The sequence below is a fragment of the Lygodium microphyllum genome, chromosome 4, assembly GCF_053477565.2.
Source record: "Lygodium microphyllum isolate KBCC chromosome 4, Lygodium_microphyllum_v1.1.10, whole genome shotgun sequence".
In the NCBI taxonomy this organism is placed as follows: domain Eukaryota; kingdom Viridiplantae; phylum Streptophyta; class Polypodiopsida; order Schizaeales; family Lygodiaceae; genus Lygodium; species Lygodium microphyllum.
Window position 1 is genome coordinate 78,667,462 of NC_141138.1, and position 144,179 is coordinate 78,811,640.

The 144,179-nt window shown below is 39.3% G+C and overlaps 2 protein-coding genes across 2 annotated transcripts; one reads left to right on the forward strand and one right to left on the reverse strand.

Annotated features, from left to right (window-relative positions):
- Positions 1-27,631: 27,631 nt before the first annotated feature.
- Positions 27,632-29,376, reverse strand: LOC148037212 (uncharacterized). The gene is made up of 2 exons (XM_087677261.1): positions 29,006-29,376; positions 27,632-28,923 (listed from the first exon to the last, which is right to left on the reverse strand). Exons 1-2 carry the CDS (start codon positions 29,240-29,242, stop codon positions 28,252-28,254), a joined length of 909 nt encoding a protein of 302 aa, XP_087533387.1. The 5' UTR covers positions 29,243-29,376; the 3' UTR covers positions 27,632-28,251.
- Positions 29,377-49,988: 20,612 nt separating this feature from the next.
- LOC148037213 (Nuclear transport factor 2 (NTF2) family protein) lies at positions 49,989-105,516 on the forward strand. Its single transcript, XM_087676146.1, has 3 exons — positions 49,989-50,448; positions 78,682-78,737; positions 104,515-105,516. The coding sequence occupies exons 1-3, from the start codon at positions 50,349-50,351 to the stop codon at positions 105,088-105,090; spliced, it is 732 nt and encodes a 243-aa protein (XP_087532272.1). The 5' UTR covers positions 49,989-50,348; the 3' UTR covers positions 105,091-105,516.
- The last annotated feature ends 38,663 nt before the right edge of the window (positions 105,517-144,179 follow it).

The following is a 144,179-nucleotide window of genomic DNA, read 5'->3' on the forward strand; positions in this document are numbered from 1 at the left end:
CAATCTAGAGACCCATGAAACTGCACCCTTTATGAATGTGAACAAAATTCTTGTCATATGCTTTATAGAGTCCACATTCCCTATAAATTTTACTTTTGCATATCCAAGAAGACTTGCATCCTATCTTCCAAAGCAAATGTGCATAGCTCTAGTGGTATCTCATGATACACTTCAATGCTTCCCAATGTCTCTTGCCAAGGTTTGCTACAAATGTGCATAGCTCTAGTGGTATCTCATGATACACTTCAACCAATGTCTCTTGCCAAGGTTTGCTATAAATGTGCTAACCACTTCCATTACTTAGGCAATATCTAGACGTGTAGCTACATAGCATACATCAAGCTACCAACTACATATGCACTTGTTCTCTTGGAGATTTTAGCCTTTTATGCATCTAATTAGGGTTTTCCTCTTGGTTCAATTTCAAATATGGAAGAAATAAATACTTTTGTTATTTTCTCTCTCCATATTTAAACATTGTACATTGCTAATGTACTCTCTTCGAGATAAATAGATAAATTATTTATGTTTGTCCCTTATAATCCTCATGCCAAGAATATGACTTACGTTTCACAAATCCTTCATATCAAGAGTTTCATGAAACCTTTTCTTTAATACATCCATATAATAGAGACTCCCTAGCAATAAGCATGTTATCCGCATAAAGGCTCATGATCATAAGGCTATCATCCATAGCCTTCCATGTATAGAGACAATAATCCATCTCACTCCATGTGTATCCTTGAGATCTCATGAAGGCATCAAACCTATAGCACCACTCCCTTGGAGAGGCTCTTGTTGAGATTACATACCATCTATTCTTTTTGCACAACAAGCTCCTTTGACTATTTCATGAAGGAAAGATATCTTAGCATCTATATGGGTAATCCATGCCCTCCTTATTAGCAACCAATGCAAGCACTACATTAAGAGTATTCATCTTGACTATGGGTGATAAGATCTCATTAGTGTTAATATCCTTCTCTTTCTTAAAACCTTTGGCTACCAATATTGCCTTATATTTGGGCAATGCATCATATGGTGACATTTTTAGCTTAAATTTTTTTCATGGTAATGTATGGTTCCCCTTAGGCAATGGGAGACAACTCCCAGGTGGCACTATTAACCAAGGAATCCATCTTTGATTAATACTCTTATTCCACTTATGACTATCATCCTTGGACATACCATCCTCATAACATGAAGGTTCTCTACAATCTATCACCATGACATAATCTAGAGATGGAATATCTAGAGACTCTCATAGATTGTCTCAACGCCTCAAATCTAAGCATCCTGCTATCCCATTATCCCTCTTGGAGGTGAGGGGGTAAATGTTAATCAACTATAGCAACAATGATAAAAATCCAAAGCAACAAAGAAGAATTCAAAAGAGACCAAAGAAGGATCAATGCCTAATAGAAGCAACAAAGGAGAATTCGAGAGAGACCAAAGTAGAATCATTGTTGCTTGAGAGGCCCTATCACAAAACAAATCCATGAAGTCTCAATGGCATCCACATTGTATTTAATTTTTCCAAGAGCTAAGCTCACTCCCATGCAAATTATATTAGTTTCTTAGTTAAAAAGGAGGTATTTCAATGTTTGGATGGATGATGAGGATTACAATAGCCATGTGCACAAGGGCCAATCTAAGAAGTAAAAGGATAATTGGGTACCCGACCAAAAGAGGGTAGCCTTAGGGGCAGGGGAAACCCTAACCCTAGCTTGGCAGAGGCTATATAAACAGCCTATGGGTCACTATCATGAGTGGGAGAGTGTACCCAAGTTGTACTTGTAAGCAACTTAGTAAACAAGATATTGTTCTTATACTTTGAGCTCTCTTCTCCCTCTTGTGCACACATTCCAATGCTGCAACTTTCCTTCTCGACATGGTATCAGAGCCTCCTCTAATCCCTTCAACTTGCTCAAACCTCAGCTCCACTAAGTGCACAAAAAGAACTCCATCTTTCATCCATCTTCTTCACCTCCATAGCTTGTTTTTTGAACCCCTTAACCTTGGTGGGCTTGCTGCATGCAAAGAAGGACATTTCAGCCCTTGCCATCTTCTACAAAACTTCTCTCCACCTCAGGGTGTAGCTACGTGGCACTTCAAAACGCGACATTGGACACCAACGAGCACGGCATTGCGTTCTGTGTCAGAATAGCACAGTTATGGATAGGCGAGCACTTTGTACAATAGGGTGGACTGTGGGAGGCACAATGATGGTGGCCACCATAGGGCTTTTATAGCCTGCATAGCAGCCTTCCATGATGGATCTGCAAGTGCTTCTTCTAAGTCAGTTGGCTCCTTTACTTCTCTCATAATCTCAACCATCAAGGCCATATTGACTATGTGACCAGAAGCCCTCCTTTGCTCCTCTATTCTCTGAGACCTCCTTGGCCCAATCAGCATCATCCATGTTCTCGAGTTTAATATCCTTGTTTTTGAGTGGCTTAATCTACAATTTTTGCACCAAAGCTTGCCATTTTTGAAACTTCTAGTAGGATAGTTAGTGCTATCCAACTTGATAATATTTAACAACATCGTATCTTTGAGATGACCAACCATAATGAGTCAAATAGAGGTAGACTATGCAAAAAACAACTTGCTATAATAATTAGTAGTAAACAAGCCAAAACCACTACCATAACAAGCTAAAAATAAGAGAAATTGCTAAAATGACTAGGTGTCCACCAAATAGTACCAAAATTACATCAAAATAACATGATTAAGCTTAGTAAATACATCACAATCTACATAAAACAGCTTACTGTAATAAATCATAGTAGTGAGAAAAAAGAGTTAACAATGAGCTAACAGTGATTCAAAGTCAAGTATGACTACCAGGTTAGATCCTGCATCAACAAGGGGGCATGTAACAAACATTGTAGCGGCCCAAAAACATGAGCCAAACACCCAAATGTGTTAGAGCAATTGATGTCAGTAGGAGGATACAACCCCTAGCAATTGATGCCAAGCTACATGTATATTGAACAATTGACAAGACCTGACAAAGGTTGGTGTATGCTCAAAGAGAAGACATATCAAATTAGTCCAAAAGCATCCAACCAACGGAGACAACTATCTGTCTAGAGCATAGGCAGGTTAGAGATCCCATTCTCATATACTCAAGAAGCTCAACTACATAACCCGCAAGCTCTTTGCAATATCTAGAGATAGCATGAAGCTCCCACTGGTAGAAAGATCGATGTCAATCAAGCAACCAAGCTCAAAGATAGTATGTGAATACATAAGATATCATGTAGCACTGTATATCAACGGAGCATCCAGAGCAAGGGATAGGTCAAGCATCACCTATAGTATCTAGTATATCATGTAATAGTCAATGTCAAATCTTTGACAATCCAAATAAGCATCAAAGAGCTCCAAAGTATGCAGATGAAAGACCAATTGAAGCTCCAAGTGGCAATCAAACAAAGACAATGTAAGGAGCATGGATTTCTGACATATGCTTCAAAGCATGTACTAAATGATTAAGCATAGACCATATGTATAATAATTTTCACAAAGCATGCCACTGTATGTGGAGAAGCAGAGTTGCAGCATTGGAATGTGTGTACAAGAGGGAGAAGAGAGCTCAAAGTACAAGAACAATATCTTATTTACTAAGTTGCTTACAAGTACAACTTGGATACACTCTCCCACTCATGATAGTGACCCATAGGCTATTTATATAGCCTTTACCAAGCTAGGGTTAGGGTTTCCCCTGTCCCTAAGGCTATTCACACCCATCTGTCCTCATACACCCTTGCTTACAGTGGGTTCCTATGCTTATCTTCTAACACCCCCCCTCAATGCTAGGGTGGCATTGGATTACAAAGCATGTAAGATGTCCTCCCCCCCCCCGCTTAAACAACTGGGATGCCTTTATAAATTAGGCTACAAGAGTGTTTTTAGGTAGATGGTTTAAAGGCTCAAAAAATTCGATCTTCAGATGGATTGGAGGCATAATTGGCCACTAGTTCTTTGGGTACATTAGGAGTGTTGGGGCATTTACTGGTGATATGCCCTGTCTTCTTACATTTGTTACATTTCATTTTCTTGGGATACTTCTTCCAACAATTGTTTACAAGATATCATTTTTTCTTACAGAAAGAACATCTAGTGAGAATTGTATGTACCAATACTTGATCACAGGAAGTGCTGCCTTCTTTGTGGTTCCTCTTTTCTTCATCCGAACAGGATTGGATGGTACTTGTCAATGTAGGATCTGGAATGTTGGTAAGAGTGGCTACAAGGGTAGTAAACACATTTTTTACAGCTTTTAGGAGAATAGCAATAGCATCTTCTTCATGTATTGGAGCTTGTACTGAGGCAAGCTATGCCATAAGTCCCTTCATGTGAGAGATGAATTTTCCCAAGTCTTCTCCTGATCTATATTCCAAGCTAAAGAATTAAAATTTAAGGAAGATTTTAGTATTTTTACTAGTGGTTCCATAGAGCTTTTCAAGCTCATCCCATTTTTCTTTAGCAGTATTTAGTTGATCAACATGATGAATCAATGACTCGTCTAAGTGTAACATGATGATTGCCTGGGGACGTTGATCATCCTCTATATTAATTAGATTTGCAGAGTTTACAGCTCTAGTGCCTTGAATGAGAGGCCAATATGCTCTCTCCATCATCTTGTATTTGATAAGTACCTGCCATGGGCGGAAATCTTTGCCATCAAAATTTCGAATTTGAGGACAAACATCAGCATATGTTGTGGCCATTGGGAAGGTCTTACCACTTGCTAGAACAAGGGCAGTGTCTAGTCCCTTACAAGCTTGCCACTAAATGCGGAAGCAAATCAAACACTTGATATCAAAGTTGTAATGAGGAGAAAGGCTAAAAATCATACATGTATAATATTTCAAAATATGACTTTGGTGGTCCTTTCTTATGAGCAATCTTCTTCTGAGGTTTAATGGTCTTTTTAGGCTTCAATGATCTAAACCTAGACTGGACTTCGGGCTCCTCCTTGTGGTATGACTCACCCTTGTGTTGGACAAGGACGGTCTATGATTTCAATGCTTGTTGTTGCTGATGAGAGTACAATGACACTCATCCCTCTAATTTGATTGACCAATGTACTTAAGGAAAAATCACTTCAAGATATGCAATACAATTCTAATGTATGATGGTGTATGTGTTTATAATTGTACACATAGCCTTACAACTTGAAGCAAGGTACTTAGTTGTTTTAATTTCTCGATGAAAACATTCAGATTGTGTAAGTATTAGCATTAATGATGATTAAGGAATGTGCCTTAGTGCTTACAAGCACTCATCTATAGCTCATGTTGCTAGAGATGGTAAATGTCGATCTTGATAAGCTTGATGACAACTTTTCAAGTGCATTAACCTCTGAGATTAGGTTCTCAAATTAGTAACTGATTCAGAAGAGTTAACTTAGTGATTAAAATCACTGTTAATGACCAGATATTGAGAAATCTGAAAGTTGAAGAAGCTTGAAGCTTCCTGGCTATGGCTGCTAGGAAACTGTCGATTAGGGTTTGGCTTCTAGCAGCCAATAGAGGTCAAATTTCCCAGAGCCCTCTTAGGGGGAGATGGCCCACTATAAAAGTCTACTATCATTTTATCACTCTCTCAAGAGGTCCACAATAATGTTATTGAAGATGAAGATAAGAGTGCATGGAATCTATGGGAGAAGATTTAGAAACTTTATGCAAAGCAGAGCCCTACTTCGCAGATATATTTGCTTAAACTGTTGATGGATCTCCACATGAAGAAGGGAACCCCATTGTTTTCTCACTTTATCTTGTTTCATTCTAAAATGAAGGATTTGCTTCAACAAGGTATTGTGTTTTAGGGTGATTTGCATCCTTTGTTTCTGCTTGGCACTTTATCTAAGTCTTGGGATGTATTTCACACTGCGATCTATAGCAACAAACTTGATGGGCTGAATTGAAAGATGTAGAGAGTGGTCTTTTGATTGAGGAAATTAATAGCAAAAACAACGATGCTTTCTACAATTCACATGCTTTATCCATTAGAGCTGGCAGAAGTGGCAAGAAAGATAATGATTATCTTGGGAAGGACTCTCAAAAGTCCCAGTCTAAGTCATGTGGACGCAGTAAGTCCCATGGTTGATGTAAGTCTGATCTTACATGCCATTATTATGGGAAAACAAGACACATACGGCCGCAATGCCATAAGATGCACGATGACAAGCACAAAGAAAAGGGGAAAGAGAAAGCATAAGAGAAATCAAACGATCACAGTATTATACTTTCAAAGTCCAGCATAAAGATAGAGGAGATAAATGTCATGCCGCATGAGGAGTCCGATGGTGACTACATCTTACCAACCTCTTCATGTGATGCCTCTCAACTGAGGCTCAGTCTATGCATGCACAATATTGGCTCTTGGATTCGAGATCATCTTTTCATGTGACCCCCTACCGTGAGTGGTTTCATACCTATCACAGTGTATCTGGTTCTGTGTGCCTGGGTGATGATCAGTCTCTTACTATTATTGTCCTTGGTGATGTCACTCTACAATTTTCCTATGGTAGCACTTTTGTTATGCATAATGTACATCATGTACCCGCACTAACCTAAAAGCCTTATGTCTACGAGACAACTTGATGATGCAAGTTATCATATATGCTTTGGTGATTGTGCATGGAAGATAACTCGTGGCAAGCTTCTTCTTCCAATAGGTGCCAAGTCTGACAGCCTCTACCCCTTGGTTGTATATGGTACTATTGACCATGTTTGTCAGTGGGTTCTATGCCACATGTATTTCTCTTGCATACTCGTCTTGGGCATATGTCGCTTAAAGGAATGAAAATGCTTGGTACTTTGCAGTATCTTTCGCCTTTTGACTATTCGCATATTTTGAGTCATGTGATCACTATTTGTATGGCAGCTAGACTAGGAATTTGCATGAAAAGTATAGTATTCCACGCATGGGTGAGCCTTTGGCTCTTGTGCTTTCAAACATATGTGGAACCATGCCCTATCAATCCTTAGAGGGTGTGAAGTACTTTGTCACATTTATTGTTGATTAGTCACGTAAGATTTGGTCTTATCCCATAAAGCAAAAATCTAATGTCTTGGAAATCTTTCCACATTGGCTTGCTCTAGCAAAGAACCAGTTTGGGTATAGGCTGAAATGCCTACAAATAGATAATGGGAGTGAGTATGTATCACGTGCTTTTGAGAAATTTTGTGATGAGCAAGGTATTAAGCATCAGTGGACCACCCCTTACACCCCTCCCCAAAATTGTATGGATGAGCGCATGAACAGGACTATCCAGGAGAGGGTCCATAGCATGCTTAGCCAAGCTATTTTACCGCATCATTTTTGGGCTAAGGCAATTACTACTGCAATACATATCATTAATAGGTCACCTTCTTGCACTAGCATTGACTTCCACATTGTAGAGGAGGTGTGGACAGGAAAGCCTCTGTCATATGCTCATTTGCGTGTCTTCAGATGTGAGACCTTCTACCATGTGCCCAAGGACGCCCAATGACAAATGCAATAAGCTAGATCCTAAAAGTGTGAATACATTATCCTTGGCTATGGAGATGTAGATGAGATGGGATATCGTCTTTGGGATCCGCAAGCATGGAAAGTGATCCACAGCCATGATGTTGTGTTCCATGAGGACAAAATGCATATGCAGCCTGAGAAAGTTATTGAGATATGTAGGGTTATTTTTTAGGAGGAGCCACCTGCTCCCGCACAACCAACTAGATAGCTTGCACCAGCACCAGCAGCCGATGCCCATGGCCAAGATGTTAGACAGGATATTAGAAAGGGTGTTGGATAGGCAGTAGCACCTGCATTGAGGCATTCTACTAGAGATAGATGACCTCGTAACCATTATGAGCCCTCCATAAATTATGTCTTGGTTACAAATGCCAAAGAGCCTCTCACCTATGATGAGGCTATGCATAGGGGTGACAATCACTCCTGGGAGAGGGCTATGTAGTTTGAAAATGACTCGTTACATAAGAATCATACATGGGAACTGGTTTCCTTGCCTAGTGGCAAGAGGGGTCTGCCTTGCAATGAAAAGCACCCCTAGACACCCCAAACCGGCATACAAGGCCAGATTGGTAGCAAAGGGTTTTAAGCAAGAGCATGGTGTTGACTTTGATGAGGTCTTCTCTCTTATGGTTAAGATGACTACCATATACTTAGTCTTGGCTTTGGCTACACAACTTGACTTGGGGACTTGTATCAGTCGGATGTCAAGATGGCTTTCTTACATGGGGACTTACATGCTAAGATATACATGGAGTAGCCTAAGGACTTTGCAGAGCCTGGCAGGGAACACCTAATGTACAGATTGAGAAAGAGTCTTTATGGCTTGAAGCAAGCACCTAGGAAATGGTACCACAAATTTGATGCATTCATGCAATGATAGGGCTACAAACGTAGTGTTATGGATCCGTGGTTGTACACAAAGGAAGCCCATGATGGTTCATTATTACTGATCTTAGTACTCTATGTGGATGACATGCTTTAGCACGGAAAGCTCATGATGAGCTAGATGCTCTTAAGGCTTAGCTCAAGAAGAGCTTTGAGATCAAAGATCTAGGATAGGCCTCTCATATACTTGGTATGCATATTATGTGTGACAAGTCTCAGGGACTACTCTATATGTCACACAAGGAGTATGTCCATAAAGTCCTTGAGCACTTCCATATGCAGGATGTGAAGCCTATTGACTTTTCATTGCCTTCTCATGTGAAGATGTCATAGGTCGATTGTCCACAGACAGATGAGTAGAGGGTCAAGATGGACAAGATTCCCTATGCATCTATAATGTGGGCACTCTTATGTATGCCATGATAGCTATCCATCCAAATATTGCATTTGGAGTTGGTGTTGTGGCACGTTATATGGCTACACCTAGCAAGAGGCATTGGGATGCCGTGAAGGGTATCATGAGGTACCTGAAGGGCAATGCTGCTATGTGCATATATTATGGTAGCCAGGATATAAGAGTCGTGGGATACACTGACTTTGACTACGTAGGACATGCAGATAGTAGAAAGTCCACTTCTGGCTATGTGTTCACTTTTGGTGGAGGTGCTATTTCATGGATGTCTAGGGTGTGAAAATGCACAGCCCTTTCTATTATAAAGGCCAAGTATGTTGTAGCCACTGAGGCTTGCAAGGAGGCCATTTGGTTGGATCATTTGGTTGTTGACCTTGGTATTGCAAATGCTATCCCTACATTGCATTCAAATTCTATGAGTGCTATCCAGTTAGCCAAGAATCCAGTCTTTCACGCAAAGAAAAAACACCTTGAGATGAGATATCACTTTATTCATGAGGTCATTGAGGACAAGTCTGTTGACCTTGTCAAGATCTCAACTAACCAAAATCCTATAGACTTGCTCACAAAAAGCCTCTCTACAGAGCGCTTTGCCTTCCTTAGGAGGTTGATGGGCGTTGGATGAGACGACATCTTTCCTCATCTTGTCGTATCTATGTATATGTTGTACTATCTTTTTTCATTTTTCTTTTCACTCCTCACTTAAATGGGAGATTGTCGAGGGTAAAGGCGCCTCATTCTAGTCATCTATATATTACTACATTGATATGACTCAGGCTTGCACATTGTAGCAATGGGCACCTATCATTGTCACTTCATTCTTTATTCTTTCAGTGACATTTGAATAAAGGGAAGGCCGGCCACACATTGTGATAGTTGGAGTTTCCACATTTGGAGTCTCTCTCTCTCTTGCTCTTGCTCTTGCTCCTGCTCCTTCCACCATAGCTCTTGCTCCCACTTGTGCTTCCACTTCAGGGCTCACCTCCCTTCACTCCAAACTTGTCCCACTGTTGAGATGATTTTGGCTTGACACAAGGGTTACTTTCCAACATTTCAAAACATTGTTACAACCATCATAGAGTTTGGTATTTTGAAGTCCACACCTACTAACAAGGGCATTATTTGATAGTTATTTTCATTGCAATTGGGTTATGTAATATTTTTGTTAAATAATTGACTTATACCATAATTAACATTAGTCAAAAGTGTAGTATGAAATATCACTACAAGTTTATGGAGGTAAGGGTGGTGCACAATTCTAGGCTTGCCATATTCATAAAGACTTCTTCTTTTATTTAACTTGAACATTTGAACATTTCTATTTTACATTCACACATCTTATTTAGGTTTTGGGTGCATCTAAAGATAGCTTCAGCCCACTTTTATTACAGCATGAAATGAATGTAAAAACTGAGAAATTTCAGTCCCAAATTAAACGCCCATAACATTTGTCAATTCCAAAAGACTCATGGATGTTAAGTGTAAATTCTAGGTTGGTGCTAAGTTACTCTAATATGACAACCTAAAATTCAAAAGATAATACATTTAATGTTAAAGCTTGAAAAAGTCATAAGACAAGACATAGTATTCAATTGCAATGAAAGATCTATTGCACTTTGTAGAATCCACTTGCCTACATAGATAGGGCTTACTACTTGCATGTCCTTTCTTATGCATTTGTGCTATAACATAAAAAGAAAATTAGTACTTCCTTGATTTTCTTTCATTCAATAACAAATAATCACCTCCATTAACACTTGGCCTCCAAACCATTTGTAATTTCCCACTTTATTTTTGTAATGCATTTAATGCCTTCTAAAGCTAAGTAGGTGTGTGAAAAGAAAAATCCAAAAGGATCCCAAAGTATCCAACCCTTCACCTTAGTAGGCTAATATTTGTATTCTATCATATGTTGGCATTTGGCCTTTGTGTGACTATTAAACAACAAACCACCCAAAAAAATTCTAGTGCATGGATAATATTATGAACAAAAAATGTACATTGCCTTAAAGGTACTTTTCAGCCCTTTCCTAACACTTCCTTAGTTTCCTAAGAAAAATGCCAAGGATTCTATATTTTGACTTTATCTCCCTCAAAACTATGAGTATCTCCTCCCTAAATTTCAGTCACAATCCTTAGGTGTAAGTGCCAACTTTGTTCTAACAAAAATGTAATCACTTCCATGCTTCCAAATCCAAGAAATAACATCTGCCCTTATCATATTCAAGGCTTAATTGTTTCCTTATCAAGTTTCCCCCTATCCAAAGAAATCAGCATATTGAGGACATGTCTCTACCTCAATGCCATGAAGAAAGCATTAGGAAGACTTTTCACCTTAATCATGGTGCATGGCTAATCATCTCAAAGTGCATATTCACAATGTTGGTCAAAGTTTCTTTATTGGATCACACTCCAATACTATGTACGATAATGCTCTATGTAGAAGATGATGAAGAAAGGGGCTCACTACCCTCTATGTTCAATATCTCCTCCCTTAAGGAGAGGAAAACCTTGTGGCTATTTAAGGACATTTGCAAAATTATCAATATCTTGAGTAGGAATGCAAGGGCCTATAGACAATGGGCGTAGATGCATTAATTCCATAATTGAGGCTACTAAACAACATGTTAGGGCTAAGGCTAGACAATAGAGTTGGTTGTGGCATCACTATAAAAGATATAGAGATAAGTTTTTTTGCTCTTAGGGATAGTCCTTGTGATATGGTTCTACAAGAACTCAAAGGATTTGAGGTTACATTCAAAATATAAAAATAAAAAATAAAATTGATGCTACAAGAGTCTAGCTAAATGTAAGTAATAGCTCATGGGAGATGCCCCAACTAGCTTCTTCTTTAGCATAATGAAATAAAAGAAGAGGAGACAATTTATTTCTATGATTGAGGATGGGCTCTTAGGAAGAGCCTCAACATCATCAAAGCATTTACTAGCCATCTTTCTTCCATAGTGGGTGCTTAAGAAGGGCCTTGAAATCATCAAAGCATTTACTAGCCATCTCTCGTCCATAGTGGGTATGGCACTCTATGAGCTCAATACATGACCATTGGATGCACCCTTATTATTTCAAGGGCTTAACGCACGATGCATGTGACTATCTCCCACCTCTCTACTCACATACACAAGCACAATGAACTAACCTACCTAAAGATAGATCAATTCAAGGCAAATGTATCGAACATACTTATAAATACTTACCATGTTGAGTCACAATAAATGCATTGGCAATAAATATCGCTCCATGATTCACATGCATGGCCCTTTTCTCACAATCTTACTTCCATTGTTGTCCATGTAAGAGAGAAGTTGTTGATAATGAGCTTGAGGAGATGAAGAGAAGTTCATGATACCACATCAATTACTCCCTCACACTCTCAACTTCACACATGTGTACTCACACACTTAACTCACCAAGGATATGGGAATGAACAAGAAGAGGAAAGAATGCAAAGAGCTTCATGTTGCCATGTCTTCACACCACCTCTCCTTAACTCTCATATATAGACAATAGAGAAATAAGAAGATAAAAAGCAAAAGTTTGCACACACTTGAATAGCTTGTTCTATTCTTTTTCATCCTTTGTATGTAAGGTTAGGTTTAGGGTTTCCACCTTACCCTTGGGCATCCAACCCACTTTTGTGCTATATGATAAGGCTTCCCTTGTTTTCATGCACCTAAGCCTTATTCTTAATGTGAAAATTAAATTGTGCACATTCTAACCTTATGGAGCCATTCAAAATTCTATTCAATTTTCACAAAAGGGACCCTCACTCTCAATTATCAACATACAAATATCCAAGTTAGATAGTATAATTTCAAAAATTTATGAAGGCATTTTACACTTTGCGGTTAAAAGTGGGCATAGTTCTAGAGAGTCCATTTGACTAAAAAAGAAGAATTGAAGCCTTTCTAAGGGTAGAGAAACCAAGGATCAGCACAAGGAGGAAGTGCTACTACTTAGAAGACCCTTCACTAAGGAGGAGATGCAATTTGTTGTTAATGAGATGAAGAAGTGAAAGTCACTAGGGCTAAATGGAATCCCAATCAAGGTATGTTTCTTAAAGAGCTTACTCAAGGCTTATCTAAGTTTATGCTACCTAAATCACCAAATAGAATGAGATCATTATAATGAAGGCCATTAATAATGTTGAATGTATCCTTTCAAAGTTATGGCCAAAGCAAGCTTTAAAGTTCTTATTGGAAAGATTGTCCACCTACAACAACATGGATTTCTACGAGGTAAAAGATTCGTGTTGGCATACTCAAACATCATCTTTTTTATGGATCATGCTCTTAAGTCATTTTGTACTATAATAAATATGGATTCGATAAAGCATATGGCAAAGAATCAATTGGTGCAATTCATTATTAAAGCCACAAAGACCATGGGATATGAAGATAGATTTCCACAAACAACCAAGGCTATTTTATCCAACTCCTTGGCAATCTTTTATATTAATACTATTTAATCAACCCTTTTTGAGTTACATAGCTTTGCAAGGTAGGGCCCTATTACCCCATAATTATTTTCTCTAATCATAGACTCATTGCTAAGGAAATTCAATAGGAAAGTTACAAACAGTTGACTAAGAGGTCTATGAATAGATGAAGATCAGTCATTTGTCACATACCTTTCATAAATGACAACTCTAATGTACTAGAGGCTAAAAAATGATCAATTAGGTCATTATTTGAGGTATATTATTAGCTCCCTATTGTCATTTTGGGATGAGTGATAAGTATCAATAAGATTGGCTTATCCCTTTAACGTATGGAAAGTAGGACCCTTGGGTCATCTAGTTAGGATTCAAAGACATCATGCTCGCATAGGTATCCAAATGCCTCAATTGTCCATAAGGAGTTGGGTCACCATGAAGCAACAAGTTGAATGGATGGAAAGCAAAGTGAGGAATAAGATAAAGATTTGCAAAGGATAGCTACTCGATTTTGTTGGGTGAATTGTAGTATTGAGAGTAGTTCTAACATCTATATTTGCATTCTTTACAATGGTTCTAAATTTCAATGCATCAATTTGAGCACCTCCTTGTAAGAGAGATGAAGGGATTGTTGATATGCCCATGCTAGTGTAGATTGAATAGAAAAGATATATATTTTATTCAGGGAAAATTCACAAATAAGGGTATTTACAAGCACCCCTTGGATGCAAGTTATATAGAGAGTATACATAAGTGAACCACCTTAAGGAGCATAATTACTTCCCTTCGTGTTTTTTAAGTATTTAAAGTGTTGCCATCCCCATGGGTTCTACTAATCAAAACCTAGCTATTATGGATGAGGATTAAAAAAGTATACTCATAGGTCTAAATTTCTTAGACATTCTTTGTTTAGGGCACTAGATCACATTTCTAGAATCATTACTAATGTAGAGGTTGGTTGTAGCATGCCAAGGCATGTTAAACAATGCCAAATGGATATCTATGTATTTCTCACTACTGTAGGTCATATGGTGTTTCAAATATACTTTTGACCCTATGTATAGGCCACTAGATGAAAAGCTAAACTTAGATCTTCCCATTTCTCACTTTCTTATACTAGAATGTTGCCCTTCCCCTGTGACTTGTCAACTTCAAGGAGAATCATGGTTCTGATCCCTAAATGGATTGTGTTGTCATCACATAGGGCATCATTTCATTTTGACCAAAGTACTATGTTTTCAACAATAATTTGGGCCATACACAAAAAAGCATCACCAACTCCTCATCACCAATCATGACACATGCAACCATTAGATTTTCATCACCTCTTGCCCATACTACCTCTAATCTATGGGTATTCTTGAATGTTAGGATAAATGCTAATATGGCCAACCACCCGTCTTACTCAACAACCCTAACTATACGTACGTACTCATTCTTTATGTATAGTGATAAAGCAATAAGGTGTTGCTTACAATAGAGTTATTAGAGGGACCACAAATATATATATATATATATATATATATATATATATATATATATATACACACACACACACACACACACACATACATACATACATACATACATACATGTGTGTGTATATGTGTGTGTGTGTCCATGTGCATGTGTGTGTGCATGTGCGTGTGCGTGCGTGCGTGCGTGCGTGCGTGCGTGCGTGCGTGTGTGTGTGTGTGTGTGTGTGTGCGTGTGTGTGTGTGTGTGTGCACGCACATGCGTGCGTGTGTGCGTGCAATCTCTATTCTTCTTATATCTCCACCACCTAGTATCAAAATGGTTGGGAGTCTCCGGCCAACACCACTCAATAGAGATCTTCATGATCTCTATATTGGATGAGATTTGGCGTGCATGAAGAGATCAAGAAATTCTTATGAATGGCTCATAAGGGATTAGTCTAGTCTCTTTTTCAAGCTTGGACCATTTTACGCTCCATTTTTTTAACCTTTAAGTGTTGCACATGTTGTTTCACATTTTTCTACAATTTTACACATGTTGTTCAAAACATGTAAAACAACTCAAGGCTTACAATATCCACTATATAGACACATATAGGTCACTAGTAGGCATTTGTAACCAATGACAAATTATTCAAAATAAGCAATTTCAAATTGTAGCTTACTTCACATAGGTTGCAAATATTTCACATCATTAGAGTTTACTATTGCATGCTATCATATATACATTACTACTTGCTTGACAAAGGTTGTAAAATTTACAATTTTCACAATTTTGGAGTTTTCTATAAGCTACTATTGTATGCAACAATTGTAAATAGAGTAAAGACTTGTCTATACTATCATACTATCCATGCATATTTACTTTTGTGAATGAGCAAGAACAATGTTCTTTAATGTACTATAGTTTGTTTCAAGAATATCATTCTACTAATGTACTTCTGAATAACTAGATATTGTTATGGTGTTATATTTGTGAAAAATCATTAACTCAATAATAAAAAAATTCTCTTTACACTATGATTTACATAACGTTTCAATAATGATATATACATTATTGCGAGGTAGTGATTCATTTTATATCTTTTATTAGTTTTGGTTATACTAAGTAGTTATTACAAAAATTATGCCCATTTCATGGTGAAGTTTGTTGTTTTTCTATTTGCTATTACTTGACAATTAGTTGTTGTTTTATAAAAATGCCTTCATCATCTACAATGGACAAGGAAAGGTATAATATCAGGAAGTCTGATGATACTAACTTCAGTTTGTGGAAGGAGCAAATCCAAGATGTCCTTACACTACAGATGAAGTAGTTAAGGCCCATAAGAGGCATAAAGGCAAAACTAATAGTCATGTTTGAAGTAGTTCTCATACAAAAGAAATAGTTCTTATATAAAAGAACTAATTAAGGCTCATAAGAGGCATAGAGAAAAAACTAAGACATGTTTGAAAACAATTGGTTGGAGCTTGATACATTGGCCAAATCCATTATTAGGCTACACTTAGCATAATATATGTATTTTATAATTACGAATGAGACCACTACATATGACTTAAGGAAAAATCTGTGTGACACTTATGAGAACGAATTTGCCTTTAATAATATATATCCCATAAAAAAGTTGTTTGAGTTGCTCATAAAGGAGGGCACTGATATCACCTCCCACTGTAATAAATTCAACATCATATTCAATCAAATGTAGGTTTAAAATTTGGAGTTTGAAGATGAGATTGAAGCAATCTTTTTGGTGTGCTCCTTACTTGCATTGTGGGATACCTTTGGCATAATTATTAGTAGTTTAGCTCTTTAGATGGTGAACTAAAGTTTAATGATGTTGTGGATAGTTTATTGGCTAAATAAATACATTGAAAATCTGTAATCTAGGGTAAAATAGTCAAGCATTAGCAACTTGAGGAAAAAGAGAAAAAAATCATATAAATGCAAGAACCAAGACTATGGGTGATCATGCAACAAATCCAATCCCAAGTAAGATATTGAATGCTTCCATTGTGGTGAAATAGGTCATATGGAAGCTGAGCCAAAAGATAAGAAGAAGTAGAATTAAGGATGCTGACAAGAAAGAAAGTAAAGGAAACATGGAAGATTGAAGAAATAAATGGAGTGATTGCACATAATGACGATAATAACGATGGTGAAGTGCTATTTACTTTCACTCTTTCTACATATATGCAAGTTGCAGCATGTCAACAATGTTGAGATGGCAAGCTCTACATGTGCGGACATTGATAATGGACCGCCTGGCTAGATGTGTCCACACATCTACACTTAGCATGTCAGTGGTCATTATGATACTCACATGGCTAGTGACTTGTCACTTATTATATCTAGTTTGTTATACTTGCCTATAGCTAGCATAGATATATCTCCTGTCAACTAGTGTAGTCTATTATGTACTGTTTGACTTAGTAGACCACTTTCCTTTATGTTGTATCTTATCTATACTTTGTATACATTGTATTGTGTGTGAAAGAAGAAGAAGAAACTAACAAGAAAATGTTTTTGGCCTCTGTCTCTCTTCTTGAGTTCTTGAGTGAGCTTCCTTTTGTGTATACAGTGTGTGCCTGGCGTAGAAGCTCAAGCAAGTCCCTTGACCACGCGATTCTTGACATGGTATCAGAGCGGCGCCACTAATGAGAGAGACTAGTTTGGAAGGCTGAAGTGAAGGAGAAGAATCAAGGTTCGAGCAAGCAAAGCAACAAGTAAGAAGCTCTCCCATTCTTCCACTCTTTTTCTTGGATAGTACCTTTGGAGTCATTGGAAGCATGGTAGAGTGATAATCTCAAATTGATGTGAGATTTGGTGTGCGAGCAAAGCATTGTATACTCTATAGGTAAGCCCTTTAGGGATTATCTGCAATTTTTTTTGGGCATCTGAGGCCATTTCATGCCCTGTTTTGGAGCCAAAAGGTTGCGGAAAATAGTTTCAGGGTATACTACAATTTCAACTGTGTCGACTGAAAGTGGATGCACAAGTTGCAGATTTCGAATCTGCACTTTTTGAGGTGTTTGCCAAGAAGCAAACATAAAATTTATCTGCAAACAAGTTGCAGATTACATGTATTGTTGAGCAATTAGTGAAAAAGGTTGCTTGATGTATTGTTGTTCACTTATTGAAAGGTTGCAAAAGACTTGCTTGCTGTTTTATATCATTTTTGTGATAATGGCAAAGAACAGTGGAAATCCCATCATTGAGAAGCTCGACAAGAATAACTACCCTTCATGGAAGTTCTGTGTGACGAACTTTCTCATTGGAAAGGGCCTTTATGAGTTTGTTTCAAGTGAAGAAAAGGATCCAGAGCAAAGTATCTCTCCGACTACAGATGAATTAAAGGCATGGAAAGAACGGAATGCATAAGACAGAAAGGTAATGTATTTGCTATCTGCAGTCATTGATAATACTATGCTGGGACATATCAAGAATGCAGAAACTTCACATACAACATGGACAATTTTTTAGAACATATTTTCAGTAAATACAAAGGCACGAAAGATTCAACTCAAGCAAGAGTTGAATACCTTGAAGAAAGGGAAAATGTATGTCAATGGGTATGTTTTGAAGGTGAGGAGCTTTGTAAATACTTTAGCAGTAATTGATACAATGCATGATGACAATGATTTAGTTTCATCTACTTTGGGTGGTCTTAATAATGAGAAGGCTTGGAAATCATTTATCACGTCTGTATAAGTATGGAAGCCATTTCCAGATTTTGATGAGTTGGTCTCTCTCATGATTATCGAAGATATTAATATGCAGGGTGACTCATCTAAAAGAAATAGTGAATAGGTCCAAGCATTTTACTCAAGTTTGAAAAGGGGACGTGGTAGATCCTCTTCGAGAGGCTGTGGTATGGGGACGTGCTGGTGATAATCAACAAAATAGGTTAAATTAGTAATTTGGTGAAATGCAAGTTTCAAGAGGCCGATAAAACTTTAGAGGCAAGGGAAGCTCTAGAGGAAGAGGTGGACGGCAAAACAGAGGTTCTGAAAATTCTGATATTATTTGGCCATTATTGTGGCAAAACAGGTCATATTGCAACCCATTGTTATGCTAAGAATGATAATATTTACAGTGGTAAATTATAGCAAGGAAACTATGCATCGTTTCCACAATAGAATGAAGACAAAAATGAGTATTTGTTTGTTATACAGCATATGATGAATGCAGTTACAGGAAAGAGGACACATGATTATGTATGGTATGTTGATTCAGGTGCATCTAATCATATGACCAATCATATTGAATGGTTTGGAAAGATGCAAGACTTATAAAATCTAGGTTATGTGTAGACGGGTGATGATTCATGCCACCCAATTTTACACATTGGAAAGGTTCATTTGTCCTTCCATGACGGCCAGACAAAGAGTCTCTGACAGATGTATTACATGTGTCATCAATCACAAAAAATTTAGTCTGTTGGTCAAATGGTGGAGCAAGGATTACTGGTTTGATTCAATGCAAAATATTATTTTATAGAAGACTTTAATGATAAGTGCAAGTTGGTCGCAAAAGGAAGAAGAGTTGGCCACATGTTCATTTAGATGCTAGAATTTCTACAATGAATGTTGCTATGTGTGCTAAAGGAAAAGGAGTGGTTGAAAACATTGAAATATGGCATAAACTTATTGGACATGCAAATGTGCAAAGACTAAAATTAATACAATCCAAAGGATTAGTTACAGGGTTGCCTTCTTTTAGAGTTGCAGAATTTTATAAAGTGTGTGAAGCATGTCAGTTTGGTAAGCAAGCAAGACAACCCTTTTCACATATGACAGAGAAGTGAGCAAAAATATACTTGGTATTGTGCATACAAATGTTTGGAGGCCTACACAGAATGTATCTCTTGGTGGTAGTAAATATACATTTATTGATGACTGTTCAAGGAAGCTATGGGTATATTTCATAAAGGAAAAGAGTGATGTATTTGAGTACTTCAAATCTTTCAAGGCAGCTGTTGAAATAGAAATAGGCTTGAAAGTTAAGTGCTTGGGATCACATGGGAGGGGGTACCTCTCTAATGAGTTTAGTAGCTTCTTGAGGTCTCATGGAATAAAGACGCAATTTACTAACAAGTATACCCCACAACAAAATGGGGTTGCAGAAAGAAAAATTAGACATATTGCAAAAGTTGCATGAGCATTGATGGCTAAAAAGAATATTCTAATATATTTTTTGTTTGAAGTTGTTCATATTGTTGTATATATTATGAACAAAACTCCCACAGGTGCAGTTCAAGGGTGACCCCCTAAGAATGATTTATAAGCAAGAAGCCCGATGTATCACACTTGAAAGTATTTGGCTGTATTGCATATGTTCATGTGCTAGATGAGCTGCAAAAGAAGCTTGATCCAAAGGCAAAAAAATGTATTTTCATTGGTTACTCTTTAGAGCAAAAAGATAACCCTGACAAATGAATTTAGAGTGAGTATAGATGTTATTTTTTATGAGATGAGCAGTTGGTATACACCTACTGGTGATGTATTAGATGATGATAATGATTGTGATAGCTATGTGCAGAAAGAAAAGTAAGAATCATGAAGTCTTAGTAGACTAGAAACATCATCTGATACTACACCTACAATGAGCCCTTTGTCTAGGAAACTAAGAAGTAGCCCCACACCTTCTGGTGGATCTACAAGTGTTGCAAGCAAAGACCAAGGAAAGAAGAAAGTGTTGGATGGTAATGATGCATCTACTAGTCATTTGGGATTTGATGGAGGTTCTAATAGTTCAGAGTATTTGGATGGTGAGCTTGATATTCCTTTAGTCATGACACCAGGTATACAGAGAGCACATAGTAATGTAAAGACTCTACTAAGTGATCCATTGGTACACAAGTCTAGCAGGGTCAAATACCCTATTAAAAGATTTGGTTTTGAAGGTTATCTAGCTCACAATTATGCTTATATGGTGAAGGTAATTGAGGATGTTGAGCCCACTTGTTTTGAGAATGGTATTGGTTATGCTCATTTGGATGTAGCAATACAATGGATGAGGAGATGGCTGCATTAGAAGCCAATAAGACTTGGGATTTGGTACCCTTGCCTAAAAGCAAGAAAGCTATTGCCTATAAGTGGGTTTACAAAGTCAAGCATAATGCAAATGGTTTGGTTAGTAAGTATAAGGCTATGCTCAAACATATCGCATACATTATGAAGAGACATTCAGTCTAGTTGCTAGGATGGCAACTATTAAATGTGTGATTGCCTTAGCAGCAGCCAAAGGTTGGATTTTGCAGCAAATGGATGTTATAAATGCCTTCTTGCATGGTGAATTGCAAGAAGAGGTGTATATGGAGCAACCAGCAAGTTATGAGGATTTAGATCATCCCACATATGTGTGCAAGTTAAAGAATGAACTCTATGGGCTGAAGCAAACACCTAGAGTATGGTCTGTCATCATGGTCATCTATGTGGATGACTTGATTATTACAAGTGACAATGACAATGGGATTATTGAACTTAAGGACTTCTTGAAGAAGTTTGAGATGAAGGATTTGGGTGAGCTGAGATACTTTCTTGGTATTGAAGTGATCAGATGTAATGATGGTATATGGTTATCCCAAAGGCAGTATGACTTGGATATGTTATCCAAGTATGGTATGACAGCATGTAAGCCTCTTTTAGTACCATTGGAGTAAAATGTGAAGTTGAGTGTTGACATTAGGGATGAGATAGAAAGCCCTATTATGTTTAGGAGGATAGTAGGGAGTCTGATTTACATGACTATCACAAGGCCACGAGCTATGTTGCTGGCCTTATCGGTTAGATTATACAGATGCCTAGAAAGCCTCATTTGGATGCAGTTAGACATATATTGAGGTATGTGAAGCCCACTTTACATTATGTACTTTTTTATGAGGCGAGTAAGGATGTATAGGTGTTTGAAGACACAGATGCAAATTGGACTGATAGCATGTCAAACAGAAGATCTACCAATAGATTCATGTTTTCCCTTGGTAGTGCAATAGTTACATGGAGCAGCAAAAAGCAACCAACAGTTGGTACAGAGGCCGAGTATAGAGGTGCTGCTATGGCAGCATGTGAGGTGGTATGGCTGCAAAAGTTATTAAGTGATTTGGGTGTGCATGGACATGGTCTAATTGTCATTCATTGTGACAACATGAGCAGCATACAACTAGCTAGGAATCCAGTGTTCCATACTAGAACAAAACACATTGAGGTGCACTACCACTTTGTGAGAGAGAAGATACTTGCTGGAGAGATTGACTTAGCATATGTCTGCACACAGGATCAGATAGCTGATATTTTCACAAAGGCATTGGGTGCAGAGAAGCTTCAAAAGTTCCAAAGCTTACTTGGTATTGCAGAGATAGAGTTGAGCTTGAGGGGGGGTGTTGAGATGGCAACCTCAACATGTGCGGACATTGATGATGGACCGCCTGGCTAGATGAGTCTGCACCTCTACACTTAGCACGTCGATGGTCATTATGATACATGGCCACTGACTTATCACTTATTATATTGATTTTGTTACACCTACCTACAGTTGGCATAGATATAGCACTAGTTGACTAGTATAGCCTTTTATGCACTATTTGACTTAGTAGGCCACTTTCCTTTATGTTGTAGCTTATCTATGCTTTGTGTACATTGTATTGTGTGTGAAAGAAGAAGAAAAAGTTAGCAAGAAAACGTTTTTGGCCTCCATCTCTCTTCTGGAGTTCTTGAGTGAGCTTCCTCTTGTATATACAGTGTGTGCTTGGAGCAATAGCTCAAGCAAGTTCCCCCACCACGTCATTCTTGACAAATAATATATGTGAATTACATCATGTCAACAATTGGCTCAAGATTTGGACACTTGATTCTAAAACATATTTTTATATGACTCCTCATAATGAGTGGTTATGTTCATATGACAATAGCAAATGTGGATCAACCCATCTTGGTAATGACTTTGTATGTGACATAGTTGGTACAAGTGATATACAATTTTCTTTTCAAAATGGGTATACATTTACTCTTCAAAATGTATACCATATGCTAAGGCTTACTAAGAGCTTTGATATCTATTGGTCGACGAGACAACTTCAGATACTCTACTACTTTTGGGAGTCGATCATTTAAAGTCCACAATGGATCATTTGTTGTTTCTAAAGAAGCCAAATGTGACACTTTATATCCCCTTCATATATCTTCTATCAAAAATCATATAACTGCAATAATCAAGTAGACAAATGTATCTTTATGGCATTGTTGATTGGGACATATATGCAAAAAAGAAATGGAAATGCTCTCTCATTTGGGTTACTTACCTTCTCCTAGACTTTTTTTATTTTTCTATTTGTGAACATTATATATATATATGGAAAACATTGTAATATCCCGCCCATCCCCGCATAGAACCTCCCCCTCCTCCTAATTTTTAAAAATAAAACGAAGTTTTTTTAATATATACCTTCCCCCCTATCGACGCCGACAGGTGGCGAGGGGAGAAGGGAAAGGATGATGGCGCCATGGTGGATGATGTAGGGGGGAAGGGAAAGGACGAAGGGGAGTCGTTGATGCTGACAAGGGAGAGATGTAGTCAACGTGGAGAAGGAAGGAGATGATGCCAATGAAGGAGAGGCCATGTAGCTCCCTCAGTCAGTGCGCAAGGTCCCCACCACCATGCTCGACCACAAGTGGTGGATGGGGGGGAAGACATCACACCACTACTCCACGTCCCCCCAAAAATAACTCCCTGAAGGATTGAATTCTTCAAATGTATATATTAAGAAAAGTTAATTGTAATTGGATGCCATACGACAAACTTATAAACAGCATGTAAGGCTTCAAGCATTGTTGTCTTCCCCTCCTCACAATAATAGGTGTGCTTCCACCACACCGTTGGTATGACATAGCTTGTACATTTGATAGAAAGCATAATAAATGATTTAGCCTAAGGAAATGAAACCTTAGTTAAAAGAAGGGAGTGTTAAGAAACTCCTACGTAGAATCGCTCTTTGACCAAGGGGGAGAGCAAATATGCAATGGAAAGGTTATCGCAACTATTCCTGGAGTGGTTGGAAAAGGATACCTTTGTTTTTTATGATTGATCAAATAACGTCCTAAATGCTTTTTCATTAAACTGATTGTTGGATATGATTTGGATAATTATTCCAAGTGCTTGTGGTTGATGGTAAAATGAATGGCAAGGGTCAGTAATGACGAGTAGCCATGGGGAAATAAATGAATGTTTCCCTAGAAAATGATATTAGGTTGGTCACCTTGATCGTGTTTGATTCCTAAGTGGATTAATTAAGTAAGGATATTTTGCACAGGTGGATCATCTCCGAGATCACACCGCGGAGTACCCCGAGAGGGCACTGCTCAATTCACGGGTCGAAGGTCGAGTGGTGGAAAGGCCAACCACAGAGTTGTGTCTCATTCCTAGGTTGCTTAGGATTAGTGGAGCTCTGGACACCCCTTGCCTAGACCGGAACGGAGTTATGGACTGCCCTGAGCCCAACGTCCGAGGCATTGGAAGATCCTATTCTAGATAAAGGATGAAAATTATGGTGCCATGTGATTTGGACCGGGTACTTCTGTTGGATAGAAGGGATACATAATTCTCCTGTATGGGCAGGAGACAAAGATTAACTTGAAGATAAGTCAAGGAACTTGTTTATCGAAAGGACTGCTTGTTTTGTTTTCATGTCAGTGCTGTAAATTACGCAAACGAATCATGTTCCCTAAAAGGCCTAATTAAGGAAGCTCGTTGTAAATGTCATACATAAATGTGATAGGACTTAATTAGAAAACTAAAGCTATCAAGGGAAGCATGTGGACAGAACCCCGACGGTTTGTCCTACGGCAGGGTGGTCCTAGAGAACTGGGAGACTTCTCACAAGGTTTTACCGTCGTTTGACCTTTAGATATGGTTAGGTTAGAACCCAATTCATGTCGTTTTTAGGGGACTGGAATGGGACTATGCTCTATAGGTAGAGAGGTTGAGCAGCGCATCCCTCTCATTTCCCATTCTCTTTGAACCAAGTGCGGCATGGAACTGCTTCGGCTTGAGCATCTCTGCGTAAAGTAGAATGTCCAAGACCTAACGTTAGAATGCTGTCAAGAGACCTTAACTACCAGGAACCCAAATTTCAAGTCGATCCTAGTGGGTTCGGCCGCGAACATTCCGTTGCGAGGCGGACTCGGGAAACCCTAAGTAACAAACCCTGTAACATTCCATGGGAGTGCCAGGCAGCGACGCTTAGATTCGTTTCTCGATGGACCGCTAAAACCTGCTTGGACAGCCGATACGCAGGCACGTTACAAACATGCATGTTCATTACATAAGAAAAACTTAAACAAAAGGAGACGTAAGGAGCTTGACTAAGTGCACAATGATATAAGTGGGCTTATGCCTACAAATTCTATAGGGAGGTCATCCTATTTTATCATGATCATTGATGATGTAACTAGAAAAAAAAATGTCACATATCAAATATACAAAATTATTAGGTTTAAGTCTTCCCCAAAAACCAACATTATGCAAATTCCTTACTCCGATTATCTTGTAAAAAGTCTCCTGGAGACATTTTTTAGTGCAATGAATTGGAATTCGTGAGGGATAATAACCTCGTATGGGTCTAGGATATGGATTACACCTTCTTAAACATTGCCTTAGAAGCATTGTCAAACACCCTACAATAAGAGAACTAAGGGAGGTAATTTTGTAAACACTACCCTTCCACCAAATGGGCTACTCTCTAAAAGCAAATAAAAGACCTACACAAGTAGTTAACCAACTAGACAAGTCTACTACCCTACTCACATTCAATATACAATTTGGCCAATGGATGCCCAAATTGAATTGGAGTAAATGAAATGCATTATACCTAGTTAGGGCAGCATGAAAGGACTAAAAAGCCCTTGGTCTTAACAACTATCCTACAAACATGTGGAAATTTCAACCCCATGATGAGTTGAATCCACATTCTACTTCTTAACACTCTAGAATGTCATCTTTGACATCATAATACTAAATTAAAATCTACATAGGCAACGAGCTTGCTAAGGGGTAGTGCTATACTACATCACATAAAGAAGTTTATGCTAGTATAAACATGAAAGAGATCACATTGGTGCAAAGTGTCTGTAATAACATGCCTAGAGTGTGAATTCACGAGCAAGCCTACTCAAAAAAAAGTAACCATGACTAATTGTTTTAGACATAAAAACCTTCCCTTGAGGGATTGTTTAGCCAACAATATAAGCCTAAGGTGATGGGTTTGAACCTCTCAAGTATGTGGAGTCTAAAGATTATCACAATTCCTTTAACAAAAGTAAAATTGAAGTAAAAAGTTATTAAAGTTAACACGTTGCTTTAAACGTAGCAACTTACCTACCAAACAAAAGGATTATGAATCCAAAAGGAGCTCCAAATGAATGCAGATTGAGGCCATGATGTAAGCACCAACTCAACCAATACCCTTTTATGCAAAGAATGAACCCTACATACGATCTAATCTTTTGGTCGCACTCATGAAGCAATTCATACGAGAACTTCACATGACAAAAATAGGTTCTTAGAAACAATTTCACATGTAAAATCAACTTAAAACTTAGGAAGCTTGGAACAAAAAGTAAGGAAAGTTTTGCATTAGCTATCAATTGTATTTGAATAATATGATTGGGTACAAAGTACAAAATGCTATGCAATTTTATTGGAATAGCATAATTGGGTACGAAATGCAATGCAAGTTTGCCTAGCAAGGGAATTTTGGAGAAGCTCTACATTGGGTTTGATAGAGAATAAATGCATTCCCTTGAAAAGAATCTAACTTGATCACCATCAACTTGATAACCATGCTAAAAGGATTCAATGATTCTAATGCATGGGGCTACAAAACAATTTAAGGGTGTCCCATGTGTCATAATGCAACATATAATCACTCGAATGAGGGAAGTGGAGCGAATCAAGAAAATCTTTAACCAAGCATTAAAAATCACTTTAAAATTTCACAAATTTCATGTGTACTACAAAGGTAAAGATGTTACCATCAAAAAAGAAATACTAATGATTTTTAGTCTATGGACTTTTGAAGCTTTCTATGGGTGATTTTTGGTATATGAACTTTTGAAGCTTTCTATAGGTGTTCAACTAGGATTCTTGTAATGTGATATGTTGAAATGGCATGTGTTGCAACTAATGGAGAATAATCCCTAGGTCATGCACCTTGAGTGCACTCTACCAATGGCAACTCAAGGGACTCACATTTCACCTTACTTGCGTGCAACTAATATGGTATAAAATAAAACACTTATTCTACCATTTCAAACAAAACAAATTATATCACACACTCTTCACCTTTGCATCCTCGTGAAAAGCATTCCTAAGGTATTAGCACGATCAATAGTATATCCCACCTACAATATCACATAGGTTTTAGCTCAACCAACCACCCCTCAAAGAAAGAACACTATGGCATGTTTGCTTCACATGAAAGGACAACCACACTTCAAAGAAAGAACACTATAGCATGTTTGCTTTGCATAAATCCTTGAATGTAGCCACCACTTTTCTACAAGGTTTATCAAATAGACATCTCAAAGAATTTTTAAAAATGGACATGAATGATGAGAAACTTTGGGCATAAAAGACACATATCACTCTTGAATAGCTCAAAGTTCTATCTGGTCTTGCACATGATTCAATAATAGCTTTTGAAATATGTTCACAATTACTTCTAGGCTGTTTGGACCCTCTGTGAAGCTCTTTCATTATCCCCCTTGGGGTATAAAAGCGCCAATCAAACATACCTAAAATGTTAAAGGCCTCCAAGGTTGACCTCATCTTTGAAAACCTATTCAAATCCAAGAATGAATGACCAAACCTACCTCATTCCTACATAGATAAGACAAGAGGCCACTATTGTGATGAGACATTGTGCGTGATGCCATAAGGAAACAATGCAATCAATATCAATCCATACAATAAAATAAACATGTAAGAATGAACTTCCCCATGTGCACTATGGCCCCCGACCACAACAAGGACAAGGAGTTTGTAAAGAGCCTCGTTATAGATTAACTTCCAAAACAAGAAAACCTTATAAACTATGAGACAATGCCGGATAAGATATCTACATAATGCCTCAGTTTTCATTGCAAATTAGGGTTGAGACATAGCAACTACAACCTTATAACTAATAACAAAGTTAGTCGTGGAGTCTCTAAACTAGATGCATGGGCTAGACTTGAAAAACAAAATAAATCCTTGCCTAAGGCAGACATACGCTACACTTGAGATCCCAACTATGCTTTGATGATGTTGTAGACCGGAGACTTGTAACAAATCCATCCTGGCCTATGCGCTAGAGTTGCCATCCCAACATTCATGGTAAGACTTTGGCACCTCAACAACAAGAAGTGGCTTCGGCATAAGGACTGTAATGTAAGTAGACAATTCCATCATCTCTCTTCCTCTTCTTTGAGGAGCTTCAAGACTGCCAGTACATCTGCTGAGGCTTCCATTATTTCTCTTCTTCCTCTTCTTTGAGTTTCTTCCTGGCTGCCAGAACCTCAGCACTCTTCCCAAAGAAATCAGCTCGCCGATGATAGTCTGCAGGTGAGCGCCCTTCATCCCCTTCAAACACCTTCTCTTCCAACTGCTGCAATCTCTGTCCATTGCTCTGCACCAATTCCTCTCTGTCTGCACTGATCACATGTTCCGCCATTGTCGCGACATCCATGCCAGTTCTTGATCTGCTGCTGCTTCCCCCTGCCATGGTAGCCCCCTCATCACATGAGGCCTCGCTCCACCCCATCCTGTCTCGTCTCTCCAGCTCCTCCTTCGACATTGGATCCTGCACTGCATGCACAGGCTCCATCCATGGGCCTTTCACTGTTGCTTCCCCATCCTGCCCCACCTCAATGCCTTGCTCATTAGGCCAGCGTGGATCCGACTGTGCTATTGCTCCCCCATCTTCTGACCTCGTCGATAATTCTTGATTTTTTGCAGCACTGCCATGGCGGTCATCTTCCTCCGCTCCTTCCTCATAATCATGTGGAGATGACGAGTCGCTGTCGGGTGTGTGGAGCCGCTCCTGCTCGACATTGTCGATGTTTCCATCATTATCAAGGATGCGATCTCTCCAATCGTCTGTGTCGATGGCGGCATCATGGATGATGCGTGTGGCATCCGGCTGTGCATAAAGGTATACAGCTGAGACACAGAAAAGCGCGCAAGCACAGAGAGAGAGAGAGAGAGAGAGAGAGAGAGATTACCACGCAGCTTTGTTGAGAATGCAAAGGCCTGGAAGAGAGCCGATTTGCGGCTGGGATGAATCTGAAATGAGGATGTTGCCTGTTGCCGTCGCTAAGCAACATTCTGATTGTACTGAGATTGGCAAGATTTTTCTTCACCATGGTACATTTCTGTATTAGGGATGGGGGACCAACCAGCTGGCCTGTGGGACTCCTGGGAGGACTTCTACTGATGACATCGTACTGCGAGACAGACATATCTCTCTCGCTCTCTCTCTCTCTCTCTCTCACACACACACACACACACAAAACACAGCACTAAGAAATGCCCAGCCTCTCTGTGTCTCTTCCTAAAATTCAAGACTAAAGAATTGCCTAGCTTCCACGTCTCTTCACATCCCTCGCGCACGGAGTGGTTCCAGAAGTGAGCCTTCTGAATGAAGAGGCCCCCGTCAGCCTTGGTTACACGTGTGCTTACGTTCCGCCACGTGGGACGCATTCCGCGAAACGGGGCAGCCTTCGACAATCTCTTTACCTCAGCCGTTTAGCGTCGTAGCCGGTTGCCAAACCCAGGGACACCCCCCCCCCCCCCCCCCCCCCCAAGTTCCAACATGCGTAAATTTTCACTATGGCCTGCACGCAGCCTAAATGCACTCTTCATAGGAACATACACAAATCCCATTAGACTCTTCTTAAGCCAACTAATGCAGCAATTTTCAACATACATTTTTCTAAACTTTACACTATTTTCAATATTTTCTTTACAAGTTAAAATCCTTTTAGGTTTAAGTCTATAGGAAATCCTTTTAGGTTTAAGTCTATAGGAAATCCGCAGGGCTAACCGGCTCTATGAGGAGCCGAGACACCACTTCCCTCAACAATATCTAAATGTCATATAGCTGAAAGATCCTTTGTCTATAACGCGTAGGCCAAGGATCTACCTAAGTCTATGTAGTTCAATGCTTAAAGGTAAGTGATGCCTTACTTCAAAAGTTGAGGTGGTGTAAATATTTACCTATTTTAACATATATCCCACATTCCAAAACAAATCCATTGAAAGTCTGTGCCCCAATGACTTAACACTCTTTTGCAAAAAGGAATGGTTGTGATCTCTACTTCTCAAAAACAAATGGTTTCAATTAATCATACCATCCTCTCAAATCACAATATTTTTAGTCCCTCAATGTGACCTAATTTTTAACACAACAACGGTATTCTTTGTTGCATATTTGCTTCTAGCTCTTCTATTGTATCTCCTTTATGCTTGAGTAGGATTTTGGAGCTCGGCACACATTAAATTTGTAATATGTACTCAAAGCACAATATTTTTAATGTCACTCTTTCAACTCTTTTTATAGTAGTACACTTTGTCTTTACACATTCAACTATTGATCATTTTTTATTTATATTTCTTCTTATTTTTTATTTATTTAAAAAAACAACACACTTTCTTATGCTTTCAAGTAGTGTTAATTTATGCTTTCAAAATAATAATACTAAAAACACACTCCGCACTCCAACAAACACATGGCACTCCTCTTTTTAATAGCTATGCAAAATGTTGCATGTTCATAGTTGTGCTTCTCGTTGCTATTTCATTACTCGCCTTCTTAGTGCTAGTTATTCATGCACTACAATTCTTGATGCTGGTTATTCAAGCAATGTAGTTGTACTTGCCTTGTCGATGCTAGTTGTTCGTGCAGTGCAGTTGCTATTTTGTTGCCACTGTTCACAAAAAACATTTTTTGTAGCAGACATAAAAACCTCTAACTCAAAATTTTGAATGGATTTTTGAATCAAATTACATATATTTGCCATTTTTATAACTAAAATTTTTTAAGAGTTGATCTCACCATGGCTGGTAGTTCTCATGACAATGCTATCTTCAATAGTGAAAAACTAAATGGGACTAACTACGACTATTAGAAGACACAATTATGGCAAGTTTTAGTGCAAAAATTGTAGGTTATACCACTAAACCCGAAAACATTGATGCCAAGGATTGGGCTGAACTGGATGAGCTATGTAGGTCCACAATCATTTTATCACTCTCTAAGCAAGTTCACTACAATGTTGTGATAGACAATTAGACTACATATCAACTTTGGACACAAATTAAGAACCTTTGTGATAAGTAGAGTCCTTTATCTCAAATGTATTGGTTGAAACAGTTGATGGACCTTCACATAAATGAAGGGAATTTTATGTTTACACATTTGAATGAGTTTCACTCCATCGTCAATCATCTAGCTTTGCCGGAGATTGAGTTCAAGGATACTTTGCATCCTTTATTTCTGTGTGGTATACCATCTAAGTCATGGGACACTTTTCGCACAACTCTATGTGCTAACACTTCAAAGGATGGGCTGAAACTACAAGATATTGAGAGTTCCCTCTTGATAGGAGAGGTAAACAGAAAGAATGTGGATGCTTCCTGTACATCATATGCATTGACTGTAAGAGACCGACAGGATGGCAAGGGCCATGGTAGAGACTCTCAAAGGTCTCAATCTAGGACACGTGGACAATCTCGCAGTAAGTCGTGTGGCCATAAGTCTAGTCTTACTTGTCATTGTTGTGGGAAAACACGTCATATTCGACCACAATGCCATAAAATGTACAAACACATGCAAGGAAAAGGGTAAAGAGAAAGTGCAAGAGAAGAACCATGACCATAGCATTGTGCCTAGCAAGTCTAGCATCAAGATTAAGGAGATTAATGTGGTATGGCTTGATATGTCTAATAATTTAATATCGGCATCTCTTTTTAGGATGCTTTATAACTAATCGATGATTTGTCAAGATATACTTACTGTTGGTTAATAGATTCAAGGGCTTTCTTTTATGTGGCCCCTCATAGAGTGTAATTTCACTCCTATCACAGTAGGACTAGATCTGTTCGATTGGGTGAAGACCTGTGGCATTGGAGATAGTTGGTATTGGTGATGCAGTTTGGTTCAGATAGCATGTTCACTCTTCATGATATACATCATGTACCGGCTCTCATGAAGAGCCTTATCTCTACTAGCACCTTGGATGATGCAGGTTATTTTGTCCTCTTTGGTGATTCCTCATGGAAGATTACTCTCGTGAGAATCTTGTTATTGCACATGGTGCTAAGTCTAGTACCCTCTATCCCTTGCTTGTATCTAGGTTGGCTGACCATGTTTTGGTTGTTGTGGCTACAATTCCACATGTATCTCTTTGGCATCATCACCTTGGGCACATGTATTTAAAAGGAATGAAAATATTTACATGTTTATAGTATCTTTTGCCCCTAAACTATAAGTATTTTGAGTCTTGTGATCATTCTTTATACGGCAAGAAAACTTGTAGTATGCATAAAAAGTCTAGCATGAAGTGCATGGGTGAGCCTTTGGCTCTTGTCCATTCGGATGTATGTGGTCCCATGCCATGTCAATCATTAGGTGGTGCAAACTACTTTATCACATCCATTGATGATTACTCACACAAGGTATGGGCTTATCTTATTAAGTAGAAATCGGACGTCTTGTCTACCTTTCAGCCTGAGCTTACTCTTGTTGAGAACCAATTCGAGTATAGCTAAAATCCCTAAGGTTAGATAATGGGGGTGAGTATGTCTCAAAAGCTTTTTGAGCAGTTTTGTGATAACAAGTGAGTATCAAGCATTAGTTGATTGCCGCTTACACCCCTCCCCAGAATGGTGTTGCTTAACACATAAACAAGACACTTTTAGAGAGAGTCTGCAATATGCTTAGCCAGGCAGGCTTATCGTAGCACTTTGGATTAAGGCAATTACTACTATCATACACTTTATTAACAGATCCCCTTACACTGCTATTGATTGCCAAGTTGCAAAGAAGGTATGGACCCGTCATATGCTCAATTGCATGTCTTCGGTTGTGAGGCATTTTGTCATGTTTCCAAGGACAAGTGCAATAAGCTAGATCCTAAGTCCATGAAATGCATCTTTCTTGGTTATGGGGATGCAAGTGAGATGGACTATCACCTATGAGATCCACAGGCTCACCATGTTATCCATAGCTATGATGTAGTTTTCCATGAGAAAAAGATGCATAAGCAACTTGAGGAGGTAGTCGAGGTAAGCATGGTGATCTTTCAAAAGGAGCCTCCTACTCTCGTATAGCCAGCTAGATAGCTTGTAGCAATTGATACTCCTATGGCGGCCTAGGATCTGCCTATTGTACAGGATCATCTTGTTTTGAGAAGCTCGATTAGAGCTAGAGAGCTTTATGCCCTCTATAGATTATGTTATGGTGACAATTGCAAGTGATCCTCTCTCTTATGATGAGCCCATGCACAGAGATGATAGTCACTCATGGGACTGACTCTGATTATGTAGGACATGCAAACAAGGAAGTCCACCTGAGGCTATGTCTTCACCTTTGCTGCAAGTGTTGTTCCAAGGTGCAGAAATGCACATGCCTCTCTGCTACCGAGGTTGAGTATATTGCAGCCACTACACTGAGGCTTGTAAGGAGGCTCTATGGTTAGCCATCTGGTGATAAACCTTGGCATGACTAATGTGATCCCTACACTACATTCAATTTCTATGAGCACTATTTAGTTGGCCAAGGATCCGGCCTTCCATGTGAAGACAAAGCACATTGAGGTGTGCTATTACTTCATCAGTAGGGAGGTGGTAGAGGATATTTTTGTTGAGCTTGTCACAAGATCTCAATTAACAAGAATCCTGCAAATCTGCTCACTAAAAGTCTCTCAATAGAATGTTTTGCCTTCCTTAGGAAAATGATGAGCATAGGATGAGATGCTATCTTTGCCTCATCATGTTGTACTTTATGTACATTTGTTCTTTGTCACTTTTTTATCGTTCTCTTCTCACTACGGGCACATTCACATTTAAGTGGGAGGTTGTTAGGGGTAAAGGCACTTGTGCATAGCTGCTTGTATTTTAGTTACACAGACAATACCCGCACACTTGTACACTATAGGTAACAAGCACCCATCATTGTCACTTCATTATTTATTCTTTCAGTGACATTTGAATAAGGTAAAGCCGGACACACATTGTGACTATTGGAGTTTCCACATCCAATGTCTCTCTCTCTCTCTTGCTCTTGCTCCTTCCACCATAGCTCTTGCTTCCACTCACGACTCACTCACTCCCTTCAAATCACACACACACACACACACTCTCTCTCTCTCTCTCTCTCTCTCTCTCTCTCTCTCTCTCTCTCTCTCTCTCTCTACGGAGCAACCAACAAGAATCATCTACTTCCTACCTCATCCCAATATCATCAACCTTGGCCATCATTAATTATTCTCAAATCTTAGGTTTAGGTCTTCAACGTGGCCTTTCAGCCCAATTCACATCCCATCATCAACTACAGGGACCATTCTTGGCTAGTTGGCCCACTAAATAAGGGCCACTTTTGGTTGGCTATTCAAATGCAATCACTATTATGTAATGATTGATATGTTCTTTTAGTCACTTTCTTCATGCCAACCTAGCACCTTAGCCCTCATGGTTGTGATTTCTAATTGACTCAATTGTTTAGGCACCCCCACAGGTCTTACAATCATCACTTGGCCCTTATGGTTAGTCTAGCAGCCCACGACATGACTCGACCATGATCCTTGATCTGCTATGTCTAGGTTGGGCACTATCCTAGAGGTCTTATGGCATAATGTTCATTGTGTGCCCTCTTTAGTGTCCCTTTGGGCCATTGAGCTCGACTTTATGTAGCCCGTAGAATGCTCCACTCAACCACTTCCTCACATGGACTCGATGGATAGGCTTGCACCCACCACCTGAGCTCTTGACCCAATCACTTGGACCATTAACACTTGTTAGTCTAGCTGGTAGTTATGGCCATCTAACAAGACTACCCCATGTGCATGTGTCACCTAGTGTAGACATCCACAACCCAACCATCACATGTCATGACTAGCCAATAGCCACATAAGAGCCCTACATATTAGCCACAAGCATAAGGACCTCAACCCAAACATTGGCCACCATGGCCATATCAACTAACTACTCGACTTGGCCTAACCCACCCTTGGTTTCCATGTGGCCACTCGACCTCCGTGCTATGCTTAGCACTACATCTCAATGACTTGCCCCATTATCCTTTTCATGCTTGACCCTTAACCTTGATTACACAGTCGCCAGCTTAACCATGTTTCATTCCAATTCTGCTCCCATTGACATCGTCGAAGTGGCTTAACTTAACCATGTCATTCATTTCAACCGCCACACATTGCTCCAAATCTTGAGGCCTTTTGGCTCATCAATATGCACAGAATGCTCTAAATGTACAAGTTACTCTTGTGAATTATATAGCCCAACATGCTCTAAATATACAATTCATTTAGGGTATATAAGCAAGAGTATTGTTTGAGACATCTGGAGAAATGTGACTACTAATCTCATGCCCTTTAGCATTATAAATAATGTCCATCTAGAAAATATGGTAATGGGTAAAACTACAATATTCTTGTAGAGTGCTCCAATGAACACATAATTTCATTATGGTAGAGGACATTAACTCAACAAAGATGCGTACACAAATCATAACACTTTCATAAAGTGGTGCTCCTATTAACTACACAAAGGAGCCACTAGATGAATAATCATACATTAACCCCCTACATCTCATACAATAAAGAGGGAAACCCAATCCTTATGGACTATTGACTGCTTCCAATGATGACATTGGGAAGAGGAAGGGGTTGAGGTCTTGGAGGCACAAACCTCAAAAATCAATGACTCGCTGGAATTGTGGCAACCCTAGACACATCTCATCTTGGTATCCAAAGAAAGAGTGAGCGAATAAAGACAGTATGTGAAAGAGCGAGCCTTGAATGTGACATCACACGCTTTTATGTTGATTGCTCCAATGCAAAATGCTTCTACTAGGTAGTAGGGCAATTATTCCATCTATGCCTTAAAGCCTCTTTAGAGTTCAAAATTAGATGAAGTAGCAACATGGACCCCGCTTAGTGACTATAGTACAAGCAAAGAAAGCAAGAGTGTCAATACTTGAACCAAGTAATGTTGATGCTTCTTCAATTTTTAAAAAAAAGGAAGAAAAAGAAAAGAGAGTCAAGAAGAAACTCAACCTCAAAATTGACTATCCCACCACACTCACAACAAGAAGACATGTCACAACTACTATACCAACAATCTCATATACCCAAAATGGAAAAGAAAGGGAGCACTAAAATAGGAGAATACCCTGATCCCAACCAATAGATGCAAAACATGGAGAAGGTCAAAGGTTGGATAGAAGATGCCCAAACAATTATAATGCTAAGACCTCTTGAGCTTAGAGCCACCATTCTCCCCAATCTATTGGGAATCAAGCATCTAACCCACCTATCCAAGGACAAGAAGAAGAACCAACCATGCCCTTCAATGGACAATTCCCTAAGGTTTGGAGGACTACAAACAACAAGAATGAAGTAGATTAAGGCTTATTAACTGCCCTAATCTCCACCCAAGTATTAATGTCTCTCATCTACTCATGAAGCAAAAATCTAGTGTTGTGGCAAACTCTTAAAGCTTGGATAGATGAAACTACAGAGCTAGTGATAAACTTTATTTTTATGAAGGTAGTCAATTATAATATTCGGCTAGGTAGGCCATGGATATAGAATGCTTGGTGTTGAAGACTAGGGAAATGGACTAAAGAGAAGCAAATTGCATAGAAATGGACACATGGAAGACCTTTCTAATTGACTTAGATACCATATTTGCAATGCTCAAAGGAGATTTGCAAAGCATGCCTAACTATGGACCTGTCACCAAATATATACCTTGCTCGAAGGACGTGTGATTGGATGCATATTCAACCCATAATATTGACTTGCCATTCTCAATGGCAAGGAATTTTACAAGAAAATGGTTGAGAAAGTAACAAGTAGAGAAAGGAAGTGACCATTGATTGAGCCTCGAATGAAGTATTATCCACAATATTGCTATTCATTGATAATGGGTGGTGCAAATAATGGAAAAACTCCTAGCATGAATTTTCAACTATAAGTTGAAGCTAATGAAAGCCCTTGATTTTCTTAAAGAAGCCTTCAAAACCAACCCTACAAACAACTTTAAAGCCCTTATAAGAGCCCTTGGAAACTTGTAATTGGAAGTGGACAAATGTTTATGCTCTTCTAAACCAAGATGAAGCTCTAGCATAATCAACATGTCAAGTCATTCAAAGAAGGAAACTCAAGCAATAAGCTTATCAAGGATGAACTCTATAATGGGGATAAATGCGCTTTTCTCTAGCCAACAACACTTACTCTCTATTCATTGTACCTGCACATTTGTACACTATAGGCGGCAGGCACATATCATTGTCACTTTATTCTTTATTCTTTTAGTGACTATTGAAGAACGAAAGGCTTTTACTCACTATGACTATTGGAGTTCCCACGTGTAGTGTCTCTCTCTCTTACTCTCTTACTTCATCCACCATAGCTCTTATTTGGTTCTTACTTCTGCTTGTGTGCCTCCACACGGGCTCTACCTTTGAACTAGTATTAGAGCTTGGACTCGAGGAGCTTCACTGAGCATTGCCTCAACCTATGACAAAGTTTCATTCACTATTTTATGGCAACCATTGTGTTAGTCCTTCAAGGTATGCATTATGCTTCCGCTTTCTTCTAACTTGCTTCCACTTGTTGAGGCTTGCTCTAGGGGCTCAAAGGGCTCCATTGATCATTGCTAAAGGCTTAGTAGTAGCATCCAATATGACCAACAAGGCCAATAAACACACTAGCATGATTAATGTGAATTGATCATTGCTAAAGGCTTAGTAGTAGCAGCCAATATGACCAATGAGACCAGCGAACACACTAGCATGATTAATGTGAATTGTGCATGAATTTCAGGCCCTCTTCCCAACTTGCAACACTGAAGCCCCAAGAGGAACACCAAGGAAAAGGGTATTCTATTGCAAGAAAATCTATATTGTAACATCAACAAGCTTTTATTTCATTCTTTTGATGGACCAAAACAAAGAAAACAACAAATCTTCACGCAGCATCTAGTAGATATCTCCCACAGATTTGATAGAATCAGCCATAATCTTCAACATCTTCATAGAATCCATCAATAGAACAAATAATATAAAAGAATACACCATTTTTTAATGGAAATCAAGCACATAGTATTCATCTTCAATGTTTTCATAGTTTTCTCTCTCAATCTCTCATAGAAAGCTACATTGTTTTGATAGAATTGGCTACCTTTGACACACACACACACACACACACACACACACACTCTCTCTCTCTCTCTCTCTCTCTCTCTCTCTCTCTCTCTCTCTCAATAATACATCATCTCCTCACTACAATACTCAAGAATGGCACTCAATTCTCCTCTCTTGGTCGTGGATACACCTCCCAAAAGGTATGTATGTGTCGAAGAGGCACTAGAGCCACTACAGTAACCCTTCATATCTCGCTCCTGTCTCTGTCACTCCAGTCTTCTCTTCAGTCTTTAGCACTACTTCTTTCATTTGTTTTAGCTCTTTTGAACTTAGATTCATCCTTTTCAAAATTTAAAAAACTTTCCCAAATTCACACATACATTCTACAGAACACTTACACAAGATCTACAGAACAAAACAGGAACAGAAACATAGCAGAGACAGAACAGAGACAGAGGCTCTACAGAAGGTTTATAGAGGGTTACAGAAGGTCATCACAAAACAAAAAATCCTCATAACTCATACTAAAACCATTCCAAACTATCAAAAACTATTCAATAAGCTTCCAAAAGATCTCAAACTTCATTAATCATCAATCCATGCTTCATACAGAAGAAAATCAGAACAAAACAGAAGCTATACAAAAGGTATTAGAACCTCAACAGAACCTATCAAAACATCACAGAGCTTCATATTTCTATTAAAAATCATCATGAGCTTCCAAAACATAATCAATATCATCCAAAACACTCTCAAACACTTCCATTAACAACCATACATTACTCTAAATCCATCAAAAATCAACCATTCAGACCTCAAAAATAACAAAAATCAGTCCAAATTTCAGTCTTTTTCCACTCTCAACAAACACCCATTCAATCACTCCCTGATTCTCCCTTGCACTTGACCACCGCTTTGGGGGCAAGTCTCAGTCTCGTGGGAAATCTTGCAGTAAGTCCCACGGATGGAAGTCCTCTTTGACATGTCAATATTATGGGCAATAGGGTCATATTTGGCCGTAGGACCATAAAATGTGCAATGATAGATGTAATAAGAAAGGCAAGTGGAAAGCACATGATAATGCGAAGTCTAATGATTGTAGCATTGTCTGTAGTAAGTCCATTGTAAAGATTTAAGAGATAAATGTAATGCAAACTAAGTCTAATGATGACTATATCTTAGTTATTTCATATCTTGATGCTACTCAGTTGATCGATGCTTTATCTACTTACTCTAAATATGATCTACTTGATTTAGGGGCTTCTATCCATGTTATCCCGATGCCTATCATAGCATTACAAGTTCTATGAGACTGGGAAATGATACTACATTGGATATCATGCACTAGGGATATTAAATTGTAGCTTGCTTTTGGCAGCTCTTTTGTCTTTCATAATATATGTCATGTACTGGCTTTGACCAAAAGCCACCTCTCTGTTGAACTATTGGATGATGCATGTTATCATGTCTCTTTTGGTGATTCTACATGGAAGATTACCCATAGTCGCCTTGTTTTTGCTTGAGATACCAAGGCTAGAAAGCACTATCCTTTGTTTGTGTCTTAGTTTGTTGACCATGTATCGGCTATGATTGATTCACTACATGTAATTTATGGCATCACCTTAGACACATGTCTTTAAAAGAAATGAAAGACTTGACTCATTTCTAGTATCTTCCATCTCTTGATTACTCACTTTTTAATTTATGTGATCATTGTTTTATGGTAGGCAAACTCATAACTTGCATGTCTAGTTCTAAGCACGTGGGTGAGCCTCTAGCTCTTGTGTATTCGGATGTATGTGGTTCCATGCCCTATCAGTTATTGTTCGGTGGCATGAAGTACTTTGTGACATTTATTAATGATTATTCATGTAAGGTCTAGACTTATTCTGTTAAGCAAAAATCAAATGTTCTAGCTATCTTTCAGTGCTTGTTGCCCTTGTTGAGAACCATTATGGTACATGCTAAAATGCCTAAGGTCTGACAATGGGGGTGAATATATCTCTAAGGCATTTGAGAAATTTTGTGATAAGTGAGATATTAAGCATCAGTTGATCACCCCATATATCCCACCCTGAAATGGTATCGGCAGAGTGCATGAACAATGACTATTCAACAAAGAGTCTCAATTAAGGAAGCTTATTGTAGTACTTTTGGGTTGAGGCAATTACTACTATCGTGCATCTCATTAATAGATCTCCTTGCACTATTCTTGGTTGGCAAGTTGCAAATAAGGTATAGTTAGGAAAATCTCTATCATATGCTCATTTTTAAGTCTTTATATGTGAGGCTTTCTACCATATATCTCGATGACAAGTGCAATAAGTTGGATCCAAAGTCTATCAAATGCATCTTTCTTAGATATGGGGATGTAGGTAAGATGGGCTATCACCTTGGGACTTGCAAGTTTGGAAGGTTACCTGTATGTCCATGATGTGATTTTCCATAAGGAGAAGATGCATAAGGGACATGAGTAGGTAGTTGAGGTACACAAGGTGCTCTTTTAGGAGGAGCCTCTTATTACTATACAAGATAGTGTGCAATTGATGATGTAGTGGCCCAAGATCCACATATTGCACAGGATCATGCTATTAGATGGAGAGGACATGTCATACAAACTCCACATCTAGTTTTGAGGTGCACTGGTAGAGCTTCACGCCCTCTTAATCACTATGAGCCTTCTATGGATTATGTCATGGTGACAGACTATATTGAGCCACTTACTACCTATGAGGAGACTATGCATAGAGGTGATTCTCATTCTTAGGAGAGGGCTATGCAATCTAAGTTTGATTCGTTATAGAAGAACCGTACATAGAACTTAGTTTCCTTGCATAATAGAAAACATGCATTGCCATGCAAGTGGGTTTACAAGTTGAAGAGTACCCCTGGTCACCCAAAGCTAGCACATAAGGTCAGATTGGTTGTAAAGGGTTTTAAGAAAGAGCATGGTGTTGACTTTGATGATATATTTTCTTCTATAATCAAGATGACTACCGTACGCTTGGTCTTGGCCTTGGTTGCTTGATTGGATCTGGATCTTTATCAGATGGATGTTAAAATGGCTTTCTTATATGGGGACTTTCATGATGAGATTTATATGTGGTAGCCTAAGGGCTTTGCAAAGAAAGGCAGGGAACATTTGATGTGCAAATTGAAGAAGAGTCTTTATGAACTTAAACAAGCACCTATAGAGTGGTACCATAAGTTTTATGCTTTTATGCATTCACAAGGGTATTTCCATAGTGATATGGATTCCTGTTTAGGCACAAAGAGGGCTTGTGATAGTAGCCTTATTATTTGGTGCTTTATATTGATGGCATGCTTATAGTTGGGAGTACTCATGTTGAGTGGACGCTTAAAATACTCAAGTCAATAAGAGTTTTGAGATGAAGGACATGGGACAAGCCTCACACATCCTTAATATGTGCATTATGCATAATCGCTCTAATGGATTTTTCTATTTGTTTCAAAAGAAGTACATATATAGAGTAATTGAGCAATTTCATATGTAGGTTGGTAAGGTTGTTGGCTCATAAGAAGGTTAGTTAGGCCAATTGACCACACTTTTACCACAATCAAATGATGAGAGGGCCAAGGTTATGTATGCATCCACAACAAGCAGTTTGATGTATGCCATGATAGTCACTCGTCCTGAAATAGCATTTATAGTGGGAGTTGTGATACATTATATGGCCACAACTGGTAGATGACATCGAGATGCTATGAAGCGTATCGTGAGGTACCTAAAAGCCACTACAGATATATGCATTTGCTATGATGGCTATGATACTACAATCATGGGTGGTCGTGGGTTATAGTAACTTTGACTATGCAATACATGCAAATAGTAGAAAGTCCACCTCTGGGTATATCTTCAAATTTGCTAACAGTTTTGTTTCTTGGATATCCAAGGTGCAAAAATACATAGCCTTATCTACTACTAATGCAGAGTATATTGTAGCCACTAAGGCTTGCCAAGAGGCCCTATGGTTAGGATGTCTAATGGTGGCAGACCTTGGCAATAGTATTACTCCTATGATGCATTCAAATTCTATGAGTGCCACTTACTTGGCCCATAATACAGACTTCCATGCAAAGACTAAGTAGATTGAGCTGTACTATTAGGTGGTATAGGACAAGTCTATTGAGCTTGTCAATAACTCAACTAACAAGAATCGTGTAGACCTGCTCACTAAAAGTCTATTAATAGAATATTTTGCCTTCCTTAGGAGGTTGATAGGCGTAGAATGTGATGACATATTTCCTCATATTGTTGTACTCTATGTACATATTGTGTCTTTCTCTTTTTCTTTTACTTCTCACTAAGGCACATTCACCTTTAAGTGGGAGGCTATTGGGGGTAAAGACACCTATGCCTAACCACCCACATTTACTCATTGTACAATGTACCACACACATATATGCTGCAAGTGGTGAGTGAACATCATTATCACTTTATTATTTATTCCTTCAATGACTATTGAATAAGGGAAGCCTAGTCACGCATTATGATTGTTGGAGTTCCTACAAACGATGTCCCTCTCTCTCTCTCTTGCTTCTGCTTGGGTGCTTCCACTCAAGCTTTACCTTTCACTCCAGCATGAAGCCCCAAACACCGAAGACAATTTGTATGCTAAATTAGATAAACCTAGCACATTGTTCATTGAGGGATCAAGCACCACAAAATCTAACCCAAATACAAGGAACTAATGCCACTCACCTTCTTAGGCTAAAAGTAACAACAATGCAAGAACAAACCCTTGATGGTCTCATTGATGAGGGAATTGATTACAAGATTCTAATGCATGGTATTTTGACATGAATTGAATAGCCTCAATTGATTCCAACTAAGTTCAAATTCAACCCATACAGGAATAGGACATGCACCTTGCTAGACAAATGTAAGATAATGCCAAGCATTGAGACTAAAAGTCTCCCTTTTCATGTGTTGCCAAATCAAGAGGGAATTGGGAAATAAATCCTATTGAGCATAACATTTAAGCAATTGGCAAAGTGCAACATCATCTATGATAATCATACCACTAATGACTTCAACAAAACACCATGATGCCTTTAGGGAGGGCGGTGGCACCCTACTTAAAGATCTACAAGAGGCAAAAAAAAAGGCAAAACAAAAATTAATAAGCAAGGTCAAGAACCCTAAGCATAACATGAAGAAGTGGATTTCAAAAGTAAAGGGCACTAGTAAGGAAGTTGTTGCATCTATAATTGAATCATGTGGATCTACTCCTTATAAATTGAGACCAATGTGGCACCAATATAAGAGGAAAACTAGCACTAAACCACAATGCATTCCTAGGGCCTTATTGCATGCTCAAGGTCACTATGCTAGAAACTGATGGATTTGGCTCTCCAAGCTAAAACAACTATGTGCTACCTCTAAATTGCTAGGACATCATCCGCAACAATCAAAGTGTCTCTATGATATCATTAGCCACCTTAACTAATCACATAGCCTCAAATAAAAATATCAACAACATCAAAGAAACAAATTGAATATGTGGTTGTTTATAGGACGAAATAACTTGTAGTAGCACCAACCTCAATTTAGCACCTAGTTGCTCAAGCTGTAAACAAAAGCAAGTGACCCCACTATACATATCAACCACAAAGAAATGGGTGCCACAACAACCTCAAGCAGCAAGTAGGGTACCAACTATGTTAGAAAAGAGACCACATAACCATTGACCCTTGTTACCACACAAACAAATAACCCCAAGAACAAAGAGAATACAAATGAAGACTCAATACCTACCTCTTCTCGTTCTTCAACAACCATTCCTAATGAAAATCAAGGTCCATCACAATAGCAACTACCAATGAATACACTAGCAACCTCAACCACGTTCAATAACTCAAATAAAAAAACACTACAATCACCAATAAAAAGGTAAAACCAATCAAGAATTTGTCATCGACATCAATGATACTGACAAATTATAGCCACCAAGCGTGTAGTACTAGACCTAATCCACCTCCACAAGACTATGGCCATTGTACAATAAGCCATCGATCTTGGAATTAGCCACTAACATAGCTACAAGCATAAGTGAATATATAGTAACATGCAAAAGATAATTGGATAGTACTTTCATTTTGTTTGCTCGCAACTATGATTAGACAAATTTAGGTCGTCTAGATAGTAAAATGGTTATAGTAGTTAAAACCCTTTCATGTTCCTGAGATGAGTAGGAATTTATAATCACCAAGTGCACCATTGTAGTGGAGGGAGTTAAGCACGAAAGAATTATTGAGAGAAAATGATCAGCATGGTCATTTGATTACATCTTTCAAGCCTTGCTACTTAGACACAAAGCAAGAAGATATAGATGACTTAAACAACCTACAAAATTAGAATCACCCTTCTTACAAAAGTGGTTTACTCAACAAGCATAATGGGAATAGATTGCCTTGATGAAATACTAACCAACACTAAACAGTGATGAGCAATCAAGACAAACAAGTATGATCCAACCTATGTTGCTCCTATATCCTTTAGGGTGCTTAATCCTGACCTACAATAGGTTTGGAAGAAAACATTGCAGTGTATTCCTTCATGAATACAATGTTGAGTGAGGAAGAGCTTCAAATGGCTAGTAGGTTAGGATCATGCAACTTTCTTATGGATGTGTTGGCCTGCATCACCCATATTAGCAGTAGACAACATGGATCGTTATGCATCACTAAAGTATGATTCCCACTTTTTCAAATGGTTGCTACAAGGATTGCCAATTCCAAATAAACAAGCCTTCACTATTTTGTAAATAGATACATTTCCTTATCTTGTTATCTATTAATTAAACCTATTTGGCTATACTTTAAAAAAGCACCACCTAAATGTATATTTAGACTACCTCCTTAGTTGCCTATACAGTGCTTGTGACGTGCTATATTTATCACATGAGGGAATACAATGTACAATATTGTTCCAAGTATGATGGTAGAAAGCTCAACTTGTCATCTAATTTCCAATCTTTTGAGCTAGAATCAACTACATGGTGCTTTCAAATATTTGTCAAGTGATTGAGGAATAAAATAAGTCACAAAATCAATGAATCAATGATTGAATACAACATCACATGCAACAACTTCACCTGAAGAACCACAAGCTATAGCATCATGGGAGCATCATCTAGCTAAAGGACATGCGGGAGATGAGCAAGTGTCAAAGTCATTCAAGACCAGCAACTACAAAAGCCCTTCTTTAAGCAAGTGTATCTTAAAATCATCTAACTATTGTCTTTGTCAAGAGGGTTGTAATGGATTCTAATGTAAATATAGACCTTCACCAATAGCAATGGTTGTTCTCCATAATTAAAATAACTATCAAGCTTCCATTGCCATGGCTCAATATTCAATAATCGCATGTAAGTGTACAAGCCATGCTAACTAGGGTTCTTCTCTTCAAATAGCATCCTAAGCTCCTATACTTCCAAAGAATATGCATCCACAAGACTCCACTACACCTAGGGATCCTCAAGTTAGGTATACTTTGTGACCTTGGTTAATCAACATGTCTCTAACCCCCTAGCCCTCTTCATATCTTCACCACATTTCTTTAAGACCCATCAAGGGTAGCCCACACATTGCGAGTCTCAACTCACATATGGCTCGACATCTCTCCCTAAGTCACTTGCACTATCCTCTTCTTTCCTTTCTCCTACACCTAATGCTAATACAACCATTACAAATGCAAGGCTGAAAAGGAAATTATGGGGAGTCACAAAGTTCTTTAGCTTCTACTAGTTGGCTACTTCATTGAGAGCCTTATCCATTAAAATCCATTGGGATGGGTTGTCCATTGTATCTTATAATTCTCTTCATGGTCCTCTCTAAAAGTTCATTTTTCATTAGCAATGTCAATTATTCCCATCTTCATCCACCAACATGCACCTTGCTTCATTGCCAAATGTGACAAGGAGAACCCATAGTGATCCTCTCAATATGTAATAGTATATGTAAGCACATGCAGTCACATGCCATAACCTATATGTAGATTGGTCCCTCGAGCGTGGGACAACACTGTAGGAGTTTGAGCCATCTCCCAATCTAGCACTCCCTTAAGAAGAGAATACACACGAGATTTTACTTTCTAGGTACTAAAGTATGTTGAGAACCACAATAATTACCTCTACTCTAAGATGAACCTTCCACTTGCTCAATCTATGATGCATTCCCTATCCCCATCCAAACCATATCCAACAAATGAGAGAATGCACATTAGATTTCACTTTGTAGGTACTAAAGCACGTTGAGAACCATGATAATTATCTCTACTCTAAGATGAACCTTCCACTTGATCACTCTCTAATGCATCCCCTATCCCCATCCAAACCATATCCAACAAATGGGAATGCTTATGCAATGTACCAATCCCCTACCAACCTTGTCACTAATAAGAACTCAGCCACCACCTACTACATAAATAGCAACATCAACAATAATAACTCACTCCTTTATACTATCCCTATGTGATTGTCCCCAACATTCCATGTTTGCAATGTAAGCTAAGGCATGCTACCTTCAACATTGGACTAACACTCATCTAGGAAGGGGGTAATGCTAACACTTGTCCACAAGGTCAGCTTCAAGAGCAAAAATCAATATACGATGGCGATAAAAAAGCAAAAGAGAGATTGATGTACAAAGGCTTAAAAAAAAAAAAAGCAGAAGCAATAATCAAAAGCAGCCACTTGAAAATACACTAGCCAGTGCAATGGAGTGGTAAAAGTCACAATTGAGATTGAAAGAGCATATCCAAATGCAAAAAAGAAGAAATGGTTCGATGGCATCAAGTACCCCATGACAAATTGGGGAATTAGAATTTCTTCACTCATTTGAAGGCTTGTTCATCTTTCTTACTTTCTCTAGTTGCTTATTGTAAGTAGTGAGAGTGACAAAAGGGAAGAGAAAGGTGTTGACAGAGAGATATAGTAGAGGGGAAGGGAAGGGAGAGCGAGAGAGGGAGAGAGAGGATGGAACTCATTCCAACTTGAAGGAGCAAGCATATAAGATTTTTTTGCACGTGAGAGACATGGGATCAAGAAGTGCAAAGTGACAAAGAGGAGTGACAACCTAGATCAACAAAGTTTTAGAGTTCATCAACAACTTCTTGACTAGAATGCAACGAGTTTCCATTGGCCCTCTATCTTCTTTCTCTAGTTTTTAAAATGTAGTAGAGCTCAAAAGGAGAGTAGCATCTTTGATTAAGCAAGGTTATACAAATGTCATATCGAGGATATTCATGGTACGAGAGGCTATGAGTGATTGAAGGATCAAGAGTGCATGAAGCAATATGCATCCATCCATCTTGGTCTAACACACTCGTGGCTGTAAGCTACACCTGACCATGACTACAAATTATGCTCTTACTAGTTGACTAATGCACTTAAATCTTTTAAATAACCATTACCTATCATCTACTTGCTCGATGGATAGCCACACCACATCTTAAGTGCATTGTGCATGCCTAAAATTCCCTCATAAATTCATCAAATTAACATACCAAAAAATTTCAAATTTGTGGAAGAACTCATACCTTAGACTACTAAGACAACCAAAATGTGTCTCATGTATAAAAAGAAGACTTGCACTCCCCCTAGAAGTGAATGCATGTGAGGTTTTGATTTTAGGTATACATGTTTGTAGAGGATCTCGAGCTATCACTCCCACTTTTGTAGTGATCCTTCCACCTTTTGCAACTTCTTATCCATCCTCTCTAACCCTTTGAGTTCCACATAACAATGCAGAACACATTAGTTAGGCATACCAACACCTACAATCCTCAATGCTTTTGATAACTAGTCAATTATTCAACACTAATCCAAGAGCAAGGGCAATCATATTTCTCATCTCCAAAAATATGAATCTTCACCATTAGCAACACCCTTTGGTTCTGCAGAGATATCAATCATCATCATCAACAACACCCATTAGTCCTCCCGTAACCTTACAATTCAAGTCCCAACATTCCCTATCTTTGGTGCAAGTTCAAACATGCACCTTCCATGCAGAGTGCCAAGGAATCGGTACTCATCTAGGAGGGTCCAAATGTTATTTTATTTGAAAACTACTAAAAATAACACTGGCTAAATATTTTATAGTATAAGAGTCTAGAAGGAATAAATATTAATTTGTATTTGAGAAGTAATTTTTGGAAAGAGTTCTCTTTGAAAATTTCAATATGTTACTTGGAGCACTATATATTTGTAAGGTCTTCTCCATCCATTACCTACATATATGGGACTCTTATATATTTTTCAAAACAAATTGAGAGCCATGCTCACTCCTAGGGGAGTTGTAATATTGATTGGAGCTAAACTAGAAGACTTGTAATAAATGAGAAGGCTGCATGAAACTCTATTTGCTTTGACCTCAAAACCATGTCCATGATACCATAAATGGAGTGAAAAGGGAGAAGGATCTGCCACAAGCAAATAGGGACAGAGTGTTCAACTTAAAGTGGAAACCCTAGTCCCTAACCCTAATTTACGTAATGCGCAAAAGTAAATAGAGAGCCCATTCTCATATGTGCAACTTTGAAGTTTTCACTCTTCCATCCTCGCGTGTACTTTCTTGTTGCCTCCATTGCTTGAGACCACGAGAGATAGATAGTGTGAGTGTGAATTGAGTGAGGGGCTCGTGAGGGTGAACCTCAAATTTCACTCCTCACTTTGAACTCTTATTTCCTTATTGCTCTATAGCTTGAAGGGTAAGACATGGTTTTCTTCTTCTTCTTCTTCTCTTAACATCGAAGCTACAATGGTGTGGATTTGAAGAAGGTGAAAATAGTGGCCTAAGGAGCCACATTTGAATCATGAGACCATTATTGAGCCTCTCATGCATCTTGGACTACACTATGGAAAAGGTAACTAGGTGAGCTTACTCAATCCTTTGGATCTATTTGTCTCTTGATTTCATGAGAGTGAGAGAGGAAGCTTAGATGTTTCAGACCTAGAGGACAAGCCAACCAGGTGAGAGATAGTTGAGTCATAGGTGAGGTGAGCTCTTGAAGGAATAAGAGTCTCCATCCATGTTTTGTGGGATAGCTCTCGTAGAACTTTATGCTCGAGGGAACAACTTCTAGGACTACCTAAGGGGTCTCTTGGAAACATTTTCTAGTGAAAACCTCTTCTTATAGGTCAAATGGAGTGGGTCGTGGTTTTTGGTGAAAATCCTCTGCCCTTTTGAGAACACAGCTATAGTGGTTTCTCAGTGGAAAAGCACATCTTACTTTAGGAAAGGTCCCAAAAATAAGACATTAGACAAACCTTATTTAACGTCCCACTTTTCTTTTGTTTGGCATGTGTTTTTTTAATAGTTCGAAAATATATTGATCGAAAATTATGTACACTAGCCAAAATGGTGATGTTACTTAGTCTAAGGCCTTAAACATTGCCTTGACGATATAGTCTTTTTTCCCAATCCCTTTTCAGGCAAACAAAACTTCTCTTTAGGGATATCAACACTAACAAGTTAAGAAGGCAATCAAGGTGATCATATAAGCTTGCTAAGGCCCTGGTCCTCAGGTGCTAAAGCAAGTCTCTGATCCCTTTGATCTCATGGTAATCAGTTGGTTGGTCAATTCTTCATGGATGGTTGGAGTACAATTTGCATCCCTGGGTGTGGTAGTTGTCAATAGAACTGTGTGGGGCTCGCCCATTGATGCCATTCATTGTAAGGAATCTACCTCGGACCTGAGTGGTGTATATTGATATGTGGGTTTTTCAAGGTATTTCTCATGTGAACAAAAGAGATTCCCCCAAAACCAAAAGGCACGCAAAAACGGTTTCTAGGAAAACCTCTGACGAGAACATCTCCTAGATTTGATGTCCAAGGACCAAGGGAAGGGAAACGAGGCGGTACCAAATCCTGTTTTAACGTTGTGCTCTACCAAATCAAATACCAAGCGCTGCTTTAATGTTGTGTGCCTGAAGCCGCTATCATACCGTATTACCGCTCCATTCCAGCCCATTCTAACATTTAAGAGATATGCAAGCAACCAGGTTGCTTGATGTCGCGTCTAACCTTTGACATCCCTTCAATGGTGAAATGCAGTCTGTCTGCTAGGTGTTGTTTGAAACAAGGCCGTGGGAAGCCGCTGTAGGTCCAGATACGACAGGCAGGGAGGCAGCAGGAGACCAGAGGAAGAAGCAATAATGGCGCAGTTAAAGTCCTATTCAGGCTCCCTCCACCATCGTCCTCCGCTCTCGCATCAAGAACATTCGGGGCCCTGCTACGCCTCCCTCTCCTCAGCAGGTTTCCTCTCCTCCTTTTGTCGTACCAATCATTTTGTCTTCGCAAGCTTTGGATGTTGCAGACGTTTCCATCATTCCATTCTGGAATCAAGTGCACAGTGGTTTTTAATATCAAGGAAAGGAATGCCATGCCTGAGTTTTGAGAACGCCTCCTTCCTCATTTGCTATGTCGGAGTGCTGCAGTTCTTTCTTATTGTCATGCCGTTCGTAGTTTCATGTTCGTACGACGTACATGTTTCGTTGTTCCAAATGCACAGCGTTGCAATCTGTTCTAATTCGGCTTCTGTTGTAAAACCCAGTCTTTGATCCCCTAGAACCGAGCCAGCAACTATGGAGCTTACAATATTTCTCAGTAAGCTTGGGTTGCAGCTTACGCACGTTTTTGACCGATGCCAAGTATACGAAGTTTCATTTCCCATGCCTCTTTAGGACCTCATGAAATGACTCCCTTGACCTCCGCAAGTGGCAGAACCAAGGTACCAAAAATGGCGAAATAGCTCTTTTCGTTTGTTCGTTTTGAAACTTTATTGTCAAGAAAGAGATCGAGGTGCTACCGAGAGAGAGCATCGGCTTGACAAATAGACCCCTATAAATGATACATTTCATCGTCTCAGAAAAGAATGTAAAATGTTACGAGGCTTTTGAAGTGTTAAAAGCTGTTAAATATTAATATTTTAGCTTTAAATTGGGCTCCAACACAAGATCATTACGAAGAGGTTACTAAAGTAAGTTGGTACATTAGAGTTACAAGTTTAGAGCAATATTGGTGAAGTATTAGAGTAGTCGGACCAGCTAGGACAAAAAGTAGTGAGTTGATGCAAGCAATCAAACTAACACGCTTGGGAATTGAGAACTTATATGATGTTATAACTCTCAAATTTGTAGAGAGAGTCTCTTGATTGGTTGTAGTAAGGTAGAGAGCACATAAGAATAGGATTGTGTTTCTCAAGTTTTCTTTTCATAAATAGTTAAGTGTACACTTCGGACTTATCCATGCCTATGTCGAGGATGATGGATTAGTAAGTAAGCTTGACTAGTTCTTCCATAGCATCAATAGTCACAACCTTTAGCGAAATACGTAGTCTTGTGTCTAATTTGCAATTTTATTGTAATTTGCCATTGTGAACATATTGTACAATCCCTATAACACTTTCTTAGTATGAGTTGTGATATTGTGCTCAAATCGAAATACTCTCCTACTAAGCAAAAAACATGGTGGTGGAAAGTTGCATTAAATTATGCTTTGTATTGACATTAGCACTCTTTCATTGGAAAAGGAAGCAAAGATTGTCATGGAAAGTTGTGCAAGTGACACATCAGGTTGAGAATGTTTGGGCTAGTGCCTCATTTTCTAATTTTGAAATCAATCTTTTCGATTGGAAGGGATCTTAAGTATGTTGTTAACCCTCTTATGTAATAAATTTATGAGCAAGATGTGTCTCATGTATATTATGAGACTTATGGGTCAAAAATTTTGGCCTTATAAATATGAAACATGGTCACCATGAGATTTGTATTAGGCTTGGACTTTGAGGATGTACATGAGATAGCTTTTTATACCTCCTTTGATTTGTATGTATTTTTGTGTCTTTTGGTGGATTCATTGATGTTCTTGCTACTTTCAATCTCATGATAGATAGAATATTGAGGCATCATAGAGCTTTTGTGGGTATATTCTTTGATGACATGATAGTATATTCAAAGAAGCATGAGCACAAAAAACACTTGGCAATAGCTTTCAATGAGTTAAGAAAGTATTAGGTTGGTTATTAATGACAAGAAAACGGAATTCTTTTTGCATGAGATTCACTTTTTGAGGTACATTGTATTAGCCAATTGTGTGTGTATGGTCCTTATAAAGTCGAAGTGATATATTTGTCACATTGGAATGCATATGAGATTTGTAGTTTCTTGTGATTGCTCTTATCATAGATGGAATATTTGGCACTTTGAAGTTGCTTCTTCATTGTATACTTTGCAAAAGAAGGGTATTTCTTTTAGATGGACAATAATGGAAATTTCAATATTTGAGCAGTTGAAAGAAATGATGGATTCAAATACAGCGCTTGTATTGTTAGATCATAGGAAATCATTTGTGGTAGAGTGTAATGGATGTGGTAACAACATTCAAGCTGTTTTAATGTAATATAGATGTATAGTGATCCTATGAGAGTTGTGTTTTTTATGGTGCAAAGAAGAAATTTTTATGAGAAAAAATTACTTGCTGTAATTCTTGCAATGTCTATATGGAAATGCTATTACCTTGAGGTAGATTTCACAGCTTAGATTGATCATCAGACATGAATTGTTTTCCTACTCAAATGAAGTTATTTGAGAAGTGTATGAGATGAGCGTAATGTCCGTGACAAAAATTGCCAGGTGTCATCTCTACATGTTGTAGACCTTGCGCTTGGAGTCAAATAGGGCACGGTGGCTTGTTTCCAGCCTTTTTTTAAAGGCTACATTTATTAGGGTAGATTTGTGTTTTGCTCTTGGGCGGCCTCTAGGCTGGGTGGCACCATTACTGCACCTGGGCGGTGTTAAACAGGTTGGGTGGCCGTTCTATTGGTTAAGTGACACGAAAACAGACCTATGTTTTTTGCAGGCAGCACCCGGCATATGTGATGCAGAACTAGGCTTTACATTACCTGCGTTTTTGTGTAGGCAGCCTGTGTATCTTTACGTTTTGTGTATGTTGGTCATCGGTTCTCTAGGGCGGCACGTTTGCAGGCTAGGCAGCACATGTTCTTTGTTAGACGGCCTGTTTATAAGTAGACAAATTTCTTTCTTTGCTGTGTTCTCATATTGGCTGGTCTTTGCTAACCAGGGTGACTTCGTTTTGGTGCTAGGTGGTCTCCATTGCAGGCCCACTTTAAGGCATATTTGCATTTATTTCAAGGACTCCATTTTTGGGCACTCCTGGTCCTTTACCAGCCCCTAGATTGGCTGTGTTTCAAGGTTGAAGTTGTGTTTTCCTCTACATTTACTGCTTTCTCTCTCTACCCAGCATTGTGTGTGCTCTTCGGCATCAAATGCTCCCCATCTACCTTGCTCTAGTTAGTCTTCTTTTGTATCGTGGTTTGATAGGCCTCGATTATCCCAAGGACACCTCTTATTGGTCACCATTATTCCAGCGACAACATCTTCTTTATTTTCTTGCAAGTATTTCTTGAAGGATATCTATGGTCGACATGTATGCTATGGGGAATTGTGTGGTTTAGGATCGTTTAGACCGACCATCATCTTATTACTCTTTTCCATTATATTCTTTTGGGGCTTCTAGACCTTGATTGGCATTGATGGGATCTCCCGAGTAGGTGGTAGTCCTATCCTCTCTCTCTGTATCTGACAAGTTGGATGGAACGAACTATCTTCTATGGTTGTGTTGCCTAAAGTGTCTCCTCAAGGATTGTGACCTTTGGGATTGTGTTACTATTTCTCTCTACCGACTTATCGTGGATTCTCATGATGGCATGATTGTGGATTCGGCAACTTTATGGGATTGATTGAATGTCAAAGCCCACTCTTCTCTCCTTTTGAGTTGTATAGATTCTGTGCTTGTGTATGTTAGACATCTCTACATTGTTGCGGAGGTTTGGAGGAGATCGGCATCTCTCTTCCAAATCTAGACATTTGGGCATCGATTATCTTGTGTTGAAACTACGATATCTTTCTATCGTAGAGTCCTCTACAATGAGGGATCACATCCATAGGACGGAGGAGACTTGGGACGAACCTTCATTCCTTGGTACGGATATTTCTTCAGAGGACCTATCTGTGATACTTTTCTCACATCTTTTGTCATCGACATATAATGTGTTCTACACCAATCTTCTCACTTCTTGTAGTCAGGAGAGACTCACCTGGGAGGAGCTAGTTCCATTGGTGCTCGAGCAAGATGCACAGCACATCGAGAGATTTTTGCAGAGCTCTACTTCTGTCATTTTATCTATAGGTACAAGACAAGCCAAGTAGAAGAAAACGAAGAGAAAGAAGGTGGAGCCCTCTTTCGACTCTGGTACAACTTTTGTGGGAAAGTGTAGAGAATATCCCATATGTTCTCATTGTGGGAAGACCTCGCACCTTAAGGAGAAGCGTTGGAGGATATGCCCTCACCTTCGTTTGGGAGTGAAGGGTGGATCTACATCGAAGTCTTCTAGCTCTACAAAATATGACTGGTCGGCCAGCATTAATCCTGGCCGATTGGCTGCAAATAATGCTAAAACACAATAAATGCTGGCAAATAAAATGCCTAAAATATCTCTGTGCTCAGTTGCTGTACCACATGTATAGACTCAACCATGAAGTGACTAATCCGCTAACACCCTCTCTCAGATCATGGGTGATCTGATACTATACAATATACAATGATAATGTCGCATCATAGTACATATAACAATGTCCATTATTGTAGAACCATGGATATCCAAGTAGTGGGTGTACAAGCCACCACCAAGGAGTCTCGGAGAGAACCTAATGTTGATGTTGATCGTACCAGCTCCTGAAGATAAAGAAGATCATAGCAGCTCTTAATGGCATAGTGACTATCTTGTCACCAATGCCGCAGTGCATAAATGACCATGAATTCCCCTTCTTTGGCCAGACCGCCAAAGTGTCCCCTCATGTGAGCTCCACACGAAAGCCACCCGCTCTTTGTCAAATAACCAGCCCATCATGAACCTGGATGTCAATCCAAGCTCAAGGATTTGTACCTACCAGACTTCGGTCGATGCGTCGCGGATGTCCCTCTCTGGATCCTGTGCATCTGTGTAGAAATATAGATGAGGCGCGGTTGCCCCATCTCATCACCTTCTCACACTCCCTCTCTGGCACTGGAGAGTTACGAGGGATGACCTCATCACCACCACTCGAAAGTAGCTGAGGAAGGGGCCACTAAGCCCTTCCCACGATCCAAAGAAGAGGATCCTTGTCGCACCTTGGACTTCGCCTTGGCCGGAGGATCGGAATCGGAATTTGAGGCAGTTAAGGACTCGTCGGAGGGGTCCGCATCCCGGTTCGTCTTTTGCTCCTTTTTCTTCTTGGAAGCCGCTAACTCGTTGCAGTCCTTCCTTAAATGACCTTTCTTGCCACAGTGGTAACACTGGGCCTTCGACTTCTTTGTCTTCAAACCCCTCTCTAAAGCTGTAAAAGCCTCACTGGAATCTCCATGTAGCGTATCATTAGCGGATGTGCACGGAGGAGCCATCTGGAGAGGATGTAGAACAAAAGTAGAGAAAATAAGGTATTTGAAGAGGGAACACAACCAAACCATGAGCACATATTGCAAAAAGCAAAAACGCCTGTTCTGCAATTCGCCCAGCCCAAAATAGTATTGAAAACAGCGTAATGCAGGCTGCACACTGCGTAAACAGGTGTAGGGTACTGTTGCTAGCAACCTGATGATGAAAACACAGGCAGTAGGAGGTGTTGGACAGCAGGCGATGGCAAATCTGTAGAAAACGCAGGTCAAATAGGTCTCCTGTATGGAGCAGCAGCTGCTTGATCAGCAAGGGTGAAAACAGTCCTGAAATCAGCAAGAAAACACAGCAGGAGCACAAACCCTGAAATCTGATACCATGTTAGAAGTGGTGCAGCAATGGAAGCGTAAACATAAGCTGTAATAAACTGCTGAAACACAAGACAAAAGAGAAAGGGAAAGAAAGAACATAATACAGATGAGAACTCAGATGTATGCTCGGGAAATGGAATCCATATACCAAGACATGAGACAATACAGAAGCAATGTGAGTCACCGACTGTGAAGGCACTGGTACGTGCTCCCTCTCTCCAAGAACTGTCAGGTGATGAATGAATGTGGAGGAGGGAGCCTGACAATATATAGGCCAAATAAATGCCAAAAATATGACTAGTCGGCCAGCATTAATGTTGGCCGATTGGCTGCAAATAATGCCAAAACACAATAAATGCTGGCAAATAAAATGCCTAAAATATCTCTGTGCCCAGCCTGCTGTATCACATGTACAGACTCAACCATGAACTGACTAATCTGGTAACAATTAATGCATTTCTTTTTGTGCACTTTTGGCTATTTTTTAGGGGGTTTGACCACATTTAGGGTTTTCTTTCTTTTTTACCTATATATAGGCAACTTGCCCTCCCACTTTTATTATCCATCATTGATTCTTTGTGATCAACCAACCCTTCTCATTCTCTCATTCTCTCACTCTCTTGCTACTATCTGGTGCCCACACTGACGCATAGAGTTGTGTGTTGGGGTTGACCATTGCAGCCTTGTACCTTCAACCAGTTCAGTTACATTGTTCCTTCTCTCTTTTGCGTTCTCTCTGTGTCTCCTTCTCTCTTTGTTCACTTTCCTCTTTTCATTGCGCACGCTCATAGTAATACACTGAGTTGGATGCTATAAAAGAGTTGTATACTACTAATGCAGTCTTTGGGAATATGTACGATCAACTTTGCAATGGCCAAAGGCACAATCATTTGTGTGTTTAGAGGTAGCTTTTCTATGATGTATGGATGACTACGTGTCATGATATTTGAGTCCTAAGATCATGATTGAAAACCATGCTTCTCGATATGTAGGACATAGAGGCATTGATGCTATAGTCAAGGTAGTGAAGCATTTTTTGTATTGGTTGGCTTAGAGACACGATATCGAGTAGTTGTGCACACATGCATTGTGTGTTAAGACGGTCGAGAATGATAGGGAGAAGGTTCCAAGGTTGTTTCATCCTTGGCCTATACTTGATAGGCCATGGTAGAGTATTGCTATAGATTTTATCTTTGATTTTCCGCAGACACCTAGAGGAAGGGATGGGATATATCATATGTAAGTTCAGCAAAAAACATGCTCATTTATGTATGGAAAGAGATAATTGCTGATCATATTATACACATTTTTATACAACACATCTTTAAGAAGCAGTGTATGCTAGAATTGATCATTAGTAATTGGCATTCTTGAATGATAAGTTTGTTTTGAAAGGGGTTGTTTCAAATCATGGGTACCACATTAAAATTTTCATTGTCTTTCCATTTACAAATTGATGGATAGTCAGAAGAGGTAAGTTCTAAGTCTTGGATATTTTGTAGTGATGTGTTTCTATTTTTTTAAAGGAGAAAGCATTAACTTATATTAAATGTATGGAAGTTTACAATGAGAATGGGGTGAAGATACAAGGGAGCAAGCCGAGTCATAGAGACTAGGTCGGGTTTGTCTTGGACTAAGGACAATTGGAAAAATATGTTGGGTGTAGTCATAATGGGGGCCATGCGCTTATTTATAAGGTAGGCGGGTTGGATGCCGTATGAGACCAGGGTTGATTTGGTACTTGGCAAAGAAAGCCTCAAGCCTTTCCATTTGAATTGTGTGTTCGTCATGGATCTTGAATTTCTTCATGGTGATAGATTTCTCTTCTTCATGGCTATGTCCCATCCAGGCCTTGAGGTCTTGAGGAATCTCTTCCCAGGGTACACTAGCATAGATGGAGTTCTCCATGTTGGTGAGGACTTGGGCCAGCTCTTTAATTTTATGCTTATATATAGATAGCTTTCTTCTCGGTCTTGCTTGGCTTGCGTTGAGCCACTTGGATTTTGATTTTAACAGCTTTCCTTGATATCTTCACAGCAATGTACAAAATCTACGAACAGAGTTTAGGAGTTAGATTCATAGCATTATTTACTATTTTACCCAAGAAAAGCTTTTCATTTCTTGCAATCCACATTTGCCAAAGAGTCCATGCATGCGAGTCCAGATTAGGGAAGTCAAACCATTAGTTTCCCCTAATATCAATTGTTTTTAATTGAAGGAATAGGGTTTGATAATGCTAGGTGGTTATGTATAGTCAAGTCAAGTAGTTTTTATTGTCAAGACAACCAATGAATAACAAGTTTTTGTGGGGAAGTTGCCATTGGAGGTAGGAGATCTTAGGTGACATGGGGACCATATTTGTTGAAATCTATATTTCCACTCTCTTCGGTCCCATTGGAGGCACCATTTGCTATTAATTTTCACAATGAATGAAGAGTTGCTAGAAGGAACAGAGGGTGGGGGGGAGAGTTTAGCCTGCATAGACCAACAAAATTTGTTAGTATTGATCTCCATATATGGTGCTATGTTTCAGAGCATAGGATGTAGTAGGATTGCTAGTTGAGTATACATATAACGATACAATGCATAGTTCCACCTGTAAAGCTTCCTTTGAGTTGTGCAAGTTGGAAAGAAAGTTCCACCAATCTTGCAGACAAAGTGTAAGATCTTTGAAGCTGATAGATACATTGAGAACATGGATGTAGCCTATCAAAATGTCAAGCACGCACTTCACAAATCTTAAGAGAAGCAAAAGAGAGTAGCTGATTGCCATAGACAAGAAAAGGATGCAAGGCAAAAAGCTTTTGTACTTCTAAGCTGAATACGCGTTGTTATGGGTCCTTCTAGGTGTTGGACAAGGAAAGAAAGGGGATAGGTAAAATATTCTAGGTACTATCTTGTGAAGTTTTAAAATTATTTACCAATAGATGCAAAATGGATGGATGGGGGTGACTTGGCAGACCATCCTTAATTGTTGCATCTTTACCTTGATGCGTTTAGCTTGAGCCGATTTTAGATTGGGCTCCTTTAGGTTCAACAAAGTAGGAGGTCCAGAGTACCACTTGATGCTCAAGGGAAAGGTAGCATTTCCACTCTAGTATTGGATAGCTAATTTATATAGCATATCTCAGATTATTCGTCTTGCATCCAAGGTATTGTAAGGAAGAGGTAAAATTTCAAGTACTATCTTGTGAAGTTTTAGAATTATTTACCAATAGATGCAAAATGGATAGATGAGGGTGACTTGGTAGACCATCCTCGATTGTTGCATCTTTACCTCGATGCATTTCAACTTCAGCCGATTTTAGATTGGTCTTCTTTAGGTTCAACAGAGCAAGAGATCCAAAGTACTACTTGATGCTTAAGGGAAAGGTACCACTTCCACTCTAGTATTGGATAGCTAATTATATAACACATCTCAGAAGTATTCATCTTGCACCCAAGGTATTGTTTGTTGACATTATACTTGTCATGAGGTTACTATTTTATTGTACTAGTCACTGTAATTGGTATGCAAATGGGTATAGTTTTTAGCATGGCTTCGAGACTACACATTTGCATTAGATAGTAGTGAATATTCAGCTGAGAATTGTTGGACAGGAGTACTATGTAATGCCACTAAAAGTATAGGCATGATTTATGGTTAATTCATGCCCTACTATGCTTGTATGGTTAGAACAACTTTGGTACATAGTTTATGGATGCATCTTATGTGGTCGTTGTTAGAGATTGAGTCATCCCCTAGACTAGCATTGTCAGGCTATAATGGTACATTTAGTTCTCTTGGGCACAATTACGCATTTCCTATCAGTTTGGGCATTTTCTAGTAGTCAGTAGGAGCCAGCACCGTATTCCTGGTGGGTGGGACAGTAAGTGGGAAGGTGGCAGTGCCATGTGGCACGTCAAATGCAGGTCTTAGATGTTTTGCATTATTTTATTCAGCTGTTGGCCAATTTGGCCCAATTTATCAGCTGGTCGGCCAGATTTAGCTGGCTGACCCGTTCATTTTTATGGCCAATTTTCAGTTCTTCATATCCAGCCCCAGCTTGTCCACTGTTTTAGGTGGAGAGAGAGATTGGCTTGCGGAAATACTTTGACAGCCCATTCATACATCTGCCTTCTTCATTTCAGCATTCATTTACTGCAGACTTCTGCGTTCTATTGTCTCCTTTCTCTCTCTCCACTGTTGAAGGGCTGATTGATCATGGGCAAACCTGGACAGGAGATTTTAGTACAACAAAATTTTTGCGTTTTCAGCACATGGAGGCTGAGGTGAACAGGTGAAGTGTGGAAAAGGAGCGCATTTGTTGTTTTTTGCAGGTTTTTACTATTCATGAAGGAGAAAAGGTTGTGTATTCAGCTTTCGGAGCAGATTTTGAGTTTTCACATGGAGGCCGAACAGGTGGTGTGTGGAAAAGGAGCACATTTGCTGTTTTTTGCAGGTTTTTGCTCTTCGTGAGAAGGAGAAAAGGTTGCATATTCAGCTTTTTGTAGCAGATTTTGAGTTTTCACTGCCTCCAACAGTTGAAACACGTTTTGGGACGAGCGGAGGAAGTCTGTAGTAGGCATTGTTTGCAGAGTCACAAGGGGCTGCCCTATTTTTTGTGTAGGCTATTTAGTTGATAATGACTTTTGAGATCGACATGGAGTTTTAGGCTATTATGGATCATAAGGTCCCTGTGTTACTGGCTCTTCCTTTAGATTAGAAACTCAATGGGGAGTATTACTGCATTTGGCGGATACTAATGCTTGCCATCTTGGAGTCCTATGATTTGGTGGACCTTTTGATCGAGACTATAGCCTTTTTGTAGCTTGTAATGCCTCCAAGCTTTTTGTTGATGATAAAGTTGAGTTGCTTAAGGTATAGGCACATTGGGATAAATTGATTGCCTGCATCCGTTCTTTCCCCTTTCTCTCGTGCATTCCAACTATTATTGCTCACATTGAGCACTTGATCGTGGCTCAAGAAATACAGTTGGAGTTGGATTAACTGTACAATCGGATGGCTGTTATGAAGTAGGTGTTTCTGGAGATTTAGATGCAGACTTTGAGTCCCTACAAGTTTTTTCAATGCGGGAGCATGTCAATAAGCTTCAACAATTGCAAATACAGGTCTAAAACACAAGGAAGGTGATTATGTCGAAGTACATGGCGATAACTCTTCTTTCACAATTACCGCCTCTATTTTGTGTAGTCTGTTTCGCCTTGATTGCTTCAGGGTGGATAGATACCCTTAAGTGGGAAGAGTTGGTTTCGATGGTCTTGGACCAAGAGGTACAACTCAAAGGTCAGAACGATCCCAAGTCAACGGCGTTGATAGGTCAATCTTCTCAACAAAAGGGGAAGAAGAACAAGATGAAGAAGAAGGACCAGAAGACCAAGCAAGATAAAGCCAAGGAGTCTACTTATCACGTCTATGGCAAGATTTGCCATTAAAAGGATTACTTGTCTAGAACAAGGACACCAACAAGGAGAAGACCACAAATGACTCAGGAGTGGTATTGGAGACTCGCCTTTGGTTCTTTAAGGTTGAATGGATTCAAATTGGGTCGGAGATGTTGATCATAGGACGTCAACGATAGGATAATGCTTTTACTTTGGGTGCAGGTGTTATCTTGTGGAGTAGCAAGAAGCAGCCCATAGATGCCCTTTCTTCTACAGAGGTGGAGTATTGAGTGACATCTTCTACCACGTGAGATAGTGTGGCTTCAAAGGTTACTAGGAGAGCTTGCTCGCCCGTAGATAGGTTATGTGACCCTTCATTGCGATAATGAGAGTTGCATTGCTTTGGCATGGAACCTTGTGTTTCATGCTAGATTGAAGCACATTGAGATACATTACTGTTTCATTTGGAAGAAGATCTTGGATGAGACCGTTGATGTGGTATATTGCAATCATCTAGGATTTAAGAGAGGGTGTTAGAGATTTAGTCATCTCGTGGACTGGCACTGTTAGGCTACAATGGTACAGTTAGTTCTCTCAGGCATAATTATTCTTTGTTAGTTTGGGCATCTTTGAGTAGTCATTAGAAGCGGACACCTTATTTCGGGCAGGGCAGATGGTTATTGGGTTGATGGTAGTGTCATGTGGTACATCAGATGCACATTGCAAATTTTTTGCATTATTCTATTTAGTTGTCGGTGTGTTTGACCGACAACCGACTTGGTCATTTTTATGGCCTATTTTCAGCTATTTATATCCAGCCCCGAGCATGTCCACATTCACTTGTGTGTTTTAGTGGAGAGTGAGACAACCGACTTGGTCATTTTTATGGCCTATTTTCAGCTATTTATATCCAGCCCCCAGTTTGTCCACATTCACTTGTGTGTTTTAGGTGGAGAGTGAGATCAGGTTGTGGAGATACTTCGACAACTTGTTTGTACATTTGCCTTTTTCATTTCAATATTCATTTACTGCAGATCTCTATGTTCTACTGTCTCTTGTCTTTACCTCTTTCCTTGTGTTCATTGTCTTTTAGTCTTATACATATGCTTTCGTATGTGTTGCACTCTGATAGTTTGATGCGAATAAAGGGCCACCATGCCTTTTATATGTGCTCGGGTGCACACCCTTAGCACTTGTACTTTAGTACTTTACTTATAACTATCACAAAAACTTAAGAGAGGTACAACTCTTTGTACCCACACGTCCTGCATCTCACTCTCTACTATTGTTCACACACACACACGCTCTCTCTCTCTCTCTCTCTCTCTCTCCATTGATATTATTGAACATCCAACCTTCACCATGCATAGGCCATCTCAAAGTGGTATCAGAGCTAAAGGCCATCTCGACTGAGCTTTTGGAGCTTGTTCGACTTGTGACACAGCAGGTCACGGGCTTGTTCAACGGTCAAGAGCAGGTCACAATCTGTGCATAGGTAGACCATGATAGGCAGGCTGAGCTTCAGGAGCTTGTTCAACTTGTGACACAGCAGGTCACGGGCTTGTTCAACGGTCAAGAGCAGGTCACAATCTGTGCATAGGTAGACCATGATAGACAGACGTAGGTGAAAACTTTTTTTTCTTCTTTCCTTGGTGCTCTGTGGGTTGTCACGAGTGGATAAGCACATCTCGAGAAATCTTAGAGACTTGGCGCACATCTACTCTCGGAATTTGGGGATTCTGGTGTAATATTTTCATGCAATTAAAAGTTAGTTGGTTAGTTTGAAGGTTAGTTAGTCAATTAATAAGTTAGTAAGGTTACTATCTAAAGACTAACTACGGTAAAAACTAAATAACGTTAATAACTAATAGTTTTTATTTAATTAAAAATATTTTATTTGGAAAAATCGAGAGTCGTAAATCTGATATTTTTCTTGGATTGACAAGGACTGTAGCCACCCTTCACTTAGGTTATAACGTGAATTTGTATAGTTTGGATGGTCCAAAAATATTAGATTTTGGGCAAAACTAGTATATTTTAGATATTTTAGATATTATCTTAAAAAAAGATATGAAGATTTTTAGAACTGGATGTCATTTAAAAGAAAAGACAAGTGATGTTTTAGTTAGTTTTGGAGATTTTATAGAAAGAAAAATAAAGAAAAGTGTCTGGTGAAATCGTGCGCGTCGTGATCGCAGTCTACAGGCAGTAGACAGCACTTCGAACAGAGAAAATAAGGAGTGAACTAAGAGCTCTCTAATCAAGCGTCTAGGGGTTTTACCCCCCTTTCGGAGCCAATGGAACCATTAGATTTATGATCTAAGCATCAGATCACTTATCGTTCTAAGATCCCCCTCTATAAAGAGCTCCACTTCTTAGCCACAAGCCCTCTTCTCTAATCCACTATAAATATGAGGCATGGGGAGACACAAGAAAGCATAAGGGAACCTGAGAGGCTTCGATAGAGAGAGATAGAGAGAAGGATACCTCTCCAAGAGATTGTGAGAGAGAGCTTGAGAGAGAGAGAGAGAGAGAGAGAGAGAGAGAGAGAGAGAGAGAGAGGGAGGGGGGGGGGAGGGAGGGAGAGAGAGAGACAGAGAAGAGTCACCCCGAGAGGTTGCAAGGAAGAGAGTTAGCTCAATTCTCTCTATCTCGATCCTTGACTTAACCATCTTCTCTTATACTCTCCCATCTCGAATCTATTCCGCCTTCTTTATCGCTTGAATCTACTTGCGAATGATGGTCTCCAAGCGAAGAATGTTGCATGCGGATAGCAATCCCACAACTGAAAACGAAGCTTCGGGCAAAGGCATCATTGTCAATCTAATTGCGGTACCAGTCGTAAGTAATGTATTTCCAAATTGATAGATGCTTGTTTTGATTCTCGTATGAGAAACGTTAGGCCCCATACTATGATGCACGAGTATAGGTCATCGGAAGGGATAAATTTTATCTCACGTATTCAAAAGATCGAGCTTGCAAAGTGCATGTATTAAGGAAAGTTAATTGCACCTAGTTGCATATGGCTTGTTCGTTGATAGAGCAATTACAAGGAGGGATAGGTCAAGGTTTATGAATAGCATAATCATGACATTAAAAATTATGCATACAAGTGTTAAGTAAATTTTACATAGAATTGCTCTTTGATTCCAAGGAGAAGAGCAGATATGCGATGGTAATGTTATCGCGACTATTCTTGCATTGTTTGGCAAGAATACAATTGGTTTTTTTGTTGGTCGATCTAACAACATCCTAAATGCTTTTACATTCAACTGGTTGTTAGTTCGTTGTTTGGATGATTGTTTCAAGTGCTTGTGATTTATGGTAAATGCATGGCAAGGGTGTGTGATGACAAGTTGCCATGGGAATAAAGAGATGTTTTCCTAGAAACTGATATTAGGGTTGAATGCCTTGTTGTGTTGGATTCCTAAAGGATTTAATTAAGGAAGGATATAGTGCACGGGTGGATCACCTCCATGATTGCACCGTGGATTAACCCAAAGAGAGCGTTGCTCGATTCATGGGCCGAAGATGAGTGGTGAAAAGGCCAACCACGGGAATGATGTTTCGCTCCTAGACAGCTTGCGGGTCGGGTGGAGCTCTGGACACCCCTTGCTAGGTCTAGAATGGAGTTGAAGACCTCAGTGGCCCCCAATATCTGGGCATGTTGGGAGATCCTATTCTAGATAAATGATTGAATTTGTGGTGCCATGAGATTTGAACTAGTTACTTCTGCAGGGTAGAAGGGATACTTTTGTTGGATAGAAGGGATACATAATTCTCCTGTATGGGTGGGAGACAAAGATTAACTTGAAGATAAGTTAAGGAACTTGTTTGTCAATAGATTGCTTTGCTTTGTTTTCGTGTCTATGCTATAAGTTATGTGAACGAACCCTGTTCCCTAAAAGGCTTAATTAATGAAGCTGACTTTTAAGTGTCACACATAAATGTGGTAGGACCTAATTAGAAAACTAAAGCTATTAAGGGAAGCGGGTGGGCGGAACCCCCGACAGGTACGGCAGGGTGGTCCTAGAGAATTGGGAGGCTTCTCACGAGGTTTACCGTCTTCGACCTTAGAAATTGTTAGGATAGAATCTCGATTCATGCCGTTTTAGGGGACCGGAATGGAACTATGCCCTACGGGCAGAGAGTTTGAGCGACGCATCCCTCTTGTTTCCCATTCTCTTTGAACCAAGTGCGGTATGGGTCTGCTTCGGCTTGGGTATCTCTGCATAAAGTAGGATGCCCAGGATTCGATGCTAGAATGCTGTTAGGAGACCTTGGCCACTAGGAGCCCAAATTTTAGGTCGATCCTAGTGGGTTCGGCCGTGAACGTTCTGTTGCGAGGCGGATTCGGGGAACCCTAGGCGACAAAACTTGAAACATTCCATGGGAGTGCCGGGCAACGATACTTAGATTTGTTTCTCGATAGACTGCTAAAAGCATGCCTGAATAGCGAATGGGCGGACACCTTATATTTGGTGCACATCTACTCTTGGAATTGTAAAATTTGTGGATTTTTGCACACTCTCAAGCCTCAAAAATTGAGGCTTTTCACGTACGCGCAGAAATTGCAGTGGGGTAGGTACAATTCTTGAAACTTTGACTCATTGGACCCTGCACAATTTGGGGCTTTTGCAAAATTTGCAAAGTTTGGGTCAAATTTGGTCTTGGTATGTATTTGCAATGCAATTCCTATGCAAATGAGCACATAGGACCGCGAACAATTTGGGGCTTTTGCAAAATTTTCAAAGTTTGGGTCAAATTTGGCCTTTGTATGTACTTGCAATGCAATTTCTATGCAAATTGAGCACATAGGACCCCAAACAAATTTGGGGCTTTTGCAAAATTTGTGAAATGTTGGCAAAATTGGCTTGCACAATTTACTTAGGAGTTATGTTTAATGTCATTTGAGCAGAGAAATTTTGGGGCTTTTGACCGTGGAAGTCAAATTTGTGTCCTTGGATGCATTTGGAGCAGAAATTGCAGCTAAAATTTGGGGCTTTCTCATGAAATTGATGTATTAGCTTGTGATATGGTTGTAATTGCTTATGGTGTGCATTTGGAGCAGAAGTTGCAGCTAAAATTTGGGGCTTTATCATGAAATTGATGTATTAGCTTGTGATATGGCTGTAATTGCTTATGGTGTGCTGTAGTGCACATTTTGTACCTCTGAAAATTGATTCGCAGATCTGAAATTTCTACAATTACTTGAATTTTCATTGCTGGTTGGTACTTGCTTCATACCTTGGTCATTTGTGTGACAGTTGGGCTCACATTTGTTGACTTTTGAGTCACTTTTGAGCTGTAAATCATGGCTGGCAACAGCGATAGCAGCAATCGTTTGCACATTGGTGCACACAACTTTATTATATGGCAGAAGCAAGTGCTCTAATGTCTTGATGCAAAAGAAACAGGTGAAGCCTATAAAGACAAAAAGGGTAAAACGAGTAATTGTGGATCTAGATGAGTGGGATGAGTTAGATGAGCTTGTATGCTCTACCATAGAGCTTTCAATGCCAGACACTTTGCTCTTAAGCATAGAGAAATTGAATTTGCTTATGATATGTGGCAACGACTTGAGTAGTAATATGCTTAGCAAGGTTTATTGGTTGAAAAAATTGATGGACCTTCGTATGAAGGAAGGTATAGCCATGTCTGTACATTTGAATGAGTTTAATTCTATTTTTAGCCAGTTGATTGCTTTGGAATTACACATTGATGAGGAGTTCAAGGCAACCTTTTTGCTATGCACTTTGCTTGAAAGTTGGAACACTTTTACGATAACAATGAATAATTCTAATGCTATGTTGCTATATTCAGATGTGGAGAGCTCTTTATTCATGGAGGAGCCCAATAGGCAAAATATTTCAGCAAACAAGTCTTTCAATACATTGCATACTAGAACCAGATCCTAGTAGAAGGACAACTTTGATAAAAAAGTACGTACCAAGTCTCGTGGTAAAAATGTGGAGTCCCATCATTGTGGCAAGAAAGGGCATTTCAAGCGATATTGCTTTAAGTGAAAGAAAGAAAACGGCAAAGGCAAAAACACTGATGATAACAAAGATGAGAAGAAGGACAGCCAACATGCAAAGAAGAGTAGAGTGAAGATAGAGGATGTCAATTTAGTTAGTCATGAGAGTGATAGTGGCAGTGTTGTACTCTTTGCTTCTTCTTTTAGTGCACAGTCATTGATTGCAAATTCTGATGATGACATGCACACTTGGATTCTTGATTCAGATGCTTCATTCCATGTAACAACACACTGTGAGTGGCTCTTTGACTATAGTGGTGGTAGACACGGTGTTGTCCACTTGGGGGAATATTATGCATGTGACTGCAAGGATTGAGAGTGTGCAGTTGGCATATTAGCATGATTCAATGTTCACTTTGCATAATGAGGTGTGTATCCCAAGTAAAGAAGAGCTTGATAAGCATAGGGCAGCTAGATAATGAAGGCTATCATACCACTTTTGGGAATAGCAAATAGAAGATATGTAAGGGCTTTAGGATTGTTGCTAAAGGCTCTAAAAGTGATACTTTGTATCCATTACATGTATCTAGTGTGCGTGATCTTGTTGTCGCCATAACCGAGCAACCAAGTGTGTCTTTGTGGCATAGTTGGTTAGGGCACATGAGTTCAACTGGAATGAAAGTGCTTTCTCGTTTGGGTTATTTGTCGTGTTTAAGGTATGCTGATTTTGACCATTGTATTTTTGGCAAGCATGCTCAAATCTCACATAAAAAGTCTCTTTCATTAAAATTTTCACCCTTAGAGTTGGTACATTTAGATCTATGTGAGATGCCAAGGTTGTCTCTAGGGAGAAACAAATATTTTATCACTTTTGTTGATGATGCCACACGTAAAGTATGGGTTTATCTGATCCATCATAAAGATGAGGTTTTGGATAAGTTTAAAAAAATCTTGGCACTTGTTGAAAATATGACCAACTAGACATTAAAGTGTCTTCACTCTGACAGTGGTGGGAAATATGCGTCCAAAGCCTTTCAGGCCTTTTGTGACAGCAAAGGGATAAAAAGGGAGCTTACTACTCCTTATAATCTGCCCCAAAATGGTGTCGTAGAGCGTATGAATAGGACTATTCAGGAGAAGGTTCGTACCATGCTATCTCATGTTGCATTACCTCATGGATTTTGGGCAGAGGCTGTTATGACAGCTGTACACTTGATAAATTGGTCACCAAACAGGTCTTTGGGGGGGGTGGGGGGGGAAGAGTCCCTCAAGAAGTGTGGTCGGGCAAGCCACCTTCCCATACACACTTGAGAGTGTTTGGTTGTGAGGCATTTGTGCACATACCCAATGAACAATGCAACAAATTGGAACCAGAGTCTTGTAAATGCATTTTTTTCGGATATGGTGATGAGGGAGAAATGGGGTATAAGTTACGGGATCTCGAAAAAAGGAAAATTGTAAGTAGCAACGATGTAATCTTCAAGAAGATCGCAGACATAAACAACTCAAAAAGGCAAAGAAGTGAGAAGGTTTGTGCTTCGAGAAGAAATACTTATAGGACAGCAAAGAGTGCTCGTTGTACAATAGGAAATATCTGTTGTAAACGACCCTTCAGGGAATGATACTGAAATTGATCAGTAAGAAGTTGCCCATGATATACCATAGTTTCAGCAAGAAAATGTGCCATTGGAACGGTCGGAACAGGTAGGACAGCATGCTGAATCTTTTGAATAGCAAGTTGTTAATGTAGATTTGCAAGCTGAACAACCAGCAAACACTGATCATTGGGTGTGTAGGTTGACTGAAAATACCAAAAAGCCGGATAGGTTTGTTCTTGGTGCAAGTTATGTTGTTAATTATGTCATGTTGACAGATTGTGGTGAACCGCTATGCTTCAAGGAAGCAATGGACAGAGAGGACAACAAGAAATGGCATAAAGCTGTGTTGTCAGGGATGGAATCTCTAAAATGGTACTTGGGATTTGGTGCATTTGTCTAAGGGATAGAAAATCCTACCTTGCAAATGGGTTTAAAAAGATGAAGATCGCCTTTGGTTCATCGTGAAAGTACAAAGCACGGCTTCTTGCCAAAGGGTACAAGCAAGAACATGGGATTGGATTTGATGTGATCTTTTCTCCTGTAGTCAAAATGGCTACTTTGCGAACCATATTGGGCTTGGTTACATGTGAGGATATGGAACTCATACAGATGGATGTAAAGACTACTTTCTTACATGGTGATCTACATGAGAACATATATATGCAGTAGCCAAAAGGTTTTGTGGCTAAGGAGCAAGAAAAGATGGTATGTAAACTCAACAAAAGCTTGTATGGGCTATAACATGCACCGTGTGGTATCATATGTTTGATACATTCATGCAATCTCAAGGATTTAATAGAAGTCAAGTGGATCACTGCTTGTATACCAAAAAGGTAGCAGATGGCAGCCTTATTATACTGATTTTGTATGTGGATGACATGCTGTTTGGTAGTAGGGATGTTCATGCATTATATACATTGAAGCAAAACCTACATAGCATCTTTGATGTGAAGGATCATGGTGAAGCAAATCATATTCTTGGCATGCATATACTTAGGGACAGATCGAAAGGTCTTCTTTATCTATCATAGCAGTAGTATGTATCCAAGATTCTGCAATGTTTCAATATGGAGGGGGGGAAAGCAATTGGTGTACCATTGCCCCTCCGCACCCTCAAGCTTCTTTATGTGCAAAAGATTATTGCTGTCATTGTTTCTAGCCATAATTTGCAGCCCCAATTTGACTCACCAGTCACCAAAGGCAAGTCCAAATATGACACAAGTGACCACAATGCACAAGAGTATCAACCAACAGTGAAAATCCCAAGATTGCAGAAATTTTCAGATTTACAAATGAATTTTCAGAATTTAAAAAAAAGTTGTTTGCTGCACTCTCCAAGCAATTTCTGACACAATTAGAGACCAAGCCACCAATTACATGCGAAATCCCCAAAATTTCACTGCAATTTTTGCTCCAAAGGCATTTTCGAGTACAAATTTGACAATTTGGGTCAAAAGCCCCAAATTTTAAGAGGATAATCTGTTCAAATTGCATCAATTTAAGTACCCAAATGCATATAGCAGACAATTCTTGCCCAAATTGATGAACTTCTGCAAAAGTTTCAAATTTTTCGGATCCGGTGTGCACAAATTTCACTGAAATTGAAGAAATTTCACCAAAATGTGAAAAAATCCCAAAATTTCACTAGTAATTGTGCATTGTTTGAAGGGGATGCAATGGCAGTGGAGAAGGAGAAGAGGAAGATGCGGGAGAGAAGAGCACACACAATATAGGTATTGTCCAACTGTACTGACAGCCTTATTGCACTATCATATTATATATGAATAAAGAATGGACGGCGGTCACAGTGTACATGGGTAGGCCCAGAGGCCTTTTACCCCAACAACCTCTCACTAAAAGGCCAATGTGGCTGGGGAGTGAAAACAAAGAAAAGAAAAGAAAAGAAAAGACAAGGTGAGGAATCATGACATCTCACCGAACGCCCAATTGGGAAGCGAGCTGTGTAAGAAGTGTTGGGAATCTCTGTAGAAGAAGAGTCAAGCATCCCCAAGTCCATGACATCCAGGAGATAAGCGATCCCGCAGTTCCATACAATGGAGCAATCCAAGAATGCTTCTCATGAAGCAAGCACAACTCATCAGTGTACGGCTGTAAAGTATCAGAGTCGCACATAGCAACAAGACAACGGAGAGCAGTCAAACTCTCTAGAGTCAATCACTGAAAGAGAGCCAACATCTCGGACACTCGTCCAATGGGGTCTCAAGACTACATGTGGCCTTAGCGAAGTGGAAGACTAATATATGGTTGGCTGTCTAGCCTGCAAAACTACAAGAAAATGGCTCTCATGAGCCTACAAGGGGTCTAGCAATTGATCACCAACATCCTGACCTTGATTGCCATGCATAGCTATGTCATCTGGGCCAATAAGTGCCTCATTTTCAGCATAAACAGCTTACTGTAATGGCACTATATCTGCTGTAAAATCAGCCATAAAGCGTATTGAACGCTTATCAAGAGGCCTGAGAGGTGTCTACGTCTCATAGAAGTCAGCATGACGGCTGCGTATGACTTGCTGGGCATCCAAATCCCATAATCTGTAGGCCTTAAAGTCACCATCTCCATAACCAAGGAGGATACATCTACGTTACATAGGCTCATGTGGCATACGTACAGATGCTTGGCAGCCAAACATCCTCAAGTAATCATAGTTGGGCTGCATGCCACTCCGTGCCTCATGGGGTGTAATACGATCCAAGGTCAAGCACGGCGTCCTGTTAACCAAATAGACTGCCGTCATAAGGGCCTCAGCCCAAAAGCCGTAAGACAACCCAGCCATGGTAAGCATAGAAGCAACCTTTGCCTGTAAGGTCAGGCACATGCCATGAGCAATCCCATAATACCGTGGGCACAAGAAATCAATGCCATACTGCTAACAAGAGGTCCGAAAGCTGGGAGAGACAGCATGACTCTCATAATCCATCTGCAAGCACCTAGGCTTCCTACTAGGAGAATCCATAAACCTGTCAAGCATAACTGCAGCATCCTCAATCTGCTCCAAGAGAAAAGCCCAAAGACGGTGGGTAGCACGATTAACAAAGGTCACAAAGTACGACGCTCCACCAAGTGACTGGAAAGGCATAGGTCCATATATTGCACAATGGACAAGATCGAGAGGAGTATGCCTCATACGATCACCATAAGCCAAGGGGCTTTGCAAGGACCAAGGGTACAATTAGGGAAAGCATCAAGATCTGTAAGTGACATAGGAGGCAGCAATGAGTTTGAATGAGACAAGATCTCCATCTCTCTGTGGTGCATATGGCCTAGGCGATAATGCCATAATAATGCATGTGGTAACCGGATAACTGCAACCATAGAATCTCCCACATGAGAGACATGCACTGGGTAATGAAAACCAACTCTAGAACCTCTGGCCAAAATCAAGCAACCATGATAGATCTTCCATGACCTATCTTGAAGAGAAACAGAGTAACTTGCATCATGCAATTGACTGACAGAAATCAAGCTCTTACTGAGCATGGGAACATGTAAAACATCCCTAAGCGTAAGAGAAGTCCCATTAGGCAAAGCTAGGTGTATGTCCCCTATACCAAGAATAGCATAAGTCTGCTCAAGGCCCAAAGAAATGCATCCATCAAACTCCCTGTAAGTAGAGAACCATGCTCTATGTGGAGGAACATGACAAGATGCCATAGAATCCAATAGCCAATCTGAGGCGTAGGCTGTAGCACTGAGCAAGAAAGTTGTAGGGAAACTAGATGACAGGAGTACATGCTCAACTGCATCATCATGGGTAACAACATGTACCTTACCACTAGTAACAGTGGTAACACCCGTTGCATCTCCTGTATCTTTGACTCTTTGCTCATGTTGAGTCCGTCTTTGTCTGTGCTACTCTCTAATTCGTCAAACATTTTCTTTTAACATGCCCAAGCTTTCCACAATGGAAGCATACAACATCTGTTCTTGAAGAACCTGTAGAAGACGACAAGGAATCCAAGTCATCATGAATATGGCTATCCATAGCATCCATGGAGCTCAAGGAGTCGAGGGCTGCCCCAACATAGGGAACTTGCTCATCAAGACAACTGTCAATAGAAGCACGAGTGGTAGAGGCATGCTGTTGCAAGTATTCTTCCATCCTCACTGGAGAGGGAAGCACAGAAGCATCAACTAGGGATGCATAAGCTCCCACATAAGAAATACTCATAGTTAAGTACATGACATAACCAACCACAATAGTGTAAAGGCCAAGACATCTGTCAAAAGAGCATACGGTATTCAGCCATGAAATCAATCCATAACCATAATGGCAAACATGACTCTGCAGTACATCAGACCACACAGTAGCATCCAAGTCAATGCAAGACCGGTAAGTGGCATAACATCTTGCAATGGTCAAGCTCCAAGAGAAGCCCAAGTATCTGTATAACAACACTCAAATAAGTGGCTCGGTAAAGTACATGATAGTAGACAAAGTGTATAGCTGGGTAAGCATCAAGAGCAATTGCTCCCTGACCTGTATAGGCAAAAGCAGCCCAACTAGCATAGAAGCTAGGCAACACAGAAGCAACAAAGCCATAATTGCTAAACCCAAGCACTATCAAGAAGTCCACTGAACAAGGAGTAACTTGCAAAGAACCAGGCATCAATGAAAGCTCAATAATCAACTGCCAAGTCAATGGAGCAAGCACCGCTCAAACATGTATCTGCATCTAAGTAAATCCAAGATCCATAATTGGGGCATTAAGGGCCAAATAGCATCCAAGCTGCATAAGTGATAAGCCAACCAAATGCAAACTGCCCCACAAAATTCTCAAATGCAAGTCGATTCAAGCCCAAATATCTGCCATACTGCAGTCGAACCCAAAAGCATCCACATTAAACATCAGTCCCATAATGGGTAGCATGGGGCATAAACCTTGTTAAGTGAAATGCCAACTGCAAAGAAAATGACAGCGAACCAAGAATTGAGCTCTACTCTTTGCTCAAGAAGAATTCGGGAGCATAAACATCAAAGTGACATCATCCAAATCCATCAACCTATCATCCCGAGTAGTTGGGAGCACCCGTAGACCATAGGCATAACCAAATTGGAGGTAAAATAACATGTCAACCAAGGTAACATAAATCCCAACCAACAATGAAGTGTCCGAATTCAAATTAAGGCTCAATAGCTCTCAAATAGCATATCGGGCATAAACCATGATGACCAAGCATCAATACATCCAACAAGACACTCGAATGTCAACAAAGAGCATTATGCATAAGCCGTCCTTGATAAAACCTTGCTGCCCAAACAATGTACAGCAGTAAATCCTTTCATAAATCGAGCTATGGAAGTTCAAACCAAGTCCCAAAGCATCTCAAAACATTGGGCAAACATCCCCAAAGCATTTGGGTATCAAATACCAAGCCTCGGGAGCATCACATAAGCTAAGAGCATGGCATTTTCTTGCTGTAAATCAACTCAAATCTGTTACAGAAAATTCTATGATCAGAATTTGGCAGATCTGACATCACCATTGCGTCCGGAGCGTGCCAAAATCAAAAGTTAGATTCTTACCTTGCCTAAATTGGATTCCGGATGCCCGAGATATGAGAAAAAATGGGATTTTTGAGCCAGATTTTGAAACATGCGCAAAAAAAGTGAGTTGCTATTGTGGGGTATGCTGGTTATGCTGAGGATAAGGGGGCAAATGGGGGCATACAAGGTGCCCAATGAAGCTAAGGAACACCTGCAAAGAGCCTATGAGGGCCGGGGAGAGGGGGGTGATGAAATCTTACCTCGGGGGGAAAAAGCGATGGCTGGCATTGAAGCTCCAAGCTCTAAGTCTTCAATCCGGGCTGTAATAATGCCGGGCCAAGCTTCATGATCAAGCTTTGATCCAAAGCTCTGATACCAGTTGAAGGGGATGCAATGGCAGTGGAGAAGAAGAAGAGGAAGATGCGGGAGAGAAGAGCACGCACAATGTAGGTGCTGTCCAATTGAATTGACAGCCTTATTGCACTATCATATTATATATGAATAAAGAATGGGCGGTCACAGTGTACATGGGCAGGCCCAGAGGCCTTTCACCCCAACACAGTTTTTGCAATTTCCGAGTCAGATTGTCCACTTTTGCATTAAAATCCCCAAATCTTGGAAAAGCCCCAAATTTTTAGGAGCGAATGTGCACAGATTTGTATTCTGTGCTTGTACGCATGAACGTCCGGCAGGGAAAGGAAAGGAAACCTCATTTAAAAAAAAAATCAGATAAAAAAAAAACGTTGATCGTCAAGTATGGTTCGTGACGACCTGCCTGGTCATGGCCCTCATGGGTGACCTGTTGGACAAGTCACCGCCTCTCCCGTCAGAGCGCCTGCTAAAGCCGGTCGTGTCTGGTCGCAGCCCTATCGCCATGTCTGCCTACTGACCTGGTTGTGTGTCAGGTGGGCTTGGTCACGTCACACTGAGCTTGCAATGCGTCATCTGTAGCTTGGTCGAGGAGTTTGTCTCTCCCTTTGCGACTTGTTTGTTCTCTTGCTTGTCGTGCATGCTTGCAACCTGGCATCTTCTCCTCAACTCACCCTAACTCTCGCACGCCTTGACTGTCGCCTATCGCCTCAGGCGTGTCACCTCACACCAATTTCATCCGCTTTGATACTAGTTTGATGTGAAGGTATGGTTGCGAGCCGAGTTGAGAGTGCAGATGCGAAGAGTTGAGAGCAGTAGAGAGTGACAAAGTGAGCACGACACTTGATGCTCGGTACAAAGACTAGTGTACCACATTTTAGGTTTTGAATATATATAAAGTACAAAGTGTAAGGGTGTGTTCACACCTGAACACAATAAAAGGCACGATGACCCTTTATTCCAATAAAGGGCCACTGTGCCTTTTATATGTGCTTGGATGTAAACACACCCTTAGCACTTGTACTTTAGTACTTTACGTATAACTATACCAAAAACCTAAGAGAGGTACAACTGTTTGTACTCACATGTCGTGCATCTCACTCTCTAGTGTTGCTCACACACACACACACACACTCTCTCTCTCTCTCTCTCTCTCTCTCTCCCCGCCATTGGCATTTGTTCACTGTGCATAGACCACCATAACAATTGTGGCAAGAGTTGTGTCATTCTTGTGAGTTATGACTTAGTTTTGCTAGTTGGAAATTTCAGCATGTTAGACAATAGCATGGTTAAATAGTCTCGGGTTATCTGGCCCCTAAACTGGGTACTTGGTGCCTGTCATCGCCAACGTAATGTTGGTCTCCTTGGAGCTATCAATCAAAGGGTGTGGAAATAAGCAACATAGTTTGACGAAACCAGAGGCTTATGGGTTTGGCCCCGTGATAGCCTTTGCAAGACGTGGTCATGCATACCTGGCTCACAAAACAAAAAAAAAAGGTTAAATAGTAGTGGTAGATGTTTGACTTTGGTGCATCATGATTTTTCCAGTTGAGTGCTTTTGCTTATGTTACATTGTAGTGAAATTGTCAAGAACGATTGCAAAGCTGTCAGTGGGGACTTGGGAGGCTTGTGAGCATAGGGACATGTATTTTAATGCTTTGCTTTGGCATTATAAAGTTGTGTGCACATGTGTAGTGCAACTTAGTTAAGTCATGGCAACAGTCCCTAGTTTTCACCCAAAGTATTAAATGGGCCTTTGAAATGACCTGTGGTGTTTTCGTGTAGGCAAAAAATAAAACATTTAATGCTAGACTAAGGCCAAGTGGAACTTTAAACAAGTTTCAAGTTCAAAGGGCTTAGCACATTACATGTGGCTGAGAACATACTGATTAATGGGCAGGGACAAGAGGATAAATAATTTTCAGCTAATCATCAATTGCTGAAAATTTTCAGAGGTTGAGTTTCAATTTGGAAGGTGTGCCACTTGGTAGTTTGTGAGGGCATGTGCCCATGCAAGTTGGTGGAGGCTGTTGGGGGTTGGCTAAGGTTGTGGGAAGCCATTCTGGAGGTGGACGAGCTGAGAGAGAGAGAGAGAGAGAGAGAGAGAGAGAGAGAGAGAGAGCAGCCACTAGAAAACTACCATGGATCAAGCAGCCAGTTGATCAGGACGCCCCAAGAAGCAGGCATCTCTTGCCTTGGTCTGAGTTAGACAAGGATATAAAGAGCTCTGAGAGTGTATTTGTCTCAGTTCATTTGTCCCAGACACTTTAGTTGTAGGTACTTGGCAGCCTGTTTTCCGCTAATTCCAGCCATGCATTGATAGACACAGGCAGGTTGGACATTGCCATGGGCATGGGCTGCATTTATTGCATTTTATTTGGCATGCTGCATGTAGGGGCTGATTGTTGCAGCCTTGGTGCTTTCAGCTTTTGTCAGGTTTGTTTCTACAGTTTCACTGTGTTCTTGTCTCCTGGTCTATTCACTCCGCCTTCATGATCGTTTCTGCTGCGCTCTCTCACAAAGCCATCACTAGCCTGCCTAGCTACTGTTCTACTGATTTTCTTAGCTGCCATCACTCCTGAAGCAGTACAGCCTGCGCCTGCTGCCCTTGAGGGCTGCCAGTGGATGTCATCTCCATCATCTTCAACTGCTGTTGTGTGGAGCTTCTATGCAGTCAGCATACCTTGTGTTTTTGTTGTCGAAAGTTATCATTGACATCTTGCTGCCCAAAGGACACATTTCACTCTCTATTGCCGCTCATATCATCAGCCTACACAGTGGAATGCTGCTGCTGCATTTGGGATCTCTCTCAAGCATGACACTCTCCAGAGCTGTTTTCGGTGTCTCCAACATCATGCTTAGCTCATCTTTGCTTTTCTCCTTGAGACAGAGGTTTGAGGCCTCTTTGTATCATCATCATCTCTATACACCCTTATCTTCATTTGAGCATCCTCATGATTTGAGGAGGTAGGAATAAAGGTGTGCGAGGAGAGCAACTCTCATACTTGGGGGGAGTTATCTTTGTAGGTTCTCTATTGAAAGCAAGTTTCACTTATAGACTAGGCATTATGTGCAAATATTAGTATATGGCACTTTAGTTACAATGTGATGATGTTTATGCTTGGTTGCCATGGATGTACTCTACATGGCACTTTCAATCTCATGTGATATTTGTATTTTGAAAACAATGTTGAAGAAAATGATTTCTTTGATATCTTGTATCATGGTTTAAGTGACAAATACGAGTTTCTTTGTGATCCGTGTTGCACAAATTCTTAGATTTTTGAATTCAAATTCTTAGATTTTTGAATTTAAGAATTTGTGATGTCGCACATGATTCTTCTTAGAAACTAGTCCACGTATGAAATCTCAATATTATGCAAACTGACAAACTTTTTACTTACAATGAATATCATGCCTCTATTCCTTTTTCACAATCTAGTGTCTCTTTTCCTTGCTCCTACCGTGCATTTGTATAAGATTGCTTTTCTCCCTTGTATTTTATTTGATCCCAATTTTCCTAAAGTATGTAATCCTTATGACACAAAATATTGAGTTCTTTAGCATTCTTTTTTATGATTCTTTACCTTGAAAATCATTCTCAAGGTTCTACTTCTAATATTTGTAAAGGATGAGTTGTAATCTCTCTTGTGCCATTGTCTGAAATTAAGATGGATTTGTTTTACTTGAAATATAGATCTTTTGATTCAAGTCATGGTTGGTGACACCTTATCTATTGGCTATGATAGGCAAACCATACTCAAGATACAATGAAACATTTTAGCAATTGTTCTTTTCTAAAGAGCCTTGTTTTCCATATGTGGCAGGCAAAGGACGTGTTGCACACTGTGGTCTACAAATTCATGCTAATGGATCATGTTGGGTAGGTATGTCTTAAGCTTTGTTTACGTGAGAATTGGGGCTAACCATATTAGACCTTTGTCGTGTCTTCCTTTATTTTAGCTTTTGCTCTTAAGAATGGTGGAAATGTATCATTTAACATCTTAATTAGTAAGAAGGCTAATGATACATGAGAATTTGGGCTACAAGAGTTGCAATGACATTAGTGTTGTAAGATGCCTTCCACATTTGAAGAATAGGGAGTAGTAGATTTCTAAAGGTTTTCCTGGCATATAGTTAACTTAAGCAATGGTAGTGATAAGAGACTCTAGGAGTGCAATATATTGACCTCAATGTTTTTCAATTTGGGCATAGTTTTGAATCTATAGAATATAGATAATCATGAGTAAATAGAGTGTATGGACATAATTGTTGTAAACAATGTTAATAGATTTTCAAGTTTTGATAAAGTTACCGATGATCATGATATGATATGCAAAGAGAAAATGTGGATAGAATCCAATACACTTTACATAAAATTCAAGAGCACAAATAGCATGAAAGGCATTACATTTAGCACACGATTTTGTTGAGGCTAGCTTCTACAAATACACCTTTTAAGATCAAGGTGAAGTTTTTAATATACATCATGGATATGCATGGGTATATGGATGCATAAGATATTGTTCACACATGTTTGGTTTGAGTTAGGAAAAACATGGATATAGTTCTTGGACTTGGTGCTAATTGCGTGTGCGCGCACACATAGATATGTGAGCATGTGCAAAGGTCCAATATGGCCTATGAGACCAAACCAAAGTATGTCCATGTCCAATGCCATCTTATCACGAAAGTGTGAAAATGTGTCCTAGTATAAGGCTAACAATTGAAATCTAAAGATTTCTATGCATAAAAACTATATGTACCAAATATCTATCTATAGTACTTCCTTTCTAAATCTCGAGGTTAGCATATGATCCTGGCTATGATGTGGTCTAGGTGCGCTCTGCTAATATACAAGGGGTGAGTCTCCTATGTCTCACAATGATGTCTAATCTGGCTATGGTATGGGTCCCCTTAGTTGTCATCCGGGTGGTTGAGGTCATCATGCTCGGTAAAGTGTAACGGTCCTATCTGGTGTGACTTCGTAGGGTGGGGTAGATGCAGTTTGGCGGGATGAATTTGTGTTTGTTGAACTAGTAGCACTTGTGAGGTTAGATCTATGGAAGAAATCTGTCGCTGCTTTTTGCTTGGTTTCCTCTGGGTAGGTTGGTCTCCTGTCTCATAGTAGTGTTGTGTGGTGCCTTTGGAGCTCTAGGAGGAAAAGCCCTCCATATGTTTGGTCCTCATACTCCAAGATATGGTAGAGGGGTTTGAAGCCCTTGTAGAAGAGGCGGTGATATCTTGCCCATATGTCATAGTGTGGTTGGATAATAAATCCATCCTTAGAGAGGTGTAGGAAGTGGCTTTGATAAAACTCCATCTTCAGTCCTAGAGGGAGAGGTGACCAGATTTAAGTCCCCCTTGTCTCATTTCTCAGGACATTAGCCCTAGTGATTGAATTCAACTCAGATCAGCAGGAGTGTAGGACAATCCAAGCTATAGTCAAAGGGCAGGAGCTGGTCGATGTTCAGCCCATGTAAGCTCATCCAAGTTTGTCATTTGTGAACCAACATTCCTTTGTACTTGCCTCTACTAGCTGTCTTGAGGAAGTCAATGGCAATCTGGGACATTTGTGGCATGGGAGCTTGCATATCTTGTGTTAGAAAGTCACTGCTCTAAAGAGTGCCTCCACAAATATAGGTTTTGCCCAAACTCTGCTTTGATGATAGGGAGTGGGGTGGAGGGCTTCCTCTAGCGGGGGCCCCAAGCATAGTTGCCCAAAACAGTGTTTCAGGCTGCCCGAAACGTTTTGGTCTTGAAATGTGTTTCGGGACAAGTGTTTCGGTAGACAGCAGTTTTCAGCCAGTTTCGGGTCAAGCATATCATTTTACCTTATTGCACCTTCTTGCCTGAGCACTCTGTCAGCAATCTAGACAGTTCGTGTGTGAGTGTGAACTATGCCGGGCATGGCTAGGTTTTTTAGGCATTTTATTATGGTTATTGCGATGCTTGTTTGGGGCATTTTATGCTGGCTGACCTGCCCCTACTTTAGGCATTATTTTCTTCTTTATATATCCAGCTCCCTCCTCATTCAGCCATATTATTATCACCTATAGGTTTTGGGGAGAGGGAGCCGTTGCCAGTGCCTAAGAGCGAGAGACTCATTGTTGTATGTGTCATTCTTATGTTTGGTATATGGATTCCATTTCTGGTGCACATCTTTGAGTTCTCTTCTTTTGCAATGTTTTCTTGTTTTCTTTCTTTTTTGCCTTGTGTTCAGCAGTTTATTTCAGCTCTGGTCTACGCTTCCATTTCTGCACCACTTTTGACGTGGTATTAGATTGCAAGATCTATGCTCTTGCTGAAAGCTTTTGCTGATTATAGGTCTTTTGTCTCAGTTTGCTGATCAGGTGCTAGTTTGTTGCTGCCCCTCTCCCTATTTGCTGGCTGATATCTGTGTGCTTACTGCATTTATTGCGGCGGCTGCTGATGTCAGCACCTTCAGCCCTTGCATTTACAGGCTGTGACTATCTAGTGTTCCTTGTTTACCTGTCGTTTGCTGTTTGGTTGCTGCGTTTTTAGTTTCTATCTGTTTTCATGCACTTTTCGTGTTGATAGCATTGTGTTTTTATGATCTGCTTGTGAATACTGTGTGTGAACTCTATTTTAAGCAATCTGTGCTTGTGGTTTGATTGTATTCCCTCTCCATATACCCTCTTTCCTTCATCTATTCCTTCCCTCTCCAAATGGCCCGTCCATGCACTTCTACAGATGATAAGTTACATGGACTTGACTATCTTACATGGAGTGTTGTGATGAAAGCTTGGTTTGTGCAGAAGCGGATTTGGTACATTGTATGTGGAGCTATTCCTTGGCCTCAAATGTCCTTTTCCTCTTTTAAAAGATTTTGATGAGGATAACCATGAGGAAGTTGTGCGTATTTTGCACTGCTTCGGTGTATGTCTAATGAAGTTCTACGTGCGGTTACCTCTTAGTGGACATCCCTAGACATATAGTCGAAGCTTTAAATGCTGTACAAGGCACCTTCCACGACGTGTGCAGTGACCCTATATAAACAACTTCAGTAGATGAAGTTTGAGCCAAAGGACACCATTCAATCATTTTTGCTCCACGTTACACAGGTATAGGACCAGCTTCGTCAAATATGCAGTTTGCCATTCTAGAGGCACATCTCGTGGGAATGGTGGAAACTAGCATTTCTTTTCGGAAAGAATGGTAACTCCCTTATCAAGCACTTGATTACAACAATCAGTATATAAACATAAATTGAAATGCGCAATTTACCTTAATAATCTTGGATAGTAGACACTCTGTTGGCCCCAAAATTGGCTGGTCTTTCGGTATTTCTTTAACTTCAATTGCCAATGGATGTATTACAAGCCAAGATTTCATGATCTCCTTGGCCAATCCAAAAGCCGCTTGGTGGTCCAACAAAAAAAAAAGGGGGCAAATTTTCCCTTGAATTTCACCGAGGACTTGCTCTAATTTGGACCCGGTTGGCCAAATGCTGCCCCAATTTTACAATGGGTGATTGGGCATTTGAAATCTTGACAATACAACCAATTGTAGGTGCTGATTTTAGTGCACAATGCCTTCTCTTGTTGGCATAGGTCTGGAGGTGGTTGCTAAATCCTAATTTTTGGAGAAATTTAGGATTTACAGTAAAAGTCCCTTTGTTGTCCACCAAATATGGCCGAGTTTTTTTGAGAATGGTTGGGAAATGTCGAGATTTTCCAAGAATGGGTAAGAGAATGCTAGGATGTTCTTTGCGATAAAACCCTAAAAGTTGCATGTTGCTTGTCTAGCTTGCATTTAATGCAGTCACTATTGCTAGCCACCTCCAAAATGCTGCCACTTGATCAACAATGTTGTTGCCAGTCTTTGGAAGATGTCTCCTTGCTGTCCCTTGCTTGTTGAGGCCTGACCTTTAGATTGACATCACTTAATTAATTAATTAATTAATTAATTAATACTAGTCCCTAGTGTCACCATTGACACTTATTGGCCAAACATTTGTCCTAGGGGCAAAATTAACACCAACTGACCCCCAACCTCTAGTTGGCATAACTTATCAACACTTTTGCCTTTGACACCCATTGCATCCTCAAGATCATTTGCTTGTTACCATGAAATAACTACCATGTGAATCACATGTGCTAAATAACCTTGCACATTTGATCAATAACTTAATTAAATGTTATTGGCAAGATTAAAGAATCTCAAAATTTCATGTCTTTGTGACAACGGTACTTGATACTTAGGTGGTCTTGGTTGGAGGCGGGGAATCCATGGTCACATATGTTTATAGGCATTTTGACAAGATGGTCTTGTATGCTACTGAGAGACATTGTTGAGGGACACAGTGATTTGTTATGACTCTTCTCTATTTTTAGGAGTTGGTATGATCAACATTGACATCAGGTTCTCTTCGAGGCACCTTGGTGGTGGCTTGATCATCCATTGCTTGGGTATCCATGGTTCTACTCTAGTGGTTCTTTGTTGTATGGACTATATTTATCCTTGATCATTGTATTCTTGTATTGTATTAGATCACTTGTGCTTTGAGAGAGGGTGTTAGTAGTCCAAATAGCTCATATGTGTCTGTCAGATATGGCTAGGTTATTTAGGCATTTTATTATGGTTATTATGATGCTTATTTAGGGGATTTTATGCTGATTGACCAGCATTAAATGCTGGCCAATGTGCCACTATTTTAGGCATTATTTTCTTCTTTTTATATCCCACTCCCTTCTCATTCAGTCATATCATCACCTACAAGTTTTGTGGAGAGAGGGAGCTAGTGTCACTGCCTAGGAGCCAGAGACTCACTGTTGTTCCCATGCATGTCTCCAAGTTCTCTTCTTATGCAATGTTCTTCTGTTTTCTTTCTTTTTTGTCTTGTGTTCAGCAATTTATTTCAGCACTTGTCTATGCTTCCATTGCTGCACCATTTTTGACACGTTCCGCCTTCTTTCCCTTGCTATCTACCCTCTTTCTTAGCTGATCACTTTCCTTACCTGCTGTTTGCTTTTTCCCTTTCGCATCTTTTGTTGTTTACGGCCTTGAAACTCCACATCCCAGCCTTGAAACTTCACATTCCTCATCCTTCAGCTGCCCAATCTCCTTTCTTTCTTGACCATACTATTTCTAACTGTTTTTGCTCAGATTTGGTGCTGATTTTCATTGTTTCCAGCGAGCAATCCTTCCCCTATTCATAATTTGCTCTCCACACTAATTTGAGTAAGTTCTCTCCACTTTTGCTTCTGTTTTGCCTATTTCCAACAAGACACAACTATAGGGACACATTTTGGAGCCACATGTGCATCATTAGCAATTATGGAAGTAGCCTTGGCTCGAAGCAGTAGGAAGGCGACTATTGCCATGTCATACGCATGGGGAGCGTCACTCGAGTGAAGGATCATCTTGTGTTATTGGTAAGCATATTGATAAAATTGCCTCCATGTGCTTGATGATGTGTATACTAGTTTAGAGCATTGGAGGCGGTAATGCCTTGTGGTTATTGCATCATATGAGGATGATACTTCACGGCCAAGTGCACGTCCTATGATTCGATCTCCTCCTGTTGGTGTATACATGGATGTTTGTGGCTGTGTTTCTACTAATGCTATGTCTCTATGGATGCAGATGTAGAGGCCATTTAGGCAAGTGGAGGTGTTTTTGTTAAGGGTCCAATTGCTTCACAGGCCCCTTTGCCACAACTTGGGGGTGTGTAGGATGGTAGTAGCTCGTCAGTAGGTGCACATACCACTGGGGCAACAAGAGCTGTAAGAGGATCATTGGAAAGGGAAAGTATTATAGCAACCCTTTAAAAGCAAGCAAAGCCAGAGGCTTCTCATGAGATCACGAGATTGTGTATACAATGTGCTATTCCTTTCTATCTTGCACGTACAAATAGGTGGAAAAGGACCATTATGACTATCAGTCGGATTAGATGTGAGTGGAAGGGCCCCTCCTATGAGGCTTTGCACATGTGTTAGCTTGTTAGGGAGAAACAAACTGTAGAGCTAGAGATGCAGTATTTGAAGACTACTTGGTAGAAGTATGGTTGCAATATTTTGTGTGATGCATGGACAAATGTGAGGAGGAATGTAACATACTTTTGCAGTATGGATATCTAAGAGATTGCTCCCCTTGTGAATGTGAACATATATCTTGAAGTATACTTCTTGCAGTTAGAATGGCCATCACAGTCAGCATCCATGAAGCCAACAAAAGATGACTTCTACTTTCCAAAGCATATGCGCAAGTCCTTTGTGGCCTTAAGGTATCTCATGATACCCTTCATTGCTTCCCAATGCTTTTTGCCAAGATATGTCATGTCTTTGCTAACCACTCCCATCGTAAATGCAATGTCAGAACGTGTAGCAACCATAGCATACATGAAGCTATCAACAGCTGAAGCATAAGGAATCTTGGCCATCTCAGTCTTTCCATCCTTTGTGCCCTTAAGGTATCTCATGATATCCTTCATTGCTTTCCAATGCTTTTTGCCAAGATATGTCATGTATTTGCTAACCACTCCCACCGCAAATGCAATATGAGAACGTGTAGCAACCATAGCATACATCAAGCTACCAACAGCTGAAGCATAAGGAATCTTAGCCATCTCAGTCTTTCCATCATTAGATGTAGGGCTGTCATCTACACTAAGTTTCATGTATGGAGGCAACGGTACACCAATGGCTTCCCGCCCCTCCATATTGAAATGTTGCAAAATCTTAGTAACATGCTGCTATTGTGACAGATAGAGAAGACCGTGTGATCTGTCCTTGAGTACATGCATGCCAAGAATATGATTGGCCTCACCAAGATCCTTTATATCAAAGCTACAGTGTAGGCTTTGTTACAAGGAGTCCAAAGCATGAACACCGCTGCCTGCAATCAACATGTCATCCACATATAAAACCAAGAGAATAAAACCAAGAGAATAAGGCTGCCACCTTGCTACCTTCTCGCTGTATAAGCAATGATCAACTTGAGATCTATGGAATCCCTGAGATTACATAAATGTACCAAATTTACGATACCATTCTTGTGGTGCCTGTTTGAGTCCTTACAAACTCTTGTTGAGTTTACATACCATATGCTCTTTCCCCTTTGCAACAAAACCCTCAGGTTGTTGCATGTAGATCTCCTCATGCAGATCACCATGTAAGAACGCTGTTTTAACATCCATCTGTATGAGTTTCATATCTTTAGATTCAACCAAGCCCAAAATGGTTGGCAAAGTAGTCATTTTACTACAGGAGAAGAAATTTCATCAAAATAAACTTCATATTTTTGCTTGTACCCTTCAGCAATAACCGGTCGTGCTTTGTACCTTGGCAAAGAACTAGAAGGGACTTTCATTTTGTAAGCCCATTTGCATGGTAGCAATTATCCCAAGTGCCATTTTTCATGAGAGATCCCATCTCTTACAACATAGCCTTGTGTCATTTCTTGTTGTCTTTTTTGTCCATTGCTTCCTTGAAGTATGACGGCTCACCACAATCTGTTAACATGAAATAATCAGCCACGTAATTGACACTGGGAACAAACCTGTTTTGGTGTCTTTGCATTCTAGTCAACCTACGGACCCAATGATCAAGATTTGCTAGCTATTCAGCCTACAAATCTGCATTAACAATTTGCTGTTCTGTAGGTTCGGCATGCTGTACAGCTGGTTTTGGTTGTTCCAAAGGCATTTGTTCTTATTGAAATTGTGGTACATCATGGGCAATATCTTGCTAATCATTTTCAGCATCATTCCTTGCATTTTCAGGGCCGTTTGCAACAAGTATTTGTTGCTGTCCAGTGGGCATTCTTTGCTGTCCTATCGGTACATCTTCTTGGAATACAACCTTTTTGTCTTTCTCAGTCTTCTCAGACTGTTTGTGCATGCGATCTTCCCGGAAGATAACATCATTGTTGCGTACAATTTTCCTTTTTTCGAGATCCCATAACTTATACCCCATTTCACCCTCATCACCATATTTTAGGAAAATACATTTGCAGGACTTTGGCTTAAGTTTGCTGCGTTCTTCCTTGCGAATGTGCACAAATGCCTTGCAGCCAAACACTCAAGTGAGCATATGAAGGTGGTTTGCCCAACCATGCTACTTGAGGGACTCTCCCACCCCACCCCTCCCCCCCCTCCCCCCTCCCCCCCCCCCCCCCCCCCCCCCCCCCCAAAAGAGCTGTTTGGTGACTGATTAATCAAGTGTACGGGTGTCATAATAGCGCCCCCCCCCCCCCAAAAGAGCTGTTTGGTGATTGATTAATCAAGTGTACGGGTGTCATAATAGCCTCTGCCTAAAATCCATGAGGTAAAGCAGCATGTGACAGCATTGTACTGACCTTGTTTTGAATGGTCTTTTTCATATGCTCTGCAACACCATTTTGGGGTGGATTGTGAGGGACGATGAGCTTCCTTTTAATTTCTTTGTTGTCACAAAAGTCCTGAAAGGATTTGGACACATTCCCACCATTGTCAGAGTGAAGACACTTTAATGTCTTGCTGGTCTGATTTTCAGCGAGTGTCATTCCTCACATTAATGATCTTTTGGATGAATTGAAGAATGTCAAGGTCTAGGAAGATCAACCTTCATTTAGTGTGATGGCCCAAGATCCACATAGGAATGGGGGGACTTGGGGGGAGATTTAATTAAAATTTAAGGTTAAGAACTTTAACCTTTTCACTAGTCTCTTTTAAGCAATCTTTTAAGCCTTGTTATAAACAATGTTTTATCAATCTTTTACCAAGGAGTATATTTTTGTACCCCATCTTCTTGCAATAAAGAATCAAGTTTTTCTTCTTTTTCTTCAATACTCTTGTAAGTTGTGAGGCCACAATTCTTGTCTGTACTAAGTTCCTACTTATCCAAGGCTTCTTCTTTACGACGGATTGGATAAACCCATACTTTGCATGTGGCATCATCAACAAAAGTAATGAAATACTTCTTTTTCCCTAGAGATAACCCTAGCATCTGACATACATTTGAATGTACTAGCTCTAAGGGTGAAGATTTGGGAGAGAGATTTTTAATGTGACATTTGAGCATGCTTACCATAGATACAATGATCACATTGTTCAAAATCAGCATACCTCGAATATGGAAAATAATCCAAACGAGAAAGCACTTTCATTCCAATTTGACTCATGTGTCCCAACCGACTATGCCACAAAGAAACACTTGGCTGCTCGGTTATGGTGATTACATGGTCACATATGCTAGTACGTATAAATGATTCAAAGTATCACTTTTAGAGCCTTGGCAACTATGCGAGAGCCTTTACAAATTTTCCGTTTGCTATCCCTAAAGGTTGTATGATAGCCTTTGTTATCTAGTTTTCCTATGCTTATCAAGCTCTTCTTGAGCTAAGGTACATGCCTCACCTTACGCCAAAAAAACATGGAGCCATGTTGAAATTCTAATTTCACACTGGCAATACTTGCAATTTTACATGCATAGCTATCCCCCAAGTGGATAACACCACATGTACCACCGTTGTAGTCAGAAAACCACTCATGATGTGGTGTGACATGAAAAGACACACCTGAATCAAGTATCCAAGTGTGCATGTCATTATCAGAATTTGTAATCAATGCATGTGCACTCAAAGAAGAACGAAGGAGTACATTACCATCATTGTCATTCTCATGAGTGACTACATTTACCTACTCTATCTTCACATTGCTTTTCTTTGCAGGCTGGCTATTCTTTTTTTTAGTCTTGTTGTCTTCAGTGTTTTTACTTTTGCCTTTCTCTTTCTTCAATTGAAAATAGTCCCGTTTATAGTGCCCTTTCCTGCCACAATGATGACACTCCACATTTTTGCCACGAGACTTGTTGGGTGCTCTATTTTCAAAATTGCATTTTATTGAAATTTGCCCCAAGTGTGCAATGCACTAGAAGACTTGTTTGCTGAATTATTTTGCTTGTTGAGTTCTTCCATCAGCAAACAACTCTCCACATCAGAATATAATAGTTGAGCATTTGAGTTACTCAAAGCTGTCTTGAAAGTATTTCAATTTTTAGGTAAAGTGCATAGCAAGAAAGTAGCCTTGAACTCATCATCAATGTGGAAATCCAAAGCAATCAGCTGACTGAAAATTGAGTAGAACTCATTCAAATGTATAGACATGGTTGTACCTTTATGCGAAAGTCCAACTTTTTCAGCCAATAAACCTTTTTTGAGCATACAATTCCTCAAGTCTTCGCCACATTTCATATGCGAAATTCAGCTTCTCAATGTTAAAGAGCAAATTGTCTGACATTGAGAGCTTTATGGTAGAGCGTGCAAGCTCATCCAAATCATCCTACTCTTCTTGTTCTATACTTGCTAGTCTTATTCCCTTCGCTTTGATGGGCTTCACATGTTTTTTCTGCACCAAGACATTGTAGCGCAGTTTTTGCCATATTGCAAAATTGTGTGTATCCTCAATCTTCTTGATGTGCAAAAGGTTGCTGCTGTCACTGTTTCCAGCTATGATTTGCAGCACTAAATTGACTCAAACGTCAGCAAATGCAAGCTCAAATGTCACACAAATGACCATGGTACGCTGCAAGTACCAACCAGTAGTGAAAATCAAGAAGTTGCAAAAATTTTAGATCTGCAAATTGATTTCCAGAATTAGAGAATATCTGCTACTGCACTTGACAATCAATTACAGTCAAATTTATAGGCCATTGCACCAATTGCATGTGAAACCCCCAAAATTATTCTGCAATTTTTGCTCCAAATGCATTATGACCGACGCAGTCCAACGAGCTATTTGACGCAGCTTGATAGATTGTCCTGACGAGTGTCCTAACGCAGTTCCAACAACCTAAGGTGTGATACTAGTTTGACAATGGAGTGCATGAGAATCGAGACACGATGTTGTGGTTCGCACAGTGAGAGAGAGTGTGCACAGAGAGAGAGAGAGAGAGAGAGAGAGAGAGAGAGAGAGAGAGAGAGAGAGAGAGAGAGAGAGAGAGAGAGAGAGAGAGAGAGAGAGAGAGAGAGAGAGCACAAGACTCGATGTGGGTACAAACTTGGAGTACATGTGTAAGGGTGCATGCACACTTGAAAACCGTAAAAGGCATGGTGACCCTTTATTCCCAACAGTAGAAGCATGGTAAAGTTTGTGACAAAGAGGCCTAGAGTGCATGTCATTTTTAGGGCAGATAGTGATTTGGATCTTGGAAGCCATCAACCACTTGCTTTGCTTATATGTTTATTGTTGTGGAGAAACTTGTCAAAATTTACCAAGGCCTCTTGAGGATGGTTGTCTTTGGAGAGTGGGCTGCATGGGATGAGAGGGAGAAGCTTAAGGCTTTGATATTTATCAAAAATATCATGGATGAGTCCTATTGGGTGGATGCAAATGCATTGATAAAATCTTTGACTTGCATTTAAACAGTTTTGAGGATCACTGATATGAAGGGTAGTACTTTAGGCCTTTTGTACGAGTACATGGATAAGATTGGAGAGGCGCTTGATAGAAACATCTTCTTATCTCTAGACAAGTAAGTGAATCAATGACCATTCATTCTAATTTCTCCTTTTTAATCATATGTATGATGATCTATCATGATTTATAATATACATTGCTATGTGGGTAAAAGGTTAACTTTTATAATTGTTAGGGTGCAAGACAGTCGCCCAATGTGGAATAGGAGATGGGATTGGTTTTACAAACCAATCCATGTTGTTGCACATTGCTTGTATTCTCTTTGGCGTAGTGAGGAAGAATATGCAAGTGAGGAGCTTGAAGAGGGGATGCAATATTAATATAATAAGTGGGCTGATGGAGATGTTTCATCATTACGTGACTTGAGGATGATCTCCTGAAGTTTGGTAATCATACTTTCATTTGTACACCCCACAATAGAGTTACATGAGACATAGCTCCAGCCTATGTCTTGGTAGGAGAAGAATGGAAATTGTGCTCTGACATTGGTGAGTAAAGTTTAAATAACAAACATATTACATCATACAATGATACATGTAAGTTGTAACTTGTAACATAAATAAGTGTGCTGAATTTCATATTATTTCTTAATCGGAATTTGGTAGAAAAGGATGCTATCTATATTCTCGTAAGATTGTGGTAGCAGTCTTGCTTAGAGAAATTGGAGCACGGGCATTGTTTCACACCAAAAAGAGAAATAAGTTGAAGATTACTCAACTCGAGAGGTTGGTTTTTTACGAATGTAACTTGACACTTGAGCCAAAGCTGATAATAGATAAGATTGACATAGAGAAGGTGAGAGTCGTTCGTACCATTCCATAGGAGGAGATAAACATCTACAATATGCTATATGAGATGTGTGCACATGCGCATAAGACAAGGTCTAGGTGTATGTTAGCTAGAGCGAGAGGATCTTGACTTCGACGTGAAGTTGCTTCTACCTCTACAGCTCCAGTGATAGATGATGATGATGATCATGCCTCCTCTTTCTCTAGTAGCAATATTAGTGCTTTTGCTGGTAGCCTTGAGAAGGTTGAGACAAAGATGGCTTTGGATGATGTTGAGCGACTCCCATGAGTCATTAGATGATAGATCATGATATGATGATTCATAGACTTGTACTTTGCAGACTTGCTGTTAGTTGATCATGTAGATTCATGTTTATGGTTCACTGGCATTTGGATGACTCATGAGATACTGTGATACATCATACATTATAGTTGTATTTCTTTTTTACGCACTGTTTACTAAGGTACAACTCACGAGTACTCTTTGTTTTGAGTCTATATAACATAATATGAGTCTATGATTGTTCACTCTTGAGCCTTCAGTATTGAGTTTACTGTCTATGACAAGTTACAGTTTACTGTCTTAAATTGAATCATGATTAATTCATACTTTAAACTTGCCAAATCTCGATTCTCTTCTAAGTTCTAATGTTATATTGTTGAGGGATTTAACTGTTTTGATGTAGAGGTTCAAGTAACAAATGGTGTTACAACATCATATATTTATAGTTATATTTATGTCTATATTTTAATTTTTGTACGTGTATTTTTTGGATTGCCGCTTCACTGTTTCGCAGTTTCGAACTAGGGCCGAAACTCCATTTCGCGACTTAGAAATGTGTTTTTGTTTCGCAGTTTCTAAAACTCTTGGCAACTATGTCCCCAAGTCCCAAAGTCAATAGGCCTTCGAAGTACTATTGTACCCCAAAATTGTGTGCTAAGACTCGGGTTCAACTTCACCCTCTTTTGTGTTGGCACATGTAAATTAGTTCAAAAATTTGGAAATGGGCAAGTGGAGATAGATACCTATATCATTGAGTATTGATATATGATTGTGGTTCATAATGTACATTGTAGTAGCAAGCACCTTAACATGCTATTACCAAACTTTCATTAAATTACTAGACTTTCCTAGATAGTGTTTGTGTTGCATAATCCAAACCCTAATTTGGGAGGATCCACACCTATAAATATGAGGCTGCCCTTCCACTTAGCCCATCTTATCATTGCAGGTTCTCCATCAATTAGTGCCTTCTTCCAACTATTGTTTGCACCCCTCCATAGCCCATCTTATCATTGCAGGTTCTCCATCAATTAGTGCCTTCTTCCAACTATTGTTTGCACCCCTCCATAGCCGATACCTTGGTTCATGGTGCTGCCAGCTGGTGTCCAGCTCCTAGCGATCAATCTTCTCAGCCCAGATTACTCCTCTACAGCCTATCTCTGCAGGTTATTAGTAGTCGCCATCATCCTTTGGGCCTCCAAACAGCTGTGTTTACTGCATTCAACTCCTAGGCATGTTTGTGCAATTTACAGTGGTTGCTGGTCTTCCAAGGGTAGCTAGGAGGCTGCATTTTGCAGTCCCACTTGTCGCCTTCTTTATTTTGATAATTCTCATCTTGTCGCCATTTTGCATCTTGATGTAGAGTCTAGACACATAGATCTATGTTTGTAGTTGCTGGTCATATATAGAGGCTGCTTGTTGCGTTTTAGGATCCATACAAAGTACGGCACTTGGATTCTCTCTTTTCCCTTCTCCTTGAGAGAGATGGGAATTTGAGCTTTTGTATTCACTTTGCATGGGGTGTTCATTCATTGAGTATTTCTTTACAACATACTGGAGGTAGGAATTGTTTGAAGAAACCTAAGCCTTGATTTGAAAGCTCAACATCTGAGATGATGTACTCTAAAGGGAAGATGACCTTGAACTCATCCTCACCCTTTTAGTTTCTTGAACAACTTTTGTCGAGAAGCGAGTAAGAGTGGGTTTCTTGGCTTACTTTTCAAGATTCCAACAAAGGAGGAGAAACATCTGACAACTATGGTGCTTGACAACCATATGGAATTTCTTCAGCTGAATACGTTTTGATCCTCATGCATCGGGCCCGACAACAACTCAAATGTAACATTGATTTTGACCCTTAGATTTAGAGCACGGGTTTAATGTTTTTGTAGAAAGGAGGGAACCATGATATGGGACTAGTCATCCTATTGGAGAAATAGACTCAGAGTATAAATATTCATACACTCACTCTCCTTCCATTTTAGTGTTAGGTACAGAAGCTTTTACTTCTATTTTTGCTTCTCATGTTCTTATTTATATGCAAGATATTGGTAATATCCAAGATGAGGGCAATCTTAAATTTGTTCACACAAGTCCAAGTCTTGAAGAGAACAGATACTTCTATGTAAACACAATAGAAATTGGATATTAAAAAAAAAAGATTACTCTCCTTTAAGTTTTTCTTTAAGTTTCATATAGTTAATCTAAAGTTGGTGCATCATCATTTTCATCATCATCTACCTTTCAATTTCAACAAAATCATTCATCTCCATTAACATATATCTCCTCTAGATCACAGTTTCCAATCCACCCATCTTACTCTTCTCTTCCATTGCATCCACGTTTGCATTTATGTCATTTTTCAGATCATCATTGACCATTCCATCTATCCAACCACATGCCGCACTAGGGGAATCTTCAAACTTAGGCACATTCTTTTTCTTTAGGTTCTTTGGTTTTACATAGCTAAGTGATGGAGTTGCACTGGTAGCGAGGGTTTATCCTCCAGACCTGTTAGCAGTCATGTGTGTCTTGCACAATCATCTCTTGTATATGAGCCTCAGCTTGAGTTAGACCATGATATTAGAAGTTGAGCTAGCTCCGTTTGTTTTGGAGCACAAAGAGCGACTCAAGGATATTGGTATTAGTAGATTCAACTTTACCAAAGCTTTTATTGCAAGTACAGGAGGGGCAACAAGGACACGAAGTCCAAGAACAAGAAGAAGAATCATGATAAGAAGTCTTCTTTGGGCTTTGACATAGATTCAAAGAAGTCTAAATGCCCACATTGTGGGAAGAGTACCCATCCCGAAGAGAAGCATTGGAAGAAATAGCCTCACCTTTGTCTGGAAGTGAGGGATGGAGCTAAATCATTTGAGCCTTTCTCTATCTCTACTCCATTTGTTACTCATGAGTTTGTATTCCTTTGTATACATGATATGAAGAAAAACCTTTTTCATTGTTGGTAGTTTCGTCTTTTGAGAGGCCTCGGCTCATTGATAGTGTTGCTTTGAGTCATATGACTCCTTAAGGAAATTTATTATAGGATTTTCATCTGTTAGAGGGTATTGTCATTGTTGGTGAAATTTCTTAGGTGCTTGTTAGTGGTATTTGCACTTTGTGGCTATTACCTAATTGTCCATCGAGCTCCATTTGGGAAGTCCTAGTTCTAGCTTTAGGCTTTCCATTTCCTCAAATTCATGGTCTTAATCAACTTGGTACTTGCGTTGATTTCATCGAGTAGACTGTCTATATTGAGGATTCTTTTATAGGAGCCATTTAGCAATAGGTTGGTAAGAGGAGGCTATACTGGCTTCATTCTTCTCTCATTGTACAAGATCCTGTAAGGTAGAAAAATAAGATTCTCTAAGGTAGTCTTTCATAGCTGTACCTGTTTTTGATTGTATACCACCTATCACATAGCATCCATCCCATTCCTAACCTTCCTATCCCTTATTGTCCCGTCTTCTTTGGTGGTTAATTGTGGTTTCCTTGGGATGTGAACATATGTATTACACTTGAACACCCTGAAATGAGAGACATTCGGCTTTTGTCCAAAGTAAGCCTAAAAAGGGGTCATACTAACCACAACCAAGGTAGGGGATTGATTAAGGATGCAGATAGTGGTGGCCATTGCTTCCGCCCAAAGACATTGAGGTGTCTGTCGATGCTCCATCATAGTCCGTGCCATCTCGATCGCTTTGCGATTCTTGCGCTCCAATATGCCATTCTCTTGAGGGGTATTCGTGTTGGCAAACTCTTGGTGAATGTCGGGATTTGCACAAAAGTGAGTTAGCTCTTGGGAGACACTCCCCTCCCTTGTCGGAACGCAAGGTTTTTAGTTTCCTGCCAAACCTGTTCTCTTCAAAGATCAACTAATCCTTAAAATGTGAGAATGCTTCAGACTTCAATGCCAAGAAATACATTTACGACATCCTACTAAAATCATCAACAATTAGCATAAAATACAAACTCTCCGTAAGGGACTTTGTTCTCATGGGTCCACATAAGTGCGTCAAAACAAGCTCCAAGGGCTCCTTAGCTTGTCATGATGCCTTGCTAGGAATAGCATCTCTATGTTGTTTGCCACGAATGATAGGTGGCTTACCCCAAGCTCTGGCAACCCATGCACCAGTTGACCACGAGTTGCCTTTTGAAGGTACTCGTAGTTGAGTTGGTGAAATTGAGCATGCCATAGCTCGGTGTGAGTTTGTGAAGAAAGAAGAAGAGAAGAAAAGGTAGAAGAATACCACATCTTGTAGACTCCATTCTCCCATGTTTGGCACAAAGAACCTGTCGAGATACTCCATTAAGAACTCGGAAGAAGTCCTTATTAAACGTGATTGTCAAACCAAGAGCATAGATCTTGCTCACTAAAAGTACATGATATCCTAGACTCGGTACATAGAGCACCTTTGATGTGTGGGCATTGCGTGGCCCATCCAGAATCAATTGCATATCACCCTTGCCTTTGATGGGGACCGAAGAACTCTTACATATGAGAATTTGCCCATGCATCGGACACATATGGGCAATTCGATTTGGAGGAGTCATGTGGTGGGAAGCACCAGTGTCCACAATCCACTCACTAGATTGTGAGGCCATCATGGTTGCATCAGTGGTCATTCGAGGAACATCCTCTAGCACCCCCAAATGGAGGAAGGCGGTTGATGGAGGAGGAGCCACCACTCTCGAGTCCTTTGTAGTTTTTTTCTTCTTGTTGTCCTTCTTGTCTTTGTTGGGGCAATCTTTCTTTTAGTGACATGTCTTACCACATATGTGGCAATGGGATGATTTGCACAAGAAACAAGGGAAGCCGCCTCTGACTCTGTGTATGCTCTCAGTGCTCGCTAGGGCTGGATTCCTTCGCTCATCCTTAAAGAGTTGCACCCGTTGGAGGCGATTAAAACTCAAAATATGCTCCAAAAGGCTGAAAATACAGCCTTTTCTCCTTCATGAACAGCAAAAACCTGCAAAAAACAGCAACTTTTCTCCTTGTCCACGCTTCACTTGTTCACCTCAGCCTCCGAAGGTTGAAAACACAAACTTTTGTTGCGAAGATCAGGTCTGCCCATGCCATAGTTGAGGGAAACGGGGAAATAGAAACGAAAACAAAATCAGAAATGGAAATGACAATTTGAGGAGGGGGAAACGAAATGCCATGTCATTAGAGGGGGGGGAAGAGAGAGAGAGAGAGAGAGAGAGAGAGAGAGAGAGAGAGAGAGAGAGAGGGAGGGAGAGGTTAGAGCCTAGATGCTTGGAAGTTACAATATAGATTACAAGTTTCACACTCACAATCAAAGCTTTCTAATTTCCAAGTTTTGAAAGAGTTCTACAAAAGGCATAAGCTGAAAGGAGCTTCTTGATGCGTACAAGGATTTTGAAATATAATTCATATGCTAACTGCAAAGAAGAAACAATTCTAAATAAGTGCACAATTCAAAAAGAAAGTGATTGATAACTAATTATCATCTCATACTTCCTCTTCCTCTCCATCTCCCTCTTCCTCATCCATCTCATAGTCTTTAGTTGCTGAGGGCAGATCCTCTTCATCCTCCTCCTCCTCATCACTGGCATCTCACACAGACCCAAATCTTACTCATTTTTATAAAAGCCTATATATATATACATGTCTCAAGAGTACTCTGACTTCATTTTTGTCAACAAACGTAGGTTTGCATTGACAAAAATGAGGTCATCTACTCTTTGAAGCCCTGAGTGATTCCTTTTCTTCATGTGGATGTGACTAAAGGTGCTCCAAAGCCTCTCTAGTGCTGATGATGAGCACACTTGGCTAAGAATCCTGATAGCCAAGTTTTGAAGCTCAGGTGAGTCTTCACTGCAGTCCTCCCACCAAGTCATAGCACCAACATGGAATCTGCAAGATAAATACAACATTGAGAAAACAATCCCTTATTGATTCAAGTTATAAATATTTTAAAAATGTAGATGGGATTACCGATCATGTTGAGCATCAAGCCACCCAAAAATTCCCTCCTTATTATGAAAGTTTGCAAGTTCATCTTTCACCAACTTGTGTTCCTTTGGAGTAGGAATCAACTTTTGAAGAGTTGAATTCCAACCTCACACCACCTCTACATTTGCTTGAAGAACTTTTCCCTTGTGTTGGAACTCAGGATCCAACACATAAGCTGCACAATCTAATGGAGAGTAATACTGATTCCACCTACTTATCGCAAGTTCTTCAAGCTCTTGTAATCTAGCATTATCTATCTCAATGGATTGGATGTTGTCTATTGTCTGATCCATTGCCTCATAAAACTTTCCAATATAGGGAACATCACTATCCACATGACACAACTACTTCAGAATGGGCAAGCACAGAAGAAGTAAATGTTTCACCTCCAGTCAATAATCCTCTTGGATGATGGTGGTATAGCACAATTGTGCCATAGCTGTGTGAGTAGGCCAACCCTCCCATTTTGGACTAGCCACCATTTGCTTCAATGCCGGCCGCATGTTGCACAAACGGCAAAGCATTAAAAAGTTATATGCAAATTTGGTCTCTGCATACTTCAACAGCTCTTTCTTTGCACACTTCCTATATAATGCCAGTGAGAAATGGTGATGAGTGATGAATGTCACTATTTCCTTACTCGTAGTGATAATGATTTTTACCCATGGCAAAGCACCAATGTCCTTTAACAAATTGTTGAGACAATGTGCCATGCATGGAATCCATGTGATGGTAGGATACTTGCTCTCCAATAAGCCACCTGCTGCTCTATTGGTAGCCTCTTCATTGATACGAATTGCACAACATTTTGTGGTCCCACATATTCCACAGCCTCACTCCAAAGCTCGCATAAGATAGGAGCTGTCTTTTATCGTGGACCACACTCTGTGGACTTAATGTAAAGTGCTTTGCGGCGATAAGCTGCAAAGCACTCCCTCCAAATAATGACCCCGCACATTTTTTCCATCCATCACCTAGCAATGATACACCATATGAGCTCCACCTTTGCTTTATTGGTTGTATGGCCTCATCAATGCTAGAGACCTCATCCTCAAGAAGCTTTTCCTGCAAGGCATCATACGTGGGTGGTGTGTAGGTGGGCCCGAATTGAGCAATCTCTGTGACCATCTTCTTAAAGAAAGGAGATTGGCAACATTGAAAGGAATCCCATAAGGTTAAAAAAAAAGGGCTACTGCTGCATCCGCTTGTGCCTTACGCTGGGGATGCCAAGAAGTAAACAAAGTATTTTGTTTACCTCAAGAGGCCGGTTGAGGACATGTTGCAGTTCCATGTATATTAAAAGCACCTCCACTAGAGAGAGAAGATTGCCTTCCTCTATCTTCACGTGCATGAGGTTTGGAGGTTGTGCTAGTGGGTGGCCTTGATGTTGGAATAGCAAAGGGATTTTGAGGAGTCCTTGTTTCTTGAAACATTTTGTGCGCTTTGTCCATTTGAACACGCTCCTCCATAGGGATCTTGGCGCAAGACTTAATCCTAGTTCCATTGAGACCAAGTATATGGGCTTTCACCCTTTCTATTGATCCACCTTTTTCAATGCCACAGTAATGGCACATCCACCACCTAGCACCACCTTTCTTACTATTGTACTTGTGTAAGATCTTCACTTGATCCCACCAATATTCAGCTTGGGTTCTCTCCTTCTCCGTGCTAGTCTCATTGAGAAAGGCTTCAACAGCTTTGGGATTCATATTTTGAGAGGAAGAGAAAGCTTTGGGCTGAGAGAGAGAGAGAGAGGTGGATGCTTAGCTTCATGGTTCATTTAGATTCTCTAGCCTTGGATGGCAGGGGGCAAAGCTGAAGTGCATATTTATAACGTTTCTGGACCTGATTGTTACCCCTTACTACATTATTTTTAAAACTTTATGACAGATTTGATTATTGACTGTGTGGTACAATAATGACTTTATTTCTATGATTGAAATATATTAGACAGAAAGAGAACAAGAGGTCTGCAGGTGGACTGTTGTAGAGAGAGAGAGAGAGAGAGAGAGAGAGAGAGAGAGAGGGAGAGAGAGATGCTAATAACAGAAATTTGTTGACAAGTGGAGTCTAGGCTGTGGTATAGAGGTGAGAGAGAGAGAGCTCTTAGTGCAGTTCTGGCTGAGTGACAGACTGTTTCTTTAAAATTTTGTGTGTGTTTATGTTCTGTTACCATGGGGGCGCACAGAGAGATGCTAATAACAGAAATTTGTTGACAAGTGGAGTCTAGGCTGTGGTATAGAGGTGAGAGAGAGAGAGCTGTTAGTGCAGTTCTGGCTGAGTGACAGACTGTTTCTTTAAAATTTTGTGTGTTTATGTTCTGTTACCATGGGGGCGCGCACACAGAGAGAGAGAGAGAGAGAGAGAGAGAGAGAGAGGATCTGGATTCTGTTACAAAGCCGGGGCCCTGAACTTAAGAGCGTGACAACTATCCCTACGAAATCCGGATTCGTGAAAGAAACACACTAATCGCGATTTGCAATATCTTCGAATACATCTGGAGCTGGGTCGTGCCACGCAGCCCCGTTTAAAACAAAACATTAAAACGTTGACTATTAAACGTTTTAACTTTATTATTAATAACTTTCAAGATTAAATACCAAACATTAAAACGTTTACTATAAAAAACGTTTGGCTAATTGGACGTCACGATTAAAACAAAACATAGTTAAAAAATGAAACTTTAAATTAAAACATTTATTATTAAAAACGTTTGGCCAACATAATTAAAACAGACACGATTAAAATGAACATAAAAGAAATCGCTTGGACATTCAAAACCGAGACATTAAAAGAAAACGTTTGGATGAAACATTTGTAACAAGACGTAAATAACAATCACTATCGTATTTTGAAAAACAAGCCAATTAACCAAAAACGTTTCGGCTATGTGGGGAAACGGATGAGTCAGAAACGTTTTCTAAGTTGAAACGCCACGTGGCAGCTGTTTCCCCAAAGGGGAAACGTTTAGGCTGGGGAAACGCGTTTCGGGTCCAGCTCTCTACGTTTCGGTGTTTCGGTTCCTCCCAAGGGGCGTTTCGGGGCGTCTCCCGCTTCTATGGCCCACGATCAATCAACCCTTCCACACCGCTTTGATACCATGTCAGAGTGCAACGAGTATGGAAGCATATGGACAATAGTGAAAGACAATGAACACGAGAGAAGAGGGAGAGAGAAAAGATATAGAAGAACAAAGAAATCTACAGCCAATGAATGCTGAAATGAAGAAGGTAGTGTTAGTAGTCTAGTCGGTTCATGTGTGAGTTTGGGCTATGCTTGATATTATTGGGTAAATTAGGCATTTTATAGTGGTCATTTAGTGATTATTTAGGCATTTATTGTTGGCTGACCAGCTGCCATATTTGGCATATTTTGGGTGGCTCCTTCTCCTCTCATTCAGTCATCATCAATCTTTAGGTGGTCTTTCTATTGGAGAGAGGAGCCAGTGCCGGTGCTCACGCAGCCAGTGACTCATTGTTGTACGCATCATTCTTGTGTGTGGTGTATGGATTCCATTTCCCGAGCACATCTTTTAGTTCTCTTACTTTGCAGTGTTCTTTTGTTCTTTTGTTTTCTTTCTCTTCTGTCTTGTGTTCAACAATTTATTTCAGCAACTTTCTATGCTTCCATTGCTGCACTACTTTTGACAAGGTATTAGATTGCAAAATCTAGGTTCTTGCTGTGATTTTTCTGTTGATTATAGGTCTTTCTTCCCCCTACTCATGAGGCTTGCGTTTTTCAGGCGAGCAACGTGCGTTTTCAGCCTGCGCCTGGATTTCAGCTTGCAACTGTCAGTTTGCTGCATTCAATGCTCCACTAGCTTGCATTTTTGGTTTCCTGCCCCTAATCATGGCTGGGCAATTGTTTGTACAGATGGTTTTTATTGTTTTTGGTAGTCTTTGCTTAGTTTTTCTTAATTTTGCAGCAGTTGGCCTTTATTTTTGATAAGATTTTTGTTTTCACTGCATATGAACGCTCATTTTGTGAAGTCTTTGCTCTTGGTTTGGCTATATTTCCCTCTTCTTATGCCCTCTATCCTCTATATTCTCTTCTTCTCCTCTTCAGATGGCTCCTCTGTGCACTTCTACAAATGATAAGTTACATGGACCTGACTAATCTTACATGGAAGCTTGGTTTGTGCGGAAGTGGATTGGTACATTGTATATGGAGCTATTTTTCGGCCTTAGCATCCTTTTTCTCTTCCAAAAGATTTTGATAAGGATAACCATGAGAAAGTGGTGCTTACACGGGATTGGACGATGTACGTGCGTATTTTGCATTACTTCGGTGTATTTCTAAAAAAGTTCTACCGGCGGTTATCTCCCATAGGACATCACCAAAAATCAGGTCGAAGCTTTAGATGTTGTACGAGGCACCTTTCCCCATGTGTACTTTGACTCTTAGTGGATAGCTTCAGCAGATGAAGTTTGACTCCAATGACACCATTTAATCATTTTTGCTCCGTGTTACATAGGTATAGGACCATCTTTGACACATGCAATTTGCCCTTTCGGAGGCATATCTCGTAGGTACAATACTCTACAAGCTCCTCTCGACGTTTGATGGAGGGGTGAATGCTTTGAGGGCATAGCCATCCTCTACACTTGTGAGGTTTATACATATGTCCTCAATGCGAGGAGTTAGCAGCCTCACGGAAGAAGATGTGTGATGCAGACTTCTCCGATGAGTCATTCTCTTCCTTAGACTCCGACTCCGACTTCGATCCTCCGGCCAAGGCGAAGTTCGCGGCGCGGAAGGGATCTATCTCTTCAGACCGCGGAAAGAGATTGATTGCCTCTTTCTAGTCTACGTGATGCGATCATTCCTCTTAACTCTTCGGTGCCAGAGAGGGAGTGTGAGAGGGTGGTGAGATAAGGTAACCGAGACTCATCTATACAAGTATACAAGTGCACAGGTTCCAAAGAGGAACGTTCTTGATGCATCAACCTTAGTTTGGCAGGTTCAAATCCTGGAGTTGGGATTGACAACCAGGTTCATGATGGATTGTTTCTTTGATAGCGAGTGGGATTGGGTCCTAGTCTTGAGCTCTCATGAGGGGGCACTTTGGTGGTCTTGGCCAAAGGCAGGGAATCCATGGTCTCATATGTTTAGAGGTATTTTTAATAGGATAGTCTTGTATGCTACTGCGAGACATTGTTGACACAGATAGAGATCTGTTATGGCTCTTCTCTATTTTTAGGAGCTGGTACGATCGACATTGACCTCTCTTCTCCAAGGCACCTTGATGGTGACTTGATCACCTACTACTTGGGTATCCATGGTTCTACTCTGGTGGTTCTTTGTTGTATATGATTATCATTGTATCATTGTATCATTGTATTGTATCAGATCACCCATGATTTGAGAGAGGATGTTAGCAATCTAGTCAGCTCATGTGTGAGTTTGGCCTAAGATTGATATTATTGGGTAATTTAAGCATTTTATAGTAGTCATTTTAGTGATTTTTTAGGTATCTGTTGCTGGCCGAGCAGCATTAAATGCTGGCTGGCCAGCTGCCATATTTGGTATATCTTGGGTCTACTTATTCAATGGCTCCTCCTCCTCTCATTCAGTCATCATCATTCTTTAGGTGGTCTTCTTGTTGGAGAGAGGAGCGAGTACCGGTGCCCACGCAGCCAATGACTCACTGTTGTATGCGTCATTCTGGTGTTTGTATATGGATTCCATTTCCCAAGCACATCTCTGAGTTCTCTTCCTTCGCAGTGTTCTTTTGTTCTTTTGTTTTCTTTCTCTTCTGTCTTGTGTTCAGTAGTTTATTTCAGCACTTGTCTATACTTCCATTGCTGCACCACTTCTGACAGGTAGATATACAAGGGATTGTTGAAGTATTGCCTTGAGCCGGTCTCTCTCTCCAATACTTGAGAAGACAAATGATGGGGGTAGGCTGTCATTGGAGCCTAAATAGGAGGAAAGGAAGCAACAAAATAATGTAGGCGGCCCGACGTCATTAGAAAACTGCCAACTGCTGCAATTAACAATAAAATAATCAGCGATACTAATCCTGTCTGCCATGTGGCATTGCCGCGTGCTTGGTTAGTGTCGGACCTGCCCAATAAATGGCGATTGCATACAGAAAAATGGTACCTTCATTGGAGAGAACTGACTCCATCAACTATAGCTTGAGAATGCTAGTTTGGGGGATGACTCAGACAGGAACATAGAATGTATGACCACGACTGAAGATGACGAAACTCAAACCTTGAACACAAAACGCAAGAACTCAAAACTCAAAATGCAAAAAACACAAACACAGACATAGAAAGAAGAGAACTTTGAAGTGAATGGAACAATGTAGTAAGTAAATGTAAGAGTGTACAGAATGCTCAAGGGCAGAGCAGTAAGTGTCGGAGTTTGATGTCTACCGAAGCCGGATCTTGAGTGCTGTAACTACAAATTGGAACTGAAGAAGGTGAGGAAATTGCGAAACGCTGAACACCTGCAGCTGTAGGATGCCTGGTGATAGTAGAGGAAGGAGTGAATGATGCTGGTGTCCCCTGAAATTGTCAAACGCAGCGGCAGGAACTGTCACCTGAGTGTGGAGCGTGTTGCTAGGAGCTGTGGACAGCAAAAGCAAAGCTGATCAGTCCAAGGGGAGAGGCTGGTGATGGCACCAAATACCAAATGCACCAGGATACTTTTCCTTCAACGAAGGAATTTGATCAAAGTGGTTTTTGCAGCATGAAAACGCAAAACAAATTTCATTCTTGTTGCAGATCTGCTTGGAAGTAGAAAGGAAGCCTCACAGATGTTGACCTGCAGAATATGTAATAAGTCTCTAGATTGCAAGTTTTTTGAGTTCACAGTCAGAAAACTCCAAAAAATTTTCAGTATAACATTTACATTTTATGTTTAAAGATTTAACGAAAACATCCTCTTAAAAGACTGATACGCTGCAGCAGACATGATTATTTCTGATGCAAACCTGGGAAGGATGTGAGATACCATAGAATAACTGAATAAATTCATGTTACTGCACATACTTCAAAATGATGGCACCATGATAGCGGGTCTTTCCTTCGTAACGTCTTAGCAGAAGTTTGAATCATTGCCATTCTTGAAAAATCATCTTAAGTTTTATTTAGTGTCCTCCCTGAAGAATTCATGCTTGTTAGCTGAAGAATTATTTTAGCGGATATCCTGATTGTCTGTTTTGATGGTGCTGAAATGCAGTGCAGAGTCAAACAAAAGTCAAAGTTCCTTCATCCACTAAGATGCTCGAAGAGTCTTGACAGAGATCCAGAGGGCAGTGAAGATTATGCCCAGATGGATGAGCTCACTCTTGAATCAGAACTGGATGCTGCTATTCGCTCTGAGAACTATAGCAAAGCAGCAAAGTTGAGAGATGAGATACGAGCTTTGCAAGAGGACAACAGATCTGGAGTTCTTGCTGCAAATGCAAAATTTTATAAGGCGTTTGCTTTTGGAGATCTGAAGATGATGCGAAGTATTTGGGCATCTGGAGACAATGTGCATTGTATACACCCTGGAGCTGGTCGAATATCTGGTTATGACATGGTCATGGCTAGTTGGGAATTAATGCTGGGACCTGAAACATCTTTACCATTGAGGATTGAACTGGAAGACATGGAGGTTCAGGTACAAGGAAACTTGGCCTTTGTCTCATGTATGGAAGTTGTACGGACCAGTGGTACTAGTTGGGGGAAACAGCTTGCAACCAACATATTTGAAAAACAGAATGGGAGCTGGTACATATGTATGCACCATGCTTCTCATATAACCTTTTGATATAATTAGAACTGGTGAAATTGCATGCACTATAGTTCACACATGCCCTTTTATGCAAAGGGGGGGTTTGAGAACTTTTGGGAATAGCCAGCCTTGCAGCCGTTTGATGTCTGTGGGCAGCCACAAGATAGCACCTTTTTGGATCTGAAGGACTACTGAAGAAAATCCATGTTGATCAAGTTTGTGTCTTATGGTCACACTCAGCTCACTGGTGGTTGAATGGATGTGTAGCATTAGGGTATTCTGATATTGTGGAGTAGAAAGAGTATCTGCACTTGCGTGAGATGTATCGAATTCTGAATGTACGCCTATGCAGCTAAGTGAACAAAACCCAGTGCAGCTCCTAGGAAATGCATTTCTGGGTTTACATAAACCTTCCTCTTAAAAAAAAACACACTTTTTTTGTGGTGCAGGTGCCATAGTGGATATTGTTGTATGACAAGTGTATGTGGGTTGTATGATAAGTGCATGTGTACCTTTTTAGTTTTCTGTGTTTCTCAAGGCAAACACTTTTCCCAAACAATTACGGATAAACTAATTTGTAGAAAACATGGTTTGCTGATCTTGAAGTAGAGATTCTTCTTTGGCTCAGGGGATTGTGAAACTCACCCTCTTATTCTTAGATGATGACTACTCCCTTGATTACTTGTTTGAATGAGAGAATATTTTCTCACGGGTCATTGCAATGATGGTGGGAATATGGTTATGTCTATCTGGTGCCCATCAATATGCCCTTTTAAACTTTCCAATTTCATCAAATCTAGATTTTGATCCAAATACATTTGAACAATTGCTTCATTTTTCTTTGGACTTGCTTCTTTTGCCTTATCATTTGCTATGCCAGCTTTCATATTTTCAGTTTGAGCTACTTTTGTGGTGCTCCAATTTTCCTATTATGGTAAGCCTACTGATTGGCTTAAAGTTAAGGCTTTTGGAGTGGGTAAACTTGATCAAAGGGGTACAAGCTTTTTCCATATGTTGGGAGAGTTGCAATTGTCATCAATCAAGCTTATTGATAGATCTTACTCTATTAACCTCGAAATTTTCAAAATACCTAAATGGAATGATCAACCATTAGTAGCGAATCCTCTTAAGAACCTAATAACTAGGTTGATAGATGTATCTTAGTAAAGAAGTTTGAAATTCCATATGCAATTCTTGCATGTTTGTTATGTAGTAGTTTTGTTGATGGTGTTTAGACATGTGATGTATTTTAAAGTGAAGTACGTTTGTAGATAAGTTTTAGCATTGTTTAAATATATGGAGAATCTTGAAAGGAGAATTTGTATATTTATATAGTTCAAGTCAATAATCGTGAGTTTGAATATTCATGTTTTTTGGCTATGTTAAATGAGGTTTTTTCTTTTCAAAAAAAATTCTTTTTACATCTTGTTGGGTGTTCATATAGGTGATTGTACCTTGACATGATTGCATTTTTCTTACAGATGGTGGCTTGCTCAAAATTCCTAGCCTTGTTTATGCTATCAACTATTATTTTCATGTTAACCTCGAAGTTGTTGAATGGTTGGAATGTCTTCATGCATTTTTTTATTTTTTGAATGGAATTTTTTCGGTGGTGTTAGATTCTTTTCTCAATGATGTTTGTTTGTCTTACATACTTGTTTTTTTTTACATCTTATGTTGTAGATGAAGTATTTACTTTTGTGTCTTTGTGTTAGCGTTTTTTGATTGGCTCGTGGGTGTTGGTTGCAGATGGTGTCGGATGATATGGAAGTAGGACTTGTAGTGGTTGAGATTGCAAGTTTGGCGTTGGTAGAAGTTTGGTTTCTCCTTGGTTTGCTTTTGTTCGGGTTTCTATGAGAAAAGTCAATATTGTTATTAAAAAAAAATGTTTGAGGAGGTCATGTTTGAGAACTTGCTTATTATGTAGTTTATGTTGTTGAATGGATCAGAGTTGGTACTGTGTTTTTGGGCGTAGACCTCTTTACTTAGTAGGTATGTGACCTTCTCGATCGTTATTGCAAGACTATCACGACCATGAGTAGTGGCTATTTTTCATGTAATCTTCTAGTGTCTACTAGTCTTTTTTTTCATGACTTTTATCGATTGGTTAAGCGAGATGTTAAATCCGTAGTAGTGCAGTAGCTCAATTGGGTATGTTTCGATGGTGTTTGTTTCGTGTCTAGAAGCACTTGTGCTTATTCATAGTGGATTTTCAACCGAGTATTTGTGTTTAAGTTCGAGTGTGTCGAGTATGTCTTTGAGAAATCCTACATGTTAAGTGCATACGACTTAGCATTGTTTCAAGGAAAAAGAAGGTTGCGAACTTTGTAAAAGGTTGTGTATCAATTGCAAGCTTGTCATTTGATGTAAGGTGTTTGATGTTGAGAATTCAAGTGGATATTGCCATCAATTTTTGGAGGTGGTTGTATGTTGTAGAGCCATTTGACGTATGTTGATGGCTTTTGCCCAATGATGTTTGCCATTCTCATTTGGTTTGTCATTACGTTGTGATTTTGTATATTTGCAGGACAATTCTCGATTTGGTGTTGGGTATTCATGTGGTTTTGAATGTGTAGTTGGAACATCTACATGCATAGGCCAATGTGGTTAGGTGAATATTTTTATACGTACTAGGTATTATTTGGATCGTGCGTACCTTGTATGGAGTCATCTTTGCCTTAATAGGTGTTTCGTATTTGTAAAGGAGAAAATAAGAAAAGCACATTAGTATGTTAATAAATCTATTAGTAGAAAAATAAAATTAGGAAAACACATTAGTATATTAACAAATAACATCTGAAAGAAGGTTTACGAGATTGCTTTATTACTTGCTACAAGAAGCGTACGAGATTGTTGTGCGATGGAATGTGTTGTGTTTAATTTTTGTTTGTTTTTTTTTGACCTGTGTTGTTTTTCTACTTAAGTCATGATATTGAAAAAGGTATCGTAGCGAAGGCTAATGGACTTAGAAGGTCAACAACACACAAATTTCTTTCTTCGATTACGCGAGAGAGCATTTCGTAGACTAGGCCGAGTGCAAACACACTTCTGATGTGTAAGAGAACTTTTTGGTTCACTATGGCTCCTTGCAATTTGCGATTTGTGATCGCATATTCAAGTGTCAAAGAGAACGTGGATTTATGATACCACTTGCTATTCCGTGCCTTGTGTTGGTACTTGCCGTGCCGTAGGGTGAGTTGTTGGTTTATTGATTGGATCGTGCTCTCGATTTCCAATATCATTTTGTTGTCTGATGTGTCGAGATACATTAATCTTACACATCGCACCATTTGGTGCATCTATGGTATGGTCAATGTTCTCAATTATCATTGCAGTCATCCCAACTACTATCTCGTCTATCTCATGGAAGTTCTTGTCATGTAGCCAGGTTTGCAATGCTGGCTTGTCATTTGCATTCGTCTGAACTTTGATGGTTTGGATTTATTTAGCTATGTGGTATTTGTGTAAAATCTGATTATTGTAGTTGCGAACATTGTCATTGTGTGTGCATATGATTGTTATTTTTTGAACGACGGAATCTAGGACATTCTCGTCAATCATGCATTGATGTAAGCGTTCATGTATCTCTCTTTGTTGGACAGCGATGCTTGATTACTTGTAGAAACTTTAAGAATGGTAGGTCACGTGCATGCCGAACTGAGGTTTGGGGTATTGCTTTCCATGTGTCCAGTACGATGAGGAGGTGATGTGACATTGTTCGTAGAACTTGGTTTGATGGTTGCAGATAGATGGTAACTGTGCAAGATCGCCAAATAGTATCATGAGCTTCTTGCTGAATGGACTGAGCAGCAAGCCTTGGTAGATGCTAGGCTATCTGACACACTATTATATCAAACATTATCCTTGTTAACATGGACATCTCATCAATGATGATTGTGTTAGCTTCTCTTATTGTAATTAGCATTCGTTTATCTCTTGCAAATGTATTGGATATCATTGTGTACGTATTGGTATCTTGAACTGTCATTAGTATTCGTCTATCTCTTGCAACTATATTGGATATTTTTGTACACATATTGATATCTTGAACTGGTAGTGGACCCTGGTAGATAGGCTGCATAGTCTAGTTGTAGCTGCTCCTGTGCTTGCTTTAAGTAGTATGCTCTTATTCTTGGCAATGAGGTTGTAACTATAGTAACATATGAGGAAGCTCTTTCCATCGCATGGTGTGCTATTGACGATATGTAGGTTGTATGTCGCATTGATGAGGTGGTTGTAGATATCTTGTTGTTCTGTTGTTAGAGCTATAACATTTGTATCCTTATTGATGCAATGTTATTTTCGTAGTCAAAAGTTGTTGGAGGTACTGTGAATGTAATTGGGCTATCTTTGATGAAAGGGATCTTTTGAATGATTGTGTGTATCACTTGGTGGGTTCAGTCTAAGGTGAGAAAGTTTATTTGCATGTAGTCTGTGATGAACAGTTTGAGGTCTTCCTCATTGGCCATGAGATCTCGGAGTTGGCACTCAATGTAGTATGATTGTGCAGAGTTCTCAACGCTTATTAGTTCAGTCTCTCTGGCCTAAATTAGGTTATTCGTTGCAGTAATGTGTTAAAGAAGAAACCTTTAGTTTGGTGGCGTAAATGAAAATCAATGAATTGTATCAGTCTCCTATGTTGCTCCACAGTATTGCCATAAGCGTCATGGAGATTGGGTTTGTGATTAGATGCATTGGTGGTTTTGGTGATGTTGTAGTTTTTGTGGTAGTGATAGAATGTTGCATGCTCTAAGCTTGATGACTGGGCATAGTAAAGGTCTATAGGGTGCATGATAATAATCCCTATCCTTGTGAGCTTTCATTGTCGTATTTGTGCAGGAGAGTTGTTGATATTCTTGACAGACTCGCTTCGTGTGACTATCAGGATCTACATGCAATTTAATGCCACTTTGGTGGGGGTGATACTAGCTTGCACAATATTACAATGGAAAATTACCTTCTGTCTGTTTGAGTCTAAGTCTTGCAATCCCAGTCTCTTGGTATCTTCTTTTTGGATGTTTAACTTTCCAATTGGCTTTGCCTTCATTGTGTACTTCAGCAAGTAGTAAGAGATGGAAGAGTTTGTTACTCGTTGAATATTCATGCGAGTTCCTTACAGAGGAGCAGTACCATTGGGTGATACGGCATAACATTTCGGTGCTCATCTCGAGGACGGTAGTTGATATATCGTTGAGTTTCAGGGTCTATTGTTGGTTTTGGATCGTGATGTGACACATACAAAAATCTGTACTTGCATTTATCATGGCCGTTACTTTTGCTTATGTAACATGCATGATGGTACCTATGAATTTACTTTGCCATGATGAGGGCTCATACTTTTCTTGTTGAACCGCACCGATCATTGCTAGATGGAATGTATGTACATCTCTTGTTTGTTGTATTTTCAACATTTGCCTCATGTAACCATAGGATCACATGTGCATGTAAGGAGACCTTATGTTGGATCTCATACCTAATGACATAGTGCTAGACGTGCCCAATTCAAGCAGCTCTACCAAGAATGTATTGGTTGAAGAAAAGGTGAAACCTGGTGTGGAATATGATGGCACATTCCAAGGGGTAGTCTTTCCATGAGAATTCAAGATTGAACTCCTTTGCAATGCATTCCAACTTGTTGATCTTGGCCCATCTTGTACTGGTGACCTCGTCTATAGTGAATGTAAGGAAGAAATGAGGCATGTCCCATATGTCGACCATTGTGATAAGGTGCTTCGAGTTACATTAGTGCCAAGACGGGGATCTCGGTATTGAAGCGGGAACAGTGTAGTGGAGGATGTGCGTGACGACCTCCTCATTGGAACCGTTCTTGTGTTTGTGTGCTTGTAGGTTTCAATATTCCTTTATAGGCAAGTCTTGCTTGGGCTATTTGCAATCAAGACAACATGTTTTAGAGCTGGTATAGAATTAGGATATAAGGCTTGTGTAAGGTGCATATAGAGAATAGAGTTGATACTTGCATCTTGATGTATTCACTAAGATAGATATTGCCATTGTAGGTGCCATGGCCAAGTGGAAATAGGAATAGAAACACTGCATTTTCTAAGGCGATATCTAGGTGGGGCGAGTTTCTTGTAGGCAATCTATCCATCCTAAATGTTGTTCTTTCACATGTTTTAGAGCTGGTATAGAATTAGGATATAAGGCTTGTGTAAGGTGCATATAGAGAACAGAGTTGATACCTGCATCTTGATGTATTCACTAAGATAGATATTGCCATTGTAGGTGCCATGGCCAAGTGGAAATAGAAACAGAAACACTACATTTTCTAAGGCGATATCTAGGTAGGGCGAGCTTCTTGTAGGCAATCTGTCTATCTAAATGCTGTTCTTTTTACGAGACAGTTATTATTTTGTATTATGATGCATGCAAACTTGTGTTGATCACCTTTTTATAATGTCTGTGGCTCGACTATATTGTCAATCAAACCGTAATCTCATTCATTCTCGTGTTTTGCTTGGAGCATTGGGTCGAATGGAGAGCTTTCACAATGGAGCTTTAGAATCCTTTCAATGGGTTGCCTGCCGAGGATGCAAAGCCTTATCCTTGGATGTGGATGTTTTGCTATAACCATGTACTTCTAGATTAGTGGATTATATAGCATGTTGAAAGCGAACACATTCGCAATATCACATGTAGTCAAATCAATTCTAGTAGATGGCTGCAAAAGCAATCCATCATTCTAAGAGACTAGAGGGTTGTCGAGAATAGATCGACGATCCAGGGTTCGATTAGTAATCACTTTTGTCATATTGGAGACCGAGATGAATGTATCAATGATACTCAAGAGTTGAAATTGTAACAACTTTGCATTGAGAATTCATTTTTGTGGTTTACTAATAGTGAGACCATGTATTTGTTTCTGTCTTTGTTCGCAAGACATGGTCGGAATTTCGTTATCATCATGTTGACTCTGTGTTGTTGGTATGCAAGGATGAGAATAGTGCTTGACAAAGCCGTTGTTACTTATATTTCTTCTGTAGATGCATAATTCTTTTGTGAGATGACATCATGATGCTGCATTATGACTATACCACAAGATGCACATGTTGTTAGTGTTCCAATGATGCTTTCACATTTTGTTGCCCAAGATGTTTTGAATTTGTCTATGTTGTACCAAGTTACAACAAAGGGTTTTAATGATGTTTTTCTACAAGCCATAGTTTTCATTTTTTAATAAGTCTTGAAGGATGCCACGTGACTTTGTTTTTGCATAGCGTCCATTGATGCTGATGAGAACAATACATTTTTATCATTCAACTACACCACACTTGCTCATGAAAACAACATGCTATAGTTCGTAGATACATATATTTTAAAAAATAAAAAGCTTAATTTATCTCTTTTACATACGAGAATTATGATTTTCAAAATTTTTGCTTAATAATAATTTAAATAAATAAAAATCCAATAAATATTAAAAATAAATAAATATTAATAATCCTTCAAAAACTAAATGAAATGAAAAAAACATGCTATACATCATGTCGAAGAGATGGCATAGGTCTCTTTGTATTTAAACAATTATGGGGAAATGTGCCATTCCCTTGTCCATTCAAAATATGCAATTTGTTGAAGATATATGGTTTCATTTTTTTTAGTACGTTTGAAAGATTGTTACGTTTTCATTTTTTCCATACGTTCAAAAGATCATTTTCTTCTCCTTTCGTTTCACTACTAATTAACTATTAACTACTACAAATACTATTGATACTATATAAGTCTAACTAATTAACTAATAATACTACAACTACCAATACTACCAATAAGTTTAACTAACACAATTCTAACTACTAATACTACAACTAGTAAGTAACTATTAACTATTATAGATACTACTAATAGTACATAAGTCTAACTAATTAACTACTACTAATACTACTAATAAGTCTAACTACTAATACTGCAACTAATAATTAACTATTAACTAGTACAAATACTACTAATACTACATAAGTATAACTAATCAACTAATAATAGTACACCTATTAATACTACTAATAAGTCTAACTATCTAATATTGCTAATAAACTAATACTATTACTACTAATAAATCTAACTAATTAACTAATACTACTAATACTACATAAGTCCATACTAACTAATATATTTACTAACTATAGTAATCTAATCTAATTATTAAAACTAACGGTTTAGACTAAGATGACGGATTTAATAACTATAATAATCTAATCTAATTGTTAAAACTAATGGTTTAAACTAAGATGACGGAATCTAGTCTAATCATTTAAACTGAGACAAAACTAATAATACGACTAACTAATCATGTTGACTAATTATAATAAACTGATCGTTAAAAATAATCTTTATGACTAATCATTAAAAGAATGAAGAAAGGGCAATGACTAAAGACAAAATCGTTCAAACTAATCCTTAAAAGAACAAAGGATGAAAATTCAAATCTAACCTTTTGACCTGCAAACGTTCCCTGAACGATGAATTGATGTAGTGTCTCCATACACTTGTGTATGACCTTGCTCTCTCCTCACATAAGAGAATAATTTCGCAAAGGGAATGGCCCATACTACTTAACTCTCCTCCTTTTATATAGGCTTAAGGCTTCCCAACGTTCAAAGCTTTCCATTAAGCTCTTTAAGGCTTTTATTGTTTAGAAACTTGAAAAGCCTAAAGGCTTTTAAACGTTTCATATTAGCAAAGAGGGATGAGGTCATCAAAGTTTCAAATTGTTAATTTTTTTTTCTTCAAATGGATCGATAGCTTACTGCACTTTATTATAAATTAGTTGATGTTTTTTTTAGAAAGAAAAAAGGCATTATGATTAATGAGGCTGACATGTTGAATTTTTCTTTAAGTGCTTTGGAAGCACTTCAGAAAGAGGAGAAGTAGAAGAACATTCATGTTGTGTAGCCCATACCGAAACTGAAGTATGCGAGAGTTGCTCTCTCTCCATCTCTCTATCTCTTTGTGGTAGAAAGATGATAGATCAAAGAGGCTGGTGCGTAATTTTTCAAAAAGTAATTTGAAATTTATTATTTTGTGCATAGCTACTCACTTGCATGGTCATGAGCCGATCTTCATCTTGCACCTCTTTGGTCAAGAAGTCTGCATTGATTGTCGCATTGTACTTGTTATTAAACTTTTTGTTGACATCTTGCAAGATTTAAGTCAAGGATGATGCAAGATATGTTTCAAAGCTTTCTGAAACATTATTTTCAGAATCAACTACATTATATGAGAGGAAAAATCAATACAATACAATATGGCTTCAGAAATAGTAGGATACTGATTCATCAATGAGGTTTTGCCAACCCTGCCAAGATCCCTGCAAAAAAGGAGACAACATTGATGAGGGTAACCACATTTTTTTCATGACCAATATTTTTTAATTGAAAAACAAGAAATTTTGAGAGGAGTGTACTAAACAACTGTGATGAATCAACTGTTCCTGTCTATGATTGCATTAGTTTTTCCCAGAGCAAAAGACACATTTGACAAGGAAAACCACATTTTTTCTCTTTTTTTGATGAAATTTTTTGTCCATTTAGTTGAATGCAATTTTATTGAAAAACAAGAAATTCTAAGCATAATAGTGCATCAAACAGTTGGGATGAATGTACGGTTTATTGTCGACGATTGTGTTAGTCTTTTATCAGAGCAAGAGAGGAGAGAAAATGTACACACTCGTTGTCTCCAAGGATGATGACCTTGAGGAGAGTCCTTTTGCGTGTGGCCATGGCTGCTGTTGATTGACAGGAGCAATGGCCGAAGAAAGCCTTGGCATGACAAATTGAGAGACAGATAGATAGACAGCTAGCCAAAGCACACACAAAGGCATGCACAAGACCTAAGAAAACTCCAAAGGGCTTTAATAAATTTTTACTGGCATTCAAAGAATATAATTATCTTCACCTTCATCTTTATAATTATTGGATCAAATGATATGGCCTCGCGGCATCCAGAAAAGGCCTAGTCGTTTACTGTTCATCTATGAACACTTTATTTATTTTTTCTATTATTTGGGTGCTTTATTTATTTTTTAATTTTGTTTAACATGATAAAAGACAATTAAAAAATGTCATGTAGATGCGATAAAAGATAATTAAAAAAGGTCATATAGCTGCATCTATAAAAAGCATTGTGCCGAAGGAGATGCTTGTCAACCTAGGGCATTTCAAAATGGCCTCACTGATGTGTAGGCATGCACTTTTGCTAGTTACTAGTTCGAATGAGTTTCTTATTTCAAGGTGTTAATATTAGATTTGTTCAATGCCTTACATTGATGAGGTGCCACCAAGGTCTTTGGTGCTCAAAGTTGTAAGGCCTTGACTGTAAGAAGTCCTGTAAGCTTGAGACTTGTTGGGTTCTTATATTCATCTCAAATATGGTATGTGTGAGCGGATGGTAAAAGAATCTCCTATGTATGCGTAGCTTGTGTGTTAAATAGAGTAGTTAAGTTGGTAACAACTTTAGGTGTATTACATCTTAACAATTAAGAATATTCACAAAATATTTGTCAGCCAACTAGCAAGTATGAATTATATGATGTGTTTGTCATGCCAATATACCATCTTCACATGCTATAAAATTGTGATTCAAGACCATTATCATTCATGTGTTAGCAAGAGTGCGTTGCTTGGGGGAAACACCCAATAAACTATTGCTAGATCTAACAAGCCTATTTGTTTTATAAAAGATTAACATCATCGAGCTAAATGCTACACCATAATGCCATTAGGCTATGGTGATGCCTTGTTGTTGTTCTTATTGACACTCATTTTATATCTTGATGGAATATGGGAAGTGTGCACTTGCCTATGCCAAAATTAGTTCATTTGGTCAACTTTTGACATGCTACATTAATATTGACTAATTGCTAATGTAATTATTTAGCATCATTAACATATTACTATTAATGTGTTTATATAAACGTAATCCTTGAAAGGCACATGCTAGCCAAATGGTCCAAATTGGCTTTGCATATTTGGTGAAAAGTTGATAGTACTACAAAAAGCTTGGATTGAATTGTAAATTCAAGTGCTCAAGCATTACGTTTAAGACATCTTTAAGTAAATCTAACAATTCTAGGATTAAGTAATTATTAAGAGGAATAGGATGCCTTTCTACCTCACAAATATAATTCTTGTAGGAAAAGATCAATATGTCAAATGACATTCTATCCAATCAAGCCCAATGTGTTCAAAAAGGAAAAACGAAATATGTGCTATGCCTCAAATGAATAAAGAAGTCATGATCACATATCTTGCTTCACAAAGAAATCTATCAATTTATACAAGATCTAACATCCAAACCATCCATTCACCAATTTAGGATAGATGGCTTGAGCTAAATGCTTGTTGTAAACATTAATCTCTCATGCATTAAAAAAAACAAGTATGGCTATATTTTTATTGAGCTACATTCGAAAAGTAAACCGTGCCAATGAAACGTCTCCCGCATAAAAGATCTCAATAATAAACCTTCCCCTCACATTATGTCTAATTAGTGAAGCTGCAAAAAAGAGAGACATCCAATATAACTCCAAGTCTACATGATACATGTCTAGTACATGAGATTATGTAATCCTTGTGGACATAAGAAGCACTTGACATTTTATGTTGACTATGTTCAACATCATAGTGTGACCCACTCACTAGCAAAAAATGATCTTACTTCCTACATATTTCATTTGAGAGAAACTAATGTACCATTTGAGAGAAACTAATGATCTTCTCTTGTCAAGAATAGCCCTATTGATCAACCCAATATGCACTCCTTTTGTTTTAGAACAGCTATGTATACTCAGTTTTAGAACAAACCTAGTTTTCTTTATCCCCACTCTTGTTTATGAACATAACTTTGATTATCCCTATATGGTTTTACTTTACCTTTGTTTGTTTCTTTCTTTCCATGTACCTTAATCCCTATCCTCGTGTTTTTCTTTGTCATACCTTGCCTTCTTATACTTGCTATCCATGTTTGTTCCTTGCCCTATCTAGCATTTTTTAAAACCACGTTTCTTTCCTGCCCTATCTAGTGTTTTTTCTTCATGTTGAATAGCCCGAAATTGATGCTTTTGCTACTCCACCAAGGTTTGTTGTCCACGATGAATAGCCTAAAATTCACGCGCTTGCTACCCTCCATGTCACACATTTTCCTAGCCTTAATATATTCCACCTTTTACTTCTTTATCTCACCTATTTGTTTTATAGTTTCAACCATAATGTTTTTGAACATGTGCACTTCCACACATCAAAAGGGTCCAAATAGGTGCAAGCCCATATGGAAGTCATGTATGACAACAATAGTACCAAGAGCAATGTATACTAAGTGAGATCAACATCTATTAAAGGCTTAGGGAGGAAATCCACAACAAAGATAATAAAAAGGATATTGCTAGGCACATAGCTCAATACTGCTACTAGTTGCACAAAAAGATTTAGCAATAACGAAGGTAGAAATACATGGACTGAAGGATTCAAAATTGATTATGAAAGCCAATGGGGTTGTAGCCTAATGGTTTGGGTGTGGGTTGAGGATTGTGGGTGTGAGAGTTCAAACCCTAGGTTCCACTTCTTTTATGGCACATATCTATTGGTATCCACGTATCCACAATTGATTTTGAAAATGAAAGTGCTATACAACCTTCTCAAAGCACACTCCCCATGCACCTAAGAGTTCACAAGTGAATAAGAAATTTGGTACACCTCAAATTCCCGCTCCAATGATGAGGCAAACGTCCTTGAAAAGATAATAGTTTTTACAAATATATAATTGTTGGGATGTTTGCAAATATATAACTGTTAGCGATGGTTTGTCTAATGTGCAATGTTACACACTTATCAATATAGCTCACCCATTCATGGAAAAACCTTTTTGAGAGATGTTGATAGTTTCAACCAAATAAAGGATAGTGGCCACGTTATACAAACTATTGTTGAAACCATTGAAAGTATAGGAGCAAGAAATGTGATGCTAGTTGTGATAGAGAATACTAAAAATTGTAGTTCTGTTGAGAAAGAAAAAACAATGAGCATACCTACATGCTATACCAAAGGTTGCTCACACGCCTTGGAATTGGTTTTGCATGCATGATTTGTACAAGAGTGATGATATAGAATGATTTAGAGACCTTGCTGATGAGTCTCATAGGATAGTCAAATTTGCACTCAGTAAGTAAATGAGCATTGGATATCTAACTAACATTGTATGTTTCATGTTAAAGCTATCGATAAAGTTTGGGTTTTGTATGCACCACTTTGATACCCTTGAGCCTTTGTTAAAAAACAAAGAAGCTATTATATGCTTGAGTCGTCTCCTCATACACACTTTAATACAACTAGGAGAAAGTCCAAAAAAGAAAGTTAATAACAAGAGTGTTGAGCTCAAAAAATCGAGGCCTGTTACACACAAGACGACTTATTGATTGCACTCGCATTATTTGCATGATAGTGTCAAGAGACTTTGGGTGTATTGCCAAGAAGACACTAGGTCTCATATTATGAGAGTCCTTTTAAGGAAGATACATATTTCATATTTCACTATTTGAAGAAGAGAAGAGGGCCTAAACTGCTTACGGAGTCTATCACTTTCAAAAGAATCAAAGCTCTAGACGAATATAATGAAAGCATGCTCACAAAATCCTTTCATTCCAAAGAAGAGCATACATCTAACACAAATAAATAAAGTGTTTTAGATTAGATGTCTTATGTATGGTATATCCTTGGCTATTAATAGCCCTATATGTTTCCCTTGATTTAAAAAGATCCAATTAATCAACCCAATATGTACCTTTTTTGTTTTTGAATAGCCATGTATATTTTGTTATAGAACAACCCTACTCTTCTCTTGTTCAAGATCAACCCTATACTTCTCTAGTTCAAGAGTAGCCTTGTGTTGTTTAGCTTCAACCCCCTCTTGATTCAATTTAGGCTTGCTCTTGTTTATGAACATGCCTTTGGTCAGCCATATATGGTTTTACTTCAACCCTACTTTGTTTCTTTCTTTTCTTGTACTTCAACCCTTTATGTCGTGTTTTTCTTTGCCCTACCTTGCCTTGTTGTGCTTGTTGTCCATGTTTCTTCCTTGGCATGTTTAGCATTTTTTGTGCACATTTCTTTCCTACCTTGTTTACGTTTTTTGTCCACACTTAATAGCCTAAAATTCACAATCCTATTATCCTCCAAATCACGCTTTTCGAGCCTAAATATATCCCATGGTTTACTTCTTTATTTCATCTATTTGTTTTAAATTTTCAACCATAATGTCTTTGAACATGGATACTTACACATCAAAAGGGTCCAAATAGGTGCAAACCCATATGCAAGTCCTATATGATAGCAACAATGCCAAGAGCAATGTACACCAAATGAGATCAACATCATTCAAACCAGATGAATCTTCCAAATATGTTTACTCATAGAGTTCTCATGTTCTACCCTCAAACCCATACAACATTGACAAATGCTAAGTCTCTAGTTGTGAAGGTTCATAAGGTGGGGAAATAGAAGACGATGAAGAACATGCTTTGAAATCAAAAAAGAATATTCCGATCCTTGTATTTGAACTGATAGTCCCCAATACCCTAAACTGAATACCCATTTGAATCATGAGCATTCATTCGATGTATTTTATCAACACAATATAGATAAGTGTCTTTAGTGACAACTTTTGACAACAAATATATTTCCACACATTTAACAAATAGACATGTCCCAATGATCGTGACATTTTACAAAAATGTGCTTGAGAATTTTAGACCTACACAAAACAATTTTATATGATGTAACAAGCCATTGAGTTGCTTTTAGAATAATTTCACCATATCATCCACAATGATCATCACATTGAGTTTTAGCATTGACCATGCTATAAAAAGCATAACAATCATGCAAATCATTGAACCCTAGTGCTTTTGTTGTTATACCTTTCAAGAAAACATGATGATCGGTCTTTCCATCCCATATTCCTAAACTTTAGTTTCCCATGCAACCCTCCATCATAATTAGTTCATTCTTTGGAGTTGCTTGGTCATCAGCCATGGAAGATCCATCCAATTCGTGTGTTTCAATCATAGTCTTTTCTTCAAAATCAAAGCTTTAGAAGTGACAATCTGTATGCATCTATGTGCCTTGGTTTGTCCATATGCTATCAATGTGACATAATTTGACAATTCTTCATCACTGTGATCTATGTTGCGCAAGTCAATACGTTCTAATCAGTTGAAGGAATCCATGTACATTTTGCACATATTAATCATCATGTTTCCTATAATCCAATGTGGATTTCGATTATTTCCTTACATCCAGTTTGATCTTCCATCACCTTCCCAACAAACTGGCAAGTTCTTTAATATCCAAAATCAAGATAGGGTAGTGCACACCTAATAAAGGGTTAGCAATGATAAGGGCATATGTTTTCAGATGTTGCTATTTGCAATGCTGGCAATCCACATTAGACACAAAATAGTGGGGAAGGGTCCATAATCTTCAACATCATGATGCTTTTTATAGATTGTTTCTCCATTCTACTTGCATGGTTTCCAGACACTTTTTCATAGGTCACACCCTCTATGCATGGCCTTTAATTGTGTAGTAGATGTTGTTCGTAGAAGTTGCTATTTTATTAGAGTAGCTTGCACACACACAATACTGATACAAATACTGGCAATGTTCCTTGTTTTGCAACATCTAATTTCCTATTGTTTGGAAATGTATTTAATTTCCCATTGACACAACACCCTTAGTCGATGTATCATCTACACTCTCATTAAATGTATTATTACCTTGTTGACACACCACCTTCAGTCAAGGTATCGTCTACACTCTTAGTCAATGTATCATTTGCACCCTTAGTCAAAGCATCTCTAGACAACACATTTGCAACATTAGACTTTGGCATCTTGAACACCATCCAAAGAAGCAATTAATGGATCCCCAAGTTCATATTGCATAATCTTTATTGCATCTTGATGTAAAGCATCCTTGTGGACCACCCCCTCCAAATTTCAAGGTTTAGGCACTATTAATCCCTCTTCTTTTTGAAGTCTTATAGTTTGCGAGTTCACCTCTTACATCTCTTTTAATAGTTCTACTAACATTGAATCCTAAGACCTCATGGATACTTGCTTTGAATCGTCCATATAATACTCTTCTTTAAGAGCTTGCTTGAAGTTCTCCTAGGTTATAACATGTTTTAGCCATATGTGTCAAACATCCTTCTTGATTTCACACACTACAATCCATTCAAAATACTCCATCATCTGATCTTGAGACATATTTCACTATTTGAAGAAGAGAAGAGGGTTTAAATCGCTTATGGAGTCTATCAATTTTAGAAGAATTAAAGTTATAGACAAATATAATGAAAGCATGCATGCAACATCCTTATATTCCAAATAAGCATATGCATCTAACATAAATAAATCAAATGTTTCAAGTTAGATAGCATATGTACATCATATCCTTGGCTATTAATAGCCTTGCTTGTTTATGAATGACAATGTAATCTTCTCTTGTCAAGAATAGCCCTATTAATCAACCCAATATGCACTCCTTTTGTTTTAGAACAGCTATGTATACTCAGTTTTAGAACAAACCTAGTTTTCTTTATCCCCACTCTTGTTTATGAATAGAACTTTGATTATCCCTATATGGTTTTACTTTACCTTTGTTTGTTTCTTTCTTTCCATGTACCTTAATCCCTATCCTCGTGTTTTTCTTTGTCATACCTTGCCTTCTTATACTTGCTATCCATGTTTGTTCCTTGCCCTATCTAGCATTTTTTAAAACCACTTTTCTTTCCTGCCCTATCTAGTGTTTTTTCTTCATGTTGAATAGCCCGAAATTGATGCTTTTGCTACTCCACCAAGGTTTGTTGTCCACAATGAATAGCCTAAAATTCACACGCTTGCTACCCTCCATGTCACACATTTTCTAGCCTTAATATATTCCACCTTTTACTTCTTTATCTCATCTATTTGTTTTATAGTTTCAACCATAATGTTTTTGAACCTGTGCACTTCCACACATCAAAAGGGTCCAAATAGGTGCAAGCCCATATGGAAGTCATGTATGACAACAATAGTACCAAGAGCAATGTATACTAAGTGAGATCAACATCACTCAATACCAATGAAGCATCCAAATATGTTTTTGCTCATAGAGTTCTTATGTCCTACCCTTAAAACCATATGATGATGGGCAAACCTGGTTGGGTTTGCATTATGTGCAGGATGAACACATTGGGGGGGTGGAACGCATGTCTAGGTGAGAAGAAGATGATCTCCTTTCTTAGCAAAAATTAACAAGTCTTGAACCCCTAACCAATCCCACTAAAGTCTTGAGCTCTCATCAACAAGCCAATCACATATTTTTGATGAAGTTATCCATGTTGAGTTTTGAGGGTGGGTGGGTGACTTTCGCATGGTGTGCCATTGGCATAACTAAGAAAGACCAATTTTATAGGAATGTAGATGATGCTTAGCACGCAATGATGTTTGTTATGTATGCTATTAAGGCCCTTGACAAGCATGCTGAATGTAGGTAAAGGGTGGATGGCTTGGTGGGGTGTGCAACAAAGCATATCTGATCCAAAATGATACATGAAATCTCTATGAAGAATTCCATATGCAAAGAGAAAATGCAATGTGTTGTTGAAATATTTAAATTGAAGATGGGTATTTCCACATAGTCCATTACACATCATGCACTATGTTCTTGGCCCCAACTATTAGAATTTGCAAATCCAAAGGCCTAGCAAAAAGACATGCACAACCTTTGTCAAGTTAATGACTTCTAACTAGCCAAACAAAGACCATACCCTCCAATGCATATGTGATTTTAACAAAATATAAATTGAAAGAGGCCATATTGTGTTCTAGCCTTGTGCAATAAATGCCAAGCAACAAGTTGCATGGAAGCGGTGGATGCTAAATGGTATGGTTTGTGTCCTTTTGACACCTTTGGCAATAGATGTGCTAGCTTAATGTGCATTGAACCTAGTTTAGAAAGAATTTACAACATCTAGAAGTACACATACAATATTATGCATAATTATTTCCTAGCAATTCACACAAAATAATTAGTTTACATCTATCGCAATAAATGAGTATTAGGGAAATTAAGTCCAATGACTATGAATAATAAGCCCCATGTTGGCACAATAATTGAAAAAAGGAAGAAGATGAACATGTTTTGCAAGTGATTATGCCTCAACAAGATATTAAGGACAATCTTAAATAAATTAAGGCTATAGTGAATGCCATTGAAGCTAGATATAATAGTGATAGCAAGGATGAATAAATGCAATTGAAAAGCATGTTTAGCACTCTCTTCGAGATGCATTTACATTGCCAATAAATATACATAATATATGAGATGGTGGTCACATTGTCCATTGATTTTAAACATGATCAATACCATATTACTACTATAATTTCGTAGTTTTGTGTGTGAACACATGCTTATGACTTCCAAGGCAACTTTTTCCCTCTTTTTAGGTGTTCCCTCTTTTCCAAGGCTACATAGTATAGGTTGGTTTTGTGCATATTTTCCTCTATATATGCAACTTTTATATCAAGTAAAATCAATGGCCATGGCTAGAAATAATTATGTATTCCATATGTTGGCTATTGAGGATAAGTTGGATGGAACCAAGTATCCACTATGGGCTTATATAATGCATCATGTATTGGTTACAAAGGGGCTTTTGAACATTGTACAAGGAATTGAAAGAAGTCCTAGTGGTACTTTAAAAGTTGCAAGCTCAACAAGAGCAACATAAATATGTGATGTGGAGGATGTTATAACTTTATGTATTGCTCTTGTTGATGCTGGAGTTCCACCACCACATATTCCTAAGTAATTCGTTGGGATGGCATAGATGTAGAGGCTCATGCTTTGATTGCATTGTTTAGTAAAAATACCATGATCCCAAGTACTTGGTTATGTAAGATAGTTAAGGATCTTGGGATACTCTTCTACATTTGTATGAATAAAGAAATGAGGCTCATATTGTGTATCTCTATAAGCAGTTGGAAAGTGAACATATGGATGAAGATGACTCCATGAACAATTTCTTGGCAGATCCTTACAGGATTTATTGTAAGTTGTATGGGCTTATTAGGGCCTTTTCATCAAGAGTGCCAATGTTATTAATGTCCTTAAACAACATTCAAGAACCCTGTGATCATGTAAATTTTCAATCCTAGTGCTGTGATGGCATGTAGGCTTGGCAAATTCCCATGAAAATGCTTGAAAGCTATCCTTAGGTATGGCTTGTAGCATGCCTTGGATAAATTTGAACATTTAGAATTTTCTCACGAGATTCTCTAAATTTGTAAAAGGATTAGCTTCTTTGAAATATCAACATTATGGGAAATATGAATTGTTGTTTCAAGTTGATCTAAGAGAATAATTGTTAGTCACATGAATTCTTTGCTCCATCAAAAGTATGTTTCATGATCCTCTAGGGTAAATAGTTTTTGAGCCTCAAATGATTTTGAATAGCTATATGGTCCACAAACAATACAACCTCTCAACAAAGAACCATTATTGACTACAATGAATTGAAAGAGAACGTAGAGCCCCAAAATTGACCATATAGTATGTATCATTCAAACCTATATGTATATAACGTACAAGGATGTATAAAGAATAATTTGGAAACTTTCAAAAAGTATAAACACATCCTTAGAGTCTTGATAGCAAGCTCAAGGGCTACATAGAAAGAAAAATTAGTTTGGTGTTGTAGGACAGATGAAAAACAATGAAATGAAGAGGAGAAATACCAACTAATACTGGTAAACAAGAGTCCTCTTCTTCTCTTGATAACTCTTTAGTCACAAAAAGAAAGATTTTGTGGATGAAAACCTCCAAATCTAACAATTAAAAAGTAGACTAGATTTGCACTCAACAATGCTCCACATGTTGCATATTGGCATATACGATTTAGATAATGAACTATGTGAACTACTTAAGAGTTTCTTGGGCTACATCAAAATTACACATTAAAACTATCAAATTATTACAATAATATAATTTATAATTACAAAACTAAGTCAAAATCATAGAAAACAAAAAAAACCACTAAACATCAAGCTTGATAATTTGAAATGTGTGCAACATTTGTACAAAAATTGATGTACTAATATAATTTGTTGTTGTCTAATAGTTTAGTAATATGCAAACCAAAATGCCCCCACATTTTGAGACATTATGTGAGTCAAATCTCAATTAGGCATTTGTTAATGTGGCACACAACGCGAGAGAGAGAGGAGAGAGAGAGAGAGAGAGAGAGAGAGAGAGAGAGAGAGAGAGAGAGAGAGAGAGAGAGAGAGAGAGAGAGAGAGAGAGAGAGAGAGAGAGAGAGAGAGAGAGAGAGAGAGAGAGAGAGAGAGAGAGAGAGAGAGAGAGAGAGAGAGAGAGAGAGAGAGAGAGAGAGAGAGAGAGAGAGAGAGAGAGGGAAGAAAGAAAGAAAGAAAGAAAGAAAGTTATATTAATGTCTTCTAAAGACCAAAACTGGCCTATGAGACAAACTGTGATAAACTGATGAGGTCCAGCTATCCAAAATAAAAGTGCTGAATGAAAAGCTAAAAACTGGAAACTGAAAATACGGTGCTGTGAGTGTGATAAGTGTCGTGTATGTGTATGTGCGTATGTAGCTCTGATACTCCAGATAATGGCTACAAAAGGGGAACAAATGTCGGCTGTCATAGGGGAACAACTGTCGGCTGTGATAAAGTGGTGCGATGTGTATATTTAACAGATGCAGGGAGATATACTATCCTGGGATGTAGTAGCAGTCGTCAAAGTCGCTAATAGCAGGTGATCCCTCTTGGATGCAAGATGTGGTACATCGGCGGTGGAGAAAGAGCAAACTGGAGATCTGAGATTCAATGTGTCGAGTGTCGTCGGATCTCAGTCTGCTGTCGATGTAGATCAAGAATCCTCCGGATCTCCTGTCGGTGTGGCTGTGGGGTTCGAAACCCACGGATCCTCGTGCGGCGTCAGGTACTGTTGTAGTGTGAGCCCGGAGGTCTGGCTGGAGGCTGGTACAGTAGCTCTCACTCTGTCTGTCTGAAAGAACTGTGTAATAGTCGTCTGGGTGGGCCCCTCTCTGACTGGGACCCGCTGTGTGCTCTGCTCTTTGATGTGCCATGCCTCTCCCAGAAAACGGCCAAATGATCTCTGATCCATATCAGTCATACATCCCTGAAGTGAGCTGCTCAATGTGTATCTAGATCTCAACTCTGAGTATGCTGGGCATCTGAGAACAAAATTCTCCTCACTCTCCACCTCTGATCTACAAAGGGGGCATATCCTCTCCTCCCGTGGGATGCCACTGGCTCTGCCACTCTCAATCATAAGCTGATGTGATGATACCCTGAGCTGCCCAATAACTCTCAATCGATGTGGCATATAGATCTGCATATATCTCGGAATCTCTATGAATCCCTGCTCTGATATGCTCAAGAACTGTGTATGATAATGTGCCATCTTCGATGGCAGTGGCTGTGCAGGGCTGACCCATGTCCTCTGTATATAAATATGCCATATCTCCTGTCTGATGACTGTGTTCCTGTCAGAGAGAGAGAGGGTGTAAGTGGGAGCCTGAGTATCATATAGAAGAGGTGGGAGTCTATCAATGTCCAGCCCATGTTTGTCAATCCAAGCTCTAGTCTGTGCATACCATGATGTGGTATCCCAAAGAGAGAGAGAGAGAGAGAGAGAGAGAGAGAGAGAGAGAGAGAGAGAGAGAGAGAGAGATGCGCACTTATGTCTCCAAAAAGTCAAAATGGCCTATGAGACAAAGTAATGATTACATTTGACCATGTTGTCTCGAGTGGAGAACAATAATGAAAAATGAGAGAAACTAACTATAATCATTGCAAGTATAGGCTACCATCATGTACAATGATATGTGCATGATCCTTTAGTTGATCCCACTATGATTATATGACTCTCTAGAAACAATGTACCCTTCTCCAAGCAAGAAGATCTAGGTCCAAGATATTAATTCCACTCAGGGGAGGTACTTGTTTTTGATGGTGAGTGATTATGGCTTGAATTTACCAAAGATAAGGATGTTAGGCACAGTGACAAGGTAGTGGGCATTGTGCTCTATGAAGTGTGGCTACATGGTCTTTGTGACCTCTCTAACTCATGGATGGTATGGCGGCATTGTTGTAGTGGAAGCATCTAGTGAGCTAGCACATTAAAAAAAAATTGTAAGAACCCATAAGCTTGTTGACTTAACCTTAGTCTTTGTCGTTCTCCTTGGCTTCTCTCTATCAACTAGTATAGGGCCTTCTATGAAAGCTACCCTTGGCTTACAAGGGGGCCTACTTATTCCTAGCATGCTTGGACTTTCTATGAAAGCTCTCCCTGTCTTGCAAGGGCATACTTATTCCTAGCCATAGACTCTATTTTTTAGTTGATATCTAAGACTATCTCATGGGAGCGGTGCTGGCTCATCCCCAAAAGGACCCACTTGAGGTTCATGGTTGATGATTCTAAGTTATCCTATCAACATTATAGTATCAAGCAAGGGTAGTTACCTATGTGAGTAGCCAAGCTATGCCCAAAGAAAATCCACAAAACCCACCCATTGACTAGTATAGAGCTTCCTATGAAATCTCTCCCTAGCTTGTAGGAGCCTACTTATTCCTAGCATGCTTGGGATTATTACTAGAGCCCCTTGGTTCCCTAAGCATTCCATAAACAAGACTTAGCCTTGAAAACCACTCATCCTAGCAAGTGGAGTGGACATAGCTCATGGTGGAGGAACTTCCAAAGGGTGACTTGGGGGAGTCAATCACATTCAATATAAGAATTGTCCTAGACACCTCTAATCCTCCTACTCCATTGCCTTGTGGAGAGGTCTAAATCCTTCCTAAAAACGGCAATGAATCTCCCTATGATCTCATAGTATATAGTACATCAGCAAATAAAGGGCTTCTTAGAATCAAGCTCATGGTGACCTAGCTAGCAAATACATACACTCTCAGACATGTGTATATTGTCTTATCTTGTACTGTGTGATGACGTTGATATCTATCCAATAGCATTGCGTATCCCATAAGAGAGGTGGATGTTCATATAAGCTTACTTGATAATGAATCCCTCCATCAAACATTCAGGAAAATATGCTAATACTATGCCATCTTTATACTAGGGGGCTCTAGGGGATGCACTCATGTATGATCTATATCGATCTTCACAATCTTTGACATGATACCTTGATTCTGCAATATATGCATGAGGTCTAAGTATGGGCAATCCAAATTGTATTGTAGTGGTGGGAGTGGATCTATCTCTAACCCATGTGTTTTAAACCGTGACTGTATCTTTGCATACTAATAATGTGTATCCCCACTCTCTAAGTAACTAAATGGAGGAAGTGAATTCCAATCATGGATATCTATATCTTGAAGAGAGAAGCCCAAGTGGAAGCATGAGCAAGGAGAAGCAAGAGAGGTGTGAGCTATGGCGAATGGAGCAAAGGGCAAGAGAGAGAGACTCAAGATGCGGGAACTGCAACAGTTACAATGTGTGACTAGCCCTTCCCTTTATTCAAATGTCATTGAAAGAATAAAGAATGAAGGACAGTGATGGGCACCCGCCACATGTAGTGTGCATGTGTTGTACTATTAGTGCAGTAATACATGGGCAGCTAGGCATAGGTTCCTTTACCCCCAACAACCTCCCACTTAAAGGCAAATGTGCCTCGATTGAAGAGGGAAGAAGGAAAAAAAAAGACAAAGTACAATGTGTACATAGAGTACAACGAGATGAGGAATAGAGGTCAACTTATCCAATGCCCATCGACTTCCTAAGGAAGGAGAAATGCTCTACTAAGAGACTTTTCGTGAGTAGATTTTGCAAGATTTTGGTCAATTGAGATCTTGATAAGGTCAATAGAATTATGCTCAATAACCTGTTTAATAAAGTGGTACCGCACCTCAATGTGCTTTGTCTTCGCATGGAAGACCAGATTCTTGGCTAATTAGATAGCACTCATAGAATCTCAATGCAGTGTAGGAACCGTGTTACTTGTACTAAGGTTTGCCAATAAAAGGCCTAACCAAAGAGCCTCCTTGCAAGTCTCAGTGGTGGCTGCAACATACTTCGCCTCTGTAGTAGTGGAGAGGGCCATGCATTTTTGCACCCTTGACATCCAAGAAACAACATCCCCAGCAAAGGTAAACACATAGCTAGAGGCGGATTTTCTAACGTTTGCATGTCTTGCATAATTAGAGTTAGTGTGTTAGATATGATCAATGCCCCACCCTCATTAGGTGCTACCAATGATCCATGGTGCTCAAAGTTGTAAGGCCCCCATTATGAGGAGAAGCCAAATGTGAGCCCGGACATTGGTTGAGTCCTGACTTGTATATCAGATGAGGTCTATGTGACCGGATGGCAAAAAGGTGACTGTTGTGGGTCTAATCTTTGGGTTAGACGGAGTGGCTAAGCTGGTAGTAACTCGAGGCGCAATGCATCGAGTTGCGGTGTAAGGGAGTTAAAAGGGGCCCCTATTGTGGGGTCCGGGGGCCGTGGAAGCGGCCCCTGGTTGGGGGGTCCCAGGGGGGCCAGTGGCCCCCCTGGCGGGGGTCTGGGGGCAGCGCCCCCGGCCCGATGGTAAAGGGAATATTCCCTGGCCGACTAGTGGAGGCTCATATGGTAGGTTGGACGCCGACCTAACGACCTTCACGGGCTATAAAAGCTAAACCCCTTCGCAGCCATCTTTCACTCATCTTTAACCCAGTTAGAGTTGTTGTTCCAGCTAGCCTTAAGCTCTTCACCTATCTTCTGTCTAGATCGCCATCTAAGCTTCACGCAGTGAAGCGCACGGGTGGACAGAGCCATCTTTGTATTAGTTGTTTGAAGTTAAAGAATTTACTGATTCTCCTCTTATCTGTTGTGTACTCTCTATCTCTTTCTCAGATTCTGTTCGCTGCGCCGTGTAATATTTTACATGGTATCAGAGCCCAGGGGGCTCTAGAGATTCGAGAGCGTGCAAGAGGCAAAGGCTTCAACAACAAAGAGAAACTATGTCGACTTTCGGAAGCGGTGCAGGAGGTGGTGTTACTGTACCGGCTATTCAAACACTGAGGATTCGTCCACCAACCTTTGAGCGAAGGCAAGTTAGATGGTACAAACTACACCTTGTGGAAGTTCAAAATTACAACTATCCTTGATTCTTATGAGCTTCTGGAGACTGTGCTGGGGACTGAGGCAGAACCATAGCCTACCCCCGATCCATCAAATCCTAGTGTGATGATTCCTCCGAATGCAGATCTTCTATGAGCTTGGAAACGAAGGAATGCAGATACATTGTGTGCCTTAGTTACAAGCTGTTCTGACAGTGTTTTGACTTTGATTCAGCATACAACCAAAGTGTCAGAGGCTTGGAATGTACTAAGGAGTCAGTATGAAACACGAAACCAAACAAGGATTCAAAACTTGGAGAATCAACTAGCAGTGGAGAAGTTTGCTGAAGGAGAGACGGTTGAAGCATTCATCACTCGGATTAAGAATCTGCGCGACCAGATGGCTGGCGTTGGGATACAAAAGACTAGCGAAGAGCTAGCTCGGAGGTGTCTTCGGATTTGCCCACAAAAGTTTGATGGACTAGTAACTGCCCTTAATACTCAGGTGAGACCTCAAGCTTTGACTTTTGAGGAGTTTTGTGCATTATTAATGGAGGAGGAGTTGAGGCTGAAAGCTCGAGAAGGAAGCAACAATGGAGATGCTGCATTCTCTGCCAATGCAAAAGGCAAAGGTGTTTCCTCCACCAAAAATGATGGTGACAAAAAGAAAAAGGGCGGCAAGAAGAAGTTTTAAGGAGAGTGCTTCTACTGCAAGAAGAAAGGACATGCAATTGTAGATTGTCCTGTCAAGAAGGCAGATGAAAAGAATGGTACCCTTAAAAGTAAAGGGAAAGAGATAGCCAATACGGCTGAAGCAGAGTTGGAATTATTCATGGCGACCATTGAGGAAGTGTGCTCCTCGACGCAAGAAGAATCTACTAGTGGCTCATGGGTGTTGGATAGTGGGGCCTCCCGTCACATGACCAACAAGAAAGGTCTATACAGTTCTATGCAGCCTCTACAAGAATCCATCACTGTGACGGTTGGAAATGATGCTAAATGCCCTGCTGCGGGCATAGGTACTATTTCTTTTGTTGCTGCAAATGGTGAAGTCAAAAAGCTTTCAAATGTGTTGTATGTTCCCAAAATCAGGAGAAATCTCTTATCAGTTTTGCTGCCATAACTGATCTTGGTCATGAAGTGAGGTTCAAGAAGATAGGTGCAGAAATTATTGATAGTGCTGGCACAATTGTTGGCAAAGGAGAAAGAAGGAACAACCTGTATGAGCTAAGTGCTCTTACAGCCACCGCTGGAGTGGGCACAAGTAAGCTTTGGCATGAAAGGTTTGGACACATCGGATTTGCAGTATTAAAGGAGATGCAAAAGCAAGGTATGGTTGCTCACCTACCTACAATAACTGAATTGAAGGAACCATGTGAAGCTTGTATGATGGGCAAGCAACATCGAAAGCCATTTCCACAAGAAAGCAAGAATAGAGCATAGGCTCCTCTAGAGTTGGTGCATGCTGACTTGTGTGGTAAGATGCCTACATAGGCCTTAGGGGGATCTTATTATTTTATGTTGATTGTCGACGACTACAGTAGGAAGATGTGGGTGTACTTCCTTCGTGATAAGGCTCAAGCTTTTGGTAAGTTTAAAGAATGGCTAATACTTGTTGAGAATGAAACATGGAAAAGTGTGAAGAAATTTAGAACAGATGGTGGTGGTGAGTTCAACTCAAAGGAGTTTGAAGGCTTTTGCAAGAGCAAAGGGATCAAGCGTCAATTGATGACGCCTCACACACCTCAGCAGAACGGCGTTGTGGAATGCAGGAATCACACCATTGTGGAGATGGCAAGATGCACGCTAAAGGGCAAGGGATTTCCTAACCATTTTTGGGCTGAAGCTGTTAATACTGTAGTCTACATTCTAAATCGGAGCTATACAAAGGCTCTCAAGGGAAAAACACCTCACGAGGCTTACACTGGTAAGAAACCATCTGTCTCATATTTCAGAATTTTTGGATGTGAATGCAATGCACATGTTCCAGATGAGAAGAGAAACAAGTTACAACCAAAAAGCAGAAAATGTATCTTCTTGGGTTATAGTGATGAGCAGAAGGCTTACAAATTATATAACCAAGAGGCAAAGAAGATCATCACGAGCCGTGATGTGGTGTTCAAGGAGGAGCCGCATACAGTGGAGGAGGAGAAGGCAAGTTCTTCCACTTTATCATCAAGTGAAGAAGTAGTCCACTATGAACCTGTCCCGAGAGCTATCCCTATCCTTAAGGAGGAGAAAGCATCATCTTCAGATGATGAGGAAAAAGTTCACCAACCTGACATTACCCCACCGAAAAAGCCATTGCCGCGTTGGGTGAAGCTCTATGACCACAATAATCCTATCCCTGCGTCTGTTGAGGAGAAGGCAGACGGACCAAGGAGGTCTCAAAGAATAGAGGAGCAAAGGAGGGATTCTGCTCACATAGTCGGCAAGACCTTGGCCAACTTGCTAGTAAAATATGTGTTAAGACCCCCAAGTAGTAGTGCAACAAACATTGACTTGCTTAATAGAAAAGGTTACGTTAAGGCACACTAATGAGTCAAGTCCTAGACTAGCAGACACTAACCTACGTGATAGAATGAGTTGTGTCAAGACTCAAAATGAGTTTAGAAAACCATCCTTAGATTGTTGAGGATAGTAATCCATTAAGCGGGGGTGAGTGTAAGGGCTTTGTAGGTATACTATGGCATTGCCTACATATGAACATATATAGAAAGTAGTAGTCACTCAAGCTCTGCTTGGGTTGTGCTTCTATGTATGATTCCCTAGGTTCAATGCTGGTGGTGAACCCTCACATGTGCGGCATCACAAGGGTGTAGTCTTGACATGTGCCTCAATGTTGTATCTTTCTACATCATGAACATAAAGGATTCCTTATTGACATATCTTATGCCACTATGCCATTTTTGTGCCTTGCAACTGGTTATGATTGAAGTCCCGTGAAGGTCGGTAACAAGGGGGTGAGGTGTGTGGAGTTGGCCACCATGTAGATAGCTAGCAAGGGGATGGATTTTGGACTAAGGGGTTGACACTGAGTTTGTAAGGAGGAGAGAGAGATGATCAAATCAACACAATGTGATGATGACAAGGTAAAGGGAGTTACAACAAATTAGATAGGGAAAACCTTATATATGACTTACATAACGTTATTAGCTTGTATATGCTAACCTTTTATATTAATATTGCCCCCTGTTTATGATGATTAATAGTAACTACTAGTTTATTTTACTTGCTCCTTAATATTACTAGCTAACAAACTTAGTTGTAAATATGACTAATGATTATAATCTCATTAAATAAATACCTAATTCTTATTCAAATATTGCTAATTTTTTAACTAGTTTTTCTAATATAGATGTTACTAACCTTGGCAATTATTAGTATCCTATCTTTATGGCGATTATAGTTCAAGACTATGTTGAAGTTTGATATGGGACATAAGTTCATATGCATTGTTATCAAGAGATGAAGTTAGCTATATTATATTCAGCTAGTCCATCAATTGTACCATTGACTTGAAATTCAATATTAACAATGGCAATCACTATTGTTTTGTATAGGCTCTTAACAAAATTAGAGTCTCATAATTCTATAAGGTCTGTTAGCAAACATCCAACCTATTTAAAAGATTAAACTTCTATGAATAATCCTCAACTAGCATATTTTTTATTTTGATTTATTTGAGTTTCTTTAAGACATTAGCGGCTATCTTATCAGCCTAAAATCCACTTAAGAAGGTATTTTTAAATTGGTTATAAGTAAGAAAATGTCTAATCCATATGTACTATACCAATCCATGGCTCTTCCCTTGAAACTGGTAGCAAATTGTTGTAATTTGACTTGATCTCCATACACATTGTTGAATCCATTAGCAATCCATCAGTTTCAAATTGAGTTCTGTAATAATATGGGTTCTCTTTACTTTTGGTTGAGAATTTAGATGCTTTAACCTTAGGATTGAGTGGTGGTTGTTGAGCCATCGTTTGCTAGTTCTATTTCTTCTTCAAAATAGGTAATGGATCAAAAGTCAAAACTTTCTTTGCTCTGCTACAAAAGAAGTATTCAAAAGAAATGCACCACCAAGCACTAAGTATTGAAACCTTTCACTCAATTCCTTAGGAGAAGGGGTCTAGTCTAGAAACAAAGGAACCATTTCCTCTTCATAACTAGAACTTGCAAAGAAATTATACACTGAGGGTAATCCTCCAAAGGTACCCCCATCATGGTAATCCAATGTGTAAGATGTTTCCCTTTCCTCATCTAAGGTTGTATATTCTCCTACTTCTTCTCCTTCATTCTGTTATGCGACTCTTGTTATTGTTGATTTGTTAATAATCCACCCAACTCTTTGGATTTTCTTTTGGTCAAAATAGCATTGGATGGGTGAGGGTAATTGTTTGGCATATACACATGAAGACAAAACCAACCCTCTAACATGCAATATCCTACTCAAAGGGTGCACTTTAGGATTTGCAAGTATGTTTGAATTTAGCCATAAAATAATCTTGTTTTTGTATGACATTTGGACTGGAGTTATAGGGAGTTATGAGGAGGATCGCTAAAGTGTTATAATCCTAGTTCTAATAATAGAATATCAAAAGGACTACATTCTTATTGTAGATGAACCACAAAAAATGTATGAGGAAGTACAATGTAACAACAAAACACCATTATGGTAATCCTATGTGTAAGATGTTTCCTTTTCCTCATCCAAGGTTGTAGATTCTCCTACTTCTTCTTCTTCATTCAGTCACGACTCTTGCTATAGTTGATTTCCCAATAATTCCCCCAACTCTTTGTATTTTCTTCTAGTCAAAATAACATTGGATGGGTGTGGGTAATTGTCCAAGGTAATTGTTTGACATATACACAAGAAGGAAAAACTAACCCTCTAACAAGCAATATCCTACTCAAAGGTTATGTTGGCGCTTTAGGATTTGGAAGAATGTCTAAATTCAGCCATCAAACAATCTTGTTTTTGTATGACATTTGAAATATAGTTATAAGGAGTTATGAGAAGGATTGTTAAAGTGTTATAATCCTAGTTCTAATAATAGAATATGGAAAGGACTATGTTTTTAGTGTAGGTTAACCACAAAAACTGTGTGAGTAAGCACAATGTAACAACAAAACACCATTACGGAGCTACATAGAGAAATAAGATTAAAAGAATAATGATGCTAAATGAGAGATAGGTGGAGAATAGATAGAGAATTCAAGGCACATCCATAACATTGATTCATACACTTTTCTTATTAAGAAGTACAATAATGACTTGTAAGATCATGTTTGTAACAATCCTAAACTACCTAGTCAAATGAAACTCAGGACATTTGCAAATGCTAAGATATAAGACTAAGGTATGATAGTAATCTCAAGGCCTCGCAAATGCCAATTTCTATGATGGGGTTGTTGTACCAAATATCTAATTAAAGTTTGGAAAATAGGTTGCAAAATATACTTACTGCATTAATTCATAATCGGTAATATAGCTTTATAAAGGGTCAATTTATTTTCTTAATATCCCTAATGTCCAATTGGGGATTGATCACACACAAGCATTTGGACATGAAGTGGTAATGGTCCAACTCAACATAGAAAAAGCTTATGGTCACATCTATTGGAATTTTCACAATAACTAACGGTTGTTATATGTTTTGGTTGTTGGATGATTAATGCTATATAGATCATCAATCAAGGTGAGATTGCATGAATTGTGCTTAATGGAGGGGTCTTTGCAAAGGTTGCTGTTTCTTATTCTTTGACTCAAAGATGCCCTCTCAACCCTTTATTATTTGCTTTAGCCATTCCAATTTATGTTAAGTTTATTGAATAATCTTGCCTTTGATGTCCTTGTGATGTGAAGTTTGTTAGTCAATCATTGATTGATGACTCTTTCATGTTAAAAGGGCTAAGAATGCCAGGGCTATGGTTTATTGGTCTCTTTTTTTGGCTAGCATCAGAATTACATATTACAAAAAAAGAATCGAGTGACTTAGGATGGTAATGCAAGATTATTGTTAAAGGAAAGATTACTAAACATTTGGCTTATCCCATTGGGGTGGATGTGGCACTTAAGAATTTTTTGGATTGGATTCCTAGGTCATACGAGGGTTAAAATTTTATATTGAAAATCTAAATGTCAGATTGGATTCCTAGGTCTCAAATTGGTGCAGAATGTTATGATTGGTATGATTTCCTTCTTGCTATCGTTGCTCCCTTAGTCTCAAAAATATTTGGATGAAGTGTGTGCAACTAATTCAATTTGTGCTCTAGAAGAAATAAGGAGATTGTTTGAGTTAGACTTGGGTGTCTTGGGACAATTTCATGACTTCAAACCATATGGAAGGGGATGCCCTCTTGGGTGTTAATAAGAAACACATGGTGGCTCTTCACTTAGCTCTCTTATAGGGCATTTGTTTGGAGCAACACCCTTGGGTAGATATTGTAGAAGCTTTAAATAAGGAGGTGGAAATTTGTCATGACAACCTAAGTATTCAGGTCTCTTGGTGGTATGTTTTGAATTCTACTTAGAGAATAAAATGTCATAAGTTTTTTTTCTTGTCACTCTTGATCTCTTCTTGGCAAGAGCTACAATATTTTACTTATTGGCACCAACCAAAGTCTTGACAAAATACCAATTCCTTACAAGTTGAAGTGTTGACTATTTCTAGATTGTTGCATTGGCTAGATAAATCATTATTAAGAAAAGAAGCTAAATAGAGTGGTACAATTAGGTCTTAAGATACTGGGAGATTTTGTTATTCCTCACCAATTAGAACTTCATTCTTTTCATCATTTGCAACAATAGTACTACAAATCTAGAAATCTTCAGTTGATGTGGTTTAGATTGGAGGAGACAATTTGGCACCATACTTATCTTCCTAAATTTGAGGGCTTTGATCCTTGGTGAGATTGGAGTTCACTTGCTTTGATGATTTTCCATAGTTTTTAGCAAAGGCAATGTACCTTAAGATAATAATGGATGAAAGATAGGTCATTGAAAAGGCTAATAAGGTGTAGTCGTGTAGATATGGCCATATAAACAAAATGGCACAATAGATTGCTACAGTTATGGAAGTCAAAGATTACATATTAGGGAAATGATTTTATCTAGACAGGTCTTATCAAAGGCTTCCCTACTAGTGATATGGCATGGAAGTGCAAGATTGCTAGTGGCCATTGTGTATTTTGCACTACATGTGTGAAAACTGCATCTCATATTTCTGTTTCTTGCCAATTCAATAGACAAATTTGGGATTTTGTCTCTGAAGTTTGGACTTTGGTGATGACCTAATGGATCACTAATTGTGCATGGGTCTTCGGAACCTTACTTCTCCAATTAACACATTGTAGCAGTAACATTCTCATATGTTTCATTTCTTGCATTGGATTATAGTTTTGGCACATTTGGCATACTAGAAATGCTTTAACTTCAATGTTGCCTCTAGAGTTCATGATCATACCGATCACATTAGAGGCCCATTGTTTTGGCAAGCGGCTTCTATGATAACAACAAGGGTTTTCATTCACAATGTGGATGTTCCACAGTTGGAGATTATTTCCATGTTGGGTAGATGACCTCTTGTACTCTTGATTATTTTTAATTTCAAATACCTTTATGAAGAAAAAATAATCACAAGTCCTTGGCTTGCTCGATCGCTCACCACATATGGTCCTTTCTTGACCTGAGTTTGCATTTGATTGTCAAAAGCTCTATGCATTAGCAATTCTTGAGTTTTTGGAAACCCCAAATTTGTAGGATCTACATAGCCACATGTATTGTTGGTAGTCCACTTTCTAAGATTTTGAAGATAGTGGCATAATTGGACTATTTGCAATGCTTTTCTTTTTTATTCTCATTTTGGTATGCACAACCATATCAATCGTTTGCAAGGTCTTCTTCAATGGCACTTGAGTACCATCAATTATGCAAGCCAACTTACTAAGGATGATTTAGCTCCTTGGTGTGCTACCATCTCTTTGTCACTTACTCTCAAACTTAGAAGTCATGTGACACCTTTACATTCTTCATAATCAATCCAATTAGCCATTACAACTTAATAAAAGCCATTTGACTCTTGTACATTTTTGTAATTGATATGGTTGCCCATTTATGAAATAAAAAAAAGAGAGACAATTATCTCAAGATGATAAAGAGATAAACTTGGAGAGAGAGAGAGAGAGAGAGAGAGAGAGAGAGAGAGAGAGAGAGAGAGAGAGAGAGAGAGAGAGAGAGAGAGAGAGAGGATGGGAGGGGACACCACGCATTGAGTGCACTTCACTATGCATGACTATGGTCAGCACGAACAAATTTTTGAAGATATAAATTTTTGTAATATATTATTTTGTATATTATGGTTTGGGCTATATTCTACATGTGCTATGTAGGGTAGGTAATAAGTTAGGTAAGCTGCTCAATTATAATGTAGTATAGATGCACTTTTGCACATAATATTGTGTAAAAACTCCCCAATCTTAAGAGAAAAAATGTTATACTTTCACAATGACTAATTGATTCTTTATTGTTAAAGAAATTGTTTCAATGCAAAAAGGTCACACATTTGAAGGAATTCATGATGTATTTATGTGAAAGAAGTGTGCATAAGGGAACATCATTGAACTAAAATAATTGACGTAGGATGTCAAAACTAAAACACATGGGAAATGTGAGATTGAATTTTGAACTCATAATAACATTGACTTATAAGTGTTCATGGATGTGTTTCCCAATGCAAGAAAAGAAGGTTTTTGTGTAAATATGAATATGGGAGAAGATGGTATGGTCCTTGCATAGATATCTTGAAATCATATATTGAATCAAAAGTGTTCTCAAACTCATGTTGCTCCATAGTCTAAGTTGCCAAACTAAAGAGCATATGTTTCTTTTTCCCTTTTGATACTAAGCTTGATGCTATAGGTAGTCATGTTTGATGCATTACCTAGATACCTCATGGAACTATAGGGTCAAATTTAGATAGTGCAATGACTTCAGGTTTCCAAATAGGAGTGCCTTAATCTATGAAAGGAGATTACACAAGAAGTGACTCACACTTCTAGGTAAAATTCCAATGCTACCATTTACTGTCATTATATATGCCTTGGGTACATGAGATTGCACATTGTTTAATTGGCCACTCTTATGATGATTGCTTGCATGATATAGATAGGCGGTGGGCCATCATTAATGAGCTATATTTGATGTTGTTGATATGTGTGTACGGGTTAGTAGGTATTTTGGGAGAGAAATGTATCATCTATATGGGATATATACATGTATGATGGATGTACATATTTGATGGTTTGTGTTGTGTGAAGTGGGCTCATATAGGGTTTGAATTATTTATATAAGTCAAAGATTTTTCCATATCCATATATGCCTTGCATGTTTGCTCGCATGTGTTATGTGGGCATAATGTTACACTATTTACCATATGTACCATAAAATACCCAAATACTAATAGCGCATGGTCCCCTTTTTCACACTTTATCTCTTTTCATTCTCTCTTTTATCCATCATCCTCTTTTCACTCTCTTTTATCCACTTGCCTAAGCACAACTAATCCACATAACATGTTACATATAAATACTAAGCCCATTGATTTAACTCCACCAACCACATAGCAATATATTCATAACACACACTCTCCCTCCCCCCTTCTCTCTCTCTCTCTCTCTCTCTCTCTCTCTCTCTCTCTCTCTCTCTCTCTCTCTCTCTCTCTCTCTCTCTCTCTCTCTCTCTCTCTCTCTCTCTCTCTCTCTCTGTCTCTCTCTCTCATGACAAACTCTCATTAAGAAAAAGTTTCACATCTCTACCACATCACATGTTCTCATATACATTAAAATACACAAGGTAGTCAGGTATTTCATAACCAATAACCAAAGCTCATATAACATATTCACACACATGTACATACATGCGCCTGCGTGTGTGTGTGTGTGAAACTATAATTGGCAACGAGTTTCACATTCTGTACCATATCACACATTCTTATATACATAAGGATCCAAAAGTTAGTTCAATATTTTGCAACCAATAGCCAAAGCTTGTATAAATTGACCCAATTAAAGGGGAAATAATTAATGGCCATAAGTCTAGCCGAAGCTTAAATGAGTCGATCCCATAAATATCAAGACAATTTATTTAATAAGTTATATCCAACTTTATTGATAGAAAGCAATGTGACAATTTTGCAACCATTAGCCAAAGCTCATATAAATTAATCCCAGTTCAAATAGTTAATGACCATAAGTCTAGCCAAAGCTTAAGTGATGATCCCATGAACATCAAGACAATTTCTTTAATAATTTATACCCAGTTTTATTTTGATAGAAAGTAATGTGACATGCTCACTGAAAGGTGAGAAGGATTGAAGATTGCTTAGAAGAGCTATGGCAAGAGAGCAAGAGCAAGAAAGAGAGAGAGACCAAATGGGAACTCCAACGGTCACAATGTGTGACCAGGCCTTTCTTTATTCAAATTGTCATTGAAAGAATAAGGAATAAAGTGATGGTGATGGGCGTGTGCCACCTGCAGTGTGCAGTGGTGGGTATTGTCAGTGTAGTAATACACGGGCGGCTAGGCAAAAGCACCTTTACCCCCAACCACCTCCCACTTAAAGGTGAATCTGCCCCAGTGAGGAATGAAAAGAAAAAGAAAAGAAAAGACAGTACAACGTACACATGTACAACAGGATGAGGAAAAACGTCATCTCATCCAACGCCCATCAATCTCTTGAGGAAGGCAAAGCGCTCACTAGTGAGGCTTTTCGTGAGCAGATCTGCATGAAACTTGTCGGGAGATCTTGATATGGTCAACAGACTTGTCCTCCATGACCTCAAAGCCCTTGGGCTGCTCCATGTAAATCTCATCATGCAAATCCCCATGGAAGAATGAAGTCTTAACATCCATCTAGTACATGTCTAAGTCAAGCTGAGCGACTAAGGCCAAAACCCAGCGTAGGGTGGTCATCTTGACCACAGGGGAAAAGACTTCATCAAAGTCAACTCCATGCTCCTGCTTAAAACCCTTAGCAATAAGTCTTGCCTTATAAGCTGGCTTGGTATGCCTAGGGGTACTTTTCAGCTTGTATATCCATTTGCATGGCAAAGCCTTCTTGCCGTTAAGCAATGCAACCAAATCCCAAGTCATATTCTTATGCAGGGAGTCCATCTTAGACTGCATAGCCCTCTCCCAGGAGTGACTATCACCCCTGCGTATAGCCTCATCATAGGTGAGAGGCTCTCCTGCATTTGTAACTAAAACATAATGTATCAAGGGCTCAAATCAATCAGGTGGACGTCTAGATCTAGTAGACTATCTCATGGAGGCTCTACTGCATGTCTAGCATCCTATCTAACACCTTGGCCATGTGTAGCAACTGTTGCTGTAGGCTGTCCAATTGACTATGTAGGAGCACGTGGCTTCTTCTGGAATATAACCCTGCATATCTCTACCACCTTCTCAAGTTGCCTATGCATCTTGCCTTCATGAAAAGAAGCCTCGTGATGCAGACCTTGCTGTCACTTGGCAAAAGAACGATGATAAGGCTCATGCCATTATCAAACTAGAGCTAGACGATAGCTATATCCACCATGTGGATAACTGTGAGACTTCACAGGATACATGGAAGAGACTTGACACCTTGTTTGGTGCACAATCTAAATCATCAAAGTATGGTCTCTTGATTAAGTTTTTCAGGCTTGAAATGAAGTCCAACACATCACTTGCCACACATCTAAATTACATGGAAGGACTTCTAACCCAACTTGCAGGAATCAACACTAAAATGGTGTTCTACTTAAGAGTTTGCCTCTTGAATATAATAATGTATTAACAACTTTAATCAACATGCCAAATACTGAACTTGTTGATATCCAAGCATCATTCTTAGAGGAGGAAAAGAAGCTAAAAACTAAGGAAAAACCCATCAACTCTAGAGATAAACATGCGTTATATGTTGGCAATAGGTACAAAGGCAAGAAGGATCAACCCTTTTGTGACTTTTGCAAAAGGATCGGACATGTCGAGAAGTTCTGTCATGCCAAAAAGAGGTCCCAAAAGGCCTATCTAGTTGCAGTCAAAGAAGAAGAAGAAAACGGAGCAAAAGAAGAAGAAGAAGAAGAAGAAGACCACCAGGAGAAGGACAAACCTCATCAGTCCTTCTATTCAGTTAGACTTTTTTTAGCTTTGTATTTCCTAGCCCTAGTGCTTCAAACATAAACTTATCAACTCCTCAAATAAGCCTTGTATTACAGCCTTTGTACACTTTGTGAGGCCCCTGCTACACCCTCTGGATGTCCATCATGTTTGTGGTACCCACATTTAGCCTTTTTTGCAACAGTCTCTGGAGTTTTTCCATGTTTATGGTGTGCCCACACTTTGCAGGTGTTGCTTTCACTAAAGCCTCTACACACGTTGTACTTCTAGTTGTGATTGAGGAGGGGTGTTGAGATATTTGCAATCACACCTACTTCAGTCCCTTTGTAAGGAGCAATGAGGGCTCAAGACTAGAATCCCATATGCATAGTAGGAGAAAATACTACCACTCAATTCCTATAAAGCATTGTACTTGCACTCTTTTTCTAATGCAATGATAGTACTCTTTTCTTTTAGTAAAGTGTCTTGTCACTATCAATACACAAGATTGTGTTTATGAGTCCAAGTCTCAATCTTGGAACCTAATTCACTTGTGTGACAATTTGTCTTTGTCAGGGTCAATGTCTACATGAGTTCCTTCTTTCTCTTTCAACCTCCATAGCTTCAGCATCTGCCATGCTCTAGATCCCACATATTTTGACAAGGAGGGCCATCCACTCTGCCTCGAATGACCAAATTCTAATGCCTAAAATAGTCCACCCGGATGAGCAACCATCCGGCCTTGGACCCGCAGGCTCGGATATGGTGGAAACAATGGTGCAAAGACCGAAGTGTTTCTAAAGCTATTGTCACTTGGGCTCAGCTGAAAGATGCTGTACGCGGACGATACCTTCCGCCAACCTAAGAGACTTTAAGAATGAATAAATTCTTCAATCTCAAGTAGCTCTGGAATTAACCCTGGAAGCTTACCACTTGAAGTTTGTAACCCTACTAAAATATGCGCCACCTATGGATATTGCACATCAAGTATCCAAGTTTTGCCATGGCCTGAACACTCCTCTAAACCATCGTTTTGAAGCAATGCATCCAACAGACTTGCAAGATGTGTTACTTCGAGCAAAGCCAATCGTCCAAGAACTTAATTCTAAAAATTGTGACAAAGAGGATTCTCAAGAGTAGGGAAAGAGATAGCACACGTGCGGAGAGATAGGACACATCCGTAGGAGATGTCCCTACCATCAATGCTTCCATTGCAATGAGCTAGGACACATCCAAGCAGACTTCCCTGACCTAAGTCTAGAAGATATGGAGCCTCCAAGAAAATGAAGCTACACAGGTGCAGTTTTTGCAAGGAGCTAGGTCATTTCAAAAGGGAATGTCCAAAGCACCCTAAACACCGATGCTCTGAGCGCTACAATGTTGGACATAACCATGCCAATTGTCCCAACAGGACTCAAAGAGAACTTGAACCTACAAGGAATGAAATTGTACAAGATCCATTGATCCAGAATATACCAAATACTTAGGAAAAACCTAGAAGATATTCATGAGATGTAACTATAATAAACTCTCCTTTTGTAATGCAGACTCGGATATATCAAATACAATAAGTTGTTATTCTAAAAGACCATATGCTTAAGGGTAATCATAGTATTGCAACGAATGCGTGATGGGTCCTAACCCACAGGCCTTAAGCCCCATCAATGCTTGTCTTCCCTAGTTCTTTTGAGATGAGGACATCTCAAGTTCTCTAAGGGGGAGAGGATCTTAGTCTTGTGCTAACACAAACAACGGTCATAAGTCCTAAGACCAAGAATGTATTGGGTTCCGATTGATAATCACTACATTATCAATCCTATTTGGATTGGGCTA

Bases quoted from the DNA above. Each gene is read 5' to 3' on its own strand.
- LOC148037212 (XM_087677261.1), bottom strand. From the start codon at position 29,242: ATGTCTGTCTCGCAGTACGATGTCATCAGTAGAAGTCCTCCCAGGAGT. The intron at 28,924-29,005 runs GTAATCTCTCTC...CTTTATGCACAG, and splicing joins ATTCTCAACAAAGCTGCGTG to CCGGATGCCACACGCATCAT.
- LOC148037213 (XM_087676146.1), top strand. From the start codon at position 50,349: ATGGCGCAGTTAAAGTCCTATTCAGGCTCCCTCCACCATCGTCCTCCG. The intron at 50,449-78,681 runs GTTTCCTCTCCT...CATATGTGGCAG, and splicing joins CGCCTCCCTCTCCTCAGCAG to GCAAAGGACGTGTTGCACAC. The intron at 78,738-104,514 runs GTAGGTATGTCT...GCTGAAATGCAG, and splicing joins ATGCTAATGGATCATGTTGG to TGCAGAGTCAAACAAAAGTC.